Source organism: Choloepus didactylus, chromosome 3 (genome assembly GCF_015220235.1).
Source record: "Choloepus didactylus isolate mChoDid1 chromosome 3, mChoDid1.pri, whole genome shotgun sequence".
NCBI classification, from domain to species: domain Eukaryota; kingdom Metazoa; phylum Chordata; class Mammalia; order Pilosa; family Megalonychidae; genus Choloepus; species Choloepus didactylus.
The window spans coordinates 158,257,797-158,401,975 of record NC_051309.1 but is presented as its reverse complement, the minus strand read 5'-3'; the positions used below and the strand labels follow the sequence as shown (position 1 = coordinate 158,401,975).

Sequence of the window (144,179 nt, the reverse complement as noted above, 5' to 3'; positions counted from 1 at the left end):
GCTCACATCAAGGCACATCATAATCAAATTGCTCAAATCAATGATAAAGAAAAAACCTTGAAAGCAGCCAGAATATAAAAGACACATTACATACAGAGGAACATGGAAAAGAAGGACAGCAGATTTCTCATCAGAAACAAGGCAAGTTGAAAGGGAGTGGAGCAACCTTTTCAAAAAAGTATTGAAAGAAAAAACTGTCAACCAATAATTTCATTTCCAGTGAAATTTATCTTTCAAAACAAAAAGGTGACTTTTTCAGATATATGAAAACTAAAAGAAATACCATCAACAGACCTAAACTACAAAGAATATTAAATGAAATACTTCAAATAGAAAGAAACTGATACCATATTGAAATAATTCTTCAAATAGAAGGAAACTGATACATATGGAAATAAATAAATAAATAAATAAATAAATAAATATAAATATAAGAACCAGAACTGGTAACTATGCGTGTAAATATGTGTTCTGGTTTGCTAAAGCTGCCAAAATACCAGAAGTGGGGCAATATACCAGAAACAAGGCTTTTACAATGGGGGTTTATTTGTTCACAAATTTGCAGTTCTAAGGCGGTGAAAATATCCCAATTAAGGCATCAACAGGGCGATACCTTCTCTGAAGAAAGGCCAATGGCATCTGGGTTCCTCTGTCACATGGAAAGGAACATGGCTGGAATCTGCTGTTCCTCTCCTGAGTTTAGCTTCTGGTTTCTCCAAAATGTCACTGGGCTTCTGTCTTAGCTTCTTACTTTGTTTTTCCCAGGGACAAATTCTGGATTACATATCTTAGCTTCTCTAAGCTCTCTCCAAAATGTTTCTGCCATTTATCCTCTCATAAAGGATGCTAGTAAGGATGATTAAGACCCATCTTGAATGGGCAGGGTCACATCTCCATGGAAACAACCTAATCAAAAGGTCCCACCCACAATATGTCTGCTCCCACAAGACTGGATTAAAAGAACATGGCTTTTCTGGGATACATAGTAGATTCAAACCAGCACAATATGAATACAGCTTTTCTTATTTAAATTCCTTAAAAAGGAAAGTTTATTTAAACAAAAATAATGAATATACTCTTAGCTTTATAATGTATGTATAAGCAAAATAATGACAATAGCATAAAGGCTGGGAGCAGAGAAATGTAAAGTTCTTATACATGAAGTGGTGTAATATTACTTAGGCTGTGATAAGTTTAATATGTATACTGTAAACTCCAAAGCATCTATTGACATAAGAAAACAAAGGGTTATAGATAAGAAACAAACAGAAGAGATTAAATAATTCATAGAAAATATTCATTCAATTTAAAAGGAGTCAGGAAAAGGGAAACAGAGAATAGATGGGACAAATAGGAAACGGATACTAAGATGATTGTTTTTTAAACCTAACAATATCAGTTATTGCATTAAATGTAAATGGTCTAAACACCCCAATTAACTGACAGAAATTATCCAACTGGATTAAAAAGGCAAGACTCTATATACTGTCTACAACAAAAACAAAAATACAGTATAACTATAAAGACAATCAAGTTAAAAGCACAAGGATGGAAAAAGATATACCATTTCTAACACTAATCCAAAGAAAGCTGGAGTGGCTCTATTAGTATCAAAGTAGATTTCAAAACAAAGAATATTATCAGTGATAAAGTAGGTCATTTCATAAACATAAAATGGTCAATTTATCAAAAGGACACAACAATCCTAAATGTTTATGCATCTAATAACAGATTCAAAATATATGAAGGCACTACTAATAGATCTGCATGGAGAAATACAAAGTCATAATTTTAGTTGGAGATTCCAATCCCTCTCAAGAATTGATAGAACAAGTTGATAGAAATTCTATCAATAAAGATAGAGATTTGAATGTACTATCAACCAATTGAACCTAATTGACATTTATAGACCATTGCAACCAACAACAACAGAGTACATTTTCTTTTCAGGTACACATACAGCTTTTACCAAAAAAGGGGGTATTCTGGGCTATAATATAAATTTCAATTAATTTAAAAAGTTTGAAGTCATACACAGTGTGTTCTCTGGCCAAAATGGAGTTAAAATACAAATCAATGGTAGGTCTCTGGAAAATACCCAATCTCAATAATCAAATGCATAAATTTTCCAGACTACTGGCTTTAAAAGTTCAGTCTGACACTGAAGACATTTGTCTTCTCTGCATAGCCAGTTGATTGACATGAAATTGATTATGGGTGCATTAGTGCCACATTGTAACCGACTGTGCAAACCTGGTAATGCCCTGAGATTTGGGGTATGTTGGAAGCAACTGCAGATGCTGCTGTAAACTAGAATACTCTACAGAAACAAAGTTACAACATTTTTAAAATTCATGAAATCATTCCCATTTCTAGCTTTCCTTCCCTCATAGTCTAAAAATACTGATGAGAAATCTGGAAGCAAGGCTTTGAGTATAGTTGACAAAACAGAAAATTTGTTCCTGAATAGCTTTTGATGAATTTAATAAGTAGAAAGATAATGAACATAGACTACATTTGCATAATGGCATAACAAAAATTCATTGAACAGTGCTAACTATCTGTGGGGAACTACAGTTTGAAATTTGAAAGTATGATTCTGGTTCTGGCAAGATTACCCATTCTATTTAATGATGATGTATACTTAATGGGAAGAAAAATAGCCTATATACATTCCTGTACTCTCACATTTCAAATATCTGTTTCATTCTTATTATTCTAATAGAATAATTAAAATATATTTTCTAATAGAAAAATTTCCAACATCCAGGTTTGCTGTGTAGCTCTTTAAGAATTTATAAAAGAATATATTTCCCTTTAATAGACCTTTGAAAGGATTTTGGACTATAAATCAATTTTAATATCAAAAAGTTTCCTTTGATTCTTGAAAGAAATAGATTTTAAGTTACTCCCTCACCCTCATAGTTAATTGTTTTCATCATCAATTTTGCTTAATTTAACCAGATAATTTTCAAATTTCACTTCATAAGTAAAGTTTAGACCTTTCTTTCCAGAAGTTTCCCTTTCCTTTTTACAAAGAAACATTTTTATTTAAATGTTTTTTCAGGGTCTACCTGTTGCAATTTTTAACCTCACGCTACAAATCTCAGGGGAAGTCTTTGTTTTAGTAGTATTTCTCTTCTGGGTTTAAATATAAAATGTAAACCAAATGCAAGTTTGTCAACAGCTAGTCATGGGTGATATTGTTGAATTATTTGATGGGCATTGTGCTATTATCATATTAATTGTTCCTCTGAACATCCCTGTGAGATAGATGCTACTGTTATCCCCATTTTGCTTATGAACAAGCTGAGGCTCAGGGAGATTAACCAATGTGCCCAACCTCATATGATCATAAGTGGTAGAATCAGGCTTCGAGCTCTTGTAATTGACTTCAAAGTCCACATCTTTAATCTGTGGTATTTACCATCTCTCATTTTGCTGTGCATTTACTAAAATAACAGGATTATTTCAGATCACTCCAAATTGAGTGTTGTATCTATGTCAGATGTGATGTAATGCCACGTCTTACTATATGCTAATTATCCAATGTGATACACAATTTTACCACATGATGGCGCCAATGAAGTGAGAAGCCATGTGCTGCTAATGTTTGACATTAGACTCAGAGCTAAATATAAATTTCAACAGAGAGTAAGTATAGGTGTTAAAAAATAAGAATTAAAAAATAAGAAGCCATGAATTGTAGTCTACAGTGCTTTTTAAAAGCATAAGGAATGAAAATATCAGAATTAAAAAAGACAGTAAGAGTAACTGACTCATAAAAGTTAAAAATAAAAAGATAAAAGATGAGTATTTGTATTCATAAAGAAATATGTGAGACAGATGTCAGAGACTTCCCAGAGGAAGGAAAACACCAAAGGAAATGAATTAAATGAGAGCAGGTGACTTTAAAAAAAAGAGACCAGCTGTACAGTCATGCAGCTCCAGGGTCAAATGGATAAGTGTTCCAGTAAGATTCCATAGTAAATGCAAATAGATTAGCAAAAGTCAGTGATTAAAAGACTAGAGAATCTTTTAATAGATGCCGTTACTTCCTTTCCCACCAGAATAAGCATTGCTATTTTACTTTTTCTGCAATATCAAACATATAACCTACTGTGGAAGAAAAAAGCATTGCTTTTCAGAACTGGGTTGAAGCAAATCCTTGAACGGTCTGTCACTATAGTGATTCTCAAAGTGTGGTTCCTGAAGCAGCAAATCAGCACCACCTGAACATGTTAGAAATGCAAGTTATTTGGCCATACCCCAGACTTACTGAATCAAAAACTTTGAGAATGGGGCCCTCTTGGTGTTTCTAATGCACCCAAAAGTATGAGAGCCACCGTGTTACTTAAGAAAAATAAGGGAAAAAACAAATTCATCAAAGCAGTATTTATAATACAAATATATTGGAAACTATATTCAGATATTACAAGAATATTAAGTAAATAAAGGAAAGAAATCAAGGCATTTAAACATGGAATGATGAATAGTGTTTAATAATGGAAAATGCCTATGATACAATAGTGAAAAAGTCAGAATATAAAATTGATCTTAATTATGAAAAAATGATTATAGGAAAAATATTAGAAGGAAAAAAACAAAATTGGTTAACAGCGGTTGCCTGAGAGTGATGAGATTATAGGAATCTTTTTTTTCTGCTTTTATTTCTGCTTCTTTATATGGTAGATGCAGTTTTCCAATTTTCTGTGGGCACTGATTTTAATCCTATAATAAGAAAAATAAAATACATATATAATGATTAAAGAAGAGAAGAGATTTATAGAAAGATACTTTCCCACATCAGAACATATTATTTAGTAATTACATTCTTCCCCATTTTTTCTAAACATATGGTTACTAGGGAAAATTTACACAAGTGATGGTCCAATGCATAAAGGAAAAACAGTTGTGATGTTTACTGGAGAGATAAGGCAGAGAAAGACCATCTGGCATAGTCGATCATATATTCGGTGTGAAAATGTGTATAGGTAATAAAAATTTGAAGGGCTCAGCCTACAAAATTTAACAGGGAGAGAAAATAATCTTGGTACACACACAACCACATGCTTTGGTTTTTTAGTGTCATTAGTTAGTGAAAATATTAAGAATTCTAAAACAATGTAAGGGGAAATCTCTTCAAACTTAGAAAAGAAAATGTTTGTAGTAAGAAAGATTGTTAATTTTATACCTGTTTCATTTGAATTAATAACCTGAAAAATCAAGTGAGCAAAAACAAAAACACCTCATAAGACTATCATTTAAAAGATTAATTTAGTATCTATCTGTCTATCTATGTTTATGTGTACCTTGCATGAATGTCATTTGACAAGAATCTGTGGAGTACAGAATATGCTAAAATTTATAATATATTAGCCCACAAAAAACTCAGTAAATTTTTAAAAACCTGAAACTGAGCAGACCATATTCTCTAAAAATAATAAAATACAATTGAAGTTTATAATAAATGATTAAAGAAGAAAAAAGCAATCATGTAAATTGGGGAGGGAAATAATTCCAAATAAGTTTGGAACAAAAAGAAAACAAAATAATAATTACAGATCCCTTAGAAAAGAAGCTTATGATACAATAAAACTAGTGGGATGTATCCAAAGCTGAACTAAAAAAAAATATTATTTAAATATTTTCATTATTGAAAAAAGGAAGTGAACTAAGCCCTCAACTCAGTAAGTTAGAAAGATGACCCCCCCAAAGTAACCCCCATCCCATACACAAGAAAGGAAATAAGAAGGATAAAAGCTAAATCAAGGAATTATAAAATAAAACCTATTAGATTTATAAGTAGATGAGGAGCTGTGCCTTTGGAGGAAGAAAAAGTCAAAAAATACTCCAGGTATTTCTAATTAAGAAAACACACACACTAATACATTAGGAGTGAGAAAGGAGATAGAAACAAAGATTGCATATGTTGTGTTTTCATTATAAAAGAAGACATCTATTTGCAAAAAATTGGCAAACCACAGTTGTCATCCCTTCCACATCTCAGGGGTTGGGAGTGTGGCACCCCCGTGGTCTGGAAAATTTGCATGCTTTTTTTTTTAAGTTCAGCATTTCAGGAAGCTCCCTAGCTGCCTCTTGATCCGGCAGATGCTTTTTCTTCCATTACTTTTACATTGCATAGGCTAAACTTTTTTAAAAAAATTTTCCAACCAGCATTTGCTGACCTGAAAATCCATAGGGGTAGACCCTTCACCTTCATTTTCCTTTTCTCATATGATGCCAGAGTCTACTTGAATGCCTTTTTAAATAACAATCCTGCACATCTCTAGCCTTTGTGTGTCATCTGCTGGACTTCACATGTCCTCTGCGGCGTCTGCAAAACTCCCCCAAAATTCCCCTTTAATTTCTTATGCCAACCCATGATAATTTCGAAACCATGATGGGGAGAGACATGATGTGGAAGGGATAACTGTAGATAATTCAGACCAACATTCCCAGCTGGAGGGAAAACAACTTAAAATGATGGCTAGCATATAAAAACAATTTCTTAAAAGCAACAGAAATCTGATGAGGAATTTCCAAGTCAAAATCTAAGTACAGAAGGCTTGAAACCCAGAGATATTAGTAGAGCACTGAAACTACTTTTGCCCTAAGAGCATATGCTAAGTCAGGCAAACTTTTGCTTCAGTGGCCTTGTGGAGTATGGTTGGCAGAAATCAAAGTCCAATATCTATCCAATGTAAGGATCTAAAGTGAAGCCCTTCCCCCATAGAGTTGAGACACCAAAGCGATATGCCCTCATTATAAGGGTAAAACAGATGTAAACCCCAATTCTGCAAGGAAAGTTGCTTTTGTTCTAAACAGAGCAGGAATGGGAAATAAAAAACTATTCCTGATAATAATAAAAAAAAATTCCATTTACAATAGCAGCTAAAAAAAACAAAAATATCCAGGAATAAACTTAACCATGGATGTAAAGGACCTGTATACATGAAAAGACAAAACATTGCTAAAAGGAATCAAAGAAGACCTAAATAAATGGAAAGATATTCCACATTCATGGACTGAAAGACTAAATGTCATTAAGATGTCAATTCTACCCAAATTTATCTACAAATTAAATGCAATACCAATCAAAATTCCAACAGGCTACTTTGCAGAAATGAAAAAGCTAATTATAATTATCAAATTTATTTGTAAAGTATGGTGGTTTGAAGCTGTTGTACCCCCGGAAAAAGCCATGTTCTTTTAATCCACTACTGTAGGTGCAGACCTATTATGCGTAGGACATTTGATTAGGTTATTTCAACTGAGATGTGACCCACCCCATTCAAGGTGGGTCTTAATTCCTTTACTGGAGTCCTTTATAAGAAGATAAAGGATGCACAGAAAAAGCCCAGGGATCTCAGACAAAAGCCCTGGAGAAGAAGAGAGGACCCACAGGCACTCATAGAGGAGGCCACTGGAATCAGAAGCTGAAAGCAATGAAACTCAGAAGCAAAGGACCAGCAGACACCAGCTATGTACCTTCCCATGTGACAGAGGTGTCCCAAATGCCAGGAGCCTGTCTTCAGAGTCCAGGTATTGTCCTGTTGATGCCTTGAGTTGGACATCTTCACAGCCTTAGAATTGTAAACATATAAGCTAATAAATCTCCATTGTAAAAGCCAATTCATTTCTGGTATATTGCATTCTTACAGCTTTAGCAAACCAAAACAGAAGAGTAAGGGGCCTCAAATAGCCAAAAACATCTTGAAAAAGAAGAATGAAGTGAGATGACTCACATTTCCTGACTTTAAAGCATATTATACTCACAGTGGTCAAAACAGCCTGGTACTGGCATAAAGATAGATATATTGATCAATGGAATCAATTTGAGAGTTCAGAAATAAACCCTCAGACCTATGGTCAATTGATTTTTGACAAGGCTCCCAAGTCCACTCAATTGAAACAGAATAGTCTTTTCAATAAATGGTGTTGGGAGAACTGAATACCATATCCAAAAGAATTTGAGAGAGGACCCTTATATCATACTCTGTACAGAAATTAACACAACATGGATCAAAGATAAGAATCAGTACCATAAAACTCCTAGAAGAAAATGTAGGGAAATATCTTCACAGTCTAGTGCGGTATTTTCCTAGGCCTTCACCCAAAGCACAAGTGACAAAAGAAAAAAATAGATAAATGGGGCCTCAAAACCAAATAGTTCTGTGCTTCAAAGGACTTTGTCAAAAGTATGAAAAGGCAGCCTACTCAATGGGAGAAAATATTTGGAAACCACAGATATGATAAGGGTATGATATCCAAAATACATAAAGAAATCCTACAACTCAACAATAAAAAGATAAACCACCCAATTAAAATATGAGCAAAAGGCATGAATAGACATTTTATCAAAGAGGAAATATAAATGGCTAAAAAGCACATGAAAAGATGCTCACCTTCATTAGCTTTTAGGGAAATGCAAATCAAAACCACAATGAGATATCATTTCACACCTACTAGAATGGCTGCTATAAAAAAAAAACAACAGGAAACTTCAAGTGTTGGAGAGTATGTGGAGAAACAGGAACACTTATTCACTACTGATTGGAATGTAAAATGGTACAGCCACTGTGGCGGATGGTTTGGTGGTTCCTCAGGAAGCCAAGTATAGAGTTACCTTATGACCCGGCAATCCCACTGCTCGGGGTATACCCAGACGGTCTGAAAGCAGGGATGTGAACAGACATTTGCACACCGATGTTCATAGCAGCATTATTCACACTTGCCAAAAAATGGAAACAACCAAAGTGTGCATCAACAGATGAATGGATTAAAAAAATGTGGTATATACATATGATGAAATATTCAGCAAGAAGAAGGAATGAAGTCCTGAAGTACACTACATGGATGACCCTTGAGGAGATTATGTTAAGTGAAATAAGTCAGAAACAAAAGGACTATTGTATGATCTCACTGATATGAACTAATTATAATATGTAAACTCATAGACATAGCATATAGAATATAGGTTACCAGGATATAGAATGAAATCAGAGAATGGGGAGTAGTTGCTTAATATGTGGAGAATGTTCAACTTGAATGTTGAACTTACATGTTTGGAAATGGATAGTGGTGACAATAGCACATCATTGGGAGTATAATTAACAGTATTGAATTGTGGGTGAATGTGATAGAAAGGGGAAGTTTAGAGTCATGTATGTCACCAGAAGGAAAGCTGGAGGTTAAAACATGGGAATGTGTAGCACAATGAATCTTGTGGTGAACAATGACTATAATTAACTGTACAAATATAAAAAAAGTTCTTTCATAAATAAACAAATATACGACACTATTACAAGGAGTTAATAGAGTGGTATATGAGAAAATATACCTATTGCAAACCATGGACTACAGTTAACAGTAATATCTTAATATTTTTCATCAATATTAGCAAAGATATCATACTAATACTAGGAGTCAATAATGGGAATAAGGGCTGTGGCATGTTTTGGGTTTTCTTTTATGGAATAATGAAAATGTTCTAAAATTGATCATGGTGATGAGTGCACACCTATGTGATGATACTGTGAGCCATTGATTGTATACTTTGGATGGATTGGTGTGTGAATATATCTCAAAACTGCATTAAAATAAAAACATCCTTGAGAAGGTTGTAACCATATGAAAGTTTATTGAGTTAGCATGCCATATTTACATCATCACAGTCGCCCAAAAAATCTTGTCATGAATTTAATTGAAGGTGTTTTGTATTTGATAGTGTATCTATGCACTGAGCAGAGATAAAACATCTTCTTTTTAGGCCTCCAATAATCCTCAAAATTAATTTTCCAAGGGAAACCAAAAAAGCAGCTCACCACCAAAAGTTACCAAGTTTGGTGATTTAAAGCTGTATGTACTCCAGAAAAACATGATCTTAAATTTAATCCATTCCTGTGGGTGTAAACCCATTGTAACTAAGATCTTTTGATAAGGTCTTAATTGATGAGGTTACTTCAGTTAAAGTGTGTCCCACCTCAATCAGGATGGGTCTTGATCCTATTCCTGGAGTCCTTTATAAAAGAATGAAATTCAAACAGAGAGAAGAGCCATAGGAAGCAAGAAGCTGAAGTGGATCCCAGAAGAGAAGGAAGAGACAAAGATATGCCACCATGTGCCTTGCCTGTGACAAGCTAAGGACTAAAGTTTGCCAGCAGCTAGCCCCAGAATGCCAGACTTTGGGAAGAAAGCATAGCCTTGATGATGCTTCGATTTGGACTTTCTCTTAGCCTCACAACCATAAGCTAATAAATTCCCATTGTTTAAACCAACCCATTTCCTTGTGTTTGCTTGAGCAGCCTAGGACCAAAACACCAAACATCACAAGGAAACCAGTCACCATGAACAAGAAGCAGCAGAAACAGCAAACAGCAGAAACAGATCTACAATGAACTTAGACATTGGTATTTTTCAGTTATAGGTAATAAAATTACTATTGTTACTAGGTTACTATGTTTTTTAAATGGGCTGTGCCAGTTTGGATATATTTTGTCCCCCAGAAAAAGCCATATTCTTTAATGCAATCTTGTGGTGGCAGATTGATTAATCTTTATGATTAGGGTGTGACCTCTTGATTAAATGTTTCCATGGAGTTTTGGCCCTGCCCTTTCAGGGTGGGTCTTGATTAGTTTACTGGAGTCCTTTAAAAAGAGCCACACGGTTCCAAATGCTTGCTGGCACTGACACTTAGAGATACTTGGAGATGCAGACAGAAGGAGGTTTAGCTATGAGATGAAGCCAAGAGTTTGCCCCAGGATATGCTAAGAGACCCCCAGGTGCTTAGAGAGAAACATCCTGGGAGAAAGAACCAAGAACACACAGGAGCTGAAACACAACCTGGGATCAACAGATGCCAGCCACATGCCTTCCCAGCTAACAAAGGTTTTCCAGACACCACTGGTCATCCTTCAGTGAAGGTATCATCTGTTGATGCCTTAGTTTGGACACTTTTATGGCCTTACAACTGTAAATTTGTAACTTAATAAATCCCCTTTATAAAAGCCAATCCATTTCTTGAATTTTGCGTAACAGCAGCATTAGCAAACCGGAACATGGGGGGAAAGTGCTAAGTACATGTAATGGAGAAAGAATAGTTCCTCCAACAAATAGTATTGGGAAAACTGAATATCCATAGGCAAAAGAATAAAATTGAACCCCTACCTCATACCATATACAGAAATTACCTCAAAATAGATCAAGAGCTAAAGCCATAAAACTCTTAGAAGATAACACAGGAGTAAATCTTCATGACCTGGGATTTGGCAATGGATTCTTAGATATAACACCCAAAGCACAAGGAAGAAAAGAAACAACAGATACATTGAACTTTATCAAAATTAAAAACTTTTGTGTATGAAAGGACATTGTCAGGAAGGTGAAAAAATAACCTACAGAATGTTGGCAACCCATATACCAGATAAAGATTTAATATGCAGAATATATAAAGAAATTCTACAATGCAACAAGAAAAAGACAACCCAATTTTAAAATTGGCAAAGGACTTGAACAAATATTTTTCCAAAGAGGATTTTAAAATGTCCAATAAGCATTTGAAAAGATTCTCACATCATTAGCCATTGGGGAAAATCAAAATCACAATGAGATACCACTTCACAGCCACAAGGATGGCTATTATTTTATAAAAACAGAAAATAACAAGTGTCAGAGAGGATGTGGAAAAATTGGAACTCTAGGGCATTGTTGGTGGGAATGTAAAATGTTGCAGCCACTGTGGAAAACAATATGGCAGTTCCACAAAAAGTTAAATATAGAATTATCATAGGACCTTGCAATTCCACTCTTTAGGTATATACCTAAAGAAAGTGAAAACAGAATCTCAAATATCTATATACCAAGTTCATAGCAGCATTATTCATAGTAGTCAAAAGGTGGAAACAACCCAAGTATTAATCAACAAATGAATGGATAAATAAGATATAGTACATACAAACAATGGAGTATTATTCAGCCATAAGAAGGAATGCAGTTCTGATACATGCTACAACATGGATGAACCTTGAAAATGTTATACTAACTGAAATAAGAAAAGTACCTCAAGACAAACATTGTTTGATGTCACTTACATGTGATATTTCTAGAAATAGCAAATTTGCAGAGATGGAAAGTAGATTTTAGGCTGCCAGAGAATGGGGGAAGGGGAATAGGAGAGGTTTTGCTTTGTAGGTATAGAGTACTTATAAACAAAAATTTGTTTTTTAAAATGGGAAAATTTTTTTTTAAATATCTCCAAGGAATAGGAAACCATGAAAAATAAACTAGCATATTTGTAAGAGAATGAAACAAAACTTCTAGAAATGAAAAACCCAACAATTGAAATATAAAACTCAATGGATATATTTAACAATGTATAATAAAGAGTTAAAAAGAGAAATAGTATATTTGAAGATAGACCAGAAGAAATTATTTAGAATATAGAGATACAAAGAAGTGGAAAGTGTAAATGAGAGGTTAAATAACATGAAGCATAGAGTAAGAAGGTCTGCCATACACCTAATAATAGTTCCAGTTGAAGAACAAAGAGAGATGGGCAGAGACGCATGCAGTGAATTTTCCAGACTAATGAAAGGAACCCAAAATAAATCTATATCTGGACCTGTTATAGCATAACTGCATGAAAACAAAGAAAAAAAGAAGCTCTTTAAAGAATCCAGAGGGGGAGAGGAAGACTGATTACTTTCAAAGGGCCTCAGTTTGACAGACAGCAATGTAAGTCAGGAAACAGTGAAATGTCTTCAATATGTTGAAAGAAAAGAATTGCAAACCTAAAATTCTATAGCCAATAAAAATATATTTCAAGAATGGGGATAAAATAGAGACATTTTCAGACAAAAAAAAAAAAAAAAAAAAAAAATTTAACACCAGTGCAAAACCTCAAAAAGAAATTCAAAAATATATAATTTGGGCTCAAGGAAAGTGATCTCAAGGGGAAAGTCTGATATGAAACGTAAAAGCATATGGAAATTAGAGGACAAGGGAGGGCCAAAAGTGTGGGGGAATTGAACAAACATTAAATGTTCAAAAGAAAAATAATAATTTCCACTGTGGTTAGAAATAGACTTAAAATCCATGAAAACATATGATGTGGGGTGTTAGTGTAAGTTGGGAGTGAGAGGTAAATGGAGTTAGTATTGTAAAGGTGTTTTCACTGTGTAGGTAAATAAATGGATTAAATTTAGGCTTCAGTAAGTTAATGTTCATGTTGTAATTTCTATATCACCCATTAAAAGAAAAGAAACTGAAAAAAACTGTAGTGCCGAAAGTGATAAAAAAAGATCCCCCAACCCAAAGCAGATGCAAAAGGAGAGAAAAGAAACAAAAAGAATAAATAGAAAGCACAAAATAAAATGGTACATAAATAAATATCCATCAGGAATTACATTTAATGTAAATGGATTAAAGCTCTAGTTAAAAGAGATTATCAGATGGCTCTTTAAAAATCAAACTGTATGCTGTTTACAGGAGACACATCTAAAATATAAGGGTACAGAAATGTTGAAAGAGGTAAAATTGGAAAAATTCAAATAAGGTCTGTGATTATTTGATAGTATTTTATTAATATTAATACATATTATAGAATGTTTGATAATGGTACTATGGTTATGCAAAATGTTAACATTAGGGGAAGCTGAGCTAATAGTATATGGGAACGCTCTGTACCATATTTGAAACTTTTTTTATTCAGTCTAAAATCATTTCAAAATATAATTGAATATATGCAACCCTTATGATGCAGTGGTCCGCCTTCTGGGTACATACCTTAGAGAAATGTATGCACATGTGTGCCTGGAGAAGTGCATAAAAATGTGAATAGAAGCCTTATGCCCTAAAATACAAAGAAACCAAATGTCCTTAAGAGTAGAATAGATAAATAAATAGTAGTATTTTCAAACAATGAAATGGTATGGAGCAGTGAAAATGAAGCAACCACTCCTGTAACTGTCGGTGGAGAATTCCTAAGGCCATGAACAAGCACAAGCTTAGGAAACTGAAATGAAAAATTCCCTAGAAGGTTCAACAGCAGATTATAGCTGGCAGGAGAAGGAATCAGTGATTGCAAAGACAAGACATGAGTGAAGCTAGAAATAGAGAGAGAGCTGGAAATTTCACAAATATGTGGAAATTACCAATGTACTCTTAAACAACCATTGGGTCAAATAAGAACTCATAAGAGAAATTGGGAAAATGAAAAAAACAACATACCAAAACTTATGGGATTCAGCAATTGGAAGTGCTGAGGATGGAAATTTATAGTTCTATTCGTTTACATTAAAAGAGAAAACAGACTTCAAAGTAGAGACCTAATCTCACAACTGGAAGATCTGGATAAAGAACTAAACCCAAGGTGAGCAAAAAGAAGTAATTAACAAATATTAGAGCAGAGATAAATGAAATAGAGGGAAAAAAATAATAGAGAAAAATCAATAAAACCCAAAGTTGGCTCTTTGAAAAGAACAATAAAATTGACAAACCTTTACCTATACCAATAAAGAAAAATAGAGGACATAACTAAAATCAGAAATATAAGGGGGAATATTACTACTGACACTAAAGAAGGAAGGCGTATAAGAGGTTACTATTACTGAAAAAAAGCAGAGGGTTTTCTGCCCAATGAGCTCAAATGACCTCAAATGACCAATCCCTGAGACACCAGGGCTTCAAAAAGAGAAAAAGTATGTTGCTACCCGGGAAGCAGATCAGATGGCCTATTGGCCTAAAAATCTGTCTCCCTGGGTTTAAGGAGTTTAGGGATTTTATGGATTCAAACAAGGGAAAATGGAATGGCTATTAAAAAGCAGAAAATTGCAAGTGCTTGGAGGGGGTGTGGAGAAATAGGAACACTCATTCATTGCTGGTGGGAATGTAAAATGGTGCAGCCACTGTGGAAGACAGTTTGGTGGTTCCTCAGAAAGTGAAGTATAGAATTACCATGTGAACTGGCAATTTAACTTTGGGTATATACGCAAAAGAATTGAAAGCAGGGACTCAAACAGATATTTGCATGCCAATGTTCATAAAGGCATTATTCACAATTGCCAAAAGATGGATTATTATTCAGCTGTAAAAAGAAATGAAGTCCTCATATATGTGACAACATGGATGAGCCTTGAAGACATCATGTTGTGTGAAAAAAGCTAGGCACAAAAGGACAAATACTGTGTGATCTCACTAATATGAAATAGTTAGAATAAGTAAATTATTCAGAAACTAGAATATGGGTTACCAGGTGCAGGGGAGAGGGTAGGGAAGTGGGAGTTAATGCTTAAATTGTACAGAGTTTCCATTTGGAGTGATGGAAAGGTTTGGTAATAGCTGGTGGTGATAGTAGTACAACATTGTGAACACTGAATTATATATTTGAATGTGGTTAAAAGGGGAAATTTAGGTTTTATATGTATATATATGTATTACTAGAATAAAATTTTAAAAAAAGCCATAGGACTGTATAACACAAACAGGAAACCTAGTGTAAATCATGGACTATAGTTAATAGTACAATTATAATAATATTCTTTCATCAATTGTAGCAAACATACGACTCTAATGCAAGGTGTTAAAAAAATGGGGGTGGGATATGGGAACTCTGAATTTTCTGCATGATTTGTCTGTATACGTTCAACTTCTCTAATAAAAAAACTATAATGTTTAGGCATACATATTTGGATGGGAAAACTATTAAAGAAAAAATTTGGAAAAGCTTTTTATTCTTTATTAGAGAAGTTGTAGGTTTACAGAACAATCATGCATAAAATACAGGATTCCATATACCACGCACCACCATCTTCCATTGGTGTGGAACATTTGTTATAATGAATGAGAGCCCATTTTTATAATTGTACTATTAACTATAGTCCATGGTTTAATTAAGAGTTCTCTGTGTAGTGTAGTTCCATGATTTTTTAAAAATTGTTATTCTGTTACCATATATACAATCTAACATTTTCCCTTTTAATCTTATTCATATATATATATATACACATACATATATATATTGCAGTGCTGTTAAATTGTGTTCACAATGTTGTGCTACCATTGCCATCATTCATAATTGAAACATTTCCATCATTCCAAATTGGAATCCTGTACATTTTAAGCCTTAACATCCCATTCCTTATCCCCGCCCTGGCCCCTGGTATTCCACCCCAATATTCTATATGGCAGCCCATCTTTGAGCCAATATAAGGTAGAATCTAGAATAAGGTAGAATCCTAATGTTTAAGTAACTCACAGGAAGGCAAGAAAAGAGAAACAATGGAGTGATAAACAGAGAAAACAAACAGAAAAGAAATAATAAAATGGCAGGCTTAAGTTTTAACATACTAACAATTTAGATGTAAATGGTTTAAGTTCTCAAAGGAAGAGATTGTTAGAATGAATGGAAAAACAATTCAACTATATGATATTTACAAGGCATTCATTTTCAATTAAATGATATAGGTAAGTTGAAAGTAAAAAAATGGAAAAATATATACCATGCACACATTAATTAAAAAAAAGCAATGCTATCATATAAAGTAGACTTCAGAGCAAAGAAAATTACTAGCAACAAAGAGGGACTTTACATAATGATAAAATTATTAACCCATCTGGAAGACATTATGATCCTAAATGTGTACACATCAGGATATGTACACAACAAAACCTTAAAATACATAAAACAAAAGTTGATAGAGCTGAAAGGGAAAATAGAAACATCCATAATTATAGTGGGAGACAACACATACCTCTCAGTACTGTAGAACTACTAGACATAGTATCAGCAAAGACTAGAAGATCTGAATAATACCATCAACCAACAGAATCCATCAGCATTTACAGAACATTCCACCCAACACCAGCATATTACATATTTTTTCAATCCGCAAAGACATTTACCAAGTTAGACCATATCTTGTACACAAAACTAATCTCCACAAATTTTAAAGAATTGAAGCAATACCTAGTATATATTCTGACTATAATGCAGTCAAATCAGAAATCAATAACAGAAAGCCAACAGGAAAATTTCAAAACATTTAGAAATGAAATGACACAATTCTGAATAACCCATGGGTCAAAGAGAAGTCCTGAAGAAAATTTTTAAAAATATATAAAACTGAATGAAAATTAAAATTCAACATATCAAAATATGTAGGATGCAGCTAAAGCACTGCTGAGAGGGAAAATTTTAGCACTAAATGCTTACATTAGAAAAGAGGAAAGATTTCATATCAGTAATCTAAATTTCTACCTTAAGAAATTAGGAAAGAATTAGCAAAATAAACCCAAAGCAAACAAAGGAAGGAAATAATAAAGATAAGAGCAGAAATCAATGAAATTAAAAATAGGATACCAGTAGAGTAAATCAATGAAACTAAAAGCTGGTTCTTTGAAAAAAATCAATAAAATTGGTAAGCCTCTAGCAAATAAAAAAAACAGAAAACACAAATCACCAATATCAGTAATAAAATAAGAGATATCACTACTAGGAACAACTTTATGCTCATAAATTCATAAACTTAATCCCTTTATTAACCTATTTCTTGAAAAACAAAAACTAATAAAATTCAACCAAGATGAAGGATGATCTAAATAATCTGATATCCATTAAGGAAATTGAATTTGTAATTTTAAAGCTTCTGGAAAAGCAATCTCCAGTCCCAGATGGTTTCATTTGACCATTTTACCAAATATTTACAGAAGAATTAACACCAATTTCACACAGTCTCTTCAAGAAAATAAAAGAGGAAGGAATACTTTCTACTCATTTTGAGGCCAGTGTTACCCTGATACCAAAAACCAAAAAAAAAAAAAAGACACTCAAAAAAGAAAACTACAGACCAATATTTCTCATGAGCTTAGAAGAAAAATCCTCAAAAAAATTAGTAAGTCAAACCCAGCAATGTAAATACACACACACACACACACACACACACACAAATACACACACACTATGACCAAATGGGATTTTTTTTCAGGCATGCAAGGCTGGTTCAACATTCAAAAAATCAATCAATATAATTCACTACATCAACATGCTAGGAAGAAAAATCTTATGATTATGTCAGTTGACATAGAAAAACAATTTGACAAACCTAATTTGTTCATGATAAAAACTCTGAGCAAATTAAGAACGGAGAGGAGCTACCTCAAGTTGACAACGTATCTGCAAAAACCTACAGATAACATCACAATTTCCCTTGAGATTGGGAACAAAGTAAGGATGTCCACACTTACCGCTCTTATGCAACCTAGTACTGCAAGTCCTGTGTGCAATAAGAGGCAAGAAAAAGAAGCAGAAGGCATACAGATTGGAAAAGAAGAAATAAAACTTTCTCTATTTGCAGATGACATGATTGTCTACATAGAAAATCCCATGGAATCTACCAAAAAATTCTTAAAACTAAAAGTGAGTTCAGAAGGTGGCAGGATGCAATATCATCACACAAAAACCAATCACATTTTCATATAGTAACCATGAACACGTGGAAACTGAAATGAAAAACATAGCATCATGCACAATGTCTCCAATGAAAATTAATACTTAGGTATCCATTGAGCATAAGGTGTACAGGATCTGCAGGCTGAAAGTTACAAAATTCTGATGAAAGAAATCAAAGAAGTCCTAAATAAATGCAGAAATGGACCATCTTCATGGATTGGAAGATTTAACATAGTAAAGATGTCACTTGTCTCCAAATTGATCTATATGCTTATTGCAATACCTATCAAAGCAAACCTAATGAGTTTTTTCATATAAATAGACAAATTTATTCTGAAATTTAATTGGAAAGGCTAATTGACATTTGACAAAGGTGCAAAAGCAATTCATGGAGGAAGGATAGCCTTTTCAAAGATGGTGCTGTAGCAATTGGGCATCAAGTGGCAAAAAAATGGAATCTCAAACCCAAATTTTTATACAAAATGGATCATAGATTTAAATGTAAAATGTAAAACTATACAGCTTTTAGAAAACATCATAGAATAAAGTTTTCAGGATCTAAAGCTAGGCAGAGCTCTTAGACTTGACACTAAAATCATGATCCATAAAAGGAAGAATTGATACATTGAACCTCATCAAAATTAAAGATTTTTGATCCCTGAAATCCTGTTAAGAGGATGAAAAGAGAAGATACAGACTGGGAGAAAATATTGCAAACTACATATCTGACAAAGAACTAGTATCTAGAATACATAAACTCAACAGTAAAAAATCAAGCAATTAAAAAATGGGTAAGAGCCATGAACAGACATTTCACTGAAGAGGATATACAGATGGCAAATAAGCACATGGAAAGATGTTCAACTCATTCACCATTAAGGAAATGCAAATTAAAACCACAATGAGATACCACTACATATGTATAAGAATGGCTCAAGTACATAATGACAATGTCAAATGCAGATCACTCATACTCTGCTTGTAGAATGTAATATGGTATAGGCATTCTGGAAAATATTTTGGCAGTTTCTTATAAAACTGAATATGCAATTAACATATGACCCAGCAATTGCACTCTAGGGCGTCTGTCCCAGAGAAATGAAAACTTCTTTTCACACAAAAAACTGTGCACACTTGTTTATAGCAGCTTTAGTCTTAATACTCCCAAACTGAAAACAATCCAGATGTCCAATAAGTGAATGGTTAAGCTGGCTGGTACATCCATGCCATAGAATCCTTACTCAGCAATAAAAAGGAACAAATTACTGGTGCACAAAACAACCTAGATGAATCTCTAGGGAATTATGCTTATGAAAAAAAAAATCCCCAAAAGTTGCATACTGTATGAGTCTATTTATAAAACATTGGAAAAGGTAACATTTTAGAAATGGAGAACAGATTAGTGGTATCCGGGGGTTAAAGATATGGGTGGGGGAGGGATAGGATGAGGTGATGCAGTGGGGAGTTAGATGTGTGTCTTAGTTTCCTAGGTTGCTCAGGCAAGTACCACAAAATGGGGCAGGTTAAACAAGGATAATTTATTCGCTCACAGTTTAAGCCTGGGAAAAAGTCCAAATCAAGGCCTTATCAAGGCGATGCTTTCTTCCTGAAGACTAGTGTTCTGGCACCGGCTGCTGGCGATCCTTATTCCTTAGCTTGTCCCATGGCAAGGCACGTGTCTCCTGGTTTCTTCCTTCTCTTCCATGTTCTGTTAAGTTCAGCTTCTGGCTTCCTTGGGCTTTCTCTCCTTCTGTCTGAATTTCATTCTTTTATAAAGGACCCATCCTGATTGAGGTAGACACAGGTTAACTGAAGTAGTCTCATCAAAAGGTCCTACTTACAATGGGGTCACCCCTACAGGAATGGGTTAGGTTTAAGAACATGTTTTTCTGGGGTACATACAGCTTCAAACCACCAGAGTGTAGTTATAAAAGGACAACATGACAGATCTTGTGGTGATGGAACTCTTTTGAATTTGACCGTGGGGGTGAATCTATGCTTGATAAAATTGTATCGAATTACACATACATGCAAATAAGTACAAGTAAAACCTGGAAGTTTCAATAAGATCAGTGGATTGTATCAATGTAATATCCTGGTCATGATATTGTACTATAGTTTTGTATGATGTTATCATCGAGGGAAATGGTTAAAGACTATGTGGTATCTCTCTGTTATTTCTTACAACTGCATATGAATCTACAGTTATCTCAAAATAAAAAGTCATTTTGACCTTCATTCAATTCAAAGCCAGTTAAGCTCAATTAAAAAAAAAATATATACAGAGTACCTTTCACCTGTCAGGTAGTGTGCTCAGAACTGGAGTTAATGTATGGGTAAGATGGTAATTGCTGCTCCCCTCATGGAGTTTACAGTTCAGTGGAGCTAGAAACACAGGTTGGCTGGAGGTAGAGAGGTCAGCTAGTCCTTCTCAAAGTTGAATATGCACAAAAATCACCTGGGGATCTTGCTAAGATAGTCTTTGATTCTGTGAATCTGGAGCGGGGCCTGCAAGGATATATTTTCTAATAAGCCCTGGTCACCTAGTGATGCTGATGCTGCTTCTAAGAGGAGCCCTCCAAGGGAGCAAGGATCAAGTCCTAGTCCATGCCCCCACCTTGGATTTTTGCCTACAGGTAGAATGCAGCAACCAAGTCTTCTGGCTTCACTGAAAAAGATGATTATATGTAAAAGACTGTGTACTATCTCCATTGCTTCCCTATACCCTTACTTATATACTTAAGCTTTGCTAAAATTAATAACAGCACCTAACATTTACTGAGCGCTTACTATGTACAAGTACTTGTGCTTTCTCCTTTAGTACTCATAATAACATTGTGAGGCAGGTACTATTATTATCCCAAGTCAACAGATGAACTTAAGGCTTAGAAAGATTAATTGGCTTTCCCAAAGTCATCCAGCTAGTGATTGGCAAATCTGGACTCAATCCCAATCTTATTCCAAAGCCCATACTCCTTGCCAGATAAGCCCTGAAACCCAGAGGTACTAGTCTCTCCAACAACATCAACCAGTTTCCTTCCTGTACCTGATAAGGTCAACACCCTTTTCCAGCACGAAGAAGTTAAAACGGTCATTGCCCAGATATTCCTGAAGATTGAGAGAATGATTAAATGAGAGAGAGGAGGTGTAAGTGAGAAATTAGGATTTAACAAATGATTATGATTAATGACTCATTATATAGATATTTCTTTTTAGTTTCTGGTGTATTAGAATAGCTAGAAGTAAATACCAGAAATTGTTGAGCTGTAATCCAGTAGTCCTGATCTTCGATAATGATTGTATAGCTATTTAGCAAAAACAAAGAAACAAACAACCCCCCCCCAAAAAAAAAAAAAAAAAAAAACAAAACTGTCAGTTGCCCGTGTTTGTATGGATCTACTTCTGGATGTTTCCTTCTGTTCCACTGATCTACACATCTATCTCTGACAATACTACACTGTCTTAGTTAACCTACCTTTGTCAATAAGGTGGGGGGAAGGGGATAAGGGGTATGGGATGTTTGGGGTTTTTTTATTTTTATTTTTATTTCTTTTTTGGGAGTAATGCAAATGTTCTAAAATTAATCATGGTTATGAATGCACAACTATGTGATGATCCTGTGAATCATTGATTATATACTTTGGATTGATTGTATGGTATGTAAATATATCTCAAAATTACATTTTTTTAAAAAGCCCATACTCTTAATAATTATGCCAGATAGCTTGCTTGCTTAGCTTCAGTTCAGACTAAGCAGTCCTTTTGGAGGCAAGGTTATAAAATCTTACTTGAAAAAAGTTACTATTGTCCTTATTTGAGCACAATGAGAGAGGGCAGGTGCTGAGTTAGAATAATAACCTATAGTATAGTTCTGGCACATTTAGATTTGAATGGTTAGTCAAATAAGTTGTTTTTATTACCTTTCTTGTCATTTTATTACAAAATTGCATCCTACTGGGACTGGAGTGGCACCTCTTCATAGTATCTGTCTGTGGTCAACTCCAAGTTAGTCTAAGATCCTTATTTCTCACAGTAACTTGGATGTGATGTTACCTGTCTCACAGGGTTATTATTGTCTTCTTTTTAATCAGGTAAGACTTTGTCCTAATAGTAGGTAAACAGTTTTGTTACAAAGAAACTTCAATCAAGTAAAGTACCTAAATTAGGATTGCCAGATCTAGCAAATAAAAGTACCAGAAACCTATGCAGTATTGGGGACATACTTACACTAACAATCTATTTGTTGTTTACCTGAAATTTGAATTTAGCTAGGCATCCTCTATTTTATCTGGCAATCCTAACCTAAATGGATTTTGAATCTATAGAGCTTTGATGGTTACAGAACCACAATTACTATTGTAGAACAGTGGTTTTGAATCTTGACCACAGACTGTAATCAAGTAGAGAGCTAAAATCTCAGCGGTGGGATCCAGGCATCAGTAGTTTTTCAAGTGTTTCTGTTCACCCACAACCTGGTGGTCCTGATGTGCAGTAAAAGTTTAGAAAAACTGATGGATATTTTCAGATGCTTAAATAATCTCCAGTTTATCCAAAGCTCCATGCGTTAGTTTCCCAGCTGCTAAAATAAATACCATACAATGAGTTGGCTTAACAACAGGAATTTGTTGGCTCACAGTTTCAGGGTCTAGAAGGCTTGCCCCCTCCCAGGGTCTGTATCTTCTGGCTGGCCAGCAATCTTGGAGTTCCTTGGCTTTTCTGTCACTTAGCAATACTCATGGCAGCTGTCTTATTTCTCTTCCAGGTTCCCGTTGACTTCCAGCTTTTGGCTGCTCCCATGGCCTTCTCTCTCTTTGGCCTTCTGTAGAAGGCTTCCAGTAATAGATGAAGACCCATCCTGATTCAGGTGGGCCACACCTTAACTGAAGTAACCTCATCGAAAGGTCCTATTTATTATGGGTTCACATCCACAGGATGAACTAAGATTAAGAATATGCTTTTCTGATATACGTAACTCCAAGCCACCACACTCCATAAAATGAATAATACAATTTTCCAAAATAATTATCATCATTGAATTTAATGTCCATAATCCTATTTTCTTAACTTGACAGTAATATGTACAGTGTATCTGACATGGCCCCAACATTTTGTGGGCAGCCTGTTTTTTCACTACAGTCCTCTGGAAGTGTGCAAACTTTCCCCCCTCAGGAGAGAAATTTCTAAAGGTAATGGTATAAAAGCAGGCAAAATCTCTTCCTTAAGCTGAGACAAAAAGCAGTTCAATGCATTTTTAAAATTGTATTTGGTGACTGACTTTTATTTCAAAGCAAAAGGAAAGAAAATTTTTTAAAACCACATTATATTAAAAGTATGAGTAGTTGCCCTGCAGCATAGTTCAATATTTATCAAATTCTTTGTGTATTTTTGCTGAACTTGGAAAGAGTAGCTTTGGTGTCAGATGACTCATGTTCAACTGTCTATGATAAATATTCTCAGTCTCTTTCACACCAAATTCAAAGGTGCTTCTTTTGTATCTTTTCAATTTCACAAGAAAGGGAGACAAGACTGAATTGCTGAATGTTTCTTTTTTGATCTTATGCACTATTTCAGCTTGTCTGAATAAATGAGGAATATCTGCTTCTTTAATTAAAAAGACCCCATTGGCTATGTTAACCTGTCTTCCTATTGATAGTGCAGGCAATTGCATTTATAAAAGGATCAAAAGTTGTGGGTTCAGTTGCTCCTACATTTTCTGGTCTATTTTGACAGCCCTTGGGAATATCAGCCAATTTTAACAAACTACTTATTTCAAGCCTTAAAAATAACCATTTTCTATCTCTCATCTGAAATCATTATTTCTTCCCTAGAGATAGTTGACAAGGTGCCTCCAAAATATCTCATGATTACGGATTAATGGAAATTGCTGAACCACTTTACTGCAGTAAAGTTGGTAGTCTCATGGGGAAAGCTGGCTGGTCACCCACACAGGTCTTAGCTGGAGGCATTACCTTGATGACTGCACCACACCCCTTCCAGAGTCTGGCCTTCAGCCTAGCAGGCTCACAAATTGATTTATCACATCTCAGGTCTCAGGTAGAGACCCTCAGATGGAGGGACTCAATGTTAACCAAACTCACAGAGGTTAATGTATTTAACCAGAATGCCAATATATTGATTGGTTATACAAATATAACACAATGATGATGATGATTATAATTGTCACTACAAGCACATCTCCATCTGAGGCCAACTTTGAGTCAGAGGAGGAGTTAGTAAGATAATATGAATAGCTAGTGTTATCAATCTATAATACCTTGATACACCCACATCCATTTTAGGGATTTTATGTCCTACATTGCTGATCACCAGTTTTGATCATTATATGCTTTTTTATTTTTCATCTGATAAAACAGTCAATAAGGTACAGTCAAATGTTGCTGGGGAGGAGTGTATTTCTTTATACCCATGGTGATCTTGGTATGATAAAATGATGAGATGATGCTACCTAAGTTTTTTTAAAAGTTTACACCGAGTTTAAGTCTATTTTTCTTTTCATATTCCTGAGATGAGCATCTCATCTCGAACAAAAGCTGTATGAAAACAGAAATCTTGTCTTTTTTATCAACCATGTACCCCACAGAGCCTAGAATAGTGCCTGTAACACAGCAAGCACTATAAAAGAAAAGCAATTGAATGAACAAATAATGAATGTTATCTCTAGGCATGCCTACACAACTGTTATTAGAAAAAGAACGTATACTAAGTACCCATGGGTTATTCTCTTTTCTGAGGAGTTCAAAGGAAACAGTTCACACATAACTTGCCATTGAGAAGTTTAAATCTTCCCTGACTCACCAATTTAAATTAGAATGGTGCTCCCGCCCCCACTTTGTTATTCTCTCTCTTCTTTCTTTCCCTTCAGCACTTACCACAATTGGTAGTTTGCTTTTTATTTGTGTTTATTTATTTATGGTCTGAATCATAAGCTCCTGGAAGGCAGGGACTGTGTCTCTTTATACATAACCGATACCTATAGCCTACCTTTAGGTCATGAGCCCCATGATATTAATAAAAATCACCTTGAATTTTATGAGCCAGATGTCTCTTAAAGACACAGGAGGAAAAAAATCACAACTTGGTGACTTTGGATAACAGCTAATTGAACTAGGAACTATTTTGGAGGGTGAGCAGCCATCCTGACACCCCGAAATCACACTCCCTAGGGAACTGCTGCTCTCAGGCAGATTATGGATCATTGGTGCTCCCTAATTTATATATAGGAAGAAAAAGGAAGGAAACAATTTAGTTCATGTTCATATTGTAAATTTGAAATTTAAGAGTAATTTGTTATGTATTATAGAAATCTAATCACATACTAATCATCATCTTCCTAAAAGTTATTCATCTTTGCTAACATTCAGTTAATGGTACACTTTACTTTGGTTATCATATTTTAGATATTTAAAAACTGCTGTTTACATCTGCTAATTTTACATTTTTTATTGTGTATTGTGATAGCCAATTCACAGAAATAAATCAATAACTTGAAAGTGGTTAAGTGAAGTGTAGAAGTAGTGATGGAAATTGTAACATAAATAGAACCACACTGTAAATGTAAACGGTGAACAGGAATCCAATGCAAATACTGAATGTGAAGCTGTATTTGCCAGAACAAGTGAATCTTGATGAATATGTGAAAATTGGATTTTATCAGAGCAGCAATCAATTTGCCTCTGGTTTCTATTGCATTGTCTGTTATAAAACTTTGTTAAAGAATGGCAAGAAGCCACAGAAGCTTTTGCATTGCTTTCAAAGTACTGTGACCTCTCTGCTAAACCAATTGAGTTTTCCTGAACAAGCACAAAATAATGCTTTCTAATATGAAATTGATAAATTTTGTCATTTAAAGATGGAGAAGAGACCCAAACTAAAGAAACATTATTCAAAGTTATATTCCAAAGAACAAATATGTAAATCACACTATTGCTAAAAAGTTTATAAAGCCAGCTTCAAGGTTAATGATATTACCATGACAGGAAGAAAGTTTAATTAGCTACTGGGAATTCTGTAATCAAAGTAGGCTATTGTACATCATGTAATATTAATGGCATAAAGCACAGGAGAGCAATTTCTCTCATGAGTGCATGCTAAAAGATACTTGGCTTCCATTTGGAAAGAATCACAGATGTGCAGAGTATCAGCCAGTGGTTGGCAGAAACGTACAGAAATCTAAGAAAGAGAAGTGCATTGGGGGTTATTGGTTCATGTATTGCTGCAACTCTGTGCTAGAGGAGACTTTTCATTTTTTGTGACCCATGACCTAGGCTGGAAATGAGGTTGAGAGCACGAGTCGTGTTCAACAAAGAAGCCTTTACTTGGATAAAAAAGGGCTATCCCTTTACCCACTGCTTCATTCCCAGAAAACAGTGGGCGAAAGTAGTTACTACATTCAAACCGTGGCCACTGTTTATCTTTTAAGGATGCTTTGTATAGAAATTGGCAGCAAATATGAGTCTCCTTTTCCACACAGAAGTAAATTGTTTATTTAGGTGAAAAGTGTTTACACAAGTTTTTGAAATCGAGGATGAGATAAAAGCATTTCTTCATGACAGCAGTAATGCCATTTTTAAAAATAAGTGGTTTGTTCAAGTGACATGTCTCAGCGATATATATTTTATTTTTAAATAGCATCAAGTTATCACTTGAGAGTAAATATTATCATTTTTAATATTGTGACTATCAGGATTTCTTACGAAGAGCAAATTATGGTTCAATTCTCTTAACTGACAAGTTCGATTTTCTTAACACTTGATTTTTTCATTCATCAGAGAAATAAATGACATTATAGGATGTATTTATAAGTACATAAGATAAGTAAAGAGAAACAAATCCAATGCTGCCCCTCACCCCCGCCCAAGCCTGAAGATACACTTTCTAGAGTCAAATGAAGGTGTAGGGCTCAATTTATGATCATCGCTGAGGTTGAAACAAAGGACATTGAGGTATGAAGTGCAATATGTTTTTCACCTTAGTGCCCAACTTACTGCTGTGTGAAAAATCACACCATAATTTCTGGATGCATATTTGAGCTGTATATTTAGAATTATCAGACAGAGGTCCTGAACAATTTTGCCAATCCCCATGACCAATGATTTTGATTAGGATTGTCTATTTCAGTAGACATAGGGTAAGAAAAGAAACTAGTGCCTTAAACTGTCTATCTTTTAGAGAGTTAAAGAAACCTTGGTGAAAGATTACAAACAATTTCATCTCTTTCTCTGATATGAAACAATAATTATTATTGATTTAACAATATTATGCTTTATTGTTATTTTAAAGTTCTAATAAAAATGTATTTAATTTATACCACAAATTGTTAGTCTTGTGTGTGCCAAACACACAGTGAGTGGTCTGGAAGCCAGCTCTGGGAATTCCTATTAGGGACTTTGAAGCCTGGTTTCTACACAATGGAGGAAGTAGAATTAAAGGCTGGGTTAAAGACCAAGGGGTGGGGTAACCTTGATGAATTAAGGTGGGGAGGTGAAAGCTGGAACTCCTCGCAGCTTTCGATGGGAGAGTCCACTCTCCTCTTACCTGTGGAGATGGAGTCCAAAGAGAAATTTAACATTTGGTTTCCTTCTCAGTCAGCAGAAACACATTTGTTGCTGTTTGTCAGATTGTCGTGTATTAATTTTGCACTTCAACTCACTAGGCATGTTATAGTGACAGTGTTTGGCTGATATTCCCAAGCGCTGTCAAAATAGACTAGGAAATGTAGGAGCAATTAAACACACAACTTTTAATCTGCTTATAAGTGCAGTTCCCTACTCTGTCAGTAGGAAGACAGGCTAACACAGCCAATGGGGTACTTTTAATTAAAGAAACAGACATTTCTCATTTATTCTGACAAGATGGAATAGTGCATAAGAAGTGGAATTCCTTCTTTAGGCAAAATAATCAAAATAAGAGGCCTTTGGGACTGAAAAAAAAAGATAAAGATGTCCTCTGGCTTTACCCAAGGACAGTTTTTTTCTAAAGTGGAGACCATCGAATATTAACGGGTGTTGCATGAAAAAACATGTCTGTGGACAAATAAGTCTGCAAAATCCTGCAACAGGGTTACTCCACTGAAGAACTTTTCAGAGTCCATTTTGAGTTAACAAAACGGTTAGAGTTAAGATTAGGGTTTTTCACTTTTTAAATGTTTCTGATAGTGAGGTAGGTCTTAAAATTGACCTCCTGACACAGTAGGTGACTGTTTCTGAGATATCTCAGGCCTTTCTGCAGAGTTAGTGAACTTGAAAGATGTAGTTATAGACTTCACCCAGGAGGAGTGGTCCCTGCTGGACACATCCCAGAGAAAGCTGTTCAGAAATGTGATGCTGGAGAATATCAGTCATCTGGTCTCAGTGGGGGGTTTATAATGCATATGGGATCTTTCCTATACAAAGCCTCCTGCTAAGGATTCATGTACACATGTTGTTGGCACACACAGTGAAAATACCCATTAAAGTTAAACATACACTTGAAGGAACTTTTATTTCCTGTTAGCCCAACTTATCAAATAAATTCGTTAACCTCCCCCACCCTGACCCCCGCCAGAAGGGACATGACTCCCAGGGGAATGAATCTCCCTGGCGACATGGGATATGATGCCCAGGAATGAGCCTGGCCCTAGCAGCAAGGGATTGAAAATGCCTACTTGACCAAAAGGGGAAAAAAAGAAAAGTAACAAGCTGAGGTCACAGAGGCTGAGAGATCCCAAACAGAGGTGAGAGGCTATCCTGGAGGTTTCTCTTATGCAAGCTCCAGCTAGACATCCCAAAAGGCCACAGTACGCTGTGCCCTTACCAAAAATAGTCCCCAAATACCTAGGTCCCTACCCGAGATTCTGTAAAAAGCTGCACTCACTAAGTTTTATCTCTCAGAAACTAAAATCCACCAGAGTGTTCCTATGCCAGACAAGTCCTAGAACCCAGAGGCAGCAGCCTCTTTAAGATCAACAATCAGATGCGGCCGCCTTCCTCATACTGTCGACACCCCCTTCAAGAGGAACAAATTAGGGCATTCACTGCCTAGACACCCCTGAAGATGGAGAAAGGGATTAAGTGAAAGAAAGGGGTAGCAACAAACAAGATAAGATTTAACAAAGGTCTATGAATAGTGAAATTTCATATATATATATATACATACATACATATATATATATATTTTAGATACTATAGTGTTGCAATAGCTGGAAGGAGTTAAATGACATAGTGGACCTGTAACCTATAACATCCTTTGAAATTTGCTCTATAGCTACTTGTTGAATTGTGCTTTGAAAGTCTTCACCTTCCTGTGTATAGAATATATGGCATAATAAGGAAAGAACTGAAACTGTGGAACTGTAACCCATAACAATTTTTGAAATTACCTGTATAACTGCTTGTTCAGCTATACATAGAAAGTTAACAACTTTCTCTATGTATGTTATATTTTACAATAATGGAAATAGCTGGAAGTGGTGGAACTGTGACCTATATATGTTAAAGTTCACAATAAAAAATGCATTAAAAAATTGACCTCCTTTTTGTTTTTCAGAGTATTTTCTGGGACCAGTGTTCTGGAAAGCACACCTAGGGAAAGGTTGATCAAAAGGAATCATTTATGTCAGTTATTATTTGTTTCTTGCCCATGTTTTATGTGCTCTTTGCAGATATCAACGGCTCAGTTGGTGTCAAGTGATCTTAACATTTTTTGTTATAAATTATATTTAAAGTAACATTTATTCTTTTGTCCTTATTAGAAAAGCAATTCATTGTTATTGAAGAAAATGGAAAACAAATCAGCAAAAAACATCCATGATCCCAGCTAGGGACAATCACTGTTAATAAGTACTGTATATCGATTCAGCTTTCTTCTTATAAATATATACATATTTCTTAACTACAATGAGACCATTCAGTACACATTGTTTTTTGTAACCTGATCTTTAAACTCATAGTCTACCACAAACTTATTCCCGTATCAGTAAATATTCATCCAAGGTATAATTTTTAACCTCTAAAAATTCCATGTTTTTACATTTGTTTTTTTTTGTTGTTGTTGTTGTTGTTTTGGTATAATAGTAAAATGCAGGCCTTAACTACTGGCACAGATTTTGTAGGTTTGGGAAATGCATAAATGCCCCCACTCATTTGATCTGTTCTGTGTTGCAGTTTAATGCAAGTTTTAAGACAGTGTTAGTCAGCCCTTCCTCATTCTCCACGGCTGCATTTGATCATGTGCATATAGCCAGAGCTGGAGCAAGGTCCTGTGTGTCAGTAACATATTTGCCTTTAAGGGTAATTCTTAGAGAACTACTGAGTAATGACCATTTTTCTTAAGCCTCCTGGGAGCAGGTCACCTGAATTTACTTGCATTGATTGTTGTCTCTTTGTGCCCTTGGGTCAGTAAAAGGTGGTTAGCAACTGAAACACAAAGTTCAACACAGAAAATGGGAAAAAACACAAAACTCATTCCAGGAAAGGAATTTGGCCTTCGAAATGAAGTCTGTAGAGAGCACCACCACTTTTCCAAAGATGATGCTATCTAAGTATTTCCATGTGCTGCCCAAAACCCTATTTGTAATTATGTTTATATTTCAAAGGCCCTCAGAGATCAAAAGGGATTGAGGATTGCTCTCAGCTGGTGAAACCAGTTTCTCAATGAGGAAAGAAAGTCGTTAGTGGAAGGGAGACCTTTCTTCTTTAGCCATTTTCAGTGACCCCTAGTGAAGTTATTCCCCCACTTTCCAGCCACCCCTCCTCTTTTCTTACTGCTTCAATACCACCCAAAGAAATCAAGGCAGAGTAATGTTTTCTGTGAGTTTAGCTGAGCACATGTGTGAATTCAGACTCCTTGATGGCAAGCATGACCCTACTCTGTTGAGATAATGAGCTCATTTTAATTTCAGGACCTAGCAGTTCACTGGCTCAAAGCTCCAAACTGGAAATTTAAAGGATGAATATAATCAAGGAAACTTTGAAAATAAATTAAAAAATTGAAGTGTATTTCTTTCTTTAAGCAACAGAAGTGTGATTCACTTAGAGCTCTTACTGTTTCCGAGCCATAAGCATTTCTAAGCAAATACAAGCAAAAGCACAAACTGAAAAACAATGAATTAAAGAACACTCTTCAAGAAACAGAGCTGTTTGGGTTTATCGATCACATATAAGTTTCCTCTTTCAATTTGCAAAATCATTCAGGCCAGCCTATAATGTTTCCATTTTTAAGGATATTTCTATAGACTTAGAAAATAGATCTTGGGTTTCCCCAAAGAGTGCTTTGTTGCCAGTAAAGAAACTAAACACTCACACACGCATACCTGCATACACATGCACATACACACACTCATAAGCTTCTGTCCAGTTTTGTGAAAAGTATGTCAAGAGCATTAGGTAACACTATTGCCAGTTAACATTTTAGAAATTTTTTAGTTTAAAACGAAGCCAGCAGCAAAAGTCCCAAAGGAATAATGCTCAAAAAATACTTGTTGATTAAAACTCAGCATAGCTCCCAGAAACAAGGAAATGTATAGTTGTCAGTACAGAACTATATTTCTGTTTTTATGTAAAATGACCTCTTCTCTTAGTCACATGTGTTTCTCTCTCTCTCTCATATTATATATATAATTAGAATTTAGGTACTAAAAAATATTCTCAAAAATTGATCTGTTCTTGGAGTTGGAAACTACACATACATGATGTCTTAATTTGCCAGGCTGCGATGACAAATATCGCACAGTGGGTTGCTTAAACAACAGGAATTTATTGCGTCATGATTTTGGAGGCTAGAAGGCATTGGTAAGACCATGCTTTCTCCCCAAAGTCTATAGCATTCTGGGGCTGGCTTGCTGCAATCCTTGGGGTTCCTTGGCCTGCTTCTCTGCCTCCCATCACATGGCGAGCTCTCTCTCTTTGTAGGTGCTCTTCAGTATTCTGCTGACTTCTGGCTCCTGGCTCTTGGCTCCTCTTTATAAAGCAATTTGGATCAAGGTCCACCCTTATGCAGTTGAGCTACACCTTAACTAAAATAACATCTGCAAGTGCTCCTATTTACAATGGGTTCACACCCACAGGAATGTGGATCAAGACCAAGAACAGGTCTAAATTGGGGTACATAATTCAATCCACCACACATGACCTGAGCAGAATTATTTCTTAAGTCAAAACACTTAAGGGAGACAAGACTTTTAATGAAAACATATGTATTTTTAAAGCCTTTAATATCTGGAAATGACCTAACAGATCATTTAATCTGAATCTTTCATTTTACAGATGGAAAAATTAGGCCCAGAGACATTAAATTGAGCTGCCCGAGGCCATAAAGCCATCTCTTGGCAAAGCTGAAACTGAAAGACTTCAGGCCTCCCAGATCTCCTCAGTCCTAGGCTGTTGGTCTCTTCTCATCTCATTCTACCAATTCTCATGTGGTGTATGTTTGATCCAATCTAAATATGCACTGATAATGTACATATATGTTTATGACATTGATTAGAAGTCATGCTACTCACAAGCAGCATCTCATGGAAACGTCCCCCTGCCCCTCAGAATGGGCCAGCACCCCCCACAGGCTCTCCTAGTCTGATGTAGTGTATCTTCAAAATACTAGCCACAAATGTAAATTTGTATTAGTTGTGTGTGACCATTTGATTAATACCTTTTCTCACAAGTCTGTAAACTCCATGAGGGTAGGATTTATGTTTTTGCTCACATTATATTCAAAGCACACAGCATAGTGTCTGGCACAAAATAGATGCTTAACTTTATTGAATGAGTGGTGATCAGTATGTCCTGGCAATTGAAAAAAAATCAGGCTTAGGTAGCATTTTTTCCCATGTTGGAGACACAGGAAAACTGCTGTGTTTTGTGGCTGCAATGGTGCATACCAAAATAGCAATCCTGGGAGCACTTCTGATTGCCTCTTTCATTCAGGGTCCACTTAAGACTGTTCTTAAGAGTTATTCTATATTCAACAGTAGGAACTTTATGTTATTTTGTCTGTGGCTCTGTTTCTTATTCTTCAAGGCACAATCAACCCCCATTTGCTTCAAGCTGAACTTTTGAAGATTTTTTTCTGTCCATATTCTGGCCCAGTTTTTGAAGTATCAGAATTCCAAAGCAGACTTTACTTAAGATGGCAGACCAAAGCACAAAGGTTGATCTACATCTTCCCTTGAGGCCCCGTTAATATTTTGGTAAAGTAACTTGAAAGGTATAAAATCCCCTATCAATAAATAAAATGGGAAGGGCACCATCCACATGTAGGAGAGTTCAACACATTCTGGAATTCATGAAGTAGATGATGACTGTTGCCCATGAAGCTGAGAGGAGGAAGCAGCCACTAGAACTCTGTAGAGAAGAGGACCACAGCTGCAGGGGAGAGGACTGGAAATGACAGATATCACAGCATGGGAATGAAAAGAGTGACAGAGAACAGAAGAACTAAAATGTAGAACAGTTTCCTCACCTCCCTCCACTCCTGCTTGCCGAACTGCTACAGCTTAATGACTCTAAGACAAAGCAATTGGAGGATTCTCCTTCAGCAAACTCTCTAGGAAGAACTACAGCAGCTACTGTAGGTCTTGTAAAAGACCCTGCTGAGTATAACCTTGATCGTTTTGGCACGTAGGAGTCCCCTAACGTAATGGCGGTAAAAGAAAACCCATTGGTCAACAAGCCCCTCCAATGCCTAGAGCTTCTAATCAAGCTTTCTATTGTCTTATTCTTTAAGACTAATGGACAATAAGAGTTCTACAGACATTCGAGAAAAGCAAGCAAAATGATATAGGAAGTCCAAGGTTAAAAATAAACAACGAAAGTGGAAAAATTTACTGTAGAGGAAGAAGAAATTAAAGAAATAAAAGAAATCTCAGAAAAACTTCTGGGTGATGATTTAAGAAGTTAGTATACCCATAAAATAAAAATAGGATGCTATAAAAAAAGAAACAATCAAGGGACACTAATTCTTGGGAATTAAAAACATGCTATCTGAATTTAAAATTCGATTGAAAGATTAGAAGATGTATTAGTTTACCAAGACTGCTATAAAAATACCACAGACTGGTTGGCTTAAAGAACAGGAATTTTTTATCTCACAGTTTTGGACACTAGAAGTGCAAAGTAAGGTGTTGTTAGGATCATGCTTTCTTCTGAAGTCTGTAGCATTCTGGGGGTGGCTTGTTGGCCACACATATTCCAGTGTCTGCCTCCATCACTTGGTCATCTATCTCATTCCGTCTCCTACTCCTGACTGTGTCCAAATTTCCTCTGCTTATAAGGACCCCAGCCAGATTGGATGGAGGCCCACTCTGATTCAGTTTGTCCTCATCTTAGGATCTTTGAAAATCCTGTTTACAAATGAGTTCACAGTCACAGGACTGGAGGTTAGGACTTGAATATGTTTTTGTGGGGGACATGATGCAATCCACAACAGATGAGAAGATTAATAAATGTCACAAAATCTTTATTATATTCCTATTGCTGCTGTGACAGTTGCCACAGTGCACTGGCTTACAACAGCACTATTTTATTATCTTAATTTCTGAAGGCCAGAAGTCCAAAATGGGTTTCACCAGGCTAAGATCAAGGTGCTGGACTGCAATTACATGGAACTTTGAATAGGAAATGAGCTATGGTAGGTCTGTATAGATTAGAATGAAATAGCAACACATCCTAAAGTAATTTGGGTGAAGAATAAAAATATATATTCAGGGCCCCCCCGAGGAGCTGGGGGAGGATGCGGAGGTGTTGGACTTCCTCACCCGGATTGTTGCTGATGTTCTCACAAACACTGGGGACTGACGGCTTGACATGCTGAGCCCTCTGTCTTGGGGCTTGCGCTTATGAAGCTTGTTACTGCAAAGGAGAGGCTAAACCTTCTTACAATTGTGCCTAAGACTCACCCCCTGAGTGCCTCTCTGTTGCTCAGATGTGGCCTCTCTCTCTAGCTAAGCCAACTTGGCAGGGGAACTCACTGCCCTCCTCCCTACGTGGGACCTGACTCCCAGGGGTGTAAATCTCCCTGGCAACACATGATTTGACTCCTGGGGATGAATCGGACCCGGCATCGTGGGATTGAGAACATCTTCTTGACCAAAAGGGGGATGCGAAATGAAACAAAGTTTCAGTGGCTGAGAGATTTCAAATGGAGTCAAGAGGTCACTCTGGTGGACATTCTTACGCACTATATAGATAACACTTTTTAGTTTTTAATGTATTGGAATAGCTAGAAGTAAATACCTGAAACTACCAAACTCCAACCCAGTTGCCTTGCCTCTTGAAGACGATTGTATAACAATGTAGCTCACAAGGGGTGACAGTGTGATTGTGAAAACCCTGTGGATCGCACTCCCTTTATCCAGTGTATGGATGGATGAGTAGAAAAATGGGGACAAAACCTAAATGGAAAATAGGGTGGGATGGGGTGTGTGTGTGATTTGGGTGTTCTTTTTTATTTTTATTTTTTATTCTTATTCTGATTCTTTCTGATGTAAGGAAAATGTTCAAAAATAGATTGGGGTGATGAATGCACAACTATAAGATGGTACTGTGCACAGTTGATTGTACACCATGGATGATTGCATGGTATGTGAATACATCTCAATAAAACTGAATTTAAAAAAATCAAGGTGCTGGAAAGCCTGTGTTCCTTTTTGAGGCTCTAGGGGAGAATTATTTCCTTGTCTTTTCCAGCTTCTCGAGGCTGCTCACATTTCCTTGGCTCATGGTCCCTACCTCCATCTTCATACCCAGCAGTGTAGCATCTTCAAATCTCAGTTTCTCTCTCACCTCTGCTTCCATGGTCACATTTCCTTCTCTGACTCCCCTGCCTTCCTCTTTCCCTTATCATTTCCCTTGTGATTACATTAGGCCAACTTGGATAATCCAGGATAGTCTCCCCATCTCAAGATCCTTAATTTAACCACATCTGTAAAGTTCCTCTTGTGATGTAAAATAACAAATTCACAGGTTCCAGGGATTAGGATTAGCTTGTGAACATCTTTGGGATGATGGTTATTATGCTACCACAATAATTTTGGAAATTAAAAACATGATATTTGAAATAAAAATATCACTTGGAGGGTTGGATGGTAAAGGTGAGTGAAGTTCCCCAAAAGTAAAACCCAAAGACCAAAAGAAACACTGAGAGAAACATTTTCCCAACAGTATGTGTTCACTTCGTTACTCTGTCACACTTTGGTAATTCTTGCAGTATTTCAAACTTTTTCATCATTATTATATCTGTTGTGGTGATCTGTGATCTTTGATATTGCTATTGTAATTGTTTTGGGGTGCCACAAACCACACCCGTATATAATGGTGAACTTAACTGATAAATGTTGTATGTGTTCTGCTGCTCCACGAACTGGCTGCTCCCCCATCTCTCTCCCTCTCCTGGGCCTCCCTATTCCCCGATACATACCAGTATTGAAATTAGGCCAGTTAAGAACCCCACGATGGCCTCTAAGTGTTCAAGTGAAAGGAAGACTCATATGTCTCTCATTTAAAATCAAAAGCTAGAAATGATTAAGCTTAGGGAGGAAGGCCGGTCCAAAGCTGAGACAGGTGAAGAGCTAGGCATCTTGCCCCAGTTAGACAAATTGTGAAAGCAAAGGAAAAGTTCTCAAGGAAATTAAAAGTGTTACTCCAGTGAGCACATGGATGATAAGAAAGTGAAACAGTCTTATTGCTGATATGGAGAAAGTTTTAGTGGTGTGAACAGATCAAACCAGCCACAATATTGTCTTAAACCAAAGCCTAATCCAGAGCAAGGCCCTAATTCTCTTCAATTCTATGAAGGCTGAGAATGGGGAGGAAGGTGCAGAAGAAAATATGAAGCTAGCAGAGGTTGGTTCATGAGGTTTGTGGAAAGAAGCCATCTCCATAACATAGAAGTGCAAAGTAAAGCAGCAAGTGCTGATGTAGAAGCTACAGCAAGTTATCGAGAAGATCTAAGATAGTTGATGAAGGTGGCTCCACTAAACATCAGATTTTCAATGTAGATAAAACAACCTTCTATTGGAAGAAGATGCCATCTAGGACTTTTATAGCTAGGGAGAAGTCAATACCTGGATTCAAAGCTTTAAAGGACAACTGACTCTTTTGTTAGGGGCTAATGCAGCTGGTGACTTGAAGTTGAAGCCAATGCTCATTCACCATTCTGAAAATCCTAGGTTGACTTGTGCCCCCCAGAAATATATGTTGAAGTCATAAGCCCCAGTACCTGCGAACGTGAGCTTGTTTGCAAATAGGGTCTTAGCAGATGGATTTGGTTAAGTTAAAATAAGGTCATCCTGGAGTAGGGTGGACTTAGTCCAACATGACTGATGTCCTCATAAGAAGAGAAGAGATAGAACAGACATGGGGAGAATGCTATGTGGGATGATAGCAGCAGAGATTGAAATGCTGCAGCATCAAGCCAAGGAATGCCAAGGATCACCGGCAAAGCACCAGAAGTTAGGATTCTTCCCTACAGGTTCAGAGGCAGCATGGCCCTGCCTACACCCTGATTTTGGACTTCGAAACCCTTGAGCTCTGAGACAAAAAAAAGTCCTGTTGTTTTCAGCCACCAAGCTTGCTGGACTTTGTTATGACAGCCCTGGGAAATGAATACACCACCTGAGGATTCTGAGACTTTCTCTGCAATACCAACTATTAAGTAGAATCGCATTAGGCAGTTGTGCAACCCAGGAAGAACCTCCTGTTCTCCTTTGGTATTATTTAAAAGCCAAGAAAATGGACGCACGATGATAGACTCTTCTTGTCACTTCTGTCAGCAATTCCATCAAGGCAGTAACTCTAAGGAGGAAAACATTCCATTAGAAATAGAATGCATAATCTTTTTTCTTTTCTTATTCCAAACCAAAGAGTAGTGAGTCTCCTCTTTCAAAAGGCATAAAAATGGAGTGGAAGCAATAACTTCTCAGGGAACTTCTGATTGTCATTTCCTACAGAGAAAACCAAGTAATGAAATGCATAGTCCTTTAAAAGAGCTAAGTAACTTGGCTCATGTATAAATAAAGCAAGTCATCACTATTTTAGAAACTAAGAGCCTACGAAACTGCAATTTCAAAAGCACAAGCATAGTTCAGTAATGCCATTATGAAATTTGCATTCTGACATATAGTACAAATTTAAAAGGAATTTAAAAGTGTCTCCAAAATATGTGTGGGGAAAAATAGAAAGCTCAAATAGCACTTGATCATAGTACAGTTATGTAATCTGTAGTAAAAGAGAGATCAAATGTAACAAGCACATTATTTACCTCCAGTTTTAAAGTGGTACCCATTGATATTATATTTAACTTAGAGAGGTGGAAAAATGGAATACTGCCACCAATTTATGAAGCCATTCCAAGGAAACTGCGTGAAGCATTAGGCTTCTCTGATGGGAGAGCAACAGGGACACACAGTGAAGGATGCTAGAGATGGTTCTGGACACACCTATGAGGCCTTGGGCAAATCACCAAACCATTCCAGGCCTCTGTATTCCCCATAAAATGCTGGGGTGGGGGGTACCTTAACCGTGTGTAGCAGGCACAGATTTTTTTTGAGAATCTAATGAAAGCTACAGGCCCACCCACCTCCACCCTTCCAGGGAAAGTACGCAATGGGACATACTCAAAACATTTTGCATGCAATTTCGGGGGCTCATGTCCTCCCTAAACCCAACACGACCATCTGAGGGCCTGTAGGCTGCACGAGCTCCCTGGCCCCTCAAGCTCTCTTCCTACAGCTGTATGCTGGGCTGCCTCAGCTTAGTAGTGACCCCAGCTGAGCCACATCCTTCTCTCTTTTGGAAACCCCATAACAGGGTTACAGTCACAAGCATCCTCCATAAAAACTTGTTGAATTTATGGTACATAAATGTTCGCCTGCCTTCATGAGTCTCCTGTTATTTTTACTGGACAGTATTCTAAAGAGGAAGAACATAAAAATCACAAGGAAGGAGAGTTCACATCAGATGAACCTTCCCTATGGGAGCAGTGACTCATGTTCAACTCTAAAAGGATAAAACTCGTATTTAAAATTGCAGTTCCTGGGATATCGGTTTACTCAGGCAAAGAGTTGTAAAGTGTTATGTGAGTCCATGCATTTATTGAGTGCTTATTCTATTCCAGGCACTGGGGGTAGCAACGGGGATTGTAAGATAAAAGTGAAACAGTCCTGTGTTCAAAAAAGCATGTAGTCCAGTTGGCGGGGAGGGGGCTGTAACTGAAAGTTCCTCTAGAAATGTTCATTGATAGAAATGGGGTATGTCGACGGGATCATAATGGAGCCAACTCCGGCTGGCAGACATCAGGGAGGCCACACAGAAAAGGTGATGCCTGAAATATTTCTTGAAGGATGAGGCAGAAGTCTCCAGGACCTCTTAGACAGAGGGCCGTGTAAGGACGAGTGGTTGTTGGAAAGCATGGGGAGGAAGAGGAGATTTTCAGTGTGTTTTAGGCCTGCATACCCTGCTGGAAGGCTACATCTAGGATCTTATCATTGTACATCATAGCAAGTGACACAGACTTTAATTAAAGGGTTTTCACCAGAGTCGATGCTTTAATTGGTATTTTAGAAAGACTGTGTGGAGAACCGATTGGAAGTGGGGGAGACTGGAGGCAGGTTAATTGACATTTGTTACACATATCTCTCTTTCTGTACCCTCTTGATAAAAAAGTTTTCATTCCCCTGAGCAGACAAACTTTTTTTGCTTATTGATAGTCAAGGTTTGCTGGGAGGCATCTGGCCTCGTGTTTGCCCATTAGGATTTTGTTTTTAGCCCCGGTTTGACCAGACATCAACTATATGAACTTTTATATCCCATTACATGCCAGCACATACAGTGTTTTATCTAAAGGAAGGCCACACCTCATTAGAGAAAAAGAGCTTGGGAATATATTGTGCATGTTGCATTCATTAGCACTAATTTAATCTCTGAAACGGGGAGCATTGACTGCATAGAGGGCACCAAATTACTTCAATGTTTTTACATTTTATTTCATGATGCAAGGATTTACAGTTTTCCGTATTCTAGAATTACAAATGCTATTTATATATTACCACCAGGATGCTCCCTCTTACCTTATTCATTCTTTCATTCCACAAATAATCACCGGCCCCTACCAGATTCAGGCAGTGTTTGAGGCCCTGAGGATACATTAAGAGAACAGGACCCTGGTCAGGAAGCAGTAAGTGCTGAAGGGAATTAAAGCAGGTGAGGTGGTAGAGTGACTCGGGGGCCTCCACTGCAAGAGAGGTCAGCAAGGACCAGAGGAGATAATTCTCAAGCAGGAGCCATCTGTGCAAACAGCAAGGGTAGGTGCATTCTAGGAAGGGGGAATAAAAAGCTGGGGGAAGGCCCTCTGATGAGAACGAACTTGGCATGTTTGAAGAATTGGGGTGGAGAGGGATGTAGGTGGGAGAGGAAAGCAAGAGCTAGAGCCTGCAAGACAACCCTACTGGACCCAAGGCCGCCTTACAGAAATATTTTTTGTAGCGCCCCTTCTACTGTCCTAAAGTGAAATCATGGATAATGTGTATGTTAATTTCACCTTAATTGTTTTGAAATTAAATAACATATTAAGGAGACAAAAGCCAACTAATCCCCCTAGGAAGCATAAAAATGATATTAAAACTGAAAATTCAGCACCTAGTTTGTAGGTAGCCAACGAAATGGTGGACCTCATCTGCAATTTTTCTCGTGTGGACAGAGTTCACACTCTCTCATGTAGCCTGTGGCAATTACTGTTAATATTGTTGTAAGATTGTTGTGACAACCTTACCCTACGCATTGGGAAATAAATTGTGCTTCATGTGTGGATGAGTAGAATTAGTTCTGAAATTTTTGCTCCTAGGACCAAATTGGAATCATCAATCCATGAGGAGTTTGTGTTAAAGGAGTAATTTTAAAAAGCAATTTATAATAAAATAATATGTATTTCAACATGCAAATGCTCAGACTTGACTCCAGTAGAAGACACAAGATGTAATCAGATGTAATCAGATGCTTGTCTGGTTAGGCAGAAGCACTTTATTGTGAAGGTATGTTGCATTAGGGACTCAGACATGGCCAGTGGCTTCTCTAGGGGTGAGGTGATTTTCTGAAATGGTGAACATTTCTAGATAAAGTTCAGAACAAAACAAAGTACTCCTCTACATTGGCACAGTAGTTGCATTCCTAGAAAATTCCATGTAAGTTCTTTGCATTTATACACAACATTGAGTCAGGGGTTAGGCTCTGTTATCAATAGGTTTTTCATAACTAGACATTTGAAAGCTATGCATAATGTGGGGCAATTCTTTGCTATGAACAAACATCCCCACAGTTGTGAAACACCTAACATTCCTTATCTCGCCCATAAATTCCAGTAACAGCCTCCTCTCCCAATCATTATGACAACTAAAAATTCTCCCATAAAATTCCAAGTACTTCCTGGGAATGAGAACCATTGAAGCACAGCTTCAAGAGCCACAGAAGAAGTTTAGATTTTAAGTACCATGGGAACCCACTGAAAGATTTTATGCTAGAAGTGACATAAACTATTTGCATTTTTAAAAGATTGCTCTAATGTCTTGTAGAACGTGGATTGTAGCAGGGGCAAGAGCGGTAGATGGGAGACTAGCCAAGAAGCTATGGAGGTGGTAGAGGCAAGAGATGATGGTGCCTGAGGCTCTGGTGGGATAAGCAGAGATGGAAAGAAATGGATAGATTAAGGATGTGTTCTGAGGATAGAGGCAACAGGACTTACTGGTGGAACTGATGTGAGAAGAGGAAAATATTTCAGCTTTAGCACCTGGGTAAACAATGGTGTCCTTTCCAAGAAGGGGAAGAGCACATGGGTGGGGGAGTGGCAGGGGAATTACGAGTTCAGTTTTGGCCATGCTGGGTTTAAAATGACACCCATGTGGAGATGTCAAGCCAATGTATGAGTCTTGAGTTCTGAGATCTCCCTCGCTGGAGACACATCTGGGAGTCAATGGTACTTAGAAAGCACCCAAAGCCCAGGGTTGGAGACTGGATGAGGTCACCTTGGGACAGTGGGTGGGCAGAGGAGGGAAGGCAGCCAGGACGGCCTTGGGGCGTTCCAACACTATTAATTGAGGCATTATACACTATTAATTTTTCCATTAAGAGAAACACTTAAGTTTTTACATAAATTTTAATGGGAATATTTAATGATTGATGACAATGGTCTTGGCTTATGAACAAAAATTTGGGGACTAATTATACTCATTTATCAAAGCCTGAGGATGCACTTATTCATGAATTTCAAATTATTTCCCAATGTAGAGTATGATTATCACAACAATCATATGATTTAAAAAGTAGTTAATTAATGTTTGGATTTAGGGCAAGCTACATAAGGGAGGTCTTGGGCTGAGGTTCTCATATGAAAAATTACAGATGAAGTCTATTAGTATTTGCTGGCCACCTACAAAATAGGCACTGAGATTTTTCAGGTTAAAAATCATTTTATACTTTCTAAGGAAACCTGATAGATTCCATTTTCTTAATTTTAAAAAAATATTTTAATGACTTTATTAGACTATAATTCACATACCATACAATTTTATTGTTTTTGAATTTGAAGGTAGTTAAGGTGAATTTTCAAATAGACAGAGTGCATGAATTAAAAAATAAATAACCCTGACGATTTAACCGAACATATTAAAAGCAACTGCTATTCATTGGGCACCAACTCTGGTATCATTTATGAGAAGCAGCACTACATAATTGTTCCAAATCTTCACAACATCCCTGAAGAGAGAAACTCTGGGCTCAAAGATCCAGGGAAATTCTCAGGAATCATACTCGAGGGATTACAGGAGACAGGATATGAATTTAGGTCACTGTTTTTTCTCTTTCCCCTACTTCATTTTGCTCCCAGTCTCCTGAAAAATGAAGCCAGAATCTGGAACATACAGAGAATCCCTTCCCTCCATCCCCACCCCATTTGAAAGATACATCAGTGTCACCACTCATTGGTATGGGCTTAAGTTCAAATTTTAAAGGGTTTTCCGTCATAAGATTAGCTTCTGAGAAATTTCTTAGTGGTGTTATGTTTGATGCCTTATGGTTAAATGGACTTACATATCCTAATCACATTAAATTGGCTTATCTTGTTTCCCTTTCTCTCAAGGGGAACTATGTTAATTTATGTTCATAAATATATTTAGGCAAGAGTAAGGTAGGGAAGGAAAATTGGTAGAGAAATGAGTTAATGGATTTTGCAAGATACAAGTGAGCTATTAATATAGGATGACTGGTAACAGTAGAATCTGCTGTGTATTTAGGCAGACACCCAGGGCAAAGTGACTGCCAGTTCACCCAGTGACAAATCATACACCTCCAGAAGTAGAATAGGTGAATTCAATGTCCTGAACAGAGGGGACAAAATTACACCACCAAAATAAATCCAAAATAAACAAGAATTCGGAACATGGCAATTCTTACAGGAGAATGGCAAGAGTCGCGGGGAAGGATATACCAGATGCGAATTCAAAACGGGGTAAAGGGGTTACATGGCACTTTCTTTCAGTAGATGAAGTGGAATCTGGGTGAAAGAATAAGAACTAAAGAGTAACTTAAAGATTTTTGGTTGGCAACACTCTCAGAGAGGTGGTGGGAGATATAGGTCTGACATCAGGTGAGAAAAACATTCAAGGGAGAATAACCTAGGATCAAACAGGGATGAAGACATTATTTTAATATTGGAAATCACAAGGATAGGGCCAGAGATGTCCTAATAAGCCGCTAGTCTACAAATTGGTGGTGGAGTAGGGAGTAAATGTAGATAAAAATCAGTATTTATAAGCACTCTGAAAGCAGCATTATTTAGCAAGTAGGATAAAATTTGCATTATGGTCACATCATTCCCTTCAGTCAAGAATCCAAGATGGAACTCTTGTTGGAAGCATTAGGGGAAAACTGGTAAGATTTGTGTTTTATGAATATATTAGCTATGTTATGCATTGGGCACTGACTTTTTTTTTTTTTCCCCAGCTTTGCCGGAACTCACAGCAATTTTCTTTACCATAATGCTTATTATTAAAATGGGAATTTAAAAAATTCTTACTGGGTTTCAAATCATGTATTATATCCCAAGGATACTGAGAACCCTCTATCCCTACTGACAAGGCCTGTGCTTAGGCAGCGCTCGTCATCACTGCAGCCAGTATTCGCTGAGTGCTTCCTGTGTGCCTGTGCCGAGTATTTAATGTGAATTCCACTACTGCGTCCTCACAACCACTCAGGAGTGACGACTGTTTTTTCCATTTTAGATAGTGAGATTGAAGCTCAGACAATTTCCTTGCCTGAGAGGACGTATCTAGAAAGCAGTGGAGCTGGGTTAAAAAACCAGTCTATATAGTTCACATGCTTAGACTCTTAACCATTACGTCTGCAAAATAATTATAAATCCCTGGAGTGGAAATACAGAGTAAGTGCCCCTCCCCTCTAGTCTCCATCTGACCCAGGACCAAGGGAAAGATGAGAGTTCTTTCTTTTTCTGACAGGGTATCTAGTCCTAAATAGCGACCCCCACCCTCACCCCTTTTTAAAACATACTCTATGTTTAGGGATAAAGAGAGCTGTGTTATTTTATTTGTTTTTGGATCAAGGGGGGAATTTGCAAATTGTGAGTGCTCACAAAGCATTATTCCTTAGAGAAATTACTCCCTAGCTTTTAAATATATAATAGGCCCCTGCCTTTTAATTATCATACTACATTTAGACTAGAATGGGTTATGAACTTTTAATTGCTAACACAGAGTTTCCAGATCTGTTGAAAAGGATTTCAGTTGGGGCTTGGAAACTGCAGGCCTGAGGTTTCCCCACAGCACACTCTTTGGGGCCACTGCCTTAAAAGTCACTTTAGAATACAAATCTGTTGCAGTTACAGTTACTAGGCACAATAAAAAATAAACTGCCCACAAATTTGTACAACTCCAACTCTCCCAGAAGAAAAAGAAATGTATATGTAACAAAGAAACCAATTAACATGGCCAACAGCCCATCTTCAATGTTGGGTGAAAAGTCATGGTAATTAAATCTAATTGTGGTACATTTGTTAAGCACTCAGCAAATTATTTCTTTTAATAAATCCTGCTAGTATAAGAAAGTGCAATAGGCCCAAAGCAGGTGATAAGTTAAACATATTCTTTAAAGAAATGTCCACTATTCCCAATGACTCAGCTGGCATTAATTCAGTCCAGAAAATACCCAAATGTTCCATGCCTGTGGTCCTTAGAGCTGGCAGTGGGCAACTAGCTTTTGAGAGATTCACTTTTCTTTCACCTGTTGCTAGAAATCCTGTGTGCTGAGGGAGAAGAGGGGTTTGCCTCCCATTTCCTAGAGCAGCCATCTGAAATGAAAAGACCTTGTACCCCACACCACATTCCTCTCCTGCTCTTCCTTCTGTGGCCTCCTCACTGCCTTCCATTTATTCTGCTTGCCAGTGTGTATTTCTAATAGCCAATATTATCAATAATGGGGAAGAACCTAGTCCATAACCTGAAATATGAGAACAAAGAAAAAATATCTTGGCAGCCTAGGTAGACCTTAACTTCACTTTCTTCTCCCCACACCTTATCCTCTTCCTCTACTTCTCATTTTATTTAATAGTATCACAAACCCTGTGAAATGAGCTGGAAATTCTTCAGAAATCCCAAGACCTCAGACATAGAGAATCTATAAATGACATAGACAACACGAGATTAAGTCTATGAAAAATACAGAGCTCTGCCAAGTACTTTGGAGAAGGAAGCTCTTCACCTTCCAGATTGCTCTTTCTGGTCCCAGAATGAAGTGATGGGCATTCCTGAGTCTCCCTGGCTTTCTTTGCCATTGTGTTTTTTTTCAGACTATGTTCTTCTAGATTTTTGATGTTTTTTTCCTTCACTACTGTGGCTCTACCCTCTCCCTGCTGTTATTTCACTGCGACCTTCCAGCGTCTCCAACATCACTCTGGATGACTTCAATGTTCATGAACTAGACCATATCATTCACTCATTCATTCTTTACTGACTGCCTACTATGTGTTAGCTGCTATCAGATTATGCAATGATGAACTAAAACACTGAGCTCCTCTTGTGGCCTACTTCTTGGTTCCTTGACTTTCTGCCATCACTTCTGTAACTCTACTTCATATCAGCATTCCTCATGAACAGCCTTGGTTTAGGATTTATCATCTTTGGAATTTTAAGATGCTGCATTCTCAGATTTCTCTGAGTGAACTAACGAAAGAAGGCTGTGGTCATTCACACTGAAATGTTCTCTTTACCACCAGCTTCCCAGCAACCACCTCCCCTTTGGCTTCTTGTTGCCAGTTCACTTCTTATCCTGGACCACATATGCCATCATTCCAACAATGGTTATTGGTCGCCTAGAATTTCCCCAGGATTGCTTTGTCAATCTTCAACTCTAGGTATAGTCCACATTCTTTTTCTCTGATCCTGTCCTCAAATTTCTGAGCCTTTATATAACCATGCAGATTGGATCCACTTCAAAGCCATGTCAACCAACTTCAGCTGTGCTGTAGATGCTTCCTGACATGCTTTAAGTTTATTACTAGTCAGCTCTTCTCCTCACAGCAACTGCTCTGACCTTTCCATTCTTCTCTAGCACAGCCTTAGTCCCCTTTCAGTGGATGACTTCATCTTACAGGCATGTTCACAGCTTCTTGTTCTAACACAGCCTTTCTTCACATCCACTCACCTCTCCAGCCACCATCATCTATTCTTCCTCTTTCTCTCCTTCACTATCTCATTTGGTTACCCTTACTATTGCCAGAAAATGTTCCTAGAATCAAAATACTCTCTGCTTCCAAGTTTTTTTAGTCCAGACTCTCTAACCTTTGCAATTTGGCTTTCTCCACCACTACCCCCAAAACTTAGAAGGTCACCAAAGACTTCCTAATTTCCAAGTCTAGTAAGCATTTTTTAAGTTGTCATCCTTCTCCAGCCAGTACTAGTCATTCTGAATCAAGCCCTCCTTGTTGAAACTCCCCTCTTGGCTTCTATGATTCTCTCCCACCTTGTTAGCTTCTTTCTGCTTCTTATATGTGTGCTTTACCATCGGTTCTTTCCTGAGTCTGGGCCTGGTTGGTCTCCTGGTGGTTTCAACCATTTCTAGAGCTGAAATCCGAAGGAAAAAAAAAAAGCCCACTCCTTAGTATGGCATACATAAGACCATCAATAACCTGGCCCTTCCCGTCTCACCATTCTTTTATTTATCATTATACTATTGCTTTACACTCCAGCTACACTGGCTGGAGTTCTCCTACTCATGTCTTTGTATATTTTGCCCCTTTGCCTGGCACACATTTCCACTACCCAGATCTTACCTAATTCCTAGTTAGCACATCTTAGTTTTGACATCATCTCCTCTGAGAAGACTTTCCTTACTCTTCCAGACTGGGTTATGTACATGTTTTATGCTCCTTGCTATCACAGCACTGTGCTACTACTGTCTGGTTGCTTGTCTGCCTTTCCCATTAGAGTGTAGGCTGGAGGGCAGCACCGAGGATTTCTTCATTTTTGTCACCTGCACAGTGACTGGTACAGGATGGATATCCAGTAGCTGCTAAATGAATGAAGAAGTCAATCATCATCTCTCTGCTAATAAGATGACAACACTAACCTCCAGACCTAAATTTCCTACAATGGAATGTCTCTAAGCCAGGTGGTCATTATCAACTAATTCAAACATAAGCTAATTTAATTAACAGGGGTTAATCCTGGGTTAATACAGGTTATCTTTTTATTTTGTACTTTCTAAATCTTCTTTAACAAACAAGTATTGTTTTCGCTAAAAGAGATATTATCTATAAGAAAGATCTATTTGTGAATGTAATTAACAGCACTGAAATATATATCTGAATGTGATTAAAAGGGGAAATGTTAGGTTGCATATATGTAACAGAATAAAAATAAAAATAAAAAAAATCCATGGAACTACACTACACAAACAGTGAACCCTAAGTTAAACCATGGACTATAGTTAATAGTACAACTATAAACATATGTTATCAATTGTAACAAATATACTACACCGATGCAAGTTGTTAATAATAGGGTGGTATATGAGAATTCTGCATTTTATGCATGATTGTTCTGTAAACCTACCTACAACTTCTCTGATAAAGAAAAAAAGATCTTTCTAAAACAGGTCAAATACTTTCATACTGCAATACTTCATTTGGTTCTAGGTAACAAAGACACATGTCAAATTATGTTAAGAAAAACAGAGAGGGGTTATCCATAACAATTCTGGGGTGTACCCAGAAAGTGAAGAGATGGAATCTGGCAGGGCTTGGTAAATCCTAGAACCAGGAACCCAGATGCCCTCAGAAGGCTGCCTCTCTCATCTTCACAGCTCTGTTTTACTCTTCTCTCTTCACTAAATCTTATTCTTTGTCTCCAGCTCATTTAGCAAAATAGATGGCCAGGGACAATTCCCAAGTTGTACTATAGCTTCAGGATGCAGAGACAAAACTCTCTTATTTCCGGTCCCAGAATGCCCAAAAACAGGTTCCCGCTAGACCAATCAAAAGTGGGCAGAGGGAACATCATGTTATACTACAACAAATCCCAGAGTAACCACATGGACTGGAGGTGTAGTTTTAGAAATTGGGGGACAGGTGCTGTGGCATGCCCAACAGGTATCTGTCACAGATACTTTTACTCATACCGTTCTCTTGCCCAGACATTTCTTCAATTATCAAAATACTTCCCGTCCTTAGGCTCAACCTGAAATACCACTTTCACTGTAAAACCTTTATTGGTCTCCACCCAACCAAGTTTGAACTATTTCTTCTTCTGTGTGTTCCCTAAACATTCCCTTCATTCTGCTTTATAAGATAGTAAATTAATACATCTGCAAACTAACAAGAGAGAGAAGGATCAGTGAAATTAACTCCAGATTTTTAAGTCAGATTTGAATTAAAATTCTGATTCGCCCACTAATTAGCTAAGTGACTTCTGACAAGTTATTTAGCTCTTATGTCAGTTTCCTCATTTATCAAAAATTGACAAGAAGAGATGAAGACAGAATTGTGTCCCATACGTTCTTGAGAGGATTAAAGAGGCAGGGCCTGGTACACATAGGTGAGGCACTCACGGATTGCTGTTTTCCTTCCTTCACGTTTCTCTCACTAGACTAGACTCTCCTTGAGGACAAGCTTTCTTACTGCGCTTACTGAGTACTTTAAAGGTAAGAAGGTCTTCATCAAATGTCTCCTGAATCAAATTTCTTTTTGGTTGTCTTCCCAACCAGATTTAATTAATTAGTAATATTAACACTTATTGAAAGGCTTAATGTGCTTTGTATGTATTTATTTATTTAATAGTCATGATAAGCCCAAAGAGGCTTTACTACCCCCGATTTTACAGATGAGGCAGCAGGTGCAGAAAGGTTAAAAAACTTGCTGGAGATCAAATCGCTATCAAGTGATGGCGTGAGCTCCGGGTTTTCCACTTCTAATCATCCCAGCCGTTGATTTCTTATTGGCAGAAAACATACCTATTACGAAACACTTCACATTACGTGTTTGTTTTTTTTTTGGTACTAGCTTAAAACATAAATAGATGCACTTAAGCATGAAGAGGCTTACTTACATACCATAATGCAAACTCCAGGGGTCCCAAGATGTAGGTTTCAATCCACTGGATGATCTTGGAGATTTATCTTGTAGATCTCCAAGCTACAGTCACAGCCAATTAACAATCTGCATAACTATCCCAGCAGGCAGCCATGGGAATTCAGGGAAAATAAAAATAGCTTTCCACTAGGAAAAAGTGAGGAGCCCTGACCTAATCTCCTTATTTTCAGACACTTTACAGTTATACTTCATTGTTGAAGTCCAATAGTTTTAATTTATTAATCCTCTTTTGTTATATCTCACCAATCACCATCACTGATCCAGATGGTCCCTGCCAGAAATGATTTAGCAGACAAGTGGTAAATACAGAGAGGGAGGGAAGTAGAGAATTAAAAAAAAATAGTGGCACTTACATTTCCAAGATATTTTTGCACATATTTTTATCCTAATAGGTCCTCATCTCAACTTCGTGATAAGGGAACAACAGCATTATCTCCATTTTATGGGTGAAGTTCATGGTAGTTAAGGAACCCAGCAGAGATGCACAAATTTGTGTTATAATGTAGGTTTTTGGTCCAGGGCTGCTTTCTCCACTTTGTACCAGGATGTTTTTGAAGAACATAAGAAGCAGCAAAAATTTTTGCTTGGTTATAATTTGGAGAATAAATGTTGTATTTGTTGTTGTTGTTGTTTTGAATAAAGCAAGACACTTTCTTCTTTTAAAATGCTTTTAAAAAGGGGAAAAAAGAGAGTCCTTAAACCTCAGGACTGGTAAACACACTCCAGGAAAGAGGCATAAAAAAGTAAAGGAGAGAGAGTGGCATCTTTTTGGTCAGAGAAGAGTGGTGTGTTGCTTATGGGTAAATATTATTGGGACAGGGTACGAGGATCATTCTAATACAAGTAGACTGCAAAAGTAATCATTTTCTCATGTTGCATCTTTAGTTCTCAACCCTTCCCCAATATTACATCCTTTCATAGTTACTCGTGCAATCTTATATCTGAAGTTTAGAAATTGGTATTTTCATGTTGATTGACCAATAATTGCTGCTGCTATTTAATTCCTCCATAAGAAAGTTTATATATTTAGATCTGGAATTCCAGATTTTGCTAGTTAGTTTATTCTTAATTTTTTAAGTTTCGCAGTCCTTTCTTTTCTGATTTAAAGTGACTTTGCTCTCTACATCATCATTCTGTCTCCCTGTCTCTGTATTAGTAATTTAATTTGTTAATATGCTTGGCAAAGAATATCTCAAAAGAGTACCAAATCTTATTAATCCTAAAATCTAGTACGTGAAGAAAGGAAGCAACAAATTATTAATCAAAGTAAGCAATAATGAAAGGTTTATTTAAAATTTCCAGTAGAGAAAACCCACTAGTTTTGGAATAAAAGTACTCAACGTACTAGAGTGTGAATGAATATAAAAGATTAGTGGAAGAAAAATAAAACCAAACATAGTACAAAAAATTAAAAAAAGTTTGAAATGGATTTAAACAGGATGTTCTTTAAATCCTCCAAGTATTTAACAGTTACTAGATTTGGCAAACAATTTGCTCGAAAATTAAAGCCTATTTCTGTAATGTAAACTCCATAAAACTGCTTAGTAAATTCACGCACTCAATACAATTGGTATTGAAACATACAGGCAGTCAATTTCAGGATAGCAGAATTATTCGTTTGCTCTCACAGTCAGATGAATTAACCAGCTGCGTAATTGCTTTTTGGAGGGGACAGGATGAAAGAATGCCAAAAAAAAGTTAAAAGTAGGATAAAATCTCTGAAAAATAGAAACACAGCAAAATTCAGACATCAGTTTGTTTCTTTAAAGCAACAAACTGAATTTTTATAGTATATTCTACATTTGCAGTTGTCATTTCCCTCTCCCCCACCCCCCTCAAATACTTCTAAATCCTCTAGTCTAATTAATTCTTAACTTCCAAATATTCTGTACATACATATTTAGCAAAGAGCATATGCCTAACATTATTCTGACAGCAGGAGGTCAGCATACAATTTTAGAAAGATTACTATGTATATCATCAAGATTAAACGTGACTTTAAAAACAAACAATAAAACCATTCCTAAACAAATAGTTTTAAAATATTATGAAAACCCATGGAAAAAAAGACTCAACATGGGCTCTAAACCTGATAAAAACACACTTCAGAAAGACTAACCATTAATGCTAAACTTCTGCCAAATGATGACCTTAAAGTGCCAAACACAAAAGAATCTCTTAGGACCATTTTTTCCAATAAGATAATCTGTCCCTGGCTTGGCCATCTCTCCTTTAACTATACACAAAGTCCTGCTAAAAGGCGGCATTTTAGTTGATTTTACAATAGAACGTTACAATGTAAACTAATCAGGTTCTTGATATCAACAGTATGTTACCAAGGTTTTTAAATTCTGAATCCAACAGTTGGTCACAGAGGTCAAGTATTATCAAGGCTCCTTTGTCAGTTCTTAATTGTGTCTGACTCATCCATCCTTCAAGTACATGCAAGGCTCAACAGTTTTCAAGAGGCAGAAGCCTAAGGCCCTTTAAGACACAGATGAAATAGGGTTATGTGGTGAACCCATCTGCGTGAGAACTTTATCCAGCCACTGCAGGGGACCATGCAGGTGTATTTCAATCCAGCAGGGGGTGCTAGTGACATCCTGGCGGTGGTACTCGGCACCCCAACCCTAGAAACAACATATTGGAGGTCATTTAACTTGTTTAACTTAGTGTGTTAAACCTATCAAATAAAAATATTCACATAATCAGAGACTGATGAAAGATACAGACTTCCTCACAAGAAAAATGGCCATGTGTACATTCACACACACACAAGTTGGCAGGCAATTTCAGGAGACGGGTGTTCATAGCTCCCCAGAGTCTGTTCCTGATTATGAAGTGGTCGTGGGGAATGAAAGTGTAAAATAAGGTTGTTTTAATAAAGATATTTTTAATTTTCACTTTCATTGCCCATAACCTTACTGAAGTGACTTTCCCAGAGAGGTGGTAACTACTTCTTTTCATAATACAAAGGCATACATACTATCATATTTTAACTTTCTGAAATTGGATGTCTCTTTATACTTGATATGATAGCTTATTTATTTATTTTAATTAAAAAGCTCTTACTAAACTCTCAATTTATCATCAAGAAAATCAGGAAAAGCTATGTGAGACATAAACATACTGTTTTTACCCTTTTCAGCTAATGAAGGGCCTCCTATCAACACCGAGCTCTTGATCGTTCAATCTCCAAGCAAAATTGGCAGGAGTACGTAAGTATTCCACAAGCTACTGACACCTAACCATTCACAATAATCAAGAGATTCCATCATTTGTACAAGAAGATGTGGTTTGCCAGATATCTTCAGAATTACCGTATCAGGACACCAAGTTTCCACAGAAGAAAGGTCACTATGCACAAGAAACTTTGTTATTGCAAAAATAAAAAACTTATTGATGAAACCCTTGTTTCTTGATGAATACCAGAGAAGTTTGGTATTATTTATCTCCACCTATTCCAGTGGTTTCAAGAAATACAACTGAATATTAAAACTTCTGGGAGAAAGTGGTCATAGATAAGCTACATATGAACATATATATATATATACCTATGCATTTGTACATATATCAACAAACTGCTAAGTTTAATTCAAAGGTTTATGGTCATGTTTCCTCCATTAGATAGCAAGTTCTTTGAAGGCAGGGATCACATCTTTGACCTCCAAGGCCTAGCACAGTGACTGACACAAAGCAGGAGCTCTGCAAATACTTGTTTGGCTGACACGTAATTTTTCAGATATGGGAGAGTTTAAGGTACAAACAATTTTTAACATATCTGTTTTACATTCAGTCCCAAAATGGACTTAAAAATAGCACATGACTGGCTATGAATGTTAGCAAAATGTTCTATATCATTTCTCTAAAATGCTAAGTGTAAAAGGGTAAAGTATGTGGTCCTTATGATGTTAAAGAACATCATTGTAACAACAAAGTGTGCAAATTCTGTTACTAATTTATAATAAGTAAGTGCTCTTTACAATGTCAGAAAGACATTCTTAATGTTTATCCTTAGCTCTCCAAATTCAGCTTCCCAGCTATGTCCATTGTATCTTATATAACCTTAGATTATACTGATTGTTGTATTTATATTATAACACATACTAGACTATAGCCTTGAAATTAGTGCCTTTTTCATCTTTGTATTACTTCTCTAGAATAGGGCTAAAAATATGTGCACAATGAATGAAATCCAACAAAATTTTGAATGTGTATCTTTGTGTTATAAACACTGTTTAAAAAAGGCTGTATTTACTTGTATATAAAGTAAATAATTAAAATTGATCAGGTAATCAAGATGAAATGAGTTTGAGGAGAAAGTCCAACGGAAGCATGTGCGACAAAAATTTTTTGAGTGGTCCTTCAGTAATAGACCCATTGAGGGACCTTAGCACAATCTATCACTGCTCCCAACTTCACCACACCCCCATATGAAAGATGATGAACATGAGGACCACAGAAGAATTGCTGAGCCTTAAACACACAGTTAAAATGGAGAGACAGAACTAGAACTTGGCTCTTTTGATTCCCAAGAAGCATTCTTTCCTCTACACCAACAAAAGCAAACAAAACACACTTTGGGAAGTCAGTGTCTTCATTTAAAAATTAATTTCAGCCAAAATGCTTGGTCAAAAATTAAACAGAAAATGTTAATAACGACTAAGAAAGGTCTTTAGAATCTCATGTACACAGTTTATAGGTCAAACTCTTAAAAAGGCCTCTTTGATACTAAAGGGGTATCAGCAACAAAGAATTGTTGGATTTTATTTTGAGAAAACAAGCACTAAAAAGACGCACTGAAAAATCTGCTAGTATGATTCAAAGAAGTGGGGAAAAAATGATATTCAGGAAAAGACATTTCTCTTTGACTTGAAAGGTGATTACCAAAGTAAGGTTCCAAAATTACCCTCCATAATATATACATTACAAAACAGGCTTAACAACAAGTTAGGTGACCTTCTGAAGAGAGGACATAAAAAGTGATTGCCTCTCCTAAATATATAATTAGTTTTGTTTCTCAAGTAACAGACAATGAATATTTATCTTTGAGAATTCAGACAAATCAGTCTGTCAGTTACTAGACTAGGTCACTGATTCCTGAAATCTAATTGGACACTTAAATACATATTTTACATTTCAATGGCATTTAAATTTTTTTTATTTCTTAGAGGCAGAAGATGAGGCAGCAAAGAGATCAGATTCTATGAGCCATGTCTTTAACCTTTTCTCTCTTCAAACCTTTCAATACAATCTCAGAGCTAAGGTCTGAGGACTTATTAAATACTTTTAAGTTATAAGAAAATCATGAGGTTTACTGGAACCACCAAAAAAACTGACCAATCAAACATTTCTAGCATGATGGACTTTTATTTTTACATAAAGGTCACTTGCTTATTCTTGAAGCAAAAGCAACAACCTTTATCATCATGAAAGTACTAAAAACAAAGAATGAAAATAAAAGGAAGGAAGAGAGATGTGTTTACTGAACTGGTCTTATAAGACAGCCATGTGTTTAAATTATATATATTAAATATAAATACATAACAACATATTCTAATGGCTTTACACAGCAAAGAGAAAAAGGAAAAGGTTTTAAAGCCTGATGCTACTGACATTTAACACAAGCACTCCTATTTTATTCTATTAATGATATTCACGTAATAACTGACATCCATGTTAAAGTTTAAAAATGTCTTCATTAGAAGTCAGCTTCTATGGACCTATATCAAGAGGATATATACTTATATGTCGGGAGAAAGTATAGTAAAAGTGTGTTAAACCCTAACCAAAAGAAATCAGAGCCCACTTACCTTCACAAAGCTCATGCGTATGGTACACATTTTTGTGAGCTCATAGACGGTCTCAAAGCCATGGTTCACAGACTGTGCCAATAACTGAGCAAATTCTTGGTTGTTGAAAATTTTCAAACTACACCCACTAGGGATCTTGCAAACAGTAGTGGGATGAAATCCATGATGGTAGTTGCAGTTCCGACTTTGCACAAAGATGCTACTGTCACTGAGGCACTCGGCATATACCTCCCCTCCAACGTAGTAAAGGTGAACTCCTGTAGAAAGACAAAACACAATTTAGTCATTACATCCATGCTGTTTCAATCCTGAAATACAAATTTACATGGATTTAAACTTTGGCTAGTTAAACAGATACTCTCTAAGTCCTGCATAACTGATAAAATCGTACTCAAGTGCAGTAGTTTAATACGATGTCTGAATGTCAACATGCATGTCTAGCAAGTCACTAGGAAATAATATAACAAAGTCCCTTAAAAATGAAAATTAATAACAACGTAGGGCAGTTTCATTTTGATGAGAGTTTAATACCTTATTTGGCCATGGATTGAAAGAGAATTCTCACTTCAAAAAAGGGAATAAAAAAAAGCCTGGGACTTTATTATGGGATCCTGTATGTACTGATCCTTTAAGCTTTGTTGCATTTATTCTGCAGCTAAACTGTTTGAGAAATTTTAGGGTAGAGAGAAGGGAGGACAGAGAGAAGCAGAGGGATAAGAAAGCCACAGCTGGAGGAAGTATTGCTGAGAAATGTAAGACGTAAGAAACAGTAAAGAACAAAAACAAAAACAAAAAACCTGGAAAAATAATTCATACTGTATGAAATCTGATCTTACTGAACTACCACCTACTCCAATCTTCCTCCTGTGAGATCTAGAGGGCCAGGAGTGTAGAAACTGAAAAGGGGGAAAAAAATCCACCATTCTGACAAAGCCCGATGCCATTAACAGATTACTTTATGTAGGCTACCTAATTAACAGTAACATGCATTCCACTGGGCTTTAAATGATCCACCCTGCAGGTAACTCTGGCATGACTTACAGTCAACGATAAAACTATTGTCTCATAAAAGTATTATGTGCTGTTGTTAAAACGTACACACAATAGCTTCTGCAACACAATTACACAGCCGCTGGGGCAGAAGTCCATTATCTGTCTGATGGAAAGAAAACAATTTTAAGTTTTTTTTCTTTTTTAAATATTTTTTTCTGACTATAAAAATGATGAATTTTCATTTTAGAAAATTTAGAAAGTAAAACAAAATACAAAGAAGTAGAAAGCATCACTCCTTTGGTGACCAACAGGCAATGGCTGTTAATAGTTTGACATGTTGTGTTTGGCATCAGGTATCATTAAAATATCTTTGCAAACATTTTAAATATCTGTATGATTGAATGGATATATCAATTTAATAATTTGTCCATTACCGAACCAATGTATTAAAACTGATTTTTTGCTATAATAGCAATGCCATGATAAATGTCTTTGGACCATTTTTTGATAATATCTTTAGGAGAGATTCCTGGAAGTTATATTATTGGATCAAAGGCTCTTGATTCACTTTGCCAAATGACTTTTCAGAGAGCTTGTATCAATTTACAGCCTCACCAGCAGTGTATTAGTGAAGTGCATTTATCATTTCACCTGTGCCAGTATTGAGTATGAGCTGAAAACAAAAACAAAATTTCCCTTATTTCAAGGTGAAAAAATAGTATCATTTTTAATTTACACTTTTGTAATTACTCGTGATGCTGGATATGCTAATGTTTATCAGCCAGTTGTATTTCTCTGAGAATTCACTGTTCATATTTCTTGCCATTTATCCCACTTATGTCCTAATTTTTAAAAAACTTTTTATTTTGAAATACTTTCAAACTTACAGGACAGTTAAAAAAATAATAAAAGCCCCATTCAGAGAACTCCAACATTCCCCTACCCTCTGTCACCGATACCTAGATTCACCAATTTTAACATTCTGCCATATCTGCTACCTCATTCTATATATCTAACCCATCTATGTCTGTCTATTTATCAATCCATTTTCTGAACACTTGAGTGTAGGCTGCATATACCATGCTCCTTGAACACTTAATACTAATACTACCATGTATATTACCTAAGAACAAAGATAGTTATTTATCTATCCAACTTAAGTGCAGTTGCCAAGTTCAAGAAATTACAGTATATATTCCAGTTTTTGCATTCATTCCAATAATGTCCCTTTGACCTTTTCCTCCTCCTTGCTACATCCCATCCAGAATCATGCATTACATTTAATTATCACTGTCTCTTTAGTTACCCTTTTTTTCTTTTAAATTGTGGGAAAATATATACAACATAAACTTTCCCAACTCAACCACTCCCAAGCATACCATTCAATGGGTCTTAATCACATTCACAATCTTGTGGTACCCTCACCACCTTCCAATACTGAAATTTTTCAGTCTCCCCAAACAGGAACCCTATACCTACTATACATTAACTCCCCATTCTCCTTGTCCCTCACCCCTGGCAACTGTACTCTAATTTCTGTCTCTATGAACTTGCACATTTTCCCATATATTCTCTGTAGTTAACCTGGGGCTTAAATTTAACATTTTAATCTATGACAATCTCATTTGCTTTGATACCACCGTAGCTTCAATACTATATGCAAATTTCTGTTACTTCGGCTTTGTTTGGTTCCTTTTCGTAATTTCCATCTCTCGGTTGATATTCTGTGTTCACCTATCACTTTCTTGATTTCCTTTAGTTTTTTGTCCATGTTTTCCTTTAGCTCTTTGAGCATTTTTAGGACCATTTTTAAATTCTTTTGTCTAGTATACTCCAGGTCTAGTTCTCTTCATATATGGTCTGTAATGCTTTAATTTTCTCTTCTGCCTGGGCCCTCACTTCCTGTTTCTTTATATGTTTTGTGACCTTTTGTTGAAACGTGGACATTTTGATATTTTAGTGTGTATTTGTTGGAATTTAGACTCTGAAACATCTGTTCCTTAAGCCTGTATTCAGTTAGTGTTGTAACAGCCAGGAACAAAAACAAAAAAAAAAAGGAAGGGAAGAAAAGACCTCTTACAGTCTTTGAAGACTGACTTGTACAGTGTGTCTCCATCACACTTTATCCACACAGTGAGTTTACAGAATAGTTTGAGGCCAAAGCATAATGGCCCCCCTGATTCTTTCTGCACAGGCGTCTTGTCTTGGGCATGCACATGTGGTCCTAGAATTCTATTTACATGATTCTGAGTATCCCCTCTTCTCTAGGAAACAGTTTCCTCACAACCCAGCCACAGCCAGCAATCCCTTGCCCTATGCAGCAAGACTTGACTACTTTCTCCCAGTGTTCTGTACGCAAGTTCTGTGAGTTGCCTTCTATACACAGGCCAAGTTCTGGGACAGTGAGTCCCCCAGGCCACCACCAGACAGACTGGGCCAATCATACATGCTCCCAGTATGTGCATGAGGGTTTCTCTGCTCCCTCCCAAGCCAGGACCAGGGATGCACACTGGGAGAGTGGCAGGCTCAGCACAACTGCCGAGGGGGTCGGGGAGGGGCCAACCAGGGCACCAGGAGATCCTAATGCTTTTAACCAGCCTCTTTTCTTTATTAGAGAAGTTGTGCATTTATAGAACAATCATGCATAAAATACAGGATTCCCATATACTACCCTATTATGTACTCCTTGCATTGGTGAGGAATATTTGTTAAAATTAATAAAAACACATTTTAATAACTGTATTATTAACTGTAGTGCATGGTTTAACTTAGAGTTCACTGTGCAGTGTAGTTCCATGGATTTTTTTTTTTTTAATTTTTATTCAGTTACCATATACACAACCTAACATTACCCCTTTTAACCACATTCAGATATGTATTTCAGTCCTGTTAATTACATTCACAATGTTGTGCTACCATCACCACCATCCATTTCCAAAACACTTCCATTGTTTAAACAGGAACCCTTAACTTCCCATTCCCTATCCCTACCCCATAACCTGGTGACTTATATTCTGGATTCTGACTCTCTGAGTTTGCTTATACTAATTATTTCGAAACAGTGAGATCATCCAAAGGGCAATATTTGTCCCTTTGTGTCAGGCTTACTTCACGCATCGATGTTGTCACATGTATCAACACTTCATTCCTTTTTATGACTGAAAAATATTCCATTGTAGGCACATACCATATTTTTTTGTTTATGTTTTTTATATTTTGTTTATATTTTTTTTGTATATATTTTGTTTATCCACTCATCGGTTGATGAACACTTGGGTTACCTCCATCTTCTGGCAATTGCAAATAATGCCGCTATAAACATCAGTGTGCAAATAACTGTTACAGTCCTGCTTTCAATTTTTTGGGGTATATACATAGTAATGGTATTGCCAGTTCATAAAGTAATTTTATACTTAACTTCCTGAGGAACTGCCAAACTGTATTCCACAGCACCTGCCCATTTTACATTCCCACCAACAACAAATGAATGTTCCCATTTCTCCACATCCTAACACTTGTAATTTTTCATTTTTTTAAATAGCAGCCATCCTAATGGGGACAAAATGGCATCTTGCTGTGGTTTTGATTTGCGTTTCCCTAATGGCTAATGATGTCGAGCATCTTTTCATGTGCTTTCTGGCCACTTGTATATCTTCTTTGGAGAGATGTCTATTCAACTCTTTTACCCATTTTTTAATTGGGTCGTCAGTTTATAGTTGAGTTGTAGGATCTCTTTACAGATTCTAGATACTAAACCTTTATCAGACATGTGGTTTCCAAGTGTTTTTTCCTATTGAGTAGGGTTATCATTTTGCTTTCATAATAAAGATCTTGGAGGCAAAAAGATTTCTAATTTTGATGAGTTCCCTTTTATATATTTTTTCTTCTGTCGCTTGTGCTTTGGGTATAAAGTCTAAAAAGACATGGCCAAACACAAGGTCCTGAAGATGCTTCCCTACATTTTCTCCTAGGAGTTCGATAGTTCTGGCTCTTATAGTTAGGGCTTTGATCCATTTTGAGTTGATTTTTGCATGAGGTGTGAGGTTTTTTGCAAATGGAGATCCGGTTTTCCAAGCAACATTTGTTGAAGAAACAATTCTTTCCTGAGTTAGTGGTCTTTGCCCCCTTGTCAAAAATCAGTTGGCCATAAATGTGAGGGTTGATTTCTGAGCTCTCAATTCGATTCCATTAGTCTATATATCTGTCCTTGTACCAGTACCATGCTGTTTAGATTATTGTAGCTTTGTAATAAGTTATAAGATCGGGAAGTGTGAGTCCTACAACTTCATTCTTCTTTTTCAAGATGGCTTTGGCTATTTGGGGCCCCTTACCCTTCCATATAAATTTGATGATTGGCTCTCCATTTCTGCAAAGAAGGTTGTTGTAATCTTGATTGGGATTGAGTTGAATCTATAAATCACTTTTGGTAAGACTGGCATCTTAATATTCAGTCTTCTAATCCATGAACGTGGAATGTTCTTCCATTTATTCAGGCCTTCTTTGATATATTTTAGCAATGTTTTGTAGTTTTCTGCATACATGTCTTTTACATCCTTGGGTAGATCTATTCCAAGATATCTGATTCTTTTAGTTGCTACTGTAAATGGAACTTTTTTCTTGATTTCTTCTTCTGATTGTTCATTGCCTGTTTATTGTTCATTGCTACTGATTTGGGGGGTGCTGATCTTGTACACCACCACTTTTCTGAATTCATTTATTAGCTCTGGGAGCTTCGTCCATGGATCTTTCAGGATTTTTTTGTATAAAGGACCATATCATCTGCAAATAGGGAAAGTTTTACTTCTTCCTTTCCAATTTGGATGTATTTTACTTTTTTTGCTTGCCCAATTGCTCTGGCAAGAACATCCAGTACAATGCTGAATAACAGTAGTGACAGTGGGCAACCCTGTCTTCTCCCTATCTTAGAGGGAAAGCTTTCAGTCTTTCACCTTTAGTAGGATGTTAGCTGCGGGGTTTTCATGTATGCCTTTGATCATGTTGAGGGATTTTCCTTCTATTTTAGTGTCCTAAATGTTTTTTAACAAGAACAGGTGCTGGATTTTGTCAAATGCCTTTTCTGCATCAACTGAGATGAACATGTTGTTTTTTTTTCCTTCATTCTGTTAATGTAGTGTATTACATTAATTGATTTTCTTATGTTGAACCACCCTGGCATGCCAAGGATATGTCCAACTTGATCATGGTGTGTAATTCTTGTAATACGCTGTTGGATTCAGTTTGCTAGTATTTTGTTGAAGATTTCTGCATCCAAAATCATGAGACATCGGTCTGTGATTTAATTTTCTTGTGGTATCTTTACTGGCTTTGGTATGACAGTGACGTTGGCCTCATAGAATGAGTTAGGGAGTGTTCCCTCTTCTTCAATTTTTTGGAAGAGTTTGAGCAGAACTGGAGTTTAAGTCTTCTTAGAATGTTGGTAGAATTCCCCTTTGAAGCCATCCAGTCTTGGGTTTTTCTTTGTTGGGAGGTTTTTCATTACTGATTCTATCTCTTTACAAGTTATTGGTTTATTGAAATCTTCTATTTCTCTTGAGTCAGTGGAGGTAGTCTGTGTTCTTATAAGAATTTGTCCATTTCATCCAGGTCATCTAATTTCTTGGTTGACAGTTATTCATAGTATCCTTTTATAGTCCTTTCTCTTTCAGTGGGGTCAGGAGTAATGCTCCCTTTTCATTTCTGATTTTGGTCATTTGTATCCTCTCTTTTTCTTTTTCAGTCATTTTTTTCTTTTTCAGTCTAGTTAAAGGCTTGCCAATTTTATTGATCTTTTCAAAGAACCAAATTTTGGTTTTGTTGATTCTCTCGATTTGTTGTTGTTGTTGTTGTTCCATATTTATCTCCATTATTTCCTTCCTTCTGCACACTGGGTATAGTTTGCTCTTCTTTTTCTAGTTCTTCCAGTTTTGGAGGTTAGGTCTCTGACTTGAAGTCTTTCTTCTCTTGCTTTTAATGTTAGTACTTAGAGCTATAAATTTTCCATTCAGCACTGCCTTTGCTGCATCCCAGAGGGTTTTAGCATGTTGTATTTTCATGGTTGCTCGTCTCAAGATATTTCCTTATTTTCCTTGTGATTTCCTTTTTAATTCTATTGGTTGTTTAAGAGTTTGTTGTTTAATTTTCACATATTTCTGAATTTCCCATTTCTCCCTGTTACTGATTTCTTGCTTCATTCCAATGTGGTCAGGAAATTTTTTAATTTATTGAGACTCATTTTGTGACCTAACATATATGATCTATCCTGAAGAATGATCCATGTCTGTTGTTGTTGGATGAAGTGTTCTTCATACGTCTGTTAGGTCCAGTTGGTTTAGTGTTATCATTCAAGTCTTTTATTTTCTTATTGATCTTCTGACTAGATGTTCTACCCATTATTGAAAGTGGTGCATTAAAGTCTCCTACTATTAACATAGAACTGTCAGTTTCTCCCTCCAAATCTGTCAGTATCTGCTTCATATATTTTGGGACTCTGCTGTTAGATGCATATTATTTATAACTGTTGTATCTTCCTGTTGAATGGACCCCTTTATCAGTATAAAATGATCTTCTTTGTCCCTCAAAACTGTGTTTGACTTAAAGTCTATTTTATCTGATACTTGTATAGCCACCCCAGCTCTCTTGGTTACTATTTACACGGTATATTTTTTTCCATCGTTTACACTTTCAACCTACTTATATCTTTGAATTTAAGATGAGTTTCTTGTAGACAGCATAGAGCTGGGTCATGCTTTTTTATCCATTCTGCCAATCTCTGCCTTTTCACAAATGGAAAGTTTAATCCATTTACATTCAAAGTTATTACTGGCAATGGAGGACTTTCTTCTATTTTGCTAATGTAAGTAGTACCTATTTTATCCCTCAATTCTTCTGTTAATTAATGCCTACTTTTATATTTATTTGAGTATTTGTGTGTACCATACTGAGTACCTTCTTTTTTCTAACTGTATATATTTTCCTTATTATTTTTCTTGTGGTTACCATGGGGTTACAATTATATATCCTAAATATATAACAATCACATGTGCATATAGGAAGAATACAAATAATGTATTTCTTACATTCCCCCTTAGTCCCCTGTCTTTTAATTTTGCTCATGGTTAGTTTTTATTAACCTACAGAACTTTGAAACCTTTAAGTAGCTAAATCCTATGTGATCTTTTCTTGCTTTTTATGCTGGAAAATTTCTACCTCTCTGATCTCTGTCCAAGAGTGAATTTATATTTTTCTAACTTTTTATTGGTATGCCTTTTTACTTTTATTTATTTTTTTACATTTACTTCATTAAATCTGTTTGGGTACATGACATGAGGTCAGGGGTTTTCCTCAGCACCCCCACCTGAAAGCTAACACTATTATGCAGGACACTGGAAGACTCTACTCTAATGCTATTATGCTTCACTTACCATACATTAAATATTTATATACACTATAGTCTGAGTTTAAGTCATTCTATTGTTTTTTTCCTACACACTGATTTAATTGTAGTTTTCAATAAATGTTTTATTAACCCTAAAGTCAAAATTTTTTCTTTGCTCTTATATTTTAAAATTTAGCTATTCTCAATTGTTTATTCTTCCAGATAATATTCAGAATACACTTTCTAACATTCAAAAACCATAGCACTGATATTCAGATAAGGATTGTTTTAAAACTATAAATTAAATTAGGAGGAATGTGTCCTCACAATATTAAGCCTACCTTTAAGGAACATTTATTCAAATTTTATTTCTCTCTCAGTAAATTTGTTTCCTATTCATAATTCTGACATATGGCTAGTACAGAGCATTTCCAAGAAATGTATGTTTTCTATTGTCTATTGCTTTTGGGAATGGGATTTTCCCCTCCATTATGTTTTCTAACTGTCAGATTAAAAGAAACTGCATTACATAATGAAAAGAGAAGATTCTTTAGAGGGTTCTAAGTCAACAATCATATCACTTGAATAGACACAATGTCCACATGCAATACTGGCATTGATGAATGGAGAAAGGCACTCATACTTCTGGTACAAGTGTAAATTAATAAAAGTTTTCTGGAGAGTAATTTGGCAAACCATATCAAGATCTTTTGATTCAATAATTTCACTTTAAGAATCTAACCCAAGAATATTATCAATCATACCATATCATATCATTTGCAAATAATGATATAGTTTGGCTATTTCCATTATTTATAATTCTACATTTGGGTAGCAATGTACTGGCCAGAGCATCTGGAACAATTTTAAATAACAGCAGTCCTAGGATCCTTACTTTTCTTCCTAATTTTTAATAGGAAAGTCCTAGAGTACAATGGCCTTTAACCATTTTGGGGTAATAGTCATCTTTAGATGGTAAAAAAGTATGTTCCTCCACTTGAAAATGTAAGCAAAATAGTATTTATATTCAATTTCAGGGGTTTGCAGACCACAGAAAGATAGTTATGTATGTTATGAACCTAAGTTCTAGCATTTCATTATTAAATGTGATATAAGCTGTTATTTTTTTCTTTAAATACATTAAGGAAGTATCTACCAATTCCTGGTTTAAAAGTTCTTGTTTTTATTAAATGCTAAACTTTATCTCGAATGCCTCTTAAGCGACTACTATAACCTTTTAATTTGCTCCACTGTTCTAAATTTCATAGTAGGTCATTTTAAAACTTTTAGCATACTTATAGAAAAATCTGGTATAGAATAGAACAAAGAGCACCCACATACCCAGATTCATCTATTGCTATAATTTGGTCCACTTGCTTTATCATTTGCATCTTCCCCTTTCCCCATATAAATAGATTCTGACAAAGGAATGTTTTATCAGTAGACAGACAAACACACAGACAGATCTTTACATATACATAATTTTTTTTCTTGAAACATTTCATCATGGCCCTTTACCCCTAAATACTTAAGCATTTATTTCCTAAGAGTAGGGATATTCTCTTACATATCACAGTACAGTTAGCAATCCCAGTAAATATAACATTAACATAACACTCTCATCTAATCTATCATTCATATTCTGATTTTGCCTGCTGATTCCAAATAGTATGTTTTACCATCCAGTATAGGATCATGTCCAAGGTCAGGTATTGCACATGGCTGTTATAACTCTTTAACCTCTTTTAATCTGAACATTTCCACAATCTTTCTTTGTCTTCTGACATTGGCATTTGACCATTTTTAATTGGGTGCTCCTCATTTTTGGTTTGTCTGATGTTTCCTCATGTGTTCTTGGCTGGAACACTGTCGAGGTACTGCCTTTCTCATGGTACCACATCTGGAGGTATACGATATCCATCAGTCTCATCGGTGATGTTAACTTGGATCCCTCAGTCAGGATAGTGTCTAATTTCTCCAGTTTATAATTACTTCTTTTTATTCTCCCTTGTAACAAATAGGCAGTCTGTGGGGAGACACTTTAAGACCAGGCAAATTTCCTGTTTCTTATTAAAAAAAATTCTCTATTTAGCGTCCACTGATGATTCTTGCCTGATCCTTACTATGATAGTTGCAAAAGGATGATTTTCCAACCCTAGGACTCCCTTTACATTTACCAATCAGCACCCCCTTCATTCATATATCTATTTATTATGGATTACTATTGCTTTTTGATGGATTATAATTCATTACTGTACCTAATTTTTTGGTGCTCAAATTGTCCCCGAGTTGGCCAGTGGAAACTCCAAGTTGGCTCCTGTGACATGCCCCCATTATTTTCATTAGCATTTATTTACTTTCTGAAATTAAAAAGAGGTTCCAGGCTCATCTTGTGCCTACCTGCCCCAGCCTTGGAGTCTGCCATTTCTCCAAGGAGCCCTTGGTCCTTTTAGCGGAAATGGTGTTAGAGATAAACATGTGAGCACTCAACACGTTTATTGCTACTGGGTAGTTTGCTTCTTGGCCCTTTCAGCAGACAGATCCACAAACTACAATACATACACATATACATACACATACATATAAACTTACACATATACATATACATGAGAACATAAGCATGCACATACCCATACATACACAGATTAAAATCATCTCACACTGATACCTCCATCCATCTCCACAGAATTTATTTTTTGCCCTCCTCCCCATTTGTATGTCCCTTATTCCACAGTGAAAACCCAGGCTCCCAATGACAGGTACACGTTTACTCATTTGCTTAATCAGTAACACATCTAATAGTTTCAGAACTGTTTCACTCACACCTCTACAATAATCAAGTGTACCAAAAAAAGATCAAGATTTGTCTGCAAACTGTCCGTCCCACCTTCATTCTATCCTACCTGGCCCAGATTGTGGATACACAGTCAAATGCGATATTCAAAAGTTATTTTGGATTAGTTTTTTTTTTCTTTTCAGTTAATTACGGTATCCAATTGAAATACATTTAGGTTTATTTGTTTTAGTTTGCTTTCAGTTTTAGGTTGTAAGTCAGTATTTAACAGCTATTTTATTCCGTAGCAATACACAAGGTACCTAAGATAGAACAGTGCCCCAAAAGAGCAAGAGCAAGTTGGTAGACCACAAAAACCACCGATTAGAAAGTGAAGAACATCCTGATAATACAATTTGGCAAAACATTTACAAACCGTAGCAAGTGAACATTATCTGGGTTTGCTATATGCTACCTTGTCACAGGACTGAAGAGTCTGCTCTGGGGGGACAGGGACACAGCGGATAAACATTTGAAAGAGGTTCAAGTGAAAACTCACCTTTTCCAATATGCCGCCTAGTGTTTTCAATAGTGGAATTCCGGTTAACATTGGATAGCAGCCCAAGACAGAAACGGTTCTTATTGTTGGAAGGATCAGTGAAACCATCCACCAACACACTTGTGGAGGAGGCATGGAACGCTTCACCCACACGATTGTTGAGCTCATAGTAGACAATAGAGCACCAGTGTTTTGGTTCCTCGTAAGCAACTGCCTGAACATCTGTAAGAAAGAAAAGGTTATAGTCATCCAGGGTGAGCGCCTCGGGCTCTCGAAAACTGAAACCATGTTGTAAAACTGGCTCAGGATCATGGAATGAAGATATGGAAAAGTAATTGGCAATATAATGTATATAGCTCATCTATGATGGTTAAATCATATGCTTCTTACTAAGTGTGACACTCTTCTTCAATTGGAAAATAATTTTCTCCAATTATTATGAGATAACTAAAATGCCAGCCAAGCAAGCAAACCAACAGTATTTGCTGAGTACTAACAATAGGATACTTGCTATTTAATACACAGAAATGGAAAGTATCCCTACCATAGGCCTTGGCCCACCATCTAAAGAAACACAAGTGGTAAGTGAAAAAAGCAAGTGGGAAGAGAACAATAGAGGATAGGAAATATGCCAAAGGTGCTGGCATAAAAAGAACTACTTTTCGCAAAGCCTTAGCATGCCTGTGCTTTTTCAGGGCAATGAAGATCAGTTTCTAATTATTGATAAGAAGTTAAATTGCTTCACATTAAGTTGCCAACAACTATCATAGCTTCAGCTTTGCTCCAGTTCTCAAAGTAGGAAGAAATCTTGCCAGCTGGCCATTTTTACAGAATGAATCATATCTCTCTCATCCAGATGTCATGCTAACTTCCTTATATTCGCTTTAAGTCATACAGAGCAGGTGTGTTTTGTCTCTCCATTCCCAGAATAGGCCAACAATGGAAATTACCCAACTTTACTGACAGGATGCAGCTTGTTAAGTCAAATCTCTTAAGACTAACAAATCTCCAAAGAGAACATGCTTCTAAACATTTGCAACTAAAAGGTTTTAAAGATAAGTTCCTTCTGTAGTAAAACCTCTTGTACCAGTGCTTTAGAGATTCCAGGAATACAAACTATATTTATCTAGCATGCCAATATGTTATGATCTGAGGTTTATGAAGTTTTGGGTGTATAATCAGAAAAAAAAAAAAAAAAAAAGCGATTCCACATCAAACACCTGGACTATAACACTTAAGGGGGAATTACTTCTGTGCTCTTAACAACAGCTCCACAATATTAAAATATACTTCATTTTATAAGTCGGTTAAGAAAACAAGGAAAACGGTTGTTAAAAGATCACACATACGTTAGCTGCCTCAATATTCTTAAGCAAGTGAGCTGAAAACAAAGCGACACTATTTTTCCCCATTTGCTGTTCTCCCATGTCAAACTACATGGCAAAGAACAAAATTTAAGTGATTTACAAGGGCCAAATCTTGAAGAAGGCTGTGACATCATTAATAAAAGGCTTTAATCAGCTCTCAAGACTGTTCCAGATACTATTCATCTAGGACAGGGGTTGACAAATCTTTTCTGTAAAAGGCCAGAGAGGTTTTGTGGGTCTTATAATGTCTATTGCAACTATTCAGCTCTGCTGTTGTAGTATGAAAACAACCATAGGTAATATGTAAATGAATGAACATGGCTGTGTTCACTTTATTTATAAAAATAGGCAGTAGGATGAATCAGCCTCTGGGCCATAATTTGTTGATCCCCTGAGCTAAGAAAACCACCAAAGGATTAAAAAAAGAAAGCTATCTAGAATGGGGAAAATTTTAAAAGCTACTGAAAGGACTTGTCCGTTTCCCAAAATCACACAATTTAGACTTAACAACTAAACTGGCATAAAATGGAACAATACAAATGCTCAGTACAGTTATGAGCACTGCTATACGGCTCATAATTGTAGAGTCATGCTGTGTCTATTCTCTCCCTCAATCTTGTTCCCCAAATGCAAATTCCAGAGATGTGCGAGATAGGGGTTATTTTCCCTTGCCAGAGTCTTATTTGTTGGTTCATAATTACAAGTTTGAGAGAATGTTCTAGAGACGCTCAAGAAGCATAAAATATAGTCAATAAAAAAGATACAAAAATACTGCCTCTACCCATGAAGCCATTATAAACTGAAGGTATATCTCTGGTATGAGATTCAGCTCACTCCCTGATGGAGAGAGTACAGGCAGAGAAAGTCCCAAATCATATCGGTGTAGGCTCTGGGAAAAAATTTGACAGATAAAAAGGTATACATTCCAATTTATTACCTTGCACATCTAAGAAAGGTTCTTTTAGTTCATGATCAAATTTTAAGTACCTAAGTACTCAAAAAAATACAAGCAACTCTGACAAGGCTGAGGTTATCACAATTTTAATTAAAAAATAATGAAATAAAACATACTTAGTAATCAAATTGCATTTTAACTTCAATTTACATAAACTTTATACAAACTGAATGATCCCTGCCATGTGTTAAATGCACCCCTGAAGCAATCTCCTCCAAGGAGAGGTTACTTTGGAACAGTTTTATACAACAATATGGTGGTGGCTTCCTAAAGACTCTAAACTTATTTACCTGAGGTTCTAGGCTTGCTTAAGCCGACTCCACTCCTCACTGCAGACCTGGAAGAATAACGGTACCCTCCCTTCAGTTACTTTCCAAGGAAAACACTGAGCTGGAAACAAGACCCACTCCTACTAGAGGAGGACAGACATCTTCATTCTGCTTACAAGTTCTTCAGGAGTGAGAACAGGACAGACATGTGCCTCAAATCTTTTTTGTATTAAGGTTAGAAATAAATAAATATTGCAAGAAACAACTGCTATTAGTTTGTTCCAGTTGCAGCTCTAAAGAGACCGGAGGCTAAAGAATAGAGGAGGTTTGTGAGTATCTATTATAAAACTGCAAAAGACGCCTTTTGGAAAGCCTGGTTTACATAAACTTCCAATTTTGGAAATTGTCCCTGAAAACTTTACTTCAGTATTATGCTCACTGCTTCTCAATATCCCTTTGTCCTTCACTTAAAAATATTCTTTCATCACCAATTCAAAATTACTAAGTATTGAAGATCTAAACAAATGACTATATAATTATACCCCAGCCTTCGTTAGTTAAGTCAAATGTGTTTGTTCTTTAAATAAAGGACGTATTTGTTGTCCAAACAATTCTACTGATTTTCTCTTACCATTGTGTTCTACCTTTCTCACATAGCTTCTTTTTTAAAGGTAATAAAAATTTGTGAGAGACACTAACATTCATACAGGTAAACTTTAGCTGTAAAAAGGGAGTAAGAAGCAGCAGTTCATCTTACCTCCTCTGCTGATCTCTGAGGGTAGTGACGGTGCCATCATATTTGTGTCCATGGGCTGTGAGCCATCCTGGGTCATGGGGTCTTCAGGAGGCAGGTAGGCAGGTGGTGGCGTATCAGCTACAAAGTTTTAAAAAAAGGATTTCTTATCCTGAATAAACACACACGTTAAACATATATTCTTTTGTGCCGAAATTCCCAAGAGATCGACCAAGTTGCCATCTCAACCTCACCGTGAGAAGACTGGATACTACAGACACTGTACTTGGTATACAGTTTCTGAAAATAAATGCCATCCCACAGTGTTATACATTTTTAGTGAAAATGCTGTGGGAGGAAAAGTACCACATAGCAGTTCCAGAAATCACCTATCCAGATTGCGCCATTTAAAAACTATCAGAACAGCATTTAAACTTTCATACAACCCATTTTGAGAGAGCACCTGCATTTTACAGTTCCCCGGATGGATGGATACTGCATGCGATGTCTTAAGAAAAGTAGCTTCAGGGTCTCTTGCATGAAACCAAGCACTCTTAGGAATCTACCAACTGAGTTTCATTACAGCCTACTGATTTATACTTTAATTTTCCATAACTTCAAGCAATCTATTAGGACTACCTTCTTCCCATCCATTTAAATAATCACCAGTTTTGTGTTTTTTTTTGTTTTTTTTGTTTTTTTTTGTTTTTTTAATTCAGTTTTATTGAAATATATTCATAAACCATACAGTCATCCATGGTATACAATCAACTGTTCACAGTATGATCATATAGTTATGCGTTCATCACCACAATCTATTTCTGAACATTTTCCTTACATCAGAAAGAATCAGAATAAGAATAAAAAATAAAAGTGAAAAGAGAATACCCAAACCATCCCCCCATCCCACCCTATTTGTCATTTAGTTTTTACTCCCATTTTTCTACTGATTTTTTTTCAATTTTTTAAATTTGTTTATCAAAAAATTAAAAACAAACAGGCAAACAACAACCAAAAAAACCCCACAACATTTCAAACAAAGCAATGGATTAAGGAAAGCAAATAACCTAAAATAACTACTTTGCTTCCAATATGTTCCTACCATACCCCAAGAAAATTAATAAACCATGTCCAAACAGAGGAGTAAGAAAAACAAATAATCTAAAATAACTACATTGCTTCCAACATGTTCCTTCCATACCCCAAGAAAATTAACAACCCCTAAGAAAACAAAGGAATAAGAGAAAAAAAAAACCTAAAATAACTCTATTGCTTCCAACTTGATCTTACTATATCCAAGAAAGTTTACAAACCATAATCATTCCTGAGCATTCCCATAACATTGAGATTACCCTCCATAGTTTATCTGTTCTTATTAGATTATCATTCCCCCTCCACTAATTGGTATCTCTAGGTCCCCTACATTCTACAGTATAAAACATTGTACATTTTTCACAGAATTCACATTAGTGGTAACATACAATATCTCTCTTTTTGTGCCTGGCTTATTTTGCTCAGCATTATGTCTTTTTTTTTAATCTTCATTTTATTGAGATATATTCGTATACCACGCAGTCATACAAAACAAATCGTACTTTCGATTGTTCACAGTACCATTACATAGTTGTACATTCATCACCCAAATCAATCCCTGACACCTTCATTAGCACACACACAAGAATAACAAGAATAATAATTAGAGTGAAAAAGAGCAATTGAAGTAAAAAAGAACACTGGGTACCTTTGTCTGTTTGTTTCCTTCCCCTATTTTTCTACTCATCCATCCATAAACTAGACAAAGTGGAGTGTGGTCCTTATGGCTTTCCCAATCCCCTTGTCACCCCTCATAAGCTACATTTTTATACAACTGTGTTCGAGATTCATGGGTTCTGGGTTGTAGTTTGATAGTTTCAGGTATCCACCACCAGCTACCCCAATTCTTTAGAACCTAAAAAGGGTTGTCTAAAGTATGCGTAAGAGTGCCCACCAGAGTAACCTCTCGGCTCCTTTTGGATTCTCTCTGCCACTGAAGCTTATTTCATTTCCTTTCACATCCCCCTTTTGGTCAAGAAGATGTTCTCCGTCCCACGATGCCGGGTCTACATTCCTCCCCGGGAGTCATATTCCACGTTGCCAGGGAGATTCACTCCCCTGGGTGTCTGATCCCACGTAGGGGGGAGGGCAGTGATTTCACCTTTCAAGTTGGCTTAGCTAGAGAGACAGGGCCACATCTGAGCAACAAAGAGGTATTCGGGAGGAGGCTCTTAGGCACAACCATAGGGAGGCCTAGCCTCTCCTTTGCAGCAACCGTCTTCCCAATGGTAAAACCTGTGGTAGAGGGCTGAACCCATCAAACCACCAGTCCCCTATGTCTGTGGTCATGTTAGCAACCATGGAAGTGGGGTAGGCGAATACCCCTGCATTCTCCACAGGCTCCTCAAGGGGGCACTACATCTTTTTTTTTTTCCTTGTTTTTTTTTTTTTTTTTTTTTAACTTTCCCTTCTTTTTTAAATCAACTGTATGAAAAAAAAGTTAAAAAGAAAACAAACATACAATAAAAGAACATTTCAAAGAGACCACAACAAGGGAGTAAGAAAAAGACAACTAACCTAAGATAACTGCTTAACTTCCAACATGTTCCTACTTTACCCCAAGAAAGTTACCTAATATAGCAACATTTCTGTGAACTTGCTTCTACTATATCCATCAGAAATTCACAGACCATAGTCATTCCTGGGCATCCCCAGAACGTTAAATAGCTTATCTGTTCTTCTTGGATTATTGTTCCCCCTTCCTTAATTGCTCTCTATTGCTAGTTCCCCTACATTCTACATTATAAGCCATTTGTTTTACATTTTTCAAAGTTCACATTAGTGGTAGCATATAATATTTCTCTTTTTGTGCCTGGCTTATTTCGCTTAGCATTATGTCTTCAAGGTTCATCCATGTTGTCATATGTTTCACGAGATCGTTCCTTCTTACTGCCGCGTAGTATTCCATCGTGTGTATATACCACATTTTATTTATCCACTCATCTGTTGAACGACATTTGGGTTGTTTCCATCTCTTGGCAATTGTGAATAATGCTGCTATGAACATTGGCGTGCAGATATCTGTTCGTGTCACTGCTTTCCGATCTTCCGGGTATATACCGAGAAGTGCAATCGCTGGGTCGAATGGTAACTCTACATCTAGTTTTCTAAGGAACTGCCAGACTGACTTCCAGAGTGGCTGAACCATTATACAGTCCCACCAACAGTGAATAAGAGTCCCAATTTCTCCACATCCCCTCCAGCATTTGTAGTTTCCTGTTTGTTTAATGGCAGCCATTCTAACCAGTGTTAGATGGTATCTCATTGTGGTCTTAATTTGCATCTCTCTAGTAGCTAGTGAAGCTGAACATTTTTTCATGTGTTTCTTGGCCATTTGTATTTCCTCTTCAGAGAACTGTCTTTTCATATCTTTTGCCCATTTTATAATTGGGCCGACTGTACTATTGTCATTGAGTTGTAGGATTTCTTTATATATGCAAGATATCAGTCTTTTGTCAGATACATGGTTTCCAAAAATTTTTTCCCATTGAGTTGGCTGCCTCTTTACCTTTTTGAGAAATTCCTTTGAGGTGCAGAAACTTCTAAGCTTGAGGAGTTCCCATTTATCTATTTTCTCTTTTGTTGCTTGTGCTTTGGGTGTAAAGTCTAGGAAGTGGCCGCCTAATACAAGGTCTTGAAGATGTTTTCCTACATTATCTTCTAGGAGTTTTATGGTACTTTCTTTTATATTGAGATCTTTGGTCCATTTTGAGTTAATTTTTGTGTAGGGGGTGAGGTAGGGGTCCTCTTTCATTCTTTTGGATATGGATATCCAACTCTCCCAGCCCCATTTGTTGAAAAGACCATTATGACTCAGTTCAGTGACTTTAGGGGCCTTATCAAAGATCAGTCGGCCATAGATCTGAGGGTCTATCTCCGAATTCTCAATTCAATTCCATTGATCTATATGTCTATCTTTGTGCCAGTACCATGCTGTTTTGGCAACTGTGGCTTTATAATAAGCTTCAAAGTCAGAGAGTGTAAGTCCTCCCACTTCGTTTTTCTTTTTTAGAGTGTCTTTAGCAATTCGAGGCATCTTCCCTTTCCAAATAAATTTAATAACTAGCTTTTCCAAGTCTGCAAAGTAGGTTGTTGGAATTTTGATTGGGATTGCATTGAATCTGTAGATGAGTTTGGGTAGAATTGACATCTTAATGACATTTAGTCTTCCTATCCATGAACATGGAATATTTTTCCATCTTTTAAGGTCCCCTTCTATTTCTTTTAGTAGAGTTATGTAGTTTTCTTTGTATAGGTCTTTTACATCTTTGGTTAAGTTTATTCCTAGGTACTTGATTTTTTTAGTTGCTATTGAAAATGGTATCTTTTTCCTGAGTGTCTCTTCAGTTTGTTCATTTCTAGCATATAGAAACATTACGGACTTATGTGCATTAACCTTGTATCCCGCTACTTTGCTAAATTTGTTTATTAGCTCTAGTAGCTGTATCGTCGATTTCTCAGGGTTTTCTAGATATAAGATCATATCATCTGCAAACAATGACAGTTTTACTTCTTCTTTTCCAATTTGGATGCCTTTTATTTCTTTGTCTTGCCGGATTGCCCTGGCTAGCACTTCCAGCACAATGTTGAATAACAGTGGATAATCACCAGTTTTTAAATCCCTAGTAACCAAATTAATAGCAAATGAATCAAGTTTATCATAGCTATCTTCTATTCCAGAATTTAGATGTTTCCTTCTCAAAAGCAAATAGCCAGCTAGCAAATAGAGACAAATTATATATGATTTTTGCAATAAAGAACACTAACCTAAATCTTGTATTTTCTTAATATAAAATAGAGGGTATGTGTTTCCCAAAATGATCCTTTGTGATCCGAAATAAGTTCCTTGCTGGCTATTGTAAGCCCCTCTAGCATTCATGACAGCGACTTGGGAACAAATTTTTACCAGAGTGAATCATGAATAATTTGAACAAGTACAGTACTCTGGACCTGGCAACTGTTAATACAAATAGCTAATATTGCTTCTTCAGAGGTTCTCAGTGATTTCTATGACTGCTTCTCCAGCTGAATCACAAACCAGTAACTTCCACCATCCCTGTTGCTAACAAAGTCCCTGATAAGCAATGACTCAAAGCACTGAAGCAAGACTATAGGGACTTTATCTAGATGCTTTTTTTACCCTTTCTCCAGCTTCTTTTAATCCAGTTTCTTCCCTGCAGCTGTGTGCTGTCTCTGTTTTACCTCCAGCCAGGAATGAAAACAAGAGCCTCCTCTGAGACCAAATCCAATGAATTTCTGCAACCGAGCTGATGGAAACTTCATAGGCAATTTATGGCATCAGTGCCCCTGAGAGGGACCAGATAATTACTGGTGGTACTCTAGTATTCCCATAGCTACCTTCCCTAAGTCCTGACAACGTTCTCTTTCCACACTTTTTCCACTTGGCCTACGCCTTAATCTGACAGCCAGGGACAACGTGTAAATTCAAGCAGCAGTCTTCAGTTTTTTAACTCTTGGGCCCACCGTTGGTTCACCACTACTCAAAAGCCTTCCAAAACTAAACTCCTCATCCCTAACCTGTCCATCATATCTAATGGTCTTGGGAGAGTGAGAGAGGTAGAAATTAACAGATGATATTAGTTTGATTGATTTGTAAACTAATCTATCTCCCACCCACATCCCAAACAGTTTTGGATCAAAAACAAGCAAAACAATGCAAAATGAACAGGCTTAAATAAAAGGAATAAACAAACAAACAAATGGGAGCAACGGAAGCAATATCAAGCATGGACCCCTTTTTGATTTTTGAGGACACATCAATTCTGATGCTGCATTCAAATTTACTTCAAAACATTTCAATTGGCCCAATAAACATGCTTGCCCACCAGGCATTTTTCCTTCCTGAACTGTTAACAAATATCAAATAAATTTCTGCTTAGAGTATCCTTCTTGAGGACTACTGGTAAGAAATTTGGCAGTGATTACTTTTTTTCCTAAGATGTTTGCTTATTAACCTATAACTTGAAAAATATAATGTCCTAATTATTTTTTTGATAAACATTACACCATCAATTAAGTCTAAAAAAAGAGGATAATTGTTTTTTTGTCTTTGGTAAGTTAAACAAGCAGATGGTTTTCAGTGCTTCTGTGGCAATTCCTTTGTTATTAAAATATGTTTCTTGGGATTACATCACCATTTAAATGAATTTAATTAAGTGGGGGGAGGGCATAATCCTTGTCCAATATTCACACAACCTGGTTTCTTCCACATATGAAAAAAGATGTTGATTGAGATTGTGTTTCTCATTACAGCAAATGTGTGTGACACTTTTTCTCTTCCTCTCTTTTATCAAGAGCAAAAACTATAATAATTACACCATTCCTAGAAAGGTCAGCTGTTTCAAAACTTTTTAAAAATCAATGAAAAAATACAGCTTATTCAAGCATATATGCCTGACAAGTAAAACAAGACATTTACTTACTTGGCTATGAGATCTCCTTTCACCAAAAGTTCTAGAGCTTAGTGCCATATACCAGAGCTGAAAATTCTCCCCATGCCAAGTTGGCCCAGCTTCTCCTTGAAATTGATAACACAGTCTTATCTGACCAAAGAACATCGTGGAACATTCCAACCTACCTGGCATCTGAAAAGGGCTTCCTGGGTCTGAGCTGGTGGGGGAGTGCGGGTAGGTGCTAGTGCTGCTCCCAGGAGAGTTTGGGTAACTGCTGTTGGGTGAATGAGGAAACGGGTGGCTGTTGGGTTGCTGGAAAGAATCCGGAAAAGTGGCATTGAGTGGCATATGAGGCTCATTTTGTCCTAAGTTACGGAACTGAGCTAAGAGGCTGTGCTGAGGATTATATTCGCTGTGTCTTGGAACCAGGACTGGAGGAAGAACTGAAAAAAATAATGAAAAAAAGAGACAAAAATGAGAATGATGAAAATCTATAATTATGTCACAATAAAGCTGAAGAACAATCTGTAAGTGACAACAATTTATCTGAACCCTGCCTTGTGGCCAACTCAAAAGCACCATTCAATTGAAAAGCCATTTCACTCAGGAACAAAGAACAAATGCAGTCTCTTTAGGATCACTGATTATGAGATAAGCCTGAGATACGCACAACTGACAAACTGCCCAAGGAAAGTTTACAAAACATATTCTTTTATGTTAAAAATGTTAAGGTTCCCCATTCTTAATTTTTTCATCCACCAAAAAAACAAAACACAATTAAGAATATAGACTACCATTGACGATTCCACTTTACAGTGCTGGCTGATAAGATTTTACTTTTAGGAGTTATATTTCAGTGATATGAACTATTCACCATACAATGTTTCAAACTGACACAATAAATTACTTTAAAACAAAAGAAGGTACAGTAAATAAAACTGAAGTAGTAAATACAGTAAGCAGCATAAAATCTGAATGCCAATGAAAGTAATCAGACAAAATATGATGTTTTGTGTCCTGTCACACTTCATGCACACCTTTTCTGTAAGAATCTTAATGTTACTCGCGTTTCAGTAATCCTTATCACCACCTGATAGGCCAAGGAAGAAAAAGGTCATACAATTCACATTTTTCTAACTGATAACTCAAGATATAGAAGGTACAAACTTAAGCATCTTGTTAAGAAGCCAGGAAAACAACTCATACATTCCTAAAAGCGCTGTATGTTAGGAACCTAAGGAGTTAATGATTAGCATGGTCATCAACTTCCAGAAAAGTCTATGTTTTGAAATCTGACACTGAGGCAAAGCCACTATAAATACAATGATCATAGAAAGGAAGGGCTGGCTCACAGTTTCAGAGCCCTACCCAGGTTAGATCCTAAATTTCCTGCCAGGGTCGCCAGACCATCTCTCCCCAGCAATAAAGGCTCTGGGAAGCTCTACTGCTCTTGTGGCCCCAGCTAGGAAGAGAAAAACAACCCATCAACAGCACAGAAGAAAAGGAGGAGATTTAAAATCTGTTGTTGTTGGGCATTAGGACTCAGAACATATTTTCTCAAGGAAACAATATTTAGTGGCATTAGGAATTAAGTAGATGTTTGAGAGCTTACCAGGGAATCTATTCATAATTTATATCACTTCTATGGGCACATGTGCTCTTAACACTGAACTCTTATTATTACTTATTGATGGGCTGAAATTGTTTTTCTTTTAAGTAAAAAAAAAAAAAAAAGTTCTGGAAGATATTAAAATGTCCCAAATGCATATCTTAAATTTCCACATAATCCTGCATCAATAAGATTTGTTGGTTTACCTATTTGATCCCTTAGAAAGAAACCTTATTATAATAAATTGTACTTTCTTTTTAGCACAGTGATGGAATATGTCCAAACCAAGTCATCAAAAGCATAATTTCTCCCTACATCTCTCAATAGTCATCTGAAGTATACACTACTTTGTTTCATTGAAGAAAAAAATCCAATAGATATAAAGACACTCTCAACCTCAATAAAATTCTATTCCAAAATAAATACATGCTATGAAATAGTCCAATGGTTTAAAATTAGCTGTGTAAACATAAACATTCTCTATTTCTTTTTGCTGCTACAGCTTAAGTTACCACTTCCTAACATACTTCTATGGTCACCTATACGGCCTCAACTCTGTTTCTTACCCTTAAGAGAGGGCAAACATTGACCCTAAGCTCCTCCCCACAAATAAATGCCTGACAGCAACTTGAATCAATCTCCCATCTTCTAAGTCTTCAGAGAACACCCTGCCCTCCATACACACGGATTCTATCTACTGGAGCCCCTGCTTTGGTGGTTCCTGTTACCTAACAGTTTTATAACTAGAGACTTGTTTCCACTGCCTGTAGATGGGGGGTGGGGGGGGTGGTCACGGAGAAAGAATTGATCTTTGAGGTGGCGGGAGCAGAGGGCAATGTGTTTCTGCACTCCCAGCTGATCCTTGGCGTAAGTGTTGTAGTAACCCAGTCACGGGTGGGTGGTGTGATGGCTCTGAGGCACAGTGCTGACTGCTCTTGGTGTACATCACACGTAAGATCAAGCACCTTCATTTGGTGATAGGGATTTGAGCTTCCAAGTATAACAAAGCAGCACTCTATAGAGGAACTTGAAAAGAAAAAGAACTTTTTTCTCATCTGTGATTACTAAGATGACAGAGCTTTACCCCTGCTGATATAGGTACAGGTACCTTTTGATAGAGATAATCTTAAAAAATAAGTTGAGGTATGATATACATATAGTAAAGTGCACATGTTTTCATATAAATGGAATTATACATACTCTTGTGTCTGACTTCTTTGGTTCCACATCATGTTTGTGAGATTCATCCAAAGTTGCTGTATGTAGCATCTTATTTATATGAATATACTACATCTTCATGTATGAATATTATTACAATTTTATCTTCTGTTGAGGATTATTTGGGCTGTTTCCAGTTTGGACCCATCATAAACAAAGCTTCAATGATCATTCTTTAACTTTGAAGTAACTTCCAACACATTCTGTTTGTTCCTGAGTCTATGGGGAATCAGGCAGCCTCATACATTGCTCATGGCAACGCAAAATGGTACAACCCTTACAAAGGGATATTTGACAATAACAAAATTACATATGAATTTATCCTCTCAACCAAGCATTCCATTTCTAGGAATTTACTCAGAAGATACCTCTCCAACAGGAGCCTACTATTTATATACTCTTTTGCATTCTGCCTTCTCACCTATGTCCTAGAAATAACTTCATACTAGTTCACACAGAATGTCCTCATTCTTTATTTATTTTTATTTTACTGTGATAACCTATAGCATAGCATAAAATAAGGCAAATAATTTGTCATTTTAACCATTTTAAATATACAATTCAATGGCATAACTTACAATGTTGTGCTATCATCACCACCATTCATTACCAAAACTTTTTTTCATCACCCAAAACAGATGACAATGTTCCCATTAAGCAACAACTCCCTATTTCCCTACCCTCAATGCCTAATAACTTCTAATCTTTCTGTCTCTATGAATCTGCTTATTCAAGATTTTTCATATAAGTGGAATCATACAGTATTTGTCCTTTTGTGTATAGTTTATATCACCTAGTATAATGTCTTCAAAGTTCATCCATACTGTAGCATGTATCAGTACTTCATCTTTTATGGCTAAATAATATTCCATTGTACGGACAAAACCATTCATCTGTTCACGGGCATTTAGGTTGTTTCCACTTTTTGGCTGTTATGAATAATGAATATTTGTGTTCAAGTTTACAAGTTTTTGCATGAACGTGTGTTTTCAATTCTTTTGGGTAATACCAAGGAGTGGAATGGTCAAGTCATATAATAACTATATTTAACTTTTTGAGGAACAGTCAAACCATTTTCCACACCAGCTGCACCATTTTACATTCCCACCTAAAATCATGATGGTTCCAAATTCTCCATATCCTCACTCACACTTGTTATTTTCAAATTTTTTATTAATAGCTATCCTAGTGGATGTAAAGTGGTTATCTTATTGTGGTTTTGATTTGCATTTCCTAAGGACTAATGTTGAGCACGCTTTCACGTGCTTACTGGCCATCTGAATAGCTTCTTAGGAGAAATATCTATTCAAGACTTTTGCCACTGTTTAATTGGGTTGTTTGTCTTTTTTGTTCATTTGTAGGGGTTCTTTGTTTTGGATATTAAACCCCTATGAAATATGTGATTTGCAACTATTTTCCTCATTCATTTTTACAGCTGATAGCCCCATAGTTTATTCAACCCATCTCCCATGTCTAGGCATTTAGGTAGTTTACAACATTCTACCATTACATATAATATTGCAATGAATAACTCTGTGCAAATATACTGTAGTACTGTTGGAGGTGTATTTTCAGAGTAAAATCCTCAAGGTGAAAATGCTGGGCTGAAAGGGTAAACGCGTATGTAAGTTTATCATCAAATATCCCTTCATAAGGGTTGAACCACTTTGTATTACGACCAGCAACATATGATGCTGCCTGTTTCCCCAGTCTCCAAACAAGCTTTTGTGTTTTTGATTTTTTTTTGACAATCTGATGGGTGAGAAGTAGTATTTGGGTGTCATTTAAGTTTATATCTCTCATGGTGAAGTTGATCCTCTTTTCATTCATTTAAGGAGACATTTTTGTATCTTTTTTGTGAAATATCTGCTAAGCCTTTTATCCATTTTTAGTCTTTTTCACTCTTCATTAAAAAATACATTATTAGAAATATTAGCCTTGTGATATATGTGTCATTTATCTTTTGCCTGTGCTTATATGCAAAAGTTTTTTGTTATTTTTTGATAGTGAGATTTATCAATCTTTTCTTTTATTGCATATGGATTCTGAGTCATAGAAAGCCTTGCCCTACACACCGATTAACAAAGGAGGAATTCACCCATGCATTCTTCAAGTCCATATAAAGCTTCATATTTACTTCAGATCTCTGAGCCTGTTGTAGTTTAGTTTAATTCATGGTATGAAGAAAGGATCTAATTTTATCTTTTTCCAAATGGTTAGCCAGTTGCCCCAACATTGTTTATTAAAAAGCCCATCTTTGTCCCAGTGGTTGGTGGTACTGCCTTACTCATAAAGTCCCATATATATTTAAGTCCATTTCTAGACATTCCATTCCATTCCTTTCTATTTTAGTCTATGCACCAGTATCACTGTTTTAATTATAGAGGATCTGTAGAATGTTTTAATGTCTGGGAGGGCCATTTCCTTTCACAGCTCTCTGCCCTATTCAGTTTTCACGTCTATTCTTGCATGTTTATTTTCCCAAAAGAACTTCAGTATCAACCTGTCTATGCCTCCAGAAAAAAAGGTTATTGGCACTTTTATTGGGCTCATACTGTATTTATAAAGTAACTTAGGAAAAATTAATCTCTTGATGATGTTGAAATGCCCTTTTCAAGAGCTAGGAAGATCTTTCCATCATTTAAGTATACTTTCGTGTCTTTCAGGAGTGTTCTATAGTCATCTTCATTTAAGTTTTATACAGTTATTGTTAAATTTATTAAGTAAGGTCAACCCTCATTATTCACAGATTTCCATATTTGTAAATCCGTCTTCTCACTAGACTTTACATTGTAACCTCCAAATCAACACTTGTGGTGCTTCTGTGGTCACTTACGGACATGCAGAGTGGTGACAGGTTTGGGTCAGCTGACGGGCACATTCCCAAATGAGGATGAATGAGGGGTCATTCTGCTTTCTTTGTTTTGGCTCTCATAGTGCACACAAGTGTCCTTTACGTGATATATTTGGTGCCATGCTTTTCAAGTTTTTGTGCTTTTTGTTAATGATTTCACTGTTTAAAATGGCCCTCAGGCACAGTTCTGAAGTGCTGCCTAGCATTCCTAAATGCAAGAAGGAAGGCTATGATATGCCTTATGAGAATATGTGTGTAAGATAAGCTTCAAGCTTCATTCAGGCATGAGTTATGGTGCTGCTGGCCCTTGGGCTCCATGTTGATCAATCAACAATACACATTACATAAGATGTCTTGAAGTGGAAACATATAAAACAAGGTTACGTATTGAGCATGTGATGAAATATTGTGACTACAGGCTCACAGGGAACTCACCCTGTATTTTCCCAGAACAGTGGTACAGTATATTCACTAATTCAGTGATCACAGAGACATTATGGAATATAACCATTGCAAATAATAAAAATAAATTGTATTTTATCTGTTTCATTGCTATTTTAAATGGGTTTTCTCTTCTATTTTATCTCTAACTGGCTAATATATTTATATATATATATATACACATATATATATATACACATATATATATATACACATATATATATATACACATATATATATACATATATACATATATATATATACATATATACATATATATATATATATATATATATATATATATGAGAAGGTTATCAATTTCTGCATGTAACTTCTATATCCAACCATCTGGCTGCATTCTTTCGTTGTCTGAGTTAGTTTTATCATTGACTTTTTATAGAATTCTCCAGGTATATGATCATGGCACTAACAAATAGGTACAGTTTTACCTTTTCCTTTCAAATTGTTTTCTCTTGTCTACTTGCATTGACTAATAGTGCCAATATAATGTTAAAAAGTAACTGAGATAGCAGACTTTCTTGACTTATTCCTGACTTTGACGGGAAATCTTATGCTTCCCCATTAAGTAAGATGCTGACTTTGGGACTGAGGCTTAATATACATATCATGTTAAAGGAAATATCCACCCATTCTATTTGGGTATGTTTATTAGGAATGGGTGTTTGTTTGTCAGAGGATTTTTAGCATTTCTGGAAATATTATGATTTTTAGATTGAATAATTTGGCGAATTATTTCTGCATTCTTGGCAAACATCCCCGCTCGTCATGATGTACTATTTTCTTAATATGGTGTTAGAATCTAATCACTAATATTTTACTTAGGATCTTTACATCAATATTCTTAAAGGATATGTTCTATAATTTTCTTTTAGTGTGTGTGCTATCTTTATCAGGATTTGGGGTCAATATTATACATTTATACTTGCTTCATAAGTGTTCCTAGGCTCTGAAACAATTTATGTTTCTAGGCAGTCTCTAAATATTTGGTAGACTCCCCCTGTGAAACCTTCTAGGCTTGGTGCTTCCTGTGGAGTAAGTTCTTTGATAACTTTCTCTACTTCTTCTATGGAAATTAATTCATTTAAGCTCACTGTCTCTACTAGGGATAATTTTGGAAATTATATTTTTTCTAGAAAATTATTCATTCCATCTAGTTTTCAAATTTATGTGCATAAAGGTATGCAAAGTGATCTTACAATCAAAAAATTTTTCCCTTGTATCAAATTACTTCCCTCTTGTTTCTTATTTTGTTTTATATATTTGTGCTTTCTCCCCAACACCTTTTTTTCCCTTTCTTAAATTACCTGATTGCCTTTTTTTTACCTTCAGAGAACAAGGATTTGAATTTATTGATTTGATATGCTGTTTTTCTGCCCTCTATCTCAATATTTTCTCCTTTTATCTTTATCTCCCTCCTAATACTTTCTTTGGTTTACTCTGTTGTTCTTTTCCTAGCTATTAGATTGGAAATGTAAAATTTATTTTCATTCTTTCATTTTTATTGGTATGTGTTCAAGGTTATGAATTTTCCACTGATTATTGCTTTAAATGTATCCCAGTGACTCTGATATGTAGGTGTTTTTGTGACTATTATTTCCCAGATATCCTGTAATTTTTTATTATATTCTCCAATTCACCTGAAAATCATTTAATAGAAATTTTAAAAATGTTCAGAGATTATTTGCTTTTTTTACATTTTCTGTAAAGCACCACAGAGTAAATATTTTTGGCTTTGTGGGCCATATGGTCTCTGTCACAACTATTCATTTCTGCTGTTGTAGTGAGAAAGCAGCTACAGACAATAAGTAAACGAATGAGTGCAGTTGTATTCCAATAAAACAATTTACAAAAACAGGCAGCAAACTGGATTTGGGCTACCTCCATCTGATATCATTACTCATATTTTTTCCATGAGACCTGTAGTGTATATAAACTGGTGTGCTAAAGTTCCTATTATATATCATGCTTCTATTTGTTCTTCCTGACATAACCTATAGTCTCTGCTTTATATATGGTTGCTGTGTTAATTTGGTGCATAGATATTCACTATAATGTGTCCTTTGTTTCCACGCTTTTTGGCCTGAGTTCTATTTTGTCCTGTATCAGAATCACAACTCTTGCCTTCTTTTTGTTTCCATTTTCCTGATAATGCCTTTGATACATCTTTTGTTTTTAGACTTTTTAATCACTTTTTTGAGGACAAGGGTCTCCTGAATATATCACCAAGTTTTGCTTTATCAGCCAATCTGAAAATCTTCTGCTTTTAACAGATGAGTTAATATGTTTGGTATCAACTCTGTTATGTTATTTTATAGTTATTATACTATATTTATATACTTATTGTATTTCTCTATGTGATGGAATTTTTTGTTTTCTGTATTTTTTAAAGATAACCTTGTATTTCTATTTTGTGGTTATTTTTGTATTTGCATCTTTCAGTATCTTCAATTTCCATTTTTTCCTTATTTAACCTAATGCTATCCAGTTTGTCAGTATTAAGTGGTGTCCTGTGACTCCCATCTATAACTTATACAACAATCAATGATCTTATTCTACTTTCCCTTTTCTCTACTGCTTCTATATCAGTTTTAAAGTTGTATTCTTTCTACTATGTCAGAACATGTATGGCTTACAAACTATTCTTTCACCCATTCCTCACTTCTATTTTAGCCTTATCTCTACAATTAAATATATCAGTTGCTCATCATCAGTTTCTTTTGCCAAAGTTTCTCCGGTCATCTCTTAGTTCAATAAAGCTTTGTCAGCAGATCCTCAGTAAGAGCTCACTGGAACAGTATTCCCCAAGTTCTTGCACATTTATGTTTTCTTATAGCCTTGATACTCAAAGGCCAGCTTGGCTTACTCTTGCCTTTCTTAAGTGTCTTAAAAACACTTTTTTGCTGTTGCCTATTTCTGTATGATACTTTTCAAAAGTCTGCTTCCAGCCTTACTGTCTTATTTTTATAAGTAGTATGTTCTTTTTGCCTGAGGGGCATTTGTCTTTGTCTTTAAAGTCTAATAGTTTTACCAGGCTATGCCTCAAAGTTGACCATTCTAGGTGAATTTTTTCCCAAGTTCATGGTAGGTACTTTCAGTATGTAGATTCAGACTTTCTCTTATTCTTTAGAAAATTTTTTTTGCTTAAAGTTTCAAATATTAGTCCTGTTCTACTATCTCCTCCTTACCCTCTCCCCTACCCCTGCCAGGGACCTGGGAGATCCAATCATACATATGCTGGATTTTCTTTACCTGTCTTCTTTTCCATATATGTTCTCTGACTCTTTTTACTTCATTATCTCCTTTTTATTCTCTATGTGTTTTCCTGCCTATCTTAAATGAACCTTATTAAATTTTAATACAAGTCTATCTCCCTTCAACACATTGTAATTTATCTTTTATTTCTGAAATGATTTTGTCTTTACAATTTATTTCCTGAGTTCCATCAACTCATTAATTTTCTTCCAATTTTGTCCATTTCTGTACTTAGTTCATGAATTTCTGATTTATCCCAAATACTTGTTTGAGGTTAGTTAATCTATTTTTTTAAGTATTGTCTTATACTTAACACATTCAAGCCATAGAATGGAAGGAAATATTAGCAAAATACACATTTGATAAAGGTCTTGTGTCCTGAACGTATATAAAGAACCATCAAAAATCATGAATAAAAACCCAAACAATCCAATTAAAAATAGGAATAATATCTGAACAGACTATTCACCAAAGAAGAAAGAAAGCTGACAAATAAGCATGCCAAAGATATTCAACTTTATCAGATCTAAGGAAACTATTAACTTTAAGACTGACATTACTTCTGTAGGACATTTGGGATGGGTAGAGGTAGGGTCAATCATCTAAGCAGAACTCATTGCTCTCTTATCACTGGGGTGAAGTACTAATGGGTTAGTTTGAAAGACAGATTCTATGACTCTGGAATGTCTCTGAAAATGTAAGTGATTGAACTCTAAATTGTATAATTTATATCCTCTTAATTTTATTGTCAAAATAATTTCCTGTAAATTGTTCAAGATCTTTAGATGTAGGGCAATCTTTCATCAATATGTACTTCCTGTGACTTTCTAGAAGAAGGAACTTCTTAATTTCAAAATACCATGTGTTACTCCTAATTTTAATAACTGATTATCGTCTCTGTCATCATTAACCTACTTCCAAAGAACAAATATCTATAATTTAGTGCATTAAAACATGTTTTTCTCCTATGTTTAACAACAACAAAAAGCTCACAATTATTAGTCAATACAGAAATACAAATTAAAACCACAGTGATATACCAATACATACTTAAAAGAGTATTTAAAATTAAAAGGACCAACTAAACCAATTGGTGGCAAGGATTGCTGAACAACAGGGATTCTCATATACTGCTGGTGGGAGCGTAAAATGGTACAGCCACTTTGGAAAACATTTTGACAGTTTCTAATAAAGTTAAACATACATCTACCAAATGACTCAGCCATTTTACTCCCTGGTATTTACCCAAAAGAAATGAAAACGTATGTGCATACAAAGAATTTTACACTTTTATTTGTGATAGCCAAAAACTGGAAACAAATCAAATGTCAATCAACAGATGAATGAATAAAAAAACATAGTATAGCCATACCATGTAATACTACTCAGCAATAAAAGGGAGTGAAATATTGATTTGTGTAACAACATAGATGAATCTCAAAATAATTATGCTGATAAATCAGACAAAAGAAAACTGCATACTGTATATTCCACGAATATAAAATCTAGAATATGCAAACCAATCAACAGTAATAGAACGCAGATTAGTAGTTGTCTGGGTGGCATAAGGGAGACAAAGCAGGGATTACAGAGGTGCACAAATAAACTTTTCGGATAAGTGTGTTCACTGTCTTGATTGTGGATATGCTTTCACAGGTGTATACATATGTCAAAACATCAAATTATACACTTTAAATATGTACAATTTATCCCATACCAATTATCCCTCAATAAAGCTGTTCAAAAAACAAATGCAAGGGATCAATTTTAACTGTCCTTTACCAATTAAAACAATGGCTAAAATTTTCTGTTACCCATTCTTCTTCCACTCTCATCTTCCCAATAGTTTGGGAACTATTACTCTGAAATCTCATTAGTACTATGTTCTTGATTAAATCAGTTTTATCCTACTATCTCTACTTCTGAGGGTATAAATATGTATCCCCCAATTTAGAATCCACATCCAAGAAAGGAATTCCAGTTGACTATCAGATACACCAGCTCTTACAGTGAGAACCAACCAAAGATCTCAAAAGTGAAGAGCGACAAGGAAGCTTCCTGTTAAAGGGATGATAACAATTAAGGCATACAGTGTCTTATATGAAACATTAGAAGTTGATAAGCAGAATTGCAAGGTCAAAAATTAACAGATAGATACCCTACATGCTCCTAGAAGAGATTTCTCTGTTAAATTTACCCAATGTTCAATTTACCCTTTACAAATAGCTTTGAATCAGTGCTTCAAATCCACTTAAATTATCCTCAGAATCTCTCTGAAAGACATTTTCCCACTATTTCTCCACATTTTCCATCAAAGTAAACCTTAGTGACAAAGGAGCATGAATTTCTGCCAAAGGAGCATCTGGGGTCCCTGCAGCTCAACTGGAATTACGAAATTCCACTGAAATTTTGCTTTGAAATTTTACAAGTTCATATACAATTGAAGTTCTACTCCTTATTAGTTATCAAAGGTAAAAGCAATACTTTACTTACAATGAAGTAAAACTGCTGCTCCAGGAAGACATGCCATTTTACCTATGGCTTTGAGTACCCAGAATGGCACTCTGTGCTGCAGTGAGTGGTAGGTCCCTGCTTTGAAATGTGTGGATTGCTTATTTATGCAGTTTTGTACACAATTCCAGCAAGTCTTGAATTTCCCAGAAAATTACAGTAAAAAGTTACTGGCAGCAGCAAGGAGGGATATAATTAATATAAAAAAAAAAAAAAAAAAAAAAAAAAAAAACTAGCTTCAAAAATTTAGGTCATTTATATAGAAGCAAGGAGGCACTCATCAATTAATTATTAGGTGATCACCATATTCAGCAAAATTCATTACACAACTTTAGAGATATGAGTGTTTAGGGAGTTAACTTTCTCACCTAAGGGCATATACAAAGTGTCAAAGTCAGGATTCAATAAAAGGTGATACGCATTCACAACCACGGTGCTCTACAGCCTCACTGGACAAATTAAAGTTTAAGGTCTCTTGATTTGAAGGAGAAAACTCCAGGCTACCTTCATAAGTTGAGTAATGAGCAGTACCTAACTCCCCTGATGATGCATAGGAAATGGACCATTATCAAATTTGATTTGTGTAGCCGACGACTTTTTAAGTAGGGTGTCTACATGTTTCAGCTTGCCTGGGGCAGTCCTGATTTATGCCTGTTGCCTGATGTAGTAGTAATGTGATCCTCTCACTCTCAAAAGCATCCTTGTGTAGACAATAAATTATAGGGTTATCCTAACTATAAGCAATAGCCAAGTTCGGAAGAGGAAAGAAATGGTCTTGAACAGCTGCCAGCCCTAGAAAGAGGCATTACCATAGAAAAGACACATGGAAGCCAGTAAGGCAGAGTTAAGCCTACACGCATGTGCTGCTCTAAAATAACAAGGCCCAGGCACCTGTCTCCTGTGTGGAATCTCCCAGATGTCTTCTCCCCCCAGACCTCGTTCTTCTCATTCAGCAATATTTCAGGTAAGGAATAATTAAGATATCCATGTTCTATTGGAGGAAAAGAATAAACTTCCAACACAATTTTCCATGTTTAAAATATTTCTGTAATGCACCTTCTTTGTGCAATTCTAATCTCGTGAGTGAGAGGTTGATTAATCAGTTGAAAGAATTAGGATTTGCAAGCTCTAGGCCTGACTCAAGTCAGAAATAGGAAGGTGGAGAGAGTGGGGAATGCCTTCCTCTTACTTCCTGTATATTTCAGGTTCTTTTTATTTTATGGGAAAAAAGAAATATTGGGAGCACTGAGTCCTCTGAGAAACCATCCTTTCTGATACACTTATAAGGTCATTCCTACTTGGGGCCAAAAATGATTAAAGTTTGGGGATTCCCTTTAATGGGTATTCCTACTGGTTACTTTGAATTAAAAGACTCCCCTTTGAGAGATGAACCCAATGTTAAAACTTTTCTTTACCCACAAAGTTGTATATGATTTGAGTCATTTAAAAATCAGACTGCCCTGCGTCATTCCCGTATTCCAGGAATTCTAACCCTGGTAAACTCTAAGCTGGTTTTGCACCCTCTACCTGCCCCTGCCTACCCCACGTGTATTCTGGGGGAAAAAAGTCCCTACGTGATGTGCTTTCACCACACCTCCCTCCACCTTCCCGAGAATCACTAATTGCTGTCTTTAAAAATGGAAGAAACTATTTCCCATTGTTTTCCTGACCTCTCAGAGGAAAAAACTTAAGATCCCTGCCTTTTTACAGACTATCTATGTATCTCTTTTGTTTAAAAAATAAAATCCCTTTTCCAATTAACAAGGAAACCAAACTAAGAGGAAGCAAGAGTTTCAGGAGGTATTTGTGATTCTGCTACTGGACCCAGCTTTTCTGCATTGCCAAGGCAGGAGGAAAAGGAATGAAAAAGAGACAGCTAAAACTGGAAAGAGGAGTTGAGCTCTGAAAAACGTACCAGTACACCCTCTCTGGATCTGTGAGTTTGTTCAAGATTTTGAAGTACAACTTGAAATTTCTATCACCAAGTCATCAGCGGTAAAACAGTTTAGTAATGTGGCTAATGCTGGGTCACCTGGGTCTAGTTTAGCCACATGTTCACGTTTATCCACGCAGCTATAATGGCAAACAAGCTGGCTGTTACCGGGAGGTATGTAAATGCTTTCTAGCTCTGAGGAGTTGGAAAAGGCACTTAGGTAAGAGTCACAACAACCTGAGTTCTAGGCCTGGCTTTGCTAACTACCTCTGTGACTTTGAGCATGTCACTTAATTTCTCAGGGTTTCAATTTCCTCAAGGAATAAGGAGCCTGATCTTCAAGGGGTAGTCCAGCTATAAATTCTGTAAGTTCTCTGACTAATAAGAATCCTGCTTTATGGACATCTGGAGTTCTGCAATGCACACAGCTCTGTCACAAACAGCATCTCGCTGGGTCTTAGGACATTTTGGTGAGGTCACCTAAGAGCAGGGAGGTGGCCCTTGGTCAGTTAAAGAATGGCCCAGGAGGGGCTCCAGCTGCAGCAATTCCCACTTGAAAACAGGTGTGGGAGTGGGGGTGTGGTGGCCAAGCTGTCAAAGCAGCTGGGCTCAACATAGTATCTGTACTAGACAGATGTCCCTCATGTACCGGACAGGTGTGAGAGGCTGTGTGGACAGGGACTTTTTAATAGAAACTTTTCAAATAGGAGATGGTGGAGTAGACCACTGAAAGGCTAACAGTACATGCATTTATGAAATAAAATTCCTTACCTCAGGATAGGTCATGGAAACTTTACACCGAAGAAAAGATGCTCAGAACCTTAATCAAGCTTAAATTTTAATGACATTATGATTTAGGTGAAACCCGTTAGTGGTGGCACTTCACCTTTTTGTTTGCTTGCTTATTGGTGGTGAGGTGATGACAGTAGGGAGGGTTTGAAACATTTGCTAAGTTACTGGGCACTTTATTTACATCCATAAAATACTGACCACAAGTAAGGGACCGTGCAGGGCACTGCAAACACAAAGGTCAACAGGATAGACACTGTCTATGCACATACGGAGTTAAATCATCAAATCCTCAAAAGAGTTTCCACTTTACAGATGGGGAAGGGGGCTCAGCTTAGCCATGTAACACCTCCAAGGTCACGCTGCGGCTAAGCTGAGGGCCAGGATTTGAATCAAGGTCTACCCAGAACCACCAGACTACATTGTTAGGACTACAAAGCTGTGGAAAGAGATAATGGAAACTGATTTTTAAATTCCCTTTCCATTCTTCTATTTGCCTTTGTGGGGAACATCTTTTTAAAAGTTCATACATTTTTGCCTGAAGGTAGCACCATTTATAGTATTTACTTTCGAGTAATGTATTGATTACTCTTCAGTACAAATACATTAATAGGAGACAAATACGTGAACACAAGTTGAATGCAAGTACAGAAATGAATTATATTCAGTAACAATTTCCTTAAGCTTAAAAAAACACCAAATTTTACCTAATAATAACTTAAATCTAACTCGGCTTCTGAGAACCCAATTTCCTACATAACTCCAGGCCAGTGATTCCTCTTTTTTTTTTTTAAGAAACCATAGATATTTCCTTAAAACAGATCTCACCTGTGTGATTATGTACCCACACTACATCTGCTATGAGGATCATGACCTAGTCCAGGTTCCTGCCCCAAAACTGATCTTTTGCAGTAACCCTCTCACAATTGTCACCAGCTAACCTGAGTTTCTTATAGTTCCACGTGTTAGTTTCATACTTTGGTGCCTCTGCTCCTGTCTCCACATTTTCAAGTCCCAGTTCTATCATCATCTCCTTCATGGAGCCATCCTGAGCTCCCTACCTTCTCCCAACCTTCTCCCAGTAGAAATGAATTCCTCTATCCTTTGCGCCCCACTGTGGCCTAAACAGAGTCCATCGTAGCATCTGTAGGCTTTCATTGTTTATTGGACTTCACCTCACCTGGACCATAAGCCCCGTCAGGGTAGAAGTGGATTTTAGTTCTTTTGTATCTTCCAGTGCTGGGCACATTAAAAATGTCTTTATCAATTAATGTATGTGTATGAATTAGGCTACTATTCCTGGATCTTTTATTATGAGCTGATTAACACAGACCAGTCCTTCTCAAAGTGTAGTCCTCAGACTCCCTGTAGCTGAATAAGAAAGATTCTTGCTTGAAAAGGCAGATTCTTGTACCTCATCCCAGACATAATAAATCAGAACCTCCAGGGAGGGGGCCTGGAAATCTGTGCTTTAGAAAGCTCCCCCAAGCAATTTTTATGTACCTCAAAGTCTGAGAACCACTGATGTAGAAGAGAAAGATGTCAGGGGTTATCAAAAATCAACACACAAAGAGCAATCTGAATCTTCCCGAAACCAGTCTCAACAGCAGTTGAGTGAACACAGCCTGGGTGAAGGAATACGACGAGGGGTTACTCTAAGTATGGGCGACAGAGAGCGCACCAGAAGTCTTGTCTTATCTGTGCCTCTACTTGTGGAACGCGAACTTCAGTTTTCTCATCTTAATCAAGTCAAATTTCTAGATATCACCCCTTTCACCTCTAAAACTCTACAGAAGGAAATGTACATGGAAGTGTTATGAGTTCAAGGAATATGATACATGCAACCTACTCTCAAATGTTCAGAAGATGATAAATGGGTAGACAGAGATGACTGATAGAAAGATAATAGATATAGTTGAAAGAAAGGGGGGGAAGGAGGGAGAGAGGCAGGAAGGAAGGAAGAAAGGAAGGAAGGAAAAGAAAGAGAAAGAAAGATACTGCAAAGGTAGCAAAATGTAAAATTGGTAGATACAGATATCTGGGGGTGGGGGGGTGTTGGAGTTGTCTGTATGGGGTTTGTATTGTATTTGCAACTATCCTATATGTTTGAAATTATTTCAAAATAAAAATAAATAAATAAATAAAACTTTAGAGTGCTGGTCCCTATTCTTAGTAAATACATCAAAGTTTGAATGATACAGAGAAGAGTGGCATGGCTTTATACACAGGTGATAGGAAAAGTCATGAAGTATCCAAGCATGGCGTCATGGAAAAGGCACTGGCTTTGGATCAAGACCGCCCCCAGAGTCTCAGCTGTATGAATTCAGGCAGTGTAAGAGCTCACCTCGGTTTCCATGTAGGGATAACAAGACAATCCCCCCAACACACACACACTGTGAGGGTCCAGTGGGATTCCAGCCCAGTGATGCACACAGCAGGCTCTCAAACGCTGGCTCCCTCCATGTACTTCCTACCCTATTCCAATCTCCTTTCCTTTACTAAATATTTATTTGCTTAATTTCCAGTTATGAGAGACTTCATAGGTTGTTAGAGGTTAAAAAAAAATTAGTCCTTCATAAGGCACATCTGAAGTATAACTAACAGGTTTTAGTTTTTGACTTCTGAAACTGGAAATACTGTTCACCAAAACTTACTAGCCAATGAACAATTTACTCTTTAAATCTCACTTTTCTTATTAGTAAAATGGGAATAATACTACTTCTCTCAGATTTAATTTATTTTTATTTAACAAGCATTCATATAGTGCTTACACATGCCAAGTACCATACTAATTATTAACTCATTTAATCCCCATAACAATTCTGCAGTAGGTACTTCATAGAAGTGGAAAAGGAGGTATTGAGAGATTAATGTGCCTAAGAATATATAAGCAGTAATTAGTGGAGGCAGGATTCAAACCAAGGCAGTCTGGTTCCACAATCTATGCTCTAAACACTGTGCTATACTATTCTTTCTCTTATATAGATGAGTTTTTTTAATTTTTTAATAAAGAAGTTGTGGGTTTACAGAACAATCATGCATAAAATACAGGATTCCCATACTTCTCCCTACCACCAATACTTGCAAGGGTGAAGAAAATTTGTTACAATTGATGATAGCACTTTTTTTTGTAATTCTACTATTTTTTAACAGTAGTTACATTTGTTACAATTGATGAAAGATTATTAAAGTAGTACTATTAACTATTGTCTATAGTTTATGTAGAAGTATTTTTTCCCCATATTCCCAACCTATTTTTTTTCCATGCATGTCTTTATTTTATTACTCAACTACCCAAACACTGGATAAAGGGGGTGTCAGTCACAAAGTTTTCACAATCACATGGTCACAAGATGAAAGCTATATAGTTATACAATCATTAGCACAGATTAAGGCTACTGGATTACAATTCAACAATTTCAGGTATTTCCTTCTGGCTCTTTTAATACACTAGAAACTAAAAAGAAATATCTATATAATGAGTCAGTAGTCATAATCAATTGTTAAATCCTAACTTCTCAGTTATACCTCCTCCCTCTCATTTGATCATCCTCTCAATCTTCAGGGATACCTGGGCAATGACCATTCTAACTACTTCTTGCTGAAAAGGGGTGTCGACATTTTGGGGTAGAGGAAAGAAACTGGTTGATGTTCTTGGAGAGATTGGTACCTCTTGGTTTCAGGGCTTATGTGGCATAGAAGACATCTGCAGGCTTTAAATTTCTGAAAAAATAAAGTTAGTAAGTAAAACTTTTATAGAGTCTTAGAGCCCAGGGTATCCTTTAGGGATTTTATGGAATACCGTTGGCTGGGGCTTGGCATACTGTGGCAAACTGCAATATCTGGCTGGAGCTTTCATAAGAGTAACCTCCAGAAAGACCTCTTGACTCTATTTGAAATCTCTCAGCCACTGAAACTTCATTTTGTTTTATTTCTCTTCACCCTTTTGGTCAAGAAGGCATTGTCAACCCCATGATGCCAGAACCAAACTCATCCCTGGGAGTCATGGCCCACATTGCCAGGGAGACTTACACCTCTGAGAGTCATGTCCCACATAGTGGGGAGGGCAGTGAGTTTATTTGCAGAGTTCAGCTTAGAGAGAGAGGCCACATCTGAGCAACAAGAGATTCTCTGGGGATGACAGGCATAATTATAAGTAGGCTTAGCTTCGCCATTACAGAAATAAATAAGTTTCTTAAGGGCAAGCCTCAAGATCAAGGGCTTGCTCATTAAATTGCTAGTCCCTAATGCTTGAGAAAATCATAGATGGGTTTTAACCAAGTTCCTGGTTTATGGTAAGCACTCAATGAGGAGCAGCTTTTATTATAATACATAAAGCATAGGTCTAGAGTGCCTAATCGTCTATTAAATACTACTGATATGTAAATAATTATCCCAGTTGTTGGGCCAGGCAGCTTTGCTTAATTAATTATAATTGCAGCTGAATATAATTAGTTCTTATTTGAAGTTCTAATTTGATTCCATTAAATGTATTTTATGAAACAGAGACACATGTTATCTAATGATAAGATTACTGACCAATGGGAAATAAACACAGTCTCCATAAACACTTGAAGCACAGGTGTAGACCCTCAATCTACCATTATTTATCCAAAATGCATACTGCTGGTGTACATATGCATTTTAGATCAGATGTTCTACTAAAAATTTTGGATGCCCCTCTCCCCTTTGTTAAATAAAGAAAACTGATTGGGGGGTGGTGAAGAGGAACACTTCTTTTGGGAAACAGTACAATGTGCTGGTTAGCAGCATATACTGGAGTTAGACTTCAATTAGAATCCTGGCTCTCCAGTTTCAACTTAAACTCTCTGGGTCTCAGTGGCCCCTTCAGTACCTTTCTCTTACAATTGTGATCAGGAATTAAATGAGCATACCTGTAAAGTGCCTGGTAGGAAGTAAGCATGACAAGTAGCTATTATTATTATTGTTACTATTATTATTGTAGCTATTATCACCAGTTTTCTAAACATTTCTTTAGTGAAAACTTGCTTACATTACAAATTTATGTTTGTAATTCTAAAGATGATGCACACAGAAGGTAAATTCCTTATATCACTGTTTCAGCCACATTATGTTTCAAGAATGCACTGGAGTATAAGCCTTTTCACATACCTTATTTAATTTAACCCCCGCAACAACCAAGGAAAGTAGAAATACCACTCCTCATTTCACTGGTTAGTAATTCAAGCTCAAAGAAGGCAAGTGAGGGGTCTGAGTTTTCAACTGCCAAAATTTTAGTCCAGGCCTTCTGACCTCTGAGTCTCTCTACCATATTTCAACCTTGCTACTAAAAGGAAAGAAATAACTCCTTTAACTGGTCTAATTCGTCCTTAATTTCCTAAAGAACTCCATTCCACATTTACCAACCAGCAGTCAGTCCTTTTTTGAGAAAGGAATGCACAAAACTCTCCTTTCCTGCTTTTAATTCATTAATTTATTATCAGTATAGATTCACGGATTCCTGTTTTCCCTCAATGGCTTATAATTCATCTCTGTACTTGATTATTTTGATCAAATTGTCTCAGATTTGGCCAGGGCAGTCCCTTCAAGCTTGCCCCTCTGTCCTTGTTCTCAATAGTTTTGTTGTTGTTGTTGTTGTTTTTTAAAGAAACTCATTTTTAAATTAGCTGTTCTCTTTCCTGTTTAAAATCTACAAGCTATGATTCAAAAATATTTACTCACAACTGTTTCCAAATTTGCCATCTTACTTAAATATCTAACCAGCACACACTACCATACCCTGGGTACCCTTTTCAGGTGCTCAAAGAAAGAGAATATTAAAGAAAAAAAACTACTGAATCTGCTACAAAGATTGATAGGTACGTAGGTAGGAAGAATTTAAAGGGAAACAAAGGAAAATAATACAAGGCAATTCCAGTCTGTTACCATATATGTTCACTTTCAGTCTACAAAAAGCTGCCCAAATACCACTTATAAAAACTACAGACTCTACTTTTGCCAATTCTGACTGATCCCAGACAGGCAAGCAGGCAGGCTCTCAAGTGAAGACTGACGTGTAACTATATAAGACAGGACCACCACTTAGATAAGAAATGGCTTCTTCATGCGAAAAAGTTGGTTTAGAACTGAGGCAGTGATATAGTATAACACAAACCTGATCTTCCTTTATAAGGTCTGCTAAGATTCCAAAATGATGGTTTTAAGAACTGGGAAGAAATCAAAATCTTTTTATTTCGACCACAGTACATGTTTCCAGACTCTAGAGCTTTCATCAAGGAAGTTAAGATTACTTCTAGTTATTGTAACTCGTGTGGCTTGTAGCAGTTTTATGAAGGACAGACTGGCAACAGACCATTACGGGGCAGGCTTCAATGCTAAACGTCACAGGAATAGGGAAATACAATTGATAATCAGGAATGTGGAATAGGTAAGCAAGCAAATTAAGTGTTTATCTCCTCCTCAGCCAAACATGGGATGGGAAAGAGCTGTTTAGACAATAGAAGCCCAGACCAAACCAGACTAGACTAAACCTAGGGGAAATAGAAGTCTGCAGCCTTTCAAACAAGTCCTAAAGCCAGTATTGGACAACTACACTAATCCCCAAACTGGCAAATTAACAGAATTTGGTTTTGGGAGCTCTACCATTCTTCAGGCCCTCTTGGATTATTTTTAATTCAGTGTTTCTACGGCCGCCAAAGCCCCTCAGGTCTGCTCGCTAAAAAATCCCCCCTTTGTTTTCCTACTTTCTTCTCCCCAAACAAATCTGACTTTTCCAAATATCAGGGCAGAGGTTTGATGATTTGGATAGTCCATGACAGGATATGAATGACACTGAGTCTTTCAAGAGAAATTTGCATTTTGAAGTGGAAAAGAAGTAGAGCATAAATGTTGGGGAAAAGAATCTCCAGATTTAATTTTCTCTGAGTATTTTGATAGTCTGCACCAAGGGGGTTAAAAGTACAACCCAGACAATCAGCCTGCGAGCTTTACATAGCCAACCTTTCCCTCTATTTCCCTCCCTTTTGCAAGTGTCCGTCAAGGCCATAGGGGCACCCCCAACACAGGCCAAATGATGACCCCCACATCCCAAACACATGCAAAACATCCTTAACCTACAAGAACCACTGTTTGGGGATGATTCACTTTTGGGAATTAAAAGCCAAAAAGCACAACTTTCAAAGTCTCATTATTATTTCATCCAAAACTAGTCTTGGAAAGAATCAGCCAGGTTTTTATATTTCTTTATAATTTAAAGTATTATTTCCACATAAATTGCAATCAGTGTACATTCTATTTTTTCATTTATTATGACAAACAGTCTTCAAAATTACTGTTCTTTGTCAGTCATGGTTCTTTACGTTTTGTTTTTAACAGCTGTCAGCTGGCTAGGGTTCCTTCCATCCTATATTAACTGGCAATGGTGGACAGAAGAATGCCACACTTTAAACGAGCCAGGAAGAAAAATGTGAAAATACCTTCTCTTGCCCACCTAATGTTGCATTGATCGAAAAAGAATAAAAACAATGAAGTGGAGGACAATGGTCTGGAAAATTAAAGTATAAGAAACACACTTTGTATAATCTGAAAACTACTGTTTTATCAGTAGTTTGGAGTAGATTTGGCAATAGAAAAATCGCACTCAGAACAAATCACACTGTAGTTGTCTACATGCCTGCTTCATTACAACGATGTAAAAGTAACATATAGTAACTGCTGAAAAATTCCATCTGTCCATCAATTAATATAAATAACCTAAAACAAATACCCCCAAACAATGCATCAGAAACAACTTCCAAGAAAAAGAATCAGAATACCAAACCTCACACATTTTTCCTAGGATTTAAGGGTACAGAATCCATGAAAAGATCTGGGTAACAAAATCCTACTCGTGACTCTTACTGCATCTAGTTTCTAGTTATATTATAGACGATAATGATGAAAGTGTCAAACATAAACCAAATGTCAACAATGAAATCTTGGAGAAAAGTTTACTATCTAAATCCCATGTCCACTTGGCTGTATGTCAAGCATGGATGAAAGTACAAGTGGTGACCAAGTCCTTTTTCAAGAGAGAGTAACTTCCACACGGGTTGAAGAAAGGAGCCCTGAATGGACTGTGGGACAGCAACTGCAAAGGAAGGCAGAGGACATGCTTGTCACCCTTGAAGCTGTCCGTCCTGCATAAAGCCTCTGCAAACGTCTCTACAGCTCTTCCCAACCACCCACCTTTAAGCACAAAGGCTTTTGATTGTATCTCTTCTGACACAAACACTCTTGATTTGTATCTCTTATAGCTTTTAGTGCATACTTCATCTCAGTTTTCTCTCTCTCATCTACACCAAAGGAATTAGAGAAACATCCAGACTAGGATTACAAACATATAGTAACTACACATAGAAGTATATTTGTATCATAGTAACTCCTATGGACCACAAATGGGCTAATTTTCCTCCTACTCGAACTCCTGACCTTCTGTTTTGTTTTCCCTGGTCTACTTTATTAGTAATGGTTTTCTACTTTACTATGTATCTTCTTATATACAGGTTTAAATCCTTTATACAATGGAATATATGTATGTATGTAGGTAGGTATGTATATACCTGCACCACCACATAGCCCAAAACACAGTGTCCAGACATGTTTGCATGTGGCCTTTTTCATGGCTATTCTGCGCTTCTAAGAGTTGGCTGCATCCTCCATTCACACCTTTTGTTAATCAATTGAGCACACTGTGCTGTGATTACCTACATGCAAGTCCTTCTCGGGCAGGCACAGTTCCCGAGGAGTAGTGTGTGTGCCATCAATGTTCGAATGAAGAGAATATTTAGATGTACATGATCACAGGGCCTAAAGCTCTATTTTAATTTTTGTAGTTATTATTGTAGCTAATTAATCCCAAATCTTTAAAACACTTGTAGTGATCACATCTTGGTAACTGGCTTACAACTTCAGTTATTAGACTCATGTACTAGATATGAATGCTCACTGATAACCGAGTGGTCTTCACAACACCGTAGTTAGATGACTTTCTTTACCTCTGGCAGCATTTACTTTGGTAAAGAAAAAGAAAACCTACATTTAATTCAACCACTGATGAGTAGCCTTGGTACTGAAGGCTGGCCCAGGTCCAAGTCAGCAGTGCCCCTGCTCCATCTTCATCACGGTCACAGTCTTCAGAAACAACCTAGACTGTGTTTCTCTCTCCTGAAACTGTCCAGACATTTGCAGAAGAAGAAATTACAGATAACATATTCTACTTTCCCAAATATGCAGTCTTCTCCTATGGCCAAGGCAGTACCTTGCAACAAAAGGGAGGTTCTTTCCCACAAACACTCTTTACTGTTGTTAACGATAATGAATGCAAGTTGCTGCAAAGTGTTTCTGTCACTTTTGGTTTTTCCCATTACTGTTTTTAGACATTACAACAAAATAAATGGCACAAGTTAAGGAAAAACTACAACTACTTAAATCCATAAAATTATTTTTGATTAAAGAAACAGAGGTAGTAAAAGATTCCCAAAAGAACAATTACAAACTTGTATTGGGCCAAATAACAAGGCATTTCTTTGGCCCCCCCTTCCTGACCATTTTAAAGACACCTTATCATTTTACCAGCATGTTAATGTTATGACCTTGGGCAGAAAGGAAAATTCTGGAAACAGCAAGTCAATTTTATATCTGTATCCGAACATGCTAAATTCACAAGGTTGAACCACTTAAAAGACCAACTCATTAGACATCTCTTTTCAATAAGAAACAACTTCACCTCAACATTTGGACTTGATGACTTGCCTGGATATCTTAATTCAATTTTGCAGTTCTCAGAATTCAGCATGAATCAGAATCACGGGGAGAGCTAGATAAACCACAGGTTGCTGGGCCCCACCCCAAAAGTTAGACTGAGTAGATCTGTGAAAGGGTCCAAGAATTTGCATTTCTAACAAGTCCCCAGATGTTGATGCATACTCTAAACCTTCCAAATACACCCAATTCTTGTTTAATTTTTCTCTAGAGATGCTGGGACCTCAGCAGAAAACACCAGGTTTGGGAGACTTTACTATCTTATAGTCAAAATGCTGAAGTATTCTTTGAAATACTTTATCTGTGGTACAACAGTGAGTAAATTCAAAGTAATTCAGCATTGAGCTGTTTATCTGCAGCTTGGATTCCAGACTCCTTTCTTCTATTTCACGGAAACAATACCCAGGCGTGCTCCCTGCTGCTTCACAGAGGGAAAATGCCCATTCAACTCTGGGAATATGAGGGGCTGAGGGCTCCTCGTGCTTTTAGTGGGCTCTCATCCCCACAAGGCACAGAGGCTGCTTCACAGTGGTCTGTGGAAAAAGACCATTTGTTCTGATTCCCATATCAGCCACTTCACTATCCAATAAACTAAGTAAAATCCTACTGTGTTCAAATTAAACAGATCTTAGCCCTACCCTCAAAGTTCTCAAAGTCTCCTGGAACCATTTTAGGCATGGCTCACAAAACTCTCGGATTAAGGGGAGACTGGAATAACCTTCGTGGAGCCTCAAAATGCCTTATTTTAGTCAGTTTTCCACTTCCTCTCTAGAAAAACCTTTTACTAGAACATGTAAGTGATTAAGAGTAGCAAAATCACCTTGGTGTTGGTTTTAACTTTCCATCTTGTGTCAGAGGTGTTAATAACAGCAATGAAATGACCAAAGAAGAGAAGATAAGGTCAAAGGGTATGGACATATTGAAAACTCATTTCTAAAAAAACAGACAAATGACTATACATGTAAATTAAAACCAGCATTCTCATTAAACAGCAAATGTTTACTAAATGCGCTAATTGATGAAGATACAAAAGTTAACAATATACACGGTCCCTGACCTCATGGAGCTTTATTTAATATCTTGCAGGGAAGACAAATACGACAACAATGCAAGTGTGCAGAACACTATGAAGAAATTGTGGTTCCTATGGAAGACAGAGACATAACCTACCTGTGAGAAAGGAGAAGGGCTTCTCAAGAGAAAGTGACCATCATTAAGGTTAGATTTGAAAGTTAAGGGTGAGCTAGGGAAAGAGGGAGGAGAAAAGAGTTATAGGTAGAGGAAAATTCCACTGAGTGTTCCCACATGACTCAGGCACACAAAGTATGGAAGAGAAGGAAATGAAGCTGGAAAGGTAGGCAAGGACTAGAGCACGTAGGACTCTACATAAGACTTCCCAAGAGCAATGGGAAGCAGGAAGATAACACAATCATATCTGCATCTTAAAGATCACTCTGTAGAGTACAGATAATGGACTAAAGGAGCTGACCCGTCAGGAAGCAAGTGCTGCAGTACAAGATGAAATGTTGGAAGCTGGAGTCAGGGGTGGGGTGGGGTGGGGTGGGGTGGAGAAAATATATACAGTGTTTTCTAAATGATGAAATTTACTATGGGAACACTGATTGAATTCAGAATACTTTTCATGTCAAAACACCTCTACTTTCCAGTTGTCGGACACAAGACAAGTCACTTAACTTGTTAGGGTCACAGTTTTATCGCCTATAAAGTAGGATTAAAATCTCCCTTATTAACCTCTTAGCTATGATTGGGATCAAAAAATCGTGTACCTAGATAACCTTGTCTGTACATATCACTTATACACTAATCCTTATTCTCCAAAACTCTTAACTCCAGCTTAAATTCTTGCTAATAGAAGAGCATGTATAGCCACTGGGCTTAGAAGAAAAAAACACCTATATCATAGCCGGTATAAGAAGCAGTAGAGAATGTCTACTTTAAAACCAGTAAGAGTTCAGCAAGGTTGATGGAAAAAAGCAACTGCACTCCTAGCCCAGAGCAATCATAACAAAATGTAACCTCAAAAAGGATACAGTAAAAACCAAAAAGATAAACTGTGTAGAAATAAATCTAACAAAAGATATTCAAGAAATTTATAGAGGAAACTTAACAAGGAAAAAGGACCTAAATAAATGAAGGAAAATACTATGCTCAAGAGCAAAACTACATCAACACTCCACCCAAATGAAATCAATGAAATTCCAATAAAATCACAAGCATCATTCACAGACCTTGACAGGGTAATTCTAAAGTGTATAATCTAAAAATATCAAAAACATAATGATGAATGAAAATAGCAACTTGTAGAATGATACCATAAAATAATTGATATAAAATTTTTAAACATACAAACCAATATTGCATAGAGTCACAGAGTCATACATATGTAGTAACAGTATAAAAACATTCATGGGAATGATAACTATCAAATTCAGAATAGAGAGAACTGAAGGGAATGGAATTAGGAAGGCCTAAATAGGGGTTTCAGTTTTGTGTCTAATCTTTTACTTTTTAAACTAGGTGGCAGAGACAAGGATGTTTGTTATATTAGAACCTTGTCTTTAAACTTTTTTTGCATGTCTTAATTATTCTAAAAAAGAAAAAAATAAAATGCTGTTCCAGTTTGCTAATGCCACCAGAATGCAAAACACCAGAAATGGACTGGCATTTATAAAGGGGGTTTATTTGGTTAAAAAATTTACAGTCTGAAGGCCATAAAAATGTCCAAGTTGAGGAATCAACATGAGTATACCTTCACTGAAGGAAAGCCAATGGTATCTGGAAAACCCCTGTGAGTTGGGAAGGCATGTGGCTGGCATCTGCTGATCCCAGGTTGTGTTCCAGCTCCTCTCCCAGTTCCTATGCTTTCTTCAAAATGTTGCTCTTGGAACGTTTTGTCCTCTCTTAGCCTCTCCGTAGCAAACACTGGGCTAGCATCCCCAAAGTGTCAGCAAAAGTCTGCTTTCAGTGGCCATCTCCAAAATGTGTCTCTGAGCTGCTGTGAGGTCCTTCTGTGAACTCTTTTATAGGACTCCAGTGATTTAATTAAGACCCACCTGAATGGGTGGGGTAATACCTCCATGGAAATTATCCAATCAAAGGTTACCCCACAATTGATTGAGTCACATCTCCATGGAAACACTCAATCAGTAGGTTCCAACCTAATCAACACTAATACATCTGCCCCCATAAGACTGCATTGAAGAACATGGCATTTGGGGGGACATAATATATCCAAACCAACATAAATGCCTTTTATTTGAAACCATGTTATTACATGATCTAGCTCAGTCGTTCCCAAATATCAATCTAATCACTGCAGTAGCATCACCTGAAGTAATTGTTAAAAACACAGATTACCAGGCTCTATCCCAGAATCAGAATTTCTGGGAGGAGAGCCATGTGATTCTAATGTGTAGCCACAATTGGGAAGGATTCTCACACATTATCCACTGAAAACCAGTCCATCAATAAAACTGGCCCCAATCTGACAATGAGAAATTTAAATGCTTAAGATGACACAAACACTTCCCAACTAATGGGGACTTATCTGGAATGAAGATTCTAATTTTAGACAAAACCATGAAAATTTTAGAATGTATCATTTATTATACCATCCAAAAAGGTCATGCATGGGAAAACTAGGACTATCTTATAAAGTAACAGAATCAAATGATTCCACAGCAGAAAATAATTCCTTCACATCCTCCAGAGGGAATATGCCATAGTAATTCCACTGGAAATGATAAAGGTGCCATTCTTAAGTGGTAAAAGTCAATGGCACCTCCTTCACTACATACTTCCCTCAATTATGCAGACAACACCACCCTCCTTTCCTTTCCCAATTTTTTCCTTTGTAAAAAAATTCATAGCCAAATGTTGTCTAGAGAAATGCAAAGAACCAATGAGAAACAAAAAATAAATTTAGGAAAAAAAACAATTTATTAGAAATTAAGGGTATTAATACTGTAGTGACAATTTTTATATCCCTGCTCCAAGGAAATAAAATTAACCAAAGAGGACTAAGCTGTTAGTATGTATGAAATGATGAAGGAGTGATAAACATATATAATTTCCTCCCAACATTTTAAGATTACAATTAAAAACAGAGAAAGTGAATATTTTGGTATTTTAAGCAACGTGAATATGCACACAAAGACACATCAGTATAAAAGGATTCACTTACCAGGGCTTTCTACTCGCTTATAGTGGTAGGGATTGATACAGACCTCCTTCTGCTTGGACCCGAAAGGAAACTCACAGCATTCCAGTGGTTTTAGTTCATGGTGGCTCTGAAGATCAGGCCAGCGCCACACGCGGCAGTAAATGACATGAGGCAGTCCCTTCCGGTGGGAAACCTGTAGCCTGCCGTCCAGCGAGCGGGGAATGGTGACACAGTTACTGGGTTGCCCCGGGCAGCTCAAGGCCTTTTCCAGTTCCTCCATGGCACCTTTCTTTTTCTTCAGTTTTTTCACCAAAGCATCAACAGCTTTCTCTGCCCATTTTTCTTCTTCATCACCCTGTTTCCACCCAAGAAGTCTCTTCACAGCTGGACTTGTGAAGGAAAACAAACTTGTCACGTTCATATTGACTGCCCTAGTTATATACTCCTCTGGTGTGGAGAGAGAAAGGAGTCTCCAAGTGCAAAAGGACAGCAGAAGAGGCTTCACTTTATTTAAATAAGACTCTCTTTAGCTTCTTAGTTTTGAGGTCTTACAAAGTAGAAATTACTATTCTCAGTGTTTCAAAAAGTAACCCAAGTCAGCACCTAAAACAGAAAAATAGGGGGAAATGTTTAACATCATTTCAAACACACAACCACCATTTATTAAGCAATTACTATGTACGAGGCACTATTTTCAATGCTTTCATGTACTATAGCATTTAAAACTTTTAACAGTCCTTTGAGTTTGGTAATAAAATTATTGCCATTTACAGAAGAGTAAACTGAGATGATGTGAAAAGTAACCATGTCACTGTTTCCATGAGTACTGTAATAGAATCAACAGACACCTGCGTGCAAAAAAAAATCCAAATTCTTAAGATACTGTAATGTTTTATATTCAGATTCATTTATGACATCTAAAAAATATTCCAAAACACACCTCCATCAAGAAGTATTGAAAGCAAGAGGAACTGATAAAAATACATTCATCCTAACATTTCTGGTTTCTGGTTTCTTCTTTGAGCCTTTCTTATACTAAAAGAAAGTGATTATATTCCAGCTATATAAATGTAGTAGCATTTTAGGATATCTATTCATTACACAAGGCTGTGCCTAGGCGCTTTAGGCAAGTAAGGTAGGAAATTTATTTTCATTTTTTTCATTTGCTGTTTATTGACATGAATAGAATGAGGCACATGAGCATATACTATGAACAAATTCTTTCATCGAGTTGACTCATCTAAACCTCCTACCTACTCTTCACCATACGAAAACACAAAAGGTGAGAAAGGTTAAAGGATTCAACTTTGCTTAAACTCTAGCTTGGATGGCATAGTGTGTATCAGAAACCTTCAGAAAGAATAACTGTAAAAGCTGAATAGAATAAAAGAAACAAAAACAGCAAACCAAACACCCCACCCCCCCCCCCCAGCTTTTAAAAGGCATTAAAGACCAACCAAGGTACCGAGGACTCAAGGGGCCAAGATCCTCAAGAGAAGGGAAAAGCAGTGGCGTGAGGTGACATTCTTCACGGCGTTTCCTCGAGGCATTTGGGAAAGCTTATGCTATCGTCAGCAGAGGCCTAGGACACAAGGAGAACGTGGCAACTAAGAGACTAAAACACTAATGAGCAGAGCTTCCAATAGTGTCACAGTGCTGCTGAGACAAAGAAATTGGAACCAAGGGCCTGCTAAGAAGAGCCCTGACCTTTGAAGGGATATGCCCTGGTTTAAGGGAAAACCTGAAAAGGATAAAAATCACTGAAATCCAACCTTGAATCATCTCAGCCCTTGTGATGGGTCCCTCTCTAACAGTTTTCCAGAAGAAAAATAAATCCTCTATAGAGGATGATAACATCATTCTGAGCCCTTATCATTACTTATTCACAATGTATGGCAATCAATCAAAAGTTACCAAGCATCCCAAGAGGCAGGACCAACTGACCAAACAAAAAAAGAGAATAGAAACAGACCTAAGAGGTGATCCAGATATTGGTGCTATAGACACACACTTTAAAATATTCATAATTACTGATTAATATGTTCAAGAAAAGAGAAGACAAAATAGGGAATTTTACCAGAGAAGTGGAATCCATTAAGAAAAGAGAATGAAATGAAAATTCTTGAACAGAAAAATGCAGAACCTGGAACAAAGATTTAAATAGATGGATTTAATGGCAGATTAATTACAACAGAAGAAAAGATTAGTAAACTGAAGGATTGATCAAAAAAAAAAAATCCATGCTGAAGCACAGAAAGAAAAAAAGATGGAAAATTTAAAAAGGAATCAAATAGACCCACAGGCTATGGTTAAAAGGTCTAGCATCATTGGAGTCCCAGAAGAGAGAAAAATTGTGGCAGAAGCAATATTTGCAGATACATCCCGAGGATTTTTCAAAACTGAAAACAGGCATCTAGCAACAGATTTATGAAGCCCTCCAAATCCCAAGTAGGATAAATACAAAAAAATCCACAAATTTTGATCTATCACAGTAAAATTGCTGAAAATCTAAAACAAAATCTTAAAAGTACCCAGAATAAAAGACACTATCTTCAAACAGGTAAAATAAGGCTGAAAGCTGACTTTTGAACAGAAACAATGGGAATAAGAAGAAAATGAAATGACATCTACAATATGCCAAATGGAAATAGCTGACAACTCAGAATTTTATATTAGAGAAAAAAAATCATTCAAGAATGACTGAAATAAAGATGCTTTCCAACAAACGCAAGTCGAAAATATTGGCTGCCAGCAGATTGGAACTTAAAAAAAAAACACTAACAGGAATTATCTTTAGGCAGAAGGGAAAAGATCCCAGAAAGCACATGGAACTACAGAAAAGAATGAAGGACTATGCTGTGAATTATTTAGGCCATCTCCAGAGCTTCATCTAGAAGGAATGCTGTGACTGTATCAGGCTCAACCATGGGCATAGGAATAAGAGAAGAGGAGTCCATGTTCTGTGCATTTGCCCACCATAAACTAACATACAGTGTGATAAATGCTGTATGTATAAACAATAATATATAAAAGCAGAAAAAGAAAGAACAATTAATTCCAAGTGTTTCAGGAAGTTTTCCCAAAGAGGAGGTAACGGCCAGTCCTTAAAGGATGAGAAGAATTTTGCAAAACAATAGAGCTGATACTTTTGAGTGCTCGTTACAAGATAGACACTGTTCTAAGCACTTTACATGAATTACTAGTTTAATCTTTGCAACAAACCCTCTGGAGTAAATTTATCATTTTTCTCACTTACAGAGTCACATATGAAGTATACCAAGGTTAAATATCTTGTTCAAGGCTAGGTTCACAGATACAAGTGTCAAAGCCAGGACTGGAACCCATACTATCTGGCTCTAGAGTCTGTATGTTTTAATCACTTTTCTAAATTTCTAGTTCTGTAGATGCATAGTGGAAATGGTATGATTCAATCTAGCTGGAGATGACAAAAGGCTGAGAAGGGCAGGGGCAAGACTGTGAGGGCCTGGAAGCATTTGATCCTGTGGCCAACGGGATGAGGGCATCAGAGCATCGACATGACTGGATCCATGTTTTAGAAAGTCAGATAAGGTAATGCTCTTAATACAGGGAAATCTCTCCATTCAGTGAGGGAAAAAAAAAAACAAAAAACCAAACTGTTGTCTCCAAACGCTGCAGGGCCACTCGGTGGTGCTGGTGGTCTTAATGACTTTCACAAAAATTAAAGTGACAAGATCACAGATCCTTGCACATAAATGTGCATAGACGAAACAAAATGCAGGTTGATAACTAATCTTTGCCTGACTTAAACCCTTTTTAAAAACACAAGTCAAACCTACCTCACATCAGGAACTCGAATGACTCGATGACACTGTGGCCTTGGCAAGACAACTAATTTTTTTCTGCCCCTTTTTGTACTTCCTGCCTTAGTTTATGTCCAAAGCTAAGAGGCCTTATCAGTTTAAAGTGCAAAATAAAAACATGAGTCAGCAAACAGAGATTTCCTTCCCTCTTCTTCAAATACAAACATTTCACACTGACAAAAAAAGAAAGAACATTCGTCCTGTAAAGAACCCCACAACAGTCTTAAAAATATTAAGATCTTTGTTCCAGTGACTTCACTTTTAGAAATTTACTGCCAGGAAATATTCTGAACAAGAAAAATGTTTTGCACAAAAATTTTCACAGGGAATTATTTATAATATTGGGGGAAATAAAACACCTAACAATAGGAAAATAGTTAAGTACACTGAAATATATCCACTCAATGGAATATTATATAGCCCTTAAAAATTATGTTCTCAAAAACTATGTGGAAAAAATCTTAAGCAAAACATAAAACTATGTAAATAACATGAACAAATATGTAAAGGAAGTCGATGAAAGCATTAACAGTGGCTGGGCCGGGCAAGTTGGTAATGCCTCTCTCCTACTTTTCTAAACTGCTTATACTTCATTCTGTTTCAAACTTGTAAGTCTATTTTTAATTATAAAACCAGAAAGCTGCATTTTGAGTCTTCTCTTTCCTCCCCTGCGCCCCTTCATTTGTTGGTTTCTTTGTTTTTTAACGACAAATCCGTTGGAGTTGTTTTTCACTAGGAAGGGACCAGCCAAGGCAGGGATTGGGCATCGGGGAGCCACATACAGAGATCCCCGCCCCACCCCAGCGGACTGCTCCCACCCCACTCCCCAACACCCCCTCACCCCACCTTTAATGTTTGTAATCAGAGATAAGGGCGAGGTCAGGCCCCGAGACCCACCCCCCCACCACCACCACCACAGCGCTGACGCTTTGGTACTTCAGGGCGCTCTGAAGTGGCTGATGAGCTCAATTTTGATGCAGTGAAGAAGCACCTGGCTCTGTACTGGTCATGGAATCAACATATCTCTCTTTTAAAAAAATAAAAAAATTTAGAAAAAAAAATTAAAAATATTTTTTTCTTTTTTGTGGAGGACAGGGAATTTGGGGTGGGAGGGGGGCAATAAAGAGATTTGGCCCTGTTTAGCTTTCCTTGCTCAGCAGCGCCCAGCCTATGAGGTTTGGCTATTTTCTAAATTCCCAGCAAGACTGGGGTGGGGAAGAGTTGCCCTAAACTTTGTTCTGAAGTCTGTTCTCCCAACGGATCATGGTCTGGCTAAAGAGGGTTATAACCCCTAAGCTAGTGCAGTGGGTTTCAGGGAATGCGAGTGGAATGTCAACTTTTAAGCAGAATACTCCCACTACCCTGCCGTATCACCCACCATGTATACACTTGCACATGTATATGTTTCACTTGAACGCATTTAGATGGAAGAAAGTACTTCCCTGCCTACTACAGTAGCTCTTCTCTATCTTTAGCTGTACCCCCAACCATTTGTTTATGTTATTGCCTGACACTAAACATTTCAAACATTCTTTAATAACTTTCAAAAAAATTTTAAATGCCTGCATATGCTAATATTTGCTGCTAATTACAAAAGCTTCTTATTAATTCATGAACCTAAGCAGCATATAAAATCTACTTAGAAGTCAGGTTGGGGACTTACAATTCCTGGTTTAGGAAATAATAAAAATTCAGTTCAAAATATGGTTCCAGATTCCCTTTCCCTCACTCATGAGAAGGATTTCTATCAGTACTAATAAAAAAACAAGAAAAATACTCTTAGAATACTCCTCTTGAGACAGCTTTTTAGTTTTGCATCTTATGTGGAAATCTTTAATGTTAAAAATAAAAAAGCAAAAACTTTTAAATAATTTAACAGCTGTGTAACCCACTTTATATTTAAAGGAAAACTAATTAGCCAATTGCACAACAATGGGATTTTCTTCATCTTGGCCTTATCTAGTACAGAAACATGTACTTATCCAACTGTCTGTATATCAACAAGATACTTTACAGATCCCAGATTCCCAAAGAAAGTTCTAAAAAGAAAATGATTCTAATTTGTATCTGAAGATACAATTAAAAAAGAAAAAGAAAAGGGGGGGAGCAGCCAAGTGTTACAAACCCAGTACTTTAATGAAATTAATGAAAGCATGAGAGGGAAGGAGAGGTAAGAACCAAATGCCCTCTGCATCAGTTCCAGACTAGAGGCAGTTTTACAATTATTGCACTGGCATGGATTTCAGTGAACTAGACAAAATAAAAGATCCCCTTAAACACGAGGGAATAATTTAATTATCCAATAAAATAAACACAAAATTGAGGTTCCAAAAAGTGACAGGAGGAAAAAAATCAGACTTATAGTACCTTTCAAAAGGAAATTGACGAAGGATAAATAGTCTATTCTCAATGAAGCAGACAACCCACTTTTATTCTCCCTCATTCTTCGGTTCATTGCTCTTTCTTAACTCCAATGGTAAAAAAATATCATGGCATAAAGATCAAAAACATTAGGAACTAAAGGCACAGGGTACTGATTAACTTCACTTTGAAAATGTTTAACAGCTGGATACATTATTCAAGAAGAGAGACAGTTTTATAAAAATTACCTTTCTCAAAATGTTTAATTTTTTTAAAAATAAGGATTTCTAAGTAACTAAATAAATCAACTGTATAGGTATTTCCTGACTTACACCACTACTTTACTGTTTAAAACAGATGGATTTATCTTTTGAACAAACAGAAAAAGAACTGAGTTCCAAAAGTAAATCTATATGATTTACTGAAGCAAACTGTATGATTTCTATAGTTCAGAATTTTTTATATATAAAACCATCTCACCTCCTACCTCACTAGAATGCTATGGCGTTGCAAAACACCTCAGAGATGTGTTGTATAAAATGATTGGTGGCAATATTAATACAGGTCATCTATCCTAACATCCTGTTTTAGATATTAGATAGGATTCATGGCTGATGAGATTAATTCTTGCCTCCTCTAAGATGCTTAGCTCAATTAAAACATGAAAAAGGGTCAAACGTGAACATGCCAGGGGAAGTGTAATGTAACTTTTTATTACTCCAAATGGACTATTTTTTTTTAACTTGCTTGATTTCACTTAGGTACCCAAGTCAAATGTGTACTCCTAATGAAGGCAGCATTGTCAAAACAGATCATGATTTCCAAGGAGGATAAAATAAAGACACCTTCTGAACTCTTGACACTCATAGAAACCATAGAATTGCAGAAGACTAAAACTACTGTTAAGTAAAATAAAATGGCCACCTGCATTGGGTGTTGGGGGCGGGGGGCCCGGGAGGACCAAGAAGGGATTTTCCAGAAAGCAAAAACAGTTAGGGGCTTTCTGAGAAAATAGAATGCTCCATACAGGGCTGCAGATAAGCAACACCTGCTGATAAACCAGTTTTGGTCCAGTAGAGATAGCTCATCAGAATGGACAGAATGATACTAACCAAAGGATACCTGTTCCGCACTTTGTAAGATCCTCCCCTGTAAAACAGAAACTTAATGTCAGCTAATCAGAACATTTCCTCACTTGCTTCCGTATTTGCTTTATATAAACTCCCCCTTTCCACCCTCTTCAGTAGAGCTCTCTTTTATTTTCTGAGTGGAATGCCGCCCAATTCATGAATTGCTCAATAAAGCTGAGACCCTAAATTGCATGAAATGTTTTTAATGCTACAGATTAGGATTAAAAATAATTAAAAGGACTAAGGTCACAAAGAAAACTGTTCCAGAGATTTAATGCCAGCAAATATTTCAAACATAAAGAGCAATCCATCTTCACGCCAAGAATTGCAATAAGCTCTGTTGGTACGAGAAGCATGGAGAGTTCACAAAAAGGCCCAAAAAAAAAAAAAAAAAAAAAAAAAAAAATTCATAATCATAGTTGTTAGACCTAAATAAAATTAGGCTATTGGATTAATCAGAGACTCTGAAGAACTGGGAACTTGCAAACTTCAGGATTATGCCAAAGTATCTATTACTTAAAAGTAGAACAGCAGAAAACCTACATGATAGACTGACTCAGCAGGAGGGCTGAAGCAGAAACAGCACTTAAATTCAAATTTGCAGATGGAGAAGCAATCCTATCAACAGGAGGTGAGAAATACAGTAATGAAGACAGGTGAAGAGAGTACTCTCGAACACGTGAACATACTGTAAGTGGTATAAACTCCAAAGACTTCCTAATAAAAAATATGAAAGATGATTGTACAACTCCTTAAGGAAAATGATAAAGCCTTATCTACTATCAAGGCACACAGAAAAAAAGTTAAAATTTTCTATACAAGTACACTGCCATTAGAATGAATATAAAAACAGAGATGGGTTTTCTCCAGCTATTTCAGTCTCAGAAAATATCCTCAAAGTAGCAATGCTCTGTGATTCTACTTCAACAAATAATCTGTTCAAATATTTCTTTCCCCCAAGTTACTCCAACTAGGAACTAACTTGGTTTTGAGATATCTGTAGTGTAGAAGTTAGGTGAAGTGCCCTTGCATTTCTTTTTTCTGTTTTAAAACAGTCAGCCCTCAACTTTTACCATTTCTCCAACTCAAACGGGTTAAATGTAGCTGCGCTGGTTTTGGATGTATTATGGCCCCCAAAACGCCATTATCTTTGATGCAATCTTGTGGAGGCAGACATATTAGTGTTGATTAGATTGGAATCCTTTGATTGAATGATCCGTGGAGATGTGACTCAATCAACTGTGAGTGAAATGTTTGATTGGGTACTTTCCATAGAGTGTTACCCCGTCCATTCAGGATGGGTGTTAATTGGATCACTGGAATCCTATAAAGGAGTTCACAGACAGAAGGACCTCAGAGCAGCTAAGAGTGACATTTTGGAGAAGAGCAGCAGCTAAGAAACATTTTGAAGACGGCCACTGAAAGCTGACATTTTGGAGAACGCCATTTTGAAACACAACCTGGCAGCAAGCAGACACCAGCCACATGCCTTCCCAGCCAACAAAGGTTTTCCAGATGCCAATGGCCTTTCTCCAGTGAAGGTACCCTATTGTTAATGCCTTACCTTGAACACTTTATGGCCTTAAGACTGTAACTCTGTAACCAAATAAATCCCCTTTATAAAAGCCAATCATTTCTGGTATTTTACATTCTGGCAGCATTAGCAAACCAGAACAGTAGCTAAATAAAACTCACCACTAGCCAAAGTAAGAGGAAAAAAAAGTCCTAGAAAGAGAACAGTGAGAATGGCTAATATCTCCTGTTGCATGTCTTTTATAGAACCTAAGGCACTTCTTAAATTACTTAATTCACTGCTAAGCAGTTGGGCTAAAATGAACTCTATTTCAACTGAGCCCTCAGTAAAATGTATTTAAACAAAACTAAGCCACAGGAAGGTTCCCTAGATAGCTCAGAGTAATTTTACCATTCAAAGCAGCAGGAAAGCCTGACTGTTACAAACACCTTATCCAGTCTCTTATTCAGCCTTGTTCCAGTTAATCCCAAACATTTCCCAACCTTTGAAACATGGGATTGATGATTCCTAAAAGAACCAAATTTGAGAGTTAAGAACAACAAGTTTGCAACTTTGTCATGAAAAAAAATATTTTTTCAGAGATTAATTTTCCAAATCTGGAGAAACTGGGTGGTGAGAAGGTGGGAGAGAGGCTAAGCTCTTGAAAACCAATTTATACTAATGCAATAATGCGAAGCACTGCCTTTGAAGCACAGGCACCAACAGCTGTTCTTCCATTCTCCCAGTTGTGACTTGGGTGACACACTAGCAGGAGCTGCACTGTCATCCTTCAACAGAGTGTTAAATGAGTGGAAAACTTAGAAACAAAAAGAAAAGGAAGAATGATGTGGACTATGAATTCCAGCTTACCACTAGTACTTCTAAGTCCATTGCAAGCTGTGACAGTTCAGTCAAACAGTTTCAAAGCAAGGAATTTATGGATGTCACAATTACACAAGTCCCTAAGGATATAACAATAGTTTATATATTTAGGTGTGCTAAGCATGCACTTCAGTATCTCTTCATGTATTGGAAAATTCTTTACAAGAACTATATTCTGCTCTGCACACATAAGACCTTCCATCCTAACAAATCTAGGCTACTTAGAGACAAACTGATTAATTTTAATTAGTTCAGAGACTCCCTATAGAATAGTAGGTGTCAGTTCTGTTTTGTCTTATTAGATGATTACTCATTTAGTGAAGTAAACTGAAGGCACTTAAGTCTTCAGACTGTCTTCAACTTCAACAAAGAAACTTAGGTTATTTCTACATCTCCTTGCCATTTCCTCTAAAAGTTATACATCATTCCTTAATCTCACTGAATCTCTGTTCTCAAGTTCATGCTTGTAATGGAAAAATGTTCTTCAGTACATGGCAGTCTTTCAAGATAACCAGGTATTAATTATCTCACCATTATAAAGTTCAACTGTGTTCACCTCAACTCCAAAATTGTGCAGAGTCATCTGGTCTGCAAGGGCTCATTCCTCAAACACAGGAAAGACTGACGACCAGAGGCATTTAAAATTTAATTTTATTGACTACAAGAGGAAAAAGTCTACAGTAGTTATCTCATAGAAAAACACTTTCCTCTTTGAGTCAATGTTATCCTAGAATAGCAATTCTACAGATGACAAAGAATGCTAAATTTGGTAAATTTCCTTAAGTGGCCAGTTATGAATGGCTCATCACAAACAAATGAGAAGAACTGTTTTTAATTAAACTACTGCTTCATGCAAACATTATTTTGATTGTTTTTACAAACCTTGTCTTGACTCCTCAGCAATCCTTCAAGGTATTTATCATTATCTCAACTTTACTAATAAAAGTGAGGCCCACAATTCAGCAGGTGAACTCACTGCCCTCTTCCCTACTGACTCCCAGGGGTGTAAATCTCCCTGGCAACGCAGGATATGACTCCCAGGGATGAATCTGGACCCGACATCGTGGGATTCAGAACATCTTCTTGAACAAAAGGGGGATGTGAAATGAAACAAAATAAAGTTTCAGTGGCTGAGAGATTTCAAATGGAGCCAAGAGAAGTCACTCTGGTGGACATTCTTAGGCACTATATAAATAACCCTTTTTAGGACTTAATGTATTGGAATAGCTAGAAGTAAATACCTGAAACTATCAAACTGCAACCCAGTAGCCCTGATTCTTGAAGATGACTGTATAACTAGGTAGCTTACAAGGGGTGACAGTGTGATTGTGAAAACCTTGTGGATCACACTCACTTTATCCAGTGTATGGATGGATGAGTACAAAAATGGGGAAAAAAACTAAATGAAAAATAAGGTGGGATGGGGGGGGAAGATTTGGGTGTTATTCTTTACTTTTATGTTTTATTCTTATTTTTATTCTTTCTGGAATAAGGAAAATGTTCAAAAAATAGACTGGGGTGATGAATGCACAACTACACGATGGTAATGTGAACAGCTGATTGTACACCACAGATGACTGTATGGTAAGTGAATATACCTCAATAAAACCGAATTAAAAAAAAAAAGTGAGGCTTGCAGGTTAAGTAACTTTTGACCATAATTTAGTAAGTAGATCTATATTTCAACCCAGTAATGACCTTCTGCTAAAAGTCCATTAATCAGATTTTTTTAAAAAATTAATTCAAATGCCAAATTCACAGATGAAAAATAGAATACACTATGGGAGGGAAAAAACTGTCCCTTTTATTTAATAAAAAATCCCTGCTGTACTTCATTTTTTGGAACATAGTTCTTTTTCTCCACTGATCTCACAGGTGCTGTTTACAACAAATATGCACATCTGTACGGGTGAGATGCCATATGCAAAGGCAGGACGGCCTGAACCCTCTCCCTAAATTTAGATTCTTTAGCTCAGCTATTAATTGCATAATTTAATCAGGACCCTCTAGAAGGGAAACACATCCATATTCATCACAGGCATCAAAGGAAACATCTTTGCAAGTTATATCCTTTTACAAATCAGCATATGGTCTCACGCCACTCTCCCAATTGTTGAACCCCTCCTCTGGGAAGAGCATGGAATTTTATTTCTTTTTATCACTTGAAAAAATCACTTCCCTCCTAATTCAGTAAAACTGGGTGGAGGCCACTTCCTCCACAGGTGAGAGAAATAAAACTTGTTGATTTGTCATTGTCAGGAATTTAAAAGTTAACCATTTTATTTTATGTGTTTTCAAAATGGAAACAGAAGGCAGACCAAACCCAGGATGAGAAATCAGGGCACATTCTCCAGACTTTCAAAATAAGACCCCTAGAATTTCTGGTCATTTTAAGACATTTCTAGTTAGAAAACAAGAGCCCTTATCTTGAATGAAAAGACATCAGTTTGAACTGCAGCCCACTTAGTAGCTGTATTTTGAATAAAACTTGTAAACTCTCTGAGGACCAATTTGCTTTTCCAAAAACTTTTGATACCACCACCTACCCTACTGGATTTTTAAGAGAATTAAATATGAATATGTAAAATGGATTTTAAAATAAGATGAAAAACATAAAGTATTCTATTAACAAAGTAGTTTCACAAGCAAAACTAATTTTAATACTTTGCATATAACAAAAAATAAAGTTTATATTCTAGTTTCTGTCTGCTTAGTGAAGTTCTCACTTCATGTCAAAAGAATAAGAAAAAAGAAAAGCCTGATCTCTACAGTCACTCAATTTATTCAACAAACACCCATTATTTGCCAACAGTATTCTAAGCACTGGAAATACAGCACTGAACAAAACAGAAAAAAGAAGTTTCTGGAAAAACTTCATACAGCCTACGCTTCAGGGGGCCTACCTTCTAGTGGTCAGGGATAGCCTCATTGAAAAGGTGATATTAAAACACACCTTGAAACAGTGAGGAACTGAGCCACATGGATATCTGGGAGAAGGGCATTCCAAGCAGAGGGAACAGCACGTGCTACGGCCACGAAGGCCACGAAAGGAGTATGCCTGGTATGTTCAAGGAACAGCAAGGAAAGTCCATTGTGGCTGGAATGGAGTGAGGGAGGGGAAAGAAGCAGGAGAGGAAGACAGAGAAGTGATGGGGGCAGACACATGGAGAACTTGTAGGGACTTTAGCTTTAACCCTAAATTGAGATGGAAACCAGTGGGAGACTGGAGCAGAGGAGAGCTATGACTTGACTTACCATGGCTTGCTGGATTGAGATGAGACTGAAAAGGTGCAAGGATGGAAGCAGGAAGTAGTGAGTAAGGAGACCAGTTAGGATGCTAAGGCTGTTGTTAAGTCAGGAGAGGATAAAGGTTTGGACCAGGGTGGCAGAAATGGTAAGATCCTGGATATATTCTGAAAAGTACAGACATGAACAAGTGCTGCAAAGTGTAATTGCTTATTTAAGTAAAAATAATAATAATAATAATTACCTACCTATCAAGTTGGAGAAATCACTTTAGTTTTTCAAAGTATAAATGCCTTATTATGGGACCATAGGATTGAGTAATAGTAGTGGGGTTAAACACAAGGTCATTGTAGGAAAAGTAACCCAAGAATTATGACAGGATGGTATGAAGGACATTAGGAGCCAAAATCTAAAAATTAGGGTGAATGCCAGAGAGTGATACTATATGGTTGACAAGACATTCAAAGCTGTGTGTTTTTATGGAGGATGGTGTAAGAATGGCCCAGAGGTGCAAATAAAGAGGAACCCCCCCCCCCCCACTTCCAGGCCCCATGGTGCAAGGGTTTTAAGAGAAAAGAGTCATCACTTGCAAGAGCTACAAGGAAAGCATCATCCGCAGATGAACATACACAAAGATCTATGTTCAAGGGATATTCATGTTAGAAATATTGTTAGATCTAGATGTCGAAAAATAGTGGAATGACTAAATAAATTATGGTACATTTGACTATGATGTAGTAACTGCTAAAAAAGAGAGAGAAATTGATCATGGTGATGACGGCACAACTATGTGATGATACTGTGAGCCACTGACCATATACTTCGGAAGAATTATATGGTGTGCAATTGTATCTTAATAAAATTGCATTAAAAAAGAGAGAGACAGACAGACTTTCATGCACCAGCATGGAAAGAAAACCATACCATAACTGTTTAGTTAAAAAAGTTGCAAAACAACATGTGTACAGTATAATCCTTTTTTTAAAAAACAGAAGCAAAAAGTGTATATGTATGAATATGTGTGTATATGCATGTACATGTGGGCTTATATATACTATTTTTTTAAAGGCTTGAAAAGATATAAACAAAACCAAACAAGCAGTTATCTTCGGGGATGAGCTGGAGAGGAGAGAGGAGTTCTGGAAAGCACACCATTTTTAGTTTGAACCAATTACTGTTTTCAATTTAAAAACCCAATAATAAAACATGAAGTAGGTAAGAGATTTATTCTGCATGGCTCCAGAGGACAGCATTGTAACTAAGAGGTGGCAAGATTTATCTTTTTAGAAAGGAAACAAATTCAAAGTGTTCCTGAACAGAATAGAATATCAGTGAACTGGGGGTGTTGCAGAAAAATTTATTCATGTGTACAGGGTTGGAATACATGGCCTAATTCTAGGTGAATATGAGATGGGTGAAAATGTACTTTTTTATTAAGCAATTCATCCACATGATCGAAAAATCCAATTTTACAAAATAGCCTAGCAAAAAAGTTTCCTTCCCATTAACAATTCAAATATCCTTCATATGTTTCAGTGCATGAATTTCTCACCTAAAAAAATGGTTGTATTATTCAAATATCTTCCAGAACAATTTTGTCCCGTCCTTTTTTTCCAGTATATAAATCTGTTATTTGGAAGAATCAAATAACTTCCAAAAATCAAAGTTTATATAACCACTGAAACAAATTCCAAGATCAGCCAGATTTCACTCTCCTCCACATGACAATCAATGACAGCCTGTTTTCAGTGTGCCAAAAGTGAGTTGGACTCACAAATGTTCACTTGGCCACCTCAAAGGAGAAAGTGAACAAATAGCAGCAGCATTCTTCCTGAATAATAAGAGCTCACTCCAACTAAGAGCTAAAAGAAGCACATGAAAGTCTTTCACTGCCTTGAAGAAATACTGCTTTAGATATAAGCAAGCATCACCTACAGAATTAGGTAAGGCCTACATCATAAATCCAGACCTTTTCTGCCTTAGATCACTTGTTCAGTCCCATCCATTAACCTCCCCAAAGGGACTTATTAAACAAACAGAAAGGAAAAACCTAACAGAGCTCTTAGAAGACTTCAGAACCCAAGTTCTTCTCTTTTAACATGTTCAACTACTAAGAGAGCATTAATCTCCACTAATTCACGTTTTAATTGAACAAATTCTTTAAGTGCTTACCACCAAGACGAAGGTACTGTAAGAAGAAAATTAGTACAGTACAGTTCCTACCACCAAGAAGCTTACAGTTATAAAGTGGTGTGTGTGTGTGTGTGCATATTATAAAGTAGGCTGTGACAAGAGTCACACAACGAAATGTTCAGACTGTTCATCCAAGGAGCAAAAACATACATTTAGGGAGAGTAAAGGGTAAAACAAAAATGCAGGGAGAACAGCCAACAATTTGTGCGATTTTCACTGCTGCAACTCCGTCTCCCGTTCATCCTAAGCTTTGCACACTCACCCTGAAAAGGAAATTTAAATGAGTTTAATGCACTATGTGCCAGTCACATCAGCGGGTATGAACAAGGGAATGGATAATCCAAAAGCCTTAATAAAAAATAACCATTGCTTTTGGAATATATTATGCTTTTAACAATAAAAGCTTTTAATTCCTTAATACATTTTGTTTAAGCTAATGATAAAGTTATTACATACCCAGAGAACATAGTAAATTCTTAAGACATGCCTATTCAAAGTTCAAAACTTGCTGTGGAAAATCTACAAGGGGATGACAGTTAATTACAACAGTTTATTATAAAAATATACAAAGATAAACACTTTTTATCATATAAATCATTCTCCTCCTCTCAAAATTCAGAGTATAGGCAACAGATAACCCTGAAATGGAGCAGCTGAAACATCACATAAAGGACTCAATAAACTCACTGTCACCACCAATCAGGAGAGAGTTGTCACTCAGGTGGTTCTATGGGAAATGCCACCTAAAAGTGTATTCACAGTCTCCCTCAATTTTCAGCACAATTATTCAGAAAGTATCAAGTATTCAAAAAACCAAAAATCATCTTCATAACATCACCATCATCATCATCACATCCAGGAAGTACCAATGCCATCCTGAGCACTTCACACATATGAACTCTTCTTAATCCTTACAAGAACACTATGAGGTAAGCACTACTTTAGAGATGATGAAACTGAAGCACAGAAAGGTTAAGTAACTTGCCACAGCCATCTGTCTACCACCCTGCTTCTCCTAAACAACTTCCTTCTCTGATGGATAGGCAGAAGACTGACAAACAAGGATTTGCTACACTTTTATTTAATCCTTCTAACCAACTCCCACTTCCCTAACACATGGAAAATACAAGAGTTTTCTCAAGTCAGCAATGACAAAATTAAATCCATTTTAATCTAGGGAGTTTGGAATAAGGATAAAAAGTTATAAGCTGCAATTCAACAAGACATAAAGAAGCTGGCACCATTACTTCAGAAAGCAGCACATGTATGTGTTCCCTCAATATTCTTTTCCTATGAGTCCGTGGAACAGTACAATTAAACTCCTTTTAAAAAATTCATTTTATCTACATTTCTACTGATTATTTTTGTGGTCCCCTATTGAAAACATAAACAAAACCTGAACAAACATTACAACAGTGGCTCATTTTTTTCTTGAGGTAATACTTTTCCAATCAAGCAAATGTAGAGATGGAGAAAATTTAACTAAAGGTAACTATAGGTAAAATCTTAAAATATTCATTGTTAATGGCTTATACAGAAGCTAGAAGTTAAAAAAAAAAAAAACAGGACTCTGAACTCTAGAGGGGTGACGGGAGCAAAAGGGAAGACAAAGCAAACGGTGTCCTGGTGTGGCAGAAACAACCGTCAGTGACCCTACCCCTTCGGCTATCCTATCTGCCTCCTGATCCCCTTTCGCATCCCCTATTGCAGGCCTTCTCCTCAGCACTATTGACATTTGGGTCAGGTAACTCTTCACTCACTATGGGGGTCTGTCCTGTGCACTGTAGGAAGTTTAGCAGCATCCCTCGTCTCCACCCTCTAGATGCCAGCAGCAACCCTCACCCCAGTAGTGACAACCAAAACAGTCTCCAGTATGCTATTCTACTGAATGTCTCCTCATCTCTTCTCTTTGTAACCTAAGAGACTGAGGCCCAGGCCTCAACAACTTTCATTAGTTCCAATTCTAGACTCTAGGACTAAAGGAACTGCTTCAAGAAGGGGAAAAGGAGAGATGTCAAACAGATACACCTTTTCCTCCTATCTGTTTTTTCCTCAAAGGAAAAAAGGTAAAGGGAGCAAAATGATCAATCCTCAAAATTAGCTGGTACGCCTTGACCGCCTACATCAGGCATCACACAGTACCAAGTGCTGTGGAGTGCAAAAGGCACAGTCCATAGTCACAGTGAACTGACAACATCACAGGTCGTATTTCCTGATATGGTTTTAAAAACACCAAATGAAAAAAAAAAATTCAGCAAGTACCTACTGTGTCCAGGCCAATAGTTCTTAATCCTGTTGTGCATTAGAATCACCAGTGGTGCTTTTTAAAAAAAAAAAAACATTGAATAGGACCCCCTAGGAGGGGCCCAGGCATTTTTGTGGTGGTGGTTGTTCACGTGATTCTGATGTGCCAACAGGGTAAGAACCACCGTGCTAACCACAGGACACCAGGATCATGAAGACACCGTGAATACCCTCAAGGAACTCAATCTAAAGAGCTAATGCAGTAACTGTGATAAAAGCTATTAAAACAGAAACTAGACAAGCAGTTTTTTAATTGTTCCTCAAAGATATAAGAGGAATTTATGATTCCTTATCCCCACCTTATCAAACTGTGGTAAGAGATAGACTATGAATGTAAGTGTAAGTGTAAAGACAGACTCAACACATTGCTGAAAAAATGAACTAAAGTAGAAGGGGGCAGGAAGCAAGAGCTCTATAATTGCATTGGACCTCCTTCTCAAGCCCTTGATTTTAAAATACCATCCAATTACAAGAGAAATACCTTCAAACTAAGACTAACATGAAAAACAATGCCTTGTCACATTTTTCATATTACTGCAGTCACCTCTTGCTGATTAGATTCCTTCTTCAAGGCAGAAACTGACACGTTCCTCTACAATAAGGCCGCCCAAAATACTTGCTGAATTGATTATTATCTGCTTAGCGAAAAGCACAGTCCCACAATGAGGCTGCTCCCTTTTTAAAAGAGACCTTCCTGGAATACAGATCAATATTTCAGGGGCTCGATTTGACAAAATATAACTATTCAGTGGTTAAACACATATAAATGCTACAAAAACCATTTTAGTGCCAATCATTTAAATGATAATCAAGTTAATTTTGTTTACAGTTAACAGAAAAACATTGAAAACCAATCAAACATTTCCTCAAGCTTGAATAAACTAAATAGAAGTTCTGAGCACACAAACATGAACACAAGGAAAATAAATAGGTTACTAATTATGTCAGATTGCAAAGCCAGCAATGGGAATAAGCAAAACAGGAAGCGGTAATAGATGAGATGGCAAGCTACGTAAATCACCTTTCCTGAGCTTCAATAAGGACTAAATGTAGAATTTCTAAAGCAACATTCACTGCATCATTAATATTCCCTTTCTTGAAAAGCTACTGCCTTTTGAGGGGGGAGTAGGGAGCACATGTGAAATATTTGCATATCATTTAAAAGTAAGGAGATGGTGAGGCAGAAGATGCTGACAAATCCTGGTTCTGTCTAGGGGCTAGGTTAGAGCCCACATACTGCTGAGTAAGACTGAATGCGATTCAGTTATGTAAGGATCCTACCAATAACCAGCAGTAAACGCCCTAATAGGTGGCATTTGAAAAGCCGTTTTAGATCCATGACCACTAACTATTATCCATGAAAGAAAATCTAGAAAATTAAAAGGTGATATGTAACTTTTTGTTTTTTGTTTGTTTGTTTTCTTTTGTTTTGTTTTAACTTTATAAGAGGTTTTACACAATGGGAGAACTTTCCTTACTTATTTCATACCTCATAAAATAATCCGTCCATTTCAATAATAGTCCGTCTCGATAATCAAAACCATGCTCAAAGACCACCACTCTGTTTCATATGAGTAAGTAAATGCCACATAAAATCTAATATAGCAACTCAGGTAAGAGGTCCATTTCAACCGGCTCTATGAAACACTGCTGTCTTTAAGGTTCATCAGTCACTCCGTGACTGAGAAACTCTGTACAACTGCTAGATCCTACGGGGTTAAGAACACCTCATATTCTAATAAGGAGACCAAACTCACGTCATAGAGGGTGATGGGGTAATATCAAGAAAATGTGATGGAGAAGACCTAACTCTTATAACTCCAGCTTATATTTAATGTATCTTACACTTTTTCATAACTCCAGCTTCTCCTAGGCAGCTGGAAAATGTTGGCTCTCTTTCCTTCAAAGAGAAAAAAACAGTCTTCACAGACGGACACTTGATGGTCTCACAAAGAATATCATAATAGAGCAGAATGAAAGACTCTGTCCCCATTCCAATGAAGAGCATGATACAAGACAGCATCTCACTGTCAGGCATGCAACAATTACCAGGTTATTATATCTCGATACAATTGCGGGGGGGGGGGGAACTACCAGGTTATGACATGTTACAAACTTTAACAATGTGGCCCCATTAGCAGAGAGAATTAAATAACAAATACAAAAAGAAACTTTACCGGAAAATATTCTATTATCATATTTTAGTTTGAAGCAAATCAGAGCTGTCCCAAGAATGCTTTTCCCCAATTTTAGTAAATACTAGAACAAAGTGGTCACTGCCATTTTTAAGAAAAGGACTACCCTTCCTCTCCTCACCACAGAAATCAGAACAAAAATTAAAGTATTTACAACAATATCCCAAAGGACTGTGTTCCTCCCCTTCCCCAGTCACCATCACCACCCATTCCTTTCTAAGGTCTACAGTTTGGTAAAGAGGCACTTTACTGAGGAGGCCAACCCTTCACAGCCACCAACTACAATGAAATAACAAGGGTTAGAGCCGAACAGGGTTTTCATTACCAAGGCTGAACTTTTTACACAACAACCCAGAGACTCTTCATGTCACACTTGTGAGTGGTACAGAGCAATGTCCAGTAATTAGTGATCATTCTTTCCCTGTACAGGCAGAGCTGGCAAAGAGCAGGGAGAACTGTATTTCCCTCAAATGTGAACGGCTTAACCGAGAATTAGTTATTTCTTCCTGACAGCCAAGGTACCTAAAGGGCCAGGTGGCTAGCTCACAGAGACCCTTACACACACCTCCTCAATCTTGCTTGGGTCACAAATGTATTGTTTTTAAATATTTGTTTATATTTCTTTCACAAATAACTCATATATGGAAGACAACTAAATACTGACAATTTATGACTCAATGGGATAAAAAAAGATATACTCTATAATCCCACTAGCTAAAAACAATATTACAGAGCCTTCCAAAGTGTAATATACAGGTAGGAGTGCATCTGTGTATCTATTCACATCAAAACACAAATAAAAACAGTTAAGAAAGATATACTTTATTCTTTAATAAAACAAGGTTACACCATTTGCTATTCTGCAATGAAGTTTTACTTACCATATACATATATATACACATACACTTTTTTTGGTGCATAAACAGATCCACATTGTATTTTAAATGGCTACAATGTATTTCATGGAAAAGCTGTACCATAATTTAAGGAATTCCCCATCTGGATACAAGCTATTAACATCTTTTGAAAATGAAAAACATTGATAAACATCTTTGTTCATACATCGCTGCGTTCTTGCCGGATAATTTCCTTAGAAGTGGAATTACTAGGTCCAGAGGCAGGCACAATTAAGGCTTTTGTGATATCTGCAGCAGTTGCCAAATCCTTCCTAATAAAACACCACGGTTATCATTTTTTAATTGTAGTCAATCTGATAGGTTAAAAAAAAAAAATATGGACCATTAATTTGCATTTCTGGATTACTAATGAAGCAGACCATTTTATGTTTCTCAGTAATTTGTATTTCATTTGCTTGTGAATTTCTTGTACGGATCCTTTACCAATTTTTCCATCTAGGTGATGTTTCATATTGATTTTAAAAGTTTGTTACAAAGAATAATAAATAACTTGTTGCAAATTTGTTATCTGCTGTCTTTCCAATTGTGTTTGTGAGTGTTTGTCTCCTAAATGCTCTGAAAATTTTTCCTTTGGAGTCGCGTTCAGAAGGGCTCTGTAGCTGACTGTTAATAGCTCCCGATGTCTTGAAATGGCAAAAATTAACTCCTCCCTGTCTTTCCGACACTATGACAAGAATCCATGCCAGAATATTTCTGTACTGAGCACACACTGCGTTAATGAAAAGAAAAAGGGGGCGGGGGGGTAAACATTAATCAATGCTATAAGAAAAAGCATAGAATAAATTTAGAATACTTGTTTTTAAAAGCTTTTGGCAATTTAAATATCTTCTTTAAATCACTGAAGGACATTTTCTTCTCTTAGTTCAATTACTATACTTTTCATAAAAATCTTTATCTAGATCTCTCAGGGAAAACGCTCCATCTTCAAATTCCCAAACTTGATGTTTCACAGTTCCGTTACCAGCACTCCCACTGCTTAACTCCTCTCAATTCATTTAGTTCATCAGATGCCTTATAACCAGTGACTCCTTATCTAAATAAGACTCCATTGTGTCCTCATTAACATTCTAGACTCTAAAATAACATTGGTTTTTAAAAACAGCTAACATTTTCTGAAAGTCTATTACCTGACGGTCCCTATGCTCAGCCCTTTATGTATTCTGTACTTCGTTGATTGTAAGATGTACCTTTTCTCCACATTTTAACACCCCTGAAATCATGAAGTCTTACAATCAATGGCGTGTCATATTTGACAGGTTTTTTTCCCCTCAGTAGTATGTGAAATAATGTTTTTCAATTAACAGCATTTTATATATTAGATAAAATATGGAAGTGTAACTCATTTTATCTTAATACCAATCTGCAGGCTGGTATTATTATCTCTTCTTTTCAGATGAGGAAAAAAGCAAGGTACAGAGAGATTAGTGGTAGCTTTCCCTACATTATAAAACACATAAGGGTTGGGGCTTGGACTTGAACCCAGGCAGTTTCACTCGAGAGCCTCATGTCTTATCTCACTTGCTCATCATCTCTACTGATATTTCTCTTCGATCTTTCTAGCAGGCCACAAAGTTATACCAGAGAGTAACAATTACCTAGTCTATGATACATCCATATTAAACTTCACCCCAAGCTTACTGCTGTTTAGAATCCTTCCGAATTCTCCCTAAGAGTCCCTGGCACTACCTACCACCAACAATCGTTCTTCCAAAACTTCTCCAGTATGCTTAAACTTCCAGTACCATTTGATGATTCCCCCACCTCACCATTCCAATGAAGGGACTTGCCTCCTGCATTACTGGGAAAATCATGAGCTCTGCCATCTTCTTGCCTCTCTGTCATGTCCCCATTCTGTTTCTTTCTCAGATAACATTCAGACAACTTTCTCTCCTTACCAAGGTTAATATTTTGTCACCTGTGCTCCAGATCCCTAATTCCATAAGCTTTAAACATACTTTCTCCACTAACTTCTTTCCCTCAACCTTCAAACATGAAGAGGTCTGATCTATTCTGAAAAATAAGTCAACTGAGGGAGTATGAGTCTATTTCTAATTTGGTTATACCCAGCCTCATTCCACAAAGGAATGTTTGTCTTCATATTTTTATATTCTGTTAAATGCTAAACTTCAAGATACATCTTTGAGCGGGACTTAATATTCTGGCTGGGTCTCTTCATTGCAAAGCATTCACTCAACCACCCCAAACTTTCTCTCCACCCTGAAATACATAACATCTCCCCCCTCCCAACCTGCACTGGGATTTCTTACCTTGGCTTCCTGATTTCCCCACTCCTGTGACCTTTAAGTTCCTTTTTTTGTCTACTTCAAATATGCCTCTTCCTTCAATTAATTCCTAATTGTGGGCTTCAATTAAAGAATCAATCCACCAGCTCTTTTTTTCTCTCTTCACGGTTCTCTCAGAATATACCTAAACACTCTTAGAAGTCCAACCATCATTCCAATAGATGATGTTCAAGCGTCTATATGAAAAGCTCTGGGTCCTTCCCCAAGCCTTAGGTACATATCCTCAACTGGTCTGTGGGATACTTCTACTTAGATATCCCACCTTAAATTCAACAGGGCAATTCTAATTTATCATTCATTCAATCGTTATTCTTTCTATTCTTAAGTAATGGCATTATTAATTTTCAAGTGGCCTAGGTTTGAAATAATCTCTGACATCTCTCTCTCTCCCATTACTCTAAAGGCAATCGCCAAGTCTGCAGTTTTTTTAAAACTATAAAAATCCATCCCTACCCAATTCTACTTTTACCAGAGATTTATCATCACACAGGTAACTCAACAGCTTTCTTATTAATCTCATAGCATGGGCTCTACTCCCTCCAGTCCAGGCTGCACACTCAAGCTCAAATGTTCAGTGACTTCCCAGTGCTTCCTTTTTCTGGCACTCTAAGGCCCTCAGGATTCTCACCCCCAATGTAACCTTTCTGAACATCTCCCACACCATACTGGGCCCCATCAGGAACAACCACTTTGGTCAGGCAGAGCTTCTCACTAACCTCTAGATCTGTGCTGTCCAATATGAGAACCACATGTGGTTACACAGAAATTAATTGAAATTAAAAATTCAGCTCCTCAGTTGCACTAGCCACATTTTCAGTGCTCAATAGCTACCTGTGGCTTGTGGCTATTTTATTGGAGAGCAGAGATATGAGTTCTATTGGACAGTGCTGCTCTAGAGACACCCAACACTCATGCCTACCTCCCTTGTTTTCCATGTAATTACTCTGCCCAGAAAGTCTCTCCCTTCTATCTACCCAAACCCTTCTGTCCTTCCAGCTCCAGCTCAAGTCCCTGCTCTTCCAAGGCTCCTTCCCCCCAAACTCTCCATATCACAGTGGTCCTCATGCGAGTTGTCAGTACAGTTTGCTCCTGCAGTACTTGCAACAGCTCTTACAATGTTGTTAAATTTAATTTTCACTTCTGTGTCTTCTCACTAATTACTGAGCCAATAAATAATTATTCAATATTCATTGAATAAATGAAACATACACTTATTACAATACTGCATCAAAATTATCTAATAAGGGCATAGTTAACATCCCTCCCCTATTCAAAGGACACATTTTCTTTCAATCTAAACAAACACAAGATCTGGCACTTAGCTAACTAAATAATGACTTAATTTAATACCTGATTATAACAGTTGAAACATAGTTCCTTTTTTTCTCTCTGTGGTATTTGAAAAGAAGGGAAAAAAGTTATAAAGGTCTGAAATACTTCCACTTTGCATAAGTACACCACAAAGAAACCACAAAGATAGACAAAGGAGAGCAAAATGAATGAAGAGCAAAGTGAATGGTTTGGACAGCTATATCTTAACAATCTGAGTTTGTAGAAAAAAAAAGTATCTATAGAATACCAGTCCTAAAATTAAGAAGTTACAAATAAAGCATTAAAAATTATGTATATAAATATATTTCCTAGTCAACAGGTAGAGGGGACCAAACATGATATTAGCAACTATTTATTTACATCCCACGCTCAAAAGTATATGGATACTTAATTAACTGGCAAGTAGTATATGTGTTCTTTTTTTAAATTCAGGCTTGTTGATTCAAGAAAATTAATTAAGAAACCAATCCACCAACCATAGAACTGGACTATCACAAGGGAATAAGACTACTTATCAAAATGATAGGAACTGAGAGAAGAGATTGGAGAGAAATCATAGGTAAAGACTCCCTCAAACCTTAGAGGAGGTGATGTTTTATTTTCAAAAGGGAGTCTTCTGTAAAGAACTGATTTCAGCTTAAAAAAATTAAAAAGATATTAAACTTTTCAAGTACTGCAGTTCCCCAAGCTTCCTAAAACTCCGCTGTATTAACTGGAGGCAAAGTTTGGCTTTTCCTGTCTGAAAAAGTTTCCCTTATGCAAATGAATGCTCTACAGAGCCTGCTCATATCTGCAAGTCAGGCAGCAGTAGCTGTAAAGTTACTTTTTGCCTATGGGACTAGTGGTTCACCTCTAAAACTGACACCATCTTAATGCACACCAAAAGGAAAGTAACGATATTCATGTTGGTTAGCTTTTTTTTTTTTTTTAACTTTTCATTTCTTAAAGGAAGCTACTGCAGAATGTGGGTTAAAAATACTTCAGGTATTTTTACTGCAAATCAGATGACAGATCACTACATTAGACTGAACATTTGTACTACCAGATAATGGCAGAAAAGGAATATGAAGAGTCACAGATTTCAGTTTGGGGCAAACAGGAGAGTCCCCTATTTATTATCACATGTGTCCTGCTAATCTTGGTACCAAAAAGTAAAACCACATATAGAAATACCATTTCTATATATTTTATCAGCCTCAAAGTCCTATCATGATTTAATATCAATTTTCTCCACCATTTTATACTTAAATTATCCCTTTTTCTCCTCAGACCTTTCCAACTCTCTCCCCAGTATGCCTAGTTCCCTCCCTAAATTCCTCAAACTTTAGCTTTTGACTGGGAATGTGATTTGTTTTGAGAGTCAAAGAGGAAATTCATATATTTTGCTCTGTATACCATAACTGCCTGCCTAAAGGGTCTGACTGCATTATGACTTAATTTGAAATTTATACAATCTTGGATCTCCCATTTTCTAGTAATGTCCCATTTATGAAATTAGATATGGGGCTTTTCTCTTCCATCTCTCGAGTGAAAAAAATCAATTTTAATTTGTAAAAAACAAACATCTGTCTGTGGTTGTCCAACTTGATTCCTATTCAGCTCAAACAATGTTAGGTACAAGAAGTCAATATCATGCTGTAAAAGTCATCTATCCTTCCCTGCCCAAGTCACATGGGATATGCTCAAACTAAGCACTTAGGAACATAGTGAACGTTGTAGGAAAAAAACAAACAAATGAGCACTTAACAGTAATATGGGTGATCTGTGTTCTACTTTTCCCGCTTCTATTCACTAGATGAGTGACTTTAGGTAAGCTGGTTATCCTCTTTGGGCCTCATATTATCTTAATATGAACCAAATGGATTAGAAAAATCTCTAACATGGCTTTTCGTACTGAGTATCTATAATCTCTATAAAGGAAATCACAAACCTTGATGCTTATGAAAGTAGTTGGCAAGAACGGCCTATGGATGTACTTCACCTTAAATGCCAAGCAGTCTGGGTATTTCTGTGTACACACAAGCTCACCAGGGCATATAAGCACCTCTGGATAGATAAATGGGAGTGGGGAGAAGATACAAGGTCCACGATTTAATCCAATTCTTAAACAGCCCTGACCAAAAAATGTTAAGGAGACAGTGAAGTTTAAAAAAAAAAAAATCCCCAAGGAATTTGCAATGAACTATTCTTATCTGCAGGTACAGTGTGTAACAGCTCAAGGAAGACTAATTTTGATGAGACAGATAAACTGAACTACTAGTACTTTCCTCATCCATACACTCGGCTTGTGAGTAACACAAGGGGAAAGTGGCAAGAACTATCTAAAAAAATCAGGTGACAGAACTACGTTAGCTTTGAAATGCCTTACTTTTATGTCAAATTTACTCTTCCAATTATGTTCTGCTTATCTAAGTATTAACATTATATTTCCTTTCTTAAGCACTTACAAGAGGACAACAGGAGAAGACAGTCCAGAAGCACCTTAGAGGGAAAATCTGTCTAAAGGACTAAAAAGTAAGAGCAAAGTCATGTCTATACTTGGCATGGTAAAGCACAGAATAAAATACTGGCTATCGGGGTATTCTAGACTAGAACATAGCATCAGATTGCCTTGCTCATATCCCAGCTCAGTTTAAAAATCACTCACTACCTACATAGCCTGAAGCAAGACACTGAATTATGCAGCCTTGGTTTCTTCACTTGTAAAATGTGATAACAACAGTACTACTTGGGGAAGCTTTGAGGCCTAAATGAACTATTATAAGCATTAAAAACAATGACTAGCACACAGTAAACGAAACAAAAAAAAAAAGCTCCAATTATTTCTCCTAGCCAATGCTTGAATCAAATTCAGATCCACAAGGCCAATGATAGATAGGATCCACAGAAAAGTCAACTTCAGGTTACCCAGGAGCTTTAGCCATCACTTACAAACTGTTTTTTAACAAGTCCGACTAACCAGTAACAGAATCAATTGATTTGTCTCTCCCTCTTTTACCCCAGAAACCCAATAGTAGAGGTAGCCAGCAGAGAAGAAGCTGAAAGAAGAGAAAGGGCGGAGAATGGAGGGAGGTGTCCTTCAGCAGCGCTGTCCACAGAACCTTCCGTGATGACGACAGGTATGTTCTGTGCTATGCTGTCCAATATGGTAGCCACCAGCCACAGGCGGCTATTAAGCACTTGAAATGCAGCTCATGCCACTGAGAAAATAAATGTTTCCATTTAAATGTAATTAATTTAAATTTAACTATCCACATGTGGCTACCTTACCAGACAGCACAGCACTAGATGATCCTTACACAGAATAAGGACTGCTAGAAATTTCAGCATTAGACAAGGGCCTTCTTTTCCTGAATTGTTCATACATTTGATTCAAACGTCTTTGCTTTCTGTAGAGACCTGGTAACCATGACTGGTTAAAGAAATAACATGTCAGTACAGTGAGAACTCGGAGCTAATGAAAGTATCAAAGATAAGAAGTATGTAGTCCTCGGGTATTTAGAAGGCTCCTGAGGCCAAGTTAAATTCAAACCCACATGAAGCATGATTCAGTACACAGATCAGAGCAGCAAAGGTCCTTATCAGCACCCCAAAGCATCTTTCCACTATCAAATGTAAAGCTACTTATATAATGCAAACTGAACATCTCTGCATTTATCTTCAATTTTTTCTGAAACTCAGAATTCTGTAAGCTTTTCCCTGTTTCAGAAACACTAATGTCTTGGTCACTTAGGCCTTTCTACTATAAACAAAAATCATGCACCACCCATATCTGAAGCATAATGCCAGACTCCTGCTTAGCTGCCCCTGTAATATGGTTTAATTATGATGACTGAACTAATAGGCTGACATCATAGACTTTTACAGGCTGACCCCATGTCATCCTGATGTATCATTTTGCACCAGTTCAGTGCTGTAAATCAATTTAAGATCTCAAGCAGGTTGAAAAGGCTGGTAATGATGCTTTCTCTGCCGTCTCTTGAGACTCTACATTATACACAACTTCCATTATTTATAAAGCCTCAATGATGCCTCCATTAGCCTTTAAGACTACACAAATGAGATCTTTTGTACACACACGACTTGGCCTTGATTATGTAGGCTACTGCAGCTTAAACATGCTCGTCTAAGTACACTCAAGTTTATTCCTTTCCCAATCTACCAGGTTATTAAATTTTACCTTTATCCCAGAAGTACTAGAAATCAAAATAAGAAAATGAAATTTAGTTTTTAACTAATAAACGCATTTAGGAAAATGAGACTCATTTCCTCTTAATGCTTTATCTGACCTTCGAGGAAAAAAAATTACTTAAATTTCAAAATTTTAATTGCCTAAAAATTGTCATTTCTCTAAAATGCAAAGGTCATCACTCTTCAAAGGTATAAAACCAAAAGATACTGCAAAAGGGAAAATGTATTTAGTTAATACCTATTGTCTGAGGGGTCAAAATTAAATCAAGGACAAATCCCTACCCTCAGAAGAAACCCGATCCTGCTGGATCCTCTAGAGGATCACTCACCTCCAGAAAATCATCTCACAACCCTGGTTACAGTTTCCCAAGAATTGCAATATTACACAAATGGTACACTGCCTGCACAGAAATATCAAATAACTGCAAATGGAAAAGAAGGAGGGAGAGGGAGGACAAAAACTTTAATTACTACAGGATATTTAGGTTTTGCAGCAGAATAACACAACACCGACACAAACATTTTTATACCCGTTGAAAATGCTGGGGCATTTCAAATGCTGAAGCAAAACTTTGGTTCTGCCTCGATTCCTTTAAATAGTGATTCCAATATAGCTCACCTACCTCCATTAAAATTAAAAAGTGGTAATTATAAACAAGGTGAAAAAAATCAACACAGGCAGAAAACAGTTTTCTCATTGTGTTACTGAAGTGCAGGCATGTTACCCACAACAATTACAACAAGAGATGAAATAAAGGCATTCTGTGATTTTAGCAGCTGAGTTTTAGCAACAAGAAGACATACAGCAATCAGGCAACTTCTGTGTCATTCCACATACTTGAAAACTTCAGATACAATGGAAAGAAAAGAACATAAGTGGACAGAAAAAGGCCGGTTGTCATAGCACTCACGAAAATGAAGCTTTCCTCAGGAGACGGTTCTGAGACGGGCCTCAATTTTCAGAGGGAAGTGCCTCCCTGGTTATCTTGCACAGTGTATTTAAAAATCGCATGCGCCTCAAAGTAAACAAAAGCCGCAGCTACTGCGGTTCTAACACTCGGCAGCATTTGTTCCTCCTCCCTTCCTAAACTACATCAAGGAAATGCTCTCCCTTTAAACCTTCATATGTAATAAGCAACTAGAAAAACAAGCCCACGTCTGTCTCTCTCACACCTACCACCCCCCACCATCCTACAGAAACAACCCGGAGAAATACTAACAAAGACAGGGAGCTGAGTAAATGAACAGTTGTTCAACAGCGAACTCACAAATACACATGCAGTGAGGCAATCGAATCCGGTAAAGGGAAAGGAATGAGACGACACTTAAGACTCGGGTTGTAGGCGGAAAAGAAAAAAAGAAAATTTTCGCGCCGCCAAACCTCTGAATAAATTAGAGGGAATTTCCGTGCGAACTTTCCTTGACCTCGACCCCAAAGTCGCTTGTAGGGGCAGAGAAGGCAACACGTCTGGGACGCGGAGGGGCCCAGAGCACCGGATGCCCTCCTCCTCGAGACCCGCTCCGCCAGGCGCCCAGTGCGTAAAGGGCAACGCCGGCGTCTGCCCCCAAACTCCCGCAAAGGTCGCCCGGTCGACACGGGACACAATGGGCCCGCGGGCCGCGCAGACGGCCTCCGCGGGGTTGCAGAAAGGGAAAGAGAAACCGGGAGCTGGCTGAGGCGGAGGGAGGCCACAGAGGTCTTGCAGGGCCGCGGGCGAAGCTCGGGGGCCGAAGAACAGCGGTTTCCCCACTGCAGACCCAACAAAGACGCGAGGTGAACCTCGGCCGAACCCTGCCCCGCCCGCTGGGCGCGAAGGGAAAAAGAGGTGGCAGGTTAGCTCCTGGAAGCGGCGGGGAGGCGCCATCATGGGAGGGAGGAGGGGGATTCCCGGTCCGCCCTACGAGGGGAAGAGCCCCCTCGCCTCCTCAGCCCGCGCTGCCAGCCCCGCAACACCGGTGCGGCCCCCGTGGGCCCGCGCCCGCTCCGGGAGAGGTGGCAGTCGCTCTGGAAAGCCCGGGGCGCAAAGAGGAGGGCGGCGAGGCGGTGAAGGGGAAAGTTGGGTGCGGGTCTGTTTCCTTTTACCGAGTTGGCGGCGCGCCCGTCCGTGCGTGCGCACGAGTGGCCGGACGAACAGGATCCCCGCGGCCCGGGTCCGACCGGCCGGGCGCTGCGCCGCGCTCCGCTCGCAGGGTCCCTCCCCGCGCCTCGGCCTGGGCTGAGCCGCTCGGCCTCTCCTTCCTCCGCCCGCCTGCTCGTTCGCGGAGCCTGGATTGATCTGGTCGCTCTGGCGTCAAGGAGTCGGAGCCGCCCAGCCTCCACTCCTCGGCTGCCAATACCCGGCGAACTCGCCCGCCTGTCCGCTCGCTCGCTCACTCGCTCACACACGCACACGCGCGCCGCCGCTGCCGTCGCCACCAAGCGACCAGGGATCCTCTCCAAATTCCCGGCGAAGCCCGGCGCGAGCGCAGCGCCTCCCGGGCGGGCAGACGCAGCGGGAGAGCAGCCGGACCGACCTTCCCCCGCCCCCATCCCCACGCCCGTTTATTGCAAGGAGAGAAAACAATGTATCCTGGCTTTCCTAATCCTGCCTCCTTCAGCCCTGGTCGAGCGGCCTTGGTGCATTAGCTGCACGTAAAGTTCGGTGTTCACTGTGTTTATTTTCTGAAATGCTCATTAACACATCCACAGCGCCCTTGGAGCTGTGCGAAAACGTGGGGAGCATTTTTGACAGTTATCTTCCCCGACATTTTTCATAGCCCCTCACTGACTCCTCAGTGATTTGCAGGTCCCTAGAAGTTGGACCCTACCCAGAACTGAGTAGCCAAGTAACTATCCATGTGCTTACATCAAACCCTAAATCAGATGTGTTTTGTGCCAATTCGGGATCCAATAATTGGAATAGGTACCTTTGTTGCTCCAAATAATGACAGATGCCACAGAAGAGATCTTTTTAGAACTCTGGTCCAATTTCTACAATGTTTTAGATGATACTAACCCCAAAAAACAAAAACGAAGAAGTTCTCATCTTCTTGATTTGCCCAGACATTGAAAATATCATTTCGTAAGTCAACTTTTCTTTTGGCAAACTTAGGTGCTGGCATGAAATCTTGGATAATTATCATAATGTTGAGTTATGCTTAGAGAAGAATAATTATTCTGAGTAATTTAACATAAACCAAAAGAATTGTTACCACCTTTATAATATAAAGAAAATACCGACAGCCGTCATAAATTAATGGTACTTTCCTGTTGCTCGTATATCTTTACAAAGTTTTAAATTCTTCTTAATTCTTAATTACTTATTATTTATGCATTCCACTTTTAGTTATTCAAAGGAAATGCAACAAATCCCATAAAGCTTGTTAAATGCTGTTTGTAAGTTATATATTAGAATATTTCCGCTAACTGAATTCCTTTCTTTGTTAAAATATTTGAGCACTTACTGGGCAAATATTGGGCCTCTTCTTATTTTCCCTATCAGTAGGAATCACTCTCTGCTATCAGTAGAGCTGAGCACTCTGCTCCTTGGAACAACAACCAGAGTGAACATTGTTTAGTCCTAGTCAAATCATATCACTCCTGTGCTCAAAACCCTCCTTTGATAAATGTGGTGTACTCACACAATGGAATATTATTTGGCCATAAAAAGGAGTGGAGTACTGATACGTTCTGCAAAATGGATGAACCTTGAAAACATGCTAAGTGAAAGAAGCGAGTCACAAAAGACCACAAAGTGTATAATTCCATTCATATGAAAAGTGCAGAATAGGCAAATTTGTAGAGACAGGAAGTAGACTGGTGGTTGCCTAAGGCTGGTGGGATGGAGGCTTTGGAAGTAATAGCTAAAGGGTACGGGGTTTATTCTGAGGATGCTGAAAATGTTCTAAACTTAGTGGTAATGGTTACACAACTCTGTAAATACACTAAAAGTCAATGGACCTTACACTTTAAATCAGTAAATCATGTTATGTGAATTATATCTCAACAAAGCTGTTTTTATTTAAAAAAAAAAAAAAAAAAAAAGGCATGGCAGCTAAATGCAGTGCACTATCCTTGATTGGATCCTGGATCAGGGTAAAAAAAATTATAAAATGACTTTTTAAAGCTGTTGATTTTTTTAAATGTATAGTTGCCTTTCTTGGCACAGTCCTAGTAGGCCCAAATAATAACTATTAATGCTATGCATGCTATGAAATTTGATTTTGCCCTTTGCACAAGTTATTTCTTTAAATGGTGATAAAAATTCAGGTGCTTTTTTTTTTTTTTTTAATAAATTCAAACTTACAGGAACAGTTGCAAAATAATACAAACCCCATACACAGAACTCCAGCATACCCCAACCCCCCTCCACCGATACCCCGATCTACCAACTTTAATATTTTGTCACTTTACCATTTCTTTCTTTCCCTCCCTCCTTACCTCCCTCCCTCCCTGTCATCCATCATCTATTGCTCTGTCTTCTGAACATAGGACAGCAAGTTGCATACATCCTTGAACAAATAATATAATTCACATATACATTTCCTATGAACAAGAATATTCATTTATGTGATCACATTAAGTGTAGTTAAGAAGTTCAAGAAATTTAACATTGATATAAAGCTTACATTCCATATTTCATTTTTTTCCTTATGTCCCAATTGTGTCCTTTTGAGCCTTTTCTCCTCTATTCTTAGATCTCGTCCAGGATCATCTATGGCATTTAATTGTCATCTATTTAGACTGTCTCTTTTTTTCAATTGTGGAAACATATCTACAGCATAAATCTTCCCATTCCAACCCCTCCCAAGCATTCTGTTTAGTGGGATTAATCACATTCACAATGTTTCAGGTGCCTTTTATAAAAGGACATCATTGGGACAATTATGAAAACTTGAATATGGATTGTATACACTCAAACCTCAGAGATATTGCAGGTTAAGACCAGACCACTGCAATAAAGTGAAAATCACAGTAAAACAAGTTACATGAATATTTGTTTTCCCAGTGCATTAGAAGTTATGTTTATACTGTGCTGTGGCTATTAAGTGTGCAATAGCATTATGTCTTAAAAAAGAACAATGTGCATACCTTAACTAAAAAATACTTTACAGCTAAAAAATGCTAACCATCATATGAGCCTTCAGTTAGTTGTAATCTTTTTGCTGGTGGAGGGTCTTGCCTCGATGTTGATGACTGCTGACGTGCTGACTGATCAGGGTGATTGGTGATGGGTGGGATGGCTGTGGCAATTTCTTAAAACGGACAACAATGAAGTTGGTTGCATCGATTGACTCTTCCTGTCACAATAGACTTCTCTGTAGCATATAATACTGTTTGACAGCATTTTACCCACAGTAGAATTTCTTTCAACATGGGAGTCAATCCTCTCAAACCCTGCCTCTGCTTTATCTAACTTAGGTGATATTCTAAACCCTTTGTCATTATTTCAACAATATTCACAGCATCTTCACCTGGGGTAGATTCCATTTCAAGAACCACTTTCTTTGCTCATCCATCAGAAGCAACTCTTCATCAGTTCAAGATTTATCATAAAATTGTAGCAATTTATGATGTTCTCACAAACATTGAGAACTGATGGCTTGGTATGCTGAGCCCTCTATCACAAGACTTGCCCTTATGAGGCTCATTACTGCAAAGGAGAGGCTAAACCTGCTTATTAATGTGCCCTGAGTACCTCTTGGTTGCTCAGATGTGGCCCTCTCTCTCTAGCTAAGCCAACTTGGTGGGTGAACTCACTGCCCTCCTCCCTATGTGGGACCTGACTCCCAGGGGTGTAAATCTCCCTGGCAATGCAGGATATGACTCCCAGGGATGAATCTAGACCCGACACTGTGGGATTGAGAACATCTTGGTGACCAAAAGGGGGATGCAAAATGAAATGAAACAAAGTTTCGATGGCTAAGAGATTCCAAATGGATTCAAGAGGTCACTGGTGGGCATTTTTATGCACTATATAAATAACCCTTTTTAGATTTTAGTGCAGTGAAATAGCTAGAAATAAATACCTGAAACTATCAAACTATCAACCCAGTAGCCTTGACTCTTGAAGACGATTGTATAGCAATGTAGCTTACAAGGGGTTACAGTGTGATTGTGAAAGCCTGTGGATCACAGTCCTTTTATCCAGTGTATGGATGCATGAGTAGAAAAATAGCGACAAAAAACTGAATGAAAAATAGGGTTGGGGGGATAATTTGGGTGTTCTTCTTTACTTTTATTTTTTATTCTTTTTTTCACTTTTTCTGGTACAAGGAAAATGTTCAAAAAATAGATTGGGGTGATAAATGATGAATGGACAACTATATGATGGTACTGTGAACATGTGTGTACACTTTGAGTGATTATATGTTATGTGAATATATCTCACAATAAAATTGAATTAAAAATAAATAAATAAAATTTTTAAAATCCTGCCTTTATCAACAGAGACAAACAAACAATAAATACACAAATGCATTAGGCAGTGGTACATGTGGTTGAAAAGGCCAGGTTAGAGGGATAGAAAATGGGAGCGGTAGCTATTTGTATAGGGGTGGGGAGAACCTGCTGACAAGGGGTCATGAAGGAAGAGAGGGAGCACACCACACAATCTGTGTGGAGAGGCTCCAAGCAGAGGGAAGAGCAAGTGCAAAGACCCTGAAGCTGAGTCTACACCACCCAATCAAGGAAGAGCTAGGAGACCAGTGAGGCTGAAGCAGACAGAGCTAGCTGGGCTGGTTTGACTCTGTTATGTTCCCCATAAAAAGACTATGTTCTTTTAATCCACTCTTGTGGGGGCAGAACTATTGTAGGTGGGATCTTTTGATTAGATTATTTCCATGGAGATATGACCCCACCCATTTAGGGTGGGTCTTAATTAGTTTACTGGTGTCCTCTATGAAAGGATAAAGGACAGAGACTTTTTGAAGAGAGCTCAGAGCCGACACAGACCCAGACGTTTGGAGATACCAAGCTAAGAGATGAAGCCCAGTGTTTGCCCCAGAGAAGCTACGTGAGAACTCACAGACACTTAAAGAGGAAGCCACTGGAATCAGAACCTGAAAGCAATGCAACCTGGGAACAAAGGACCTGCAGATGCCAGCCATGTGCCTTCCCAGCTGACAGAGAGGTTCTGGACACCATTGACCTTTCTTCAGTGAAGGTACCTACCTCTTAACTGGGACATTTTCATGGCCTTAGAACTATAAATTTGCAACCTAATAAATCCCTGTTATAAAAGCCAATCCATTTCTGGTATTTTCCTTCTTGGCAGCTTTAGCAAACTGGAACACTAGCAAAAGGAGGAAAGGCAGAGTGTGTGGGCTCAGATGCTCTCTTACCTCTCTTCCAGCTTTCTGAGAATGGAGAGGGTGGAAGAGACGTTGGAGGTTAGAACAGAGGGGAGCAGGTATGAAAGAGTCATCGTCAGGGAGAGCATGAGAGGTAAAGAACTACAGGAATGTCATAGGATTGCCAGGCAGCATGTTAAGTGCCCATTTGAGGTTAGTGGTCATAAACGTAAAGTGAGACCAGTCAGCATGGCTGTGACATTTTCTCCAGCCTAATGGCATAGAGCTGGACGTAAGTAGGGTTGGGTTTTTGCAGGTGGATATGCTGCAGGGAAAGAGGGTTGGAGAGTCCATGCTGTAGGGGTGCTGTGAAAAGCAGGGAGATGAGGACATGAGGGGCTTTGATTGATGGAAAGGTGACAGGATCAATGGATTGAAGGTCCCAGTGGATTCCAAGCATTGCTGGACTTGGGGTACTAGAGGTCATGATAGAAAGCTGGGAAGTGGTCTGAGAATGGGATGCTTGAAATTTATATTATGGAGCTGGGACAGTTTTGAATAATGCCAAGATCTAGGGTTGTGACCTGAGAAAGTGGATGGCTGAAGTAAGGAGAGGGACAAGATCTTTAGAAAAAGGGAGGTGTTGAGGAACTGAAGGCAAATTAACTATTTGTTTAATCAATTTATCAGAAAATCAACTACCAATGATTTACAATAAGGTGAACTCTCAAAATTGGCTGCAAATTTTATATGTGCACAATATGAACATGAAAGTGTGTTTTAAGGTATGGTTCTCCTCATTAGGAAAATAAATATAATTTGCGGTTCTTGTAAGTATCAGTCTTCTCAGTGAATTTCAAGTGAACCAGTTTCCCTGGAATATGTCTTCCCAAGGATCACTGGTATGGTATTCATCACATTAAAAAGAAATGCTAGGCATCCAAATTGGAAAGGAAGAAGTAAAACTGTCATTGTTTGCAGATGATATGATCTTATATCTGGAAAACCCCGAGAAATCGACGATACAGCTACTAGAGCTAATAAACAAATTTAGCAAAGTAGCGGGATACAAGATTAATGCACTTAAGTCAGTAATGTTTCTATATGCTAGAAATGAACAAACTGAAGGGACACTCAAGAAAAAGATACCATTTTCAATAGCAACTAAAAAAATCAAGTACCTAGGAATAAACTTAACCAAAGATGTAAAAGACCTATACAAAGAAAACTACATAACTCTACTAAAAGAAATAGAAGGGGACCTTAAAAGATGGAAAAATATTCCATGTTCATGGATAGGAAGACTAAATGTCATTAAGATGTCAATTCTACCCAAACTCATCTACAGATTCAATGCAATCCCAATCAAAATTCCAACAACCTACTTTGCAGACTTGGAAAAGCTAGTTATCAAATTTATTTGGAAAGGGAAGATGCCTCGAATTGCTGAAGACACTCTAAAAAAGAAAAACAATGTGGGAGGACTTACACTCCCTGACTTTGAAGCTTATCATAAAGCCACAGTTGTCAAAACTGCATGGTACTGGCACAAAGATAGACATATAGATCAATGGAATCGAATTGAGAATTCGGAGATAGACCCCCAGATCTTTGGCCTGACTGATCTTTGATAAGGCCCCCAAAGTCACTGAACTGGGTCATAATGGTCTTTTCAACAAATGGGGCTGGGAGAGTCGGATATCCATATCCGAAAGAATGAAAGAGGACCCCTACCTCACACCCTACACAAAAATTAACTCAAAATGGACCAAAGATCTCAATATAAAAGAAAGTACCATAAAACTCCTGGAAGATAGTGTAGGAAAACATCTTCAAGACCTTGTATAGGCGGACACTTCCTAGACTTCACACCCAAAGCACAAGCAACAAAAGAAAAAATAGATAAATGGGAACTCCTCAAGCTTAGAAGTTTCTGTACCTTAAAGGAATTTGTCAAAAAGGTAAAGAGGCAGCCAACTCAATGGGAAAAAATTTTTGGAAACCATGTATCTGACAAAAGACTGATATCTTGCATATATGAAGAAATCCTACAACTCAATGACGATAGTACACACAGGCCAATTATAAAATGGGCAAAAGATATGAAAAGACAGTTCTCTGAAGAGGAAATACAAATGGCCAAAAAACACATGAAAAAATGTTCAGCTTCACTAGCTATTAGAGAGATGCAAATTAAGACCACAATGAGATACCATCTAACACCGATTAGAGTGGCTGCCATTAAACAAACAGGAAACTACAAATGCTGGAGGGGATGTGGAGAAATTGGAACTCTTATTCATTGTTGGTGGGACTGTATAATGGTTCAGCCACTCTGGAAGTCAGTCTGGCAGTTCCTTAGAAAACTAGATCTAGAGATACCCTTTGATCCAGCAACTGCACTTCTCGGTATATACCCAGAAGATCGGAAAGCAGTGACACGAACAGATATCTGTGCGCCAATGTTCATAGCAGCAT

The 144,179-nt window shown here is 37.1% G+C and overlaps 1 protein-coding gene across 3 annotated transcripts; it reads right to left on the bottom strand.

Annotated features, from left to right (window-relative positions):
• Positions 1-50,236: 50,236 nt before the first annotated feature.
• SMAD1 (SMAD family member 1) lies at positions 50,237-136,822 on the bottom strand. Of its 3 annotated transcripts, XM_037830746.1 has the most exons (8): positions 112,230-112,273; positions 107,478-107,602; positions 106,042-106,623; positions 77,612-77,869; positions 70,945-71,061; positions 67,597-67,818; positions 55,897-56,153; positions 50,237-52,713 (listed from the first exon to the last, which is right to left on the bottom strand). In XM_037830746.1, exons 3-8 carry the CDS (start codon positions 106,439-106,441, stop codon positions 52,570-52,572), a joined length of 1,398 nt encoding a protein of 465 aa, XP_037686674.1. In that variant the 5' UTR covers positions 106,442-106,623; positions 107,478-107,602; positions 112,230-112,273; the 3' UTR covers positions 50,237-52,569. The 3 variants fall into 3 exon arrangements, with proteins under 3 accessions (XP_037686674.1, XP_037686672.1, XP_037686673.1); XM_037830744.1 differs by lacking the exons at positions 107,478-107,602; positions 112,230-112,273 and adding an exon at positions 136,513-136,822; XM_037830745.1 differs by lacking the exons at positions 107,478-107,602; positions 112,230-112,273 and adding an exon at positions 135,698-136,474.
• Between the last annotated feature and the right edge of the window lie 7,357 nt (positions 136,823-144,179).

Excerpts from the sequence above, each read along its gene's own strand:
- SMAD1 (XM_037830744.1), bottom strand. The coding sequence starts at position 106,441 with ATGAACGTGACAAGTTTGTTTTCCTTCACAAGTCCAGCTGTGAAGAGA. Across the intron at positions 67,819-70,944 it reads CTCAGAGATCAGCAGAGGAG|ATGTTCAGGCAGTTGCTTAC; the intron begins GTAAGATGAACT and ends TCTTTCTTACAG. Across the intron at positions 56,154-67,596 it reads TAGGCGGCATATTGGAAAAG|GAGTTCACCTTTACTACGTT; the intron begins GTGAGTTTTCAC and ends GTCTTTCTACAG.